The sequence below is a fragment of the Spermophilus citellus genome, assembly GCF_964194105.1.
Source record: "Spermophilus citellus genome assembly, chromosome: 10".
NCBI classification, from domain to species: Eukaryota; Metazoa; Chordata; class Mammalia; order Rodentia; family Sciuridae; genus Spermophilus; species Spermophilus citellus.
The window spans coordinates 117,543,172-117,670,967 of NC_138197.1; the positions used below are offsets into that span (position 1 = coordinate 117,543,172).

At 36.0% G+C, this 127,796-nt stretch overlaps 2 protein-coding genes across 4 annotated transcripts; one reads left to right on the forward strand and one right to left on the reverse strand.

Moving 5' to 3' along the window:
• Positions 1–1,350: 1,350 nt before the first annotated feature.
• Positions 1,351–92,754, forward strand: UTP20 (UTP20 small subunit processome component). 3 transcript variants are annotated; one of them, XM_081309298.1, is made up of 62 exons: positions 1,351–1,557; positions 2,468–2,548; positions 5,927–5,993; positions 6,096–6,228; positions 6,682–6,870; positions 9,249–9,330; positions 10,019–10,156; positions 10,664–10,819; positions 11,549–11,695; positions 11,774–11,908; positions 12,906–12,983; positions 14,792–14,970; positions 17,986–18,141; positions 18,278–18,366; positions 19,990–20,095; positions 23,076–23,226; positions 23,879–23,941; positions 24,688–24,846; positions 30,984–31,060; positions 33,120–33,199; positions 33,436–33,676; positions 38,152–38,337; positions 41,780–41,870; positions 42,803–42,888; positions 43,849–43,974; positions 45,055–45,221; positions 46,780–46,988; positions 50,920–51,063; positions 51,767–51,846; positions 53,438–53,667; positions 54,180–54,324; positions 55,664–55,751; positions 56,749–56,892; positions 57,606–57,656; positions 57,757–57,909; positions 59,448–59,603; positions 59,902–60,042; positions 60,452–60,589; positions 63,005–63,144; positions 63,367–63,449; positions 67,056–67,345; positions 68,382–68,521; positions 68,735–68,891; positions 72,359–72,457; positions 73,488–73,655; positions 75,598–75,764; positions 76,419–76,560; positions 78,521–78,637; positions 79,904–80,074; positions 80,289–80,420; positions 80,784–80,894; positions 82,233–82,312; positions 82,738–82,807; positions 82,941–83,123; positions 83,820–83,951; positions 84,309–84,441; positions 86,360–86,547; positions 87,274–87,345; positions 90,017–90,301; positions 90,489–90,615; positions 92,014–92,159; positions 92,418–92,754. In XM_081309298.1, the coding sequence occupies exons 1-62, from the start codon at positions 1,513–1,515 to the stop codon at positions 92,571–92,573; spliced, it is 8,376 nt and encodes a 2,791-aa protein (XP_081165424.1). In that variant the 5' UTR covers positions 1,351–1,512; the 3' UTR covers positions 92,574–92,754. The 3 variants fall into 3 exon arrangements, with proteins under 3 accessions (XP_081165424.1, XP_081165425.1, XP_081165426.1); XM_081309299.1 differs by lacking the exons at positions 84,309–84,441; positions 86,360–86,547; positions 87,274–87,345; ... (2 more) ...; positions 92,014–92,159; positions 92,418–92,754 and adding an exon at positions 84,066–84,302 and having other exon boundaries at positions 83,820–83,999; XM_081309300.1 differs by lacking the exons at positions 82,738–82,807; positions 83,820–83,951; positions 84,309–84,441; ... (4 more) ...; positions 92,014–92,159; positions 92,418–92,754 and having other exon boundaries at positions 82,941–83,117.
• Positions 92,755–97,471: 4,717 nt separating this feature from the next.
• Positions 97,472–107,312, reverse strand: ARL1 (ARF like GTPase 1). The gene is made up of 6 exons (XM_081309311.1): positions 107,126–107,312; positions 105,262–105,399; positions 102,907–102,988; positions 101,803–101,914; positions 98,396–98,574; positions 97,472–97,813 (listed from the first exon to the last, which is right to left on the reverse strand). The coding sequence occupies exons 1-6, from the start codon at positions 107,127–107,129 to the stop codon at positions 97,783–97,785; spliced, it is 546 nt and encodes a 181-aa protein (XP_081165437.1). The 5' UTR covers positions 107,130–107,312; the 3' UTR covers positions 97,472–97,782.
• Between the last annotated feature and the right edge of the window lie 20,484 nt (positions 107,313–127,796).

Here is a 127,796-nt window from a genome sequence, read left to right on the forward strand (position 1 = left end):
AAGGATAAGCATATCCTAAAGAGAGCAAGAGGAAAAAAAAAAAAGGCTAATTATTAGCCTACTGGAAACCAATTATGGGGTATCTCAATGTTTTATTATATTTTGTTATTAAAAAGTAAAATCCATAAATTCTATGGAGCCATTAAAATATTTTAAATGACCTTGCAATGACATTGAAAATGTCTGTGATATAATGGCAATAACAGTTTCAATATGTTGTGCCTACTGTACTTTTTCACCAGATTCCTTCCTTGATCCATTAATATTTTGTTTCTTTTCTTCCACACATGATTGTACTTCCAAGGTAATTAGACTGTCACATTGTTATAATACAACAGTGATTTCTCTACACTCAGTGTCCAGGACAGCTGCCCACTGACTCTGTTTCCATTCCATGACTAATCCATTTCTACTTCACTGATTCTCCTACAAGTCACCAGTATCTCAGGCTTGAGGTATTTCGGGGTATTTAATGTATTTAAGTCACATCTTAAGTCCTGATCTCTATGCTGATATATACAGCTATGTATGCATGTCTACTTAACATCTCTCCTCGGCTCTCCCCCAAGATGTAAGGAACTCAAACTAAATATTTACAAACATAATTATTAATATTATCTCTTGTTCACTCCTAGAATACTGGCCCATAGTAGACTCTAAGCAAATATTTGAACAAATCAATGTTAAGTGTGTGGGGGATTATATTTAAAATTATATCTAAAAACTGTGTATATGTATAAAATTGTACAATTATTTAAATATATGCTATGCATAGACATTAAAATGGGAAAAACACCAAATGAGTTAACAGTGCATGAAAGTAAAAGATTTTTCTTTAAATTTCCTTTTCTGTTTTTAAAATTTATTCCAAGCAGAGTGGTTATCAGAATTTAAAAGCAAGTGACCTCAGTCATAAATTCAGATACCAGCTGCATAATCTGTTTCCTAGCGTGCCAAAGAGGCTTGAAGATACAACCCTCCTTTATGCTTAGCGTTCACAATCAGCTTTACTGTGAAATTATGAATGGGGAGCTTTTGCACGGTGCAGGGTAATAGTAAGGAGCAGCTAATGTTCGCTGCTAATTATGAAAACTTAGTTGTTGTTTTTTTGCTTTAGAGGGTGCTGGGATCGAACTCAGGGCAGTGCTCTAGCACTGAGCTATGTCCCAAGCACCACGCATGTTTTCTTTTATAATAAAAACATTTAACCTGCTAATCAAGAGAAAAAAAACACCGCAGCCACGTGCCAGCCAGGACAACACGCCCCCGCCCCTCGCCCGCTTCCGACCCGTGAGAGTGCGCCTGCTCCGACGCTTCTTCCGCCCACGTGACCCGCTCAGGCTCCTCCCCGCTTCCAACATGGCGCTGCCCCGGGACTCCATCCGCACGTGAGAAAGACTGGGCCACTGAGACTCGGAGAGTACCGCACGCGAGCCAATTTCTCCTGGCAGCCATTGGTTGTAGTTCTTCGACACTTTCCGAGGCCCTCCATGCCATTGCCCCTCTTCAGCCATGAAGATAAAACCCATTTCCCACAAGACCGAGAACACCTACCGGGTGAGCGCGAGTGCTTGGGCCGGGAGCCGCGGGTACCTCCTGCCTCAGCTGTAAGACTGGCACAGGAACTCTTGGGGCTGCAGAGTCTGGGCAGAGCGTGGGACACTTGTCAGGAGGCTCTGGCGAAAGTGGAAGATTCCGGGTGTAGTAAAAGTGGAGAGGGAAAGTTTTCAAACTTTCGCTGATAGCTTGTGAGATTTGGGCCATCCCGGGTTCCTTTCAGTCTAGAGTGAAATTTATTATCCCAGAATCTCCCTTGGTTTTTTATCTTTAAAAATCCAGCGGGAAAAGATAAGTGACTTCCAGCTAATGGCTATTGTAGCTCTTTTTCTGAGGACTTCCTGACAATTTGTTTCCAGGTCTTTAAAACTGTAGGTAATGTATGCGTTTAAAAATCACACTTATTGCAACAACTTAGCTGGGTCCCTGCGCTTGTGTAGTGGTGTGAAACTAATAAATCCAGATACTATAATCGTCAGCGTTTACCTAGGTTTACCAGTATAGTATGAAAATCTTATTTGAAATGACATAGCTGGAAGAACTTAATGCAAATATACAGAAAAATTAATTATCCTCCAATAGTAATGCAGTGTCTTTGTTTAAGTCTTGTGCCATTCATTTGTTTTTATACTACCCTTGTGTTTCATCAGTGATGCTTGCTTTTAGTTTAAAATTCATTCATGTAGTTTATGATGTAGTTTATGATTGATAGAAAATACAAGTCTGAAATGCCAAAGCATACATTTATTTATAATGATTGCACATAAGGGTTTTTGAAGCTTTACACTTTTTTTGGGGGGGGGGTTCCACAAGAAAATTGCCCACATATGATTATTATATAGCACTCAGATATTCAAGATGCTATAAGTACTAAATGATAATGTATCTTAAATATGCTTTCCTTCCCCAGTTTCTTACATTTGCTGAACGCTTGGGGAATGTGAATATTGATATTATTCACCGGATCGATAGAACAGCAAGTTATAAGGAGGTAAGAAAATGTGATATTAGAAAGTCTTAAAGTATTTGTGATGCTTTTCCTGTTTTTTTTTTTTTTTTAGTTTTCTCTATTAATAAAAGTGATTTCTTTTTCAAACTATTCTTACATGAGCATGAAATGCTTTAGACCTGTGCTGTCAAACACAGAAGCCATACTTGAAATGTAAAGAGCTCGTTCATATGTGGCTAGTTGTTACCATATTGGACAAGTATAGATAGGGAACATTTCTTTCTATCCTTGCAGAAAGTTCTGTTGGGTGATGCTATAAAGGCAGTTGATTTGACTTGATAATCAACTGGCTTTTGTGATTCAAGCCTTTCCCTTTCTCTTGTGCATTCTGAGCACTGCTGCATATTTGTATTATTTTAAAGTGATTTTGATGAAGTCACTTTTCTGGGGCTTAGTTTCCTCTTAAAAAAACAAATTGGGGGGTTAGACTACATGATTTTCCAGTTCTAATCACATTCTAACTATGTCATCCCTTTGGACAGAAATCTTCCTTATTTTACTGTATCAATTCATTTTTTATTCCTCCACTAACTAACCTTTTAAGGTCTTGTATAACATGCCTTTAACTTGAGAATTCAACTTTAGTTTTTATTCTTCATTTGTCTCTAGTCAAAGTCTACTCACTGTGTCTTTGAATGCATTGTCTCTTCTGTATAGGTTCAGTGTGTTAAATCATGTTACCGAGGTAAGCACATAATGCTTTGGGAACTCATAGTGAAGACAGAGTACCCTAAATGCTTTGGAGGTATAGAATGGGGTGTCAAAGAGGTGATCTAGACAAGATGCTACTTGAATTGAATTTCATTATTTGTATAGATTTTGGCATGGCAAGCAGGACAGGGAGCACTATTCCAGGCTGAGGGAGAAGCCTACATAAAGGAACAGAGGCTAGGAAATGCATGTCACATTTAAGGCAATACAAAGAAAGAATTTCATATGCCATTCTAAGTTCAGATTTTTCTTGAAGCTGTGGGAGTGAGAGACATGAATCAAGCTTTAAGTTTTTGATCTGTTTTTAGTGTAGAGGAAAGAATGGGTCTTGAGTCAGAGCAACTAGTTGTAAGGATCTGGTAGTCATTTGAAGTAAGAAATTATTATGGGGTAGTTCCAATCAAGATGGAGAGAAGGGAAGAATTCCAAAGATACTAAGGAAGTATGACCTACTAGATATGCAGGAAGGAGGAGAATAGTGTTAAAGGTTTTGGTTCTTATAACTGGGTGATTGAGGATGTCACTTACCAAGATAGAGTTGTAGGAAGAGGAGCATGAGTTTTGGAGAGAAGATAATTTGTTGCATTTGAGACTAGTAGAATTTGATATTCAGTACCTATGGACATGAAAATGATACTATTCAAAAGATATTTGGGTATATGGATCTCGAGAATAGGTGATTTCAGAGGTAGAATTAGATTTGACATTCAGCAGATGGTTTATAGTTTAAGCCATAGAAAAGTTCAAAAGTACTAAGGGGTAGAATATTAATTTAGAGAGCATGGGATAGGATCCTGGGCTGGGTGGTCTAGAATGGCCTCAGTCACATGATTGGCAGCTGGCTGGGGCTTGTTGGTCTTGATTCTCCTCACGCCTCTTTTTCTCCAATAGACTAGTCTTCTTTTTATGATGGAGAATCTTTCCAAGAGAGTAAAAGTAGAAGCTGCAAAACTTCATAAAGCTTTGCTTTTGGTGTCACAGTGTCTCTTCGATTGAATGTTATTGACCAGAGCAAGTCTTGAGGCCAGGCCAGATTCATGGGATTAGGAAATAGACTCCATCTCTTGGTGGGAGGAGCAGGGATGTGGTATGTCATAAGTGTCTGACATGTGTCAGTCAGTATGGAATGCTAGAAGTATCTTTTTCATTTAGATTTTAAACTGTAATGTTTATTTTTCTTCTACCTTGGGGGTGCTAAATAAAATTTAATGGGATTTTCTTTTTCCTATATTCTCCTTATTTATTTTTATTTTATCTCATTTTTATCTTTTAAAATTTTCAAAACACAATTTAATGGAAAAAAATTTTTTTAAATATTTTTTTAGTTGTCAGTGAACCTTTATTTTATTTATTTATCTGTGATGCTGAGAATCAATCCCAGTGCCTCACACATGCTAGGCAAGTGCTCTACCACTGAGCCACAGCCGCAGCCCTGAAAAAAATTTTTTTGGCATGTTGTTCAGGTATGTGCCTAGGTATTTTCTGTCTCTGTCTTTCTGTATACACACACACACACACACACACACACACACACACACACACATGCATATATACACATGCATGGTAATAATTTACTTATTGGCTTTATCTTTCAAAGAACAAAATCATATATGCTGTGTTAATGAGATAACCAACATGTTGTGAACTTAGAAAAAAGACAGTTCTCCTTATTGCTAAGGAAATCATCATTAATGGTTCAGTATATGTGTATTCTTCCACAGTTTTCTCTCATACTCATATAAACATACGCCAACATTTACAGAGGTTTTTGTTTTGTAAAAATTAGATCCCAACATATATTTCACTGTGTAACTTGGCTTTTGTCACTTTGGGAATATATCAACATTCAATATCCTCCTAGTTTAATATAAAATATAGTGGGGTTTTGTTTGTTTGTTTTGTTTTGTTTTTTAATGCTGGGGATTGAACTTCTTTTTCAATAGCCACATAATATATTTTACTATATTTAGACTATAGTTATTCCAACAGTTTTCCTATTGTTGGACTTTTAGGCTGTTTTGTTTCCACTATAGTAGAACTGAATATACATTTTTGTACTTCTATGTTTGCAGTTTTTTGTTTCAAAAAACTATAGAGTTGCTAGATCAAAGGGTAAATCTATTTTTAATATTAATAGAAATGCCAGATATCTTCGCCATAAAGTTGTAGCAGTTATTTCCAAAATCACCATGAAAGAACTGTAAAGAATCAGCACTTTTTTTTTTCTGTGTATAAACTTGCAAAAAAATAAAATAAAATAGAAAAAGAATTTTTTTTCTATGTGACTATTTTGTGGGCTTTAGAGAATTATTCAATACAACCAAATCAACAAAACATTGTTTTTATTTTACTTTTATATTTTGGTGCTGGAGATTAAACCCAGGGCCTTGTGCATGGAAGGCAAACATTGTGCTACTGATTTACATTTCCAGCCTAAAACTTTGTTTTTATAAATTATCTGTTGATACTATCATTTCTAATTGCTTTTTAAAGTGTTAGTTAACATGCTTTTCAAAAACAACTAAAAAAGACTTTAAACTCTTAGTTATTGTCTTAACATATTAATATTATTATCATTATTATTATTGTTAAACTTTGTCATAGTTTTCTTGTACTTGTCTGATTAATGGACTGCTTTAATCTTGGCAGGAGGTTGAAACCTACTTCTTTGAGGGTCTGCTGAAATGGAGAGAATTAAATCTTACGGAACATTTCGGTATTTTAAATTTTGTTTTAATTTGTACTTTATATGTTCAAAACAGCTAAATAATAATGTGATAGAAAGCAGAACACATTCCTTTCTCTTTTTTTCACCCAGGCAAATTTTACAAAGAAGTTATTGGCAAATGCCAATCATTTAATCAGTTGGTCTATCATCAAAATGAGATCGTTCAGAGTTTGAAGACTCACCTGCAAATTAAGAACAGTTTTGCCTACCAACCCCTTTTGGAGTAAGTAACATCTTGAGAGAAAATTTGATATTTTTTTAATTTTTAAGAAAGATTTTGTTTTATAGCTGCACATGCCTTGGATCAGATATTTGTAATTTAGAAACAAGAAGAATTTACCTTTCCTGTTAGATCAGAATATCAGGAAAATGTGCATTATCATTAAACAGAATCCTAGGTGTGTAATTTTGCATTTGTCATGTACTCCTAAAAGAACCCCATTTTTTTTTAATACTATGGAAGCAGGTAACTACAGCCTTGAAGGAATGCACCTTCTGACCTGATTTTTTTGTTGAACACTTTAAGATCTGAAGAATTTTGTATCTCTTAAGACTTGATTTAGAAGTATTTTGAATTAATTAATCTGATGATCATAGGTAATCTATCATCATATAGATTTATAGCCTTTATTTAAAAAAAAAACTACATAATCAGTTTCTTCTTTTTTAAATCCAGTTTGGTTGTACAGTTGGCACGAGATCTGCAGATGGATTTCTATCCACACTTTCAAGATTTTTTCCTGACCATCACATCCATCCTAGAGACCCAGGACACCGAATTATTAGAATGGGCTTTTACCTCACTGTCATATCTTTACAAGTACCTGTGGAGATTGATGGTGAAGGACATGTCCAATATATACAGGTGACCCTTTTCTCTCTCCAGTATGTTTTTTTATTTATATTTCTCTTCTGTCTGGCCGCTTCCTGACTCTAAACTACCTTTGCAGCTTGATGCCTAATTATGTCCTTATATAGAGTTGATTTGCCAGCCAAAGTGACTCATTATCTAGACTAGCAGTCTGCGTTGAATGTGTCTTGTTTATATTGAACTAACCTTCTCTCATCTACAACTATTGAAATTATACCCAGTCATCCAAACCTAACTTGGATTTCATAACTTCCACAAATATTCCCAGGCACCTTTACCAGAAGTGAAAGCATTTGTTTATTATCATTTATATTACACAGCTTTCATTTTAACTATTTGTAGTATAGTGCTGTTTCCTTAAAACCCATGAACTCTTTAAGAATCCTGTCTTAAATACTTATTTACCCAGCTACCATTATGCTTACTAAGCCAAAAGAGATACCCAGTATTTTTGAGCTTATGTAGACAGGGAAGGAGAATGACTTCCATGGTAGCATTTTAAGGAAAGATTATTAACTGTTTAAATTTGGTATTTGATGGGATTTGGTCTCCTGATTGTTTCAACGTGGTAATCGCCACAGGAATACTTAAGATCAGCGGTCAACTGTTTACCCGCTATCAGAAAGTGTGGGTATGGGATAGAATAGTGGTTTTGTGCCACCCCCTTTACCTGCCCACCCTTTTCTTTTAGGAACTTTGAACAAAGAATGAGAAAGAAGTATTTTTCTACTCTTGACTAGTTCTCTAAGAAGCTTTGAATAAAATGATTAAAAGCCAAGATTGTGTCATTAACAACCTATGAGGTTTTTAGGGGAGTATAGTTTATTTGGTTTTATAACTTCAGCTGTCATAAAAACTATCACTTTTATGTCTCCTAAGAAAAATTCTTTAATTCTAAACTTATTTGCTTTCAGTGTGTGACATCTTCAATGGCCTGGATATTTTTACTTGAATATTGTTAAAACCAGGTTTTTAACACATCTCTGTTCACACCATCTTTTCTTACCTTTTATTTATTCGTGTGCTCATAAATATGAACTAAGGGCATACCTTGTACCAAGTCCCATTTGGTTGCCCATTTTTTTTTTTTATCAGTTATACTGACAGTCTTCCTGTATCACACCTTGAAAGCATATTTGACACAGTCTTCTTCAAGGACTCTAAATCCACTTGATGCTGTTATGTACACACGTACTCTGAGTATTTACTGAATGCTCTGCTTGGAAGGCACTTGAGATATGGTCACAAATAAAACATGAAAATCCCTCTTCTCACCAAGACATTTTAATGGGGGAGAAACATCTGGGGTACACGCCTGGCATGTTCAATGAAGAACATGAATAATAATAAGACCAATTAGGTGATGTCAGAGTACTAGTAGATGGGGGCCAGTTCATGGTGGGTCTTGTGGACTACTGTAAGATTTTTTATTTCATTGCAGCAGGTACTTTAATGTCTCTTGGGTCTATCCTTTACCATTTTCCTCTATCATCAGCCCAAGTTTGTATGATGTTATCAGCTTTCCAAGTGGATTACCTGTCTCTCCCCCCTCCCCTTTATTTTATCCTTTCTCTTGCTCCCAAATTAATCTTTCTGAAAGTATTTGTTATTTAGCCATTATTTATTAGTACCTGCTGTAAGAAGTTATTGGGAACTAGGAATATGGCCAAAATGAGAGAGAGATTCATATTCCATGCTCTTCCATATTAGAGAGGCCAATTTATGTAAGTAATTTGTTATAGCTGCATGGATATGTGACCTTCAGCAGGTTACTTAGTCTGTCTCAGTTTCATTATCTGTAGAATGAGAGTAATAAGAATACTCATCTCATAGAGTTCTTGTGCTGATTAAATGAAAGTAACACAGAGTAAGTTCTTGCATAGAGGTAAGTTAGAGTTCAAATTAATCTGCTTGGTGTTCACAGCTATCTGTTTACCTGAGTAACTTTTTCTGCAGCTTTTTTCAGCCTCCCACCTTTATTCTCCCCCAGCCTCTGCATCTCACCACCAACATTCTTCCTCTTTGAGACAGAATAGCCTCCTTATTATTTCTTGACCATGATCAATGCTGCCTGTTCTGTCTTTATTCTTCTGTTTATCCTAACATTCCCTACAGAATTTCTGTCATTCAGAACTCACTGCTAGTTTTAGCTTTTCACGGAGTCTTTGCTATAAGACCAGCACCACTGAATGTGGGACTCTCAAGTCTTGCGTTTGACATGTCAAATCTCCCAGTAATTAAGATGTTAAACTTGTGTTATACCTCTTAGGTATTCCTCGCATGCTTAGCACAGTGTTAGTTTTATTGCTGACATGTAGTATATCTTTATTAGAGTTATATGGTTAATAAATTCTTATTTTTCTCATTTATAGCATGTATAGTACACTCCTGGCTCATAAAAAACTACACATAAGAAATTTTGCTGCTGAAAGCTTTACATTTTTGATGAGAAAGGTTAGTTTGATGTTTTATATATTTGCTGCTAGTTGATCATCAAGAATCTGATGACCAGAAGTAGACACTTTATAATAATATGGCTATTATGGACTAACTTTTTAAAATACGTAGACAAACCTGATACTACTTTGACTATATCTCTGTTAAGTTTAGTCTTTGCTCACTAATTAATTTGATGTAATTTGGGGTCACTATTGTTATTTAGGTTTTTGGTAACTTTCTGTGTGTATATTTCAAAAGTATTTTCAAATTCCAATCCGTAATACATTCACAGTAAGATGAACAGGAAGTTGTGTAGCAGTTTCCTTGAAAAATGGTAGCGTAGTGTGATTTGCGTTTGTCTAAAAATTTCCCTAGTAAATTTTAGACGGGTTTTGTAACAACAACAACAAAAAAATAGGTATCACATTTCTTCCACACTCATAAAATACAAATATATGATTTGCTTTAAATCATAGAATGTTGCCTTATGTAGTTTTTTGGGTAGGTATCTTCCTATTATACTAGTGAATTCATCACTCCTCTGTGTGATTGTACAAATGAGAGTACACTATTGTAGTAACTCAAGAACATTACAAATGTTTGTTTGCTAAGTATGTTTAAATAAGAATATGTAGAATAGGAAGTAAGATTTCTTCATTTGAATGTTTTTGTTGAAAATATACTTTTTCATTTTATATTTTAGGTCTCTGATAAAAATGCACTTTTCAATTTAATGTTCCTTGATCTTAATGACCATCCAGAAAAGGTGGAAGGTGTTGGGCAGTTGCTCTTTGAAATGTGCAAAGGAGTTAGAAATATGTTTCACTCCTGTACAGGCCAGGTAATTAATGATGGGAAGTTGTGGGTGGGGTCTATGTAAAAGGATTAAAGAGAAAAATAGAGAAGAATTAGGCAAATGTTATGGCAGAAGGATAGATAACCTAGAACAAATACAAAGCACTAAGTGGGAAAATTAGAGGATTAATAACATTGCTTCCTGCTGTAGGCCCTAGGTACTTTTTTTGGTTCTAATTAGCTATACTTGAGAGTAGAATGCTTTCTGACACATCAACCCTGGGTATGTTTACTTTCAGAGTCATTTCTATCTTCTTCATTGTGGATAGTAGGAGGTAATAACACAGATATCAATGGGCACAAGTAGGTAGAGAGGATCAGTTGTACAATAAAATTCCCCACCCTAGTTTGGGAATTCCTTGGGACACAGTTAACCATCAAAGCTCCCATATCCTTGGTAATTCTTGAACAGATTTTTAAGGTAGCTAATTTAGAATGGTAAATCACAGTTTAATACTTAAAAATAATTTAAATTGTTCTTGTATTACTACAGGCAGTGAAACTAATTTTGCAAAAACTAGGACCAGTTACTGAAACAGAAACTAAATTACCATGGATTTTAGTTGGAGAAACACTCAAAAACATGGCCAAATCCACTGTATTCCACATCTACAAGGAACATTTTGGTACATTTTTTGACTGTTTGCAAGTGAGTTCTAAGTTTTAAAGATGGGTATATAATAAGAAGTGTTGAGGTTTTTTTTTGTTGTTCTAAGTCTATCAGAGCACTCTTCTACATACATTTTAAGATTTTCCTTTCCATTACCCTTAGTACTCTTTTTATTTCATATGATGTCTTGAGATACAGTGATGTATAGTGTTACAAGAACCTTTGGACATACCTGTAACCCCAGCTGCTTGGGAGACTGAGGCAGGAGGATTGTAAGTTCAAAGCCAGCCTTGGCAACTTAGTGGGATCCATCTCAAAATAAAAATAATTAATTAAATAGTTCTAGAGATGTGGCCCAGTGATACCTGGCTTCAATCTCTGGTACCCCCTCCCCCCCCCCAAAAAAAAAAAAAGAGAGGCTCTGGATCCACGCTGTCTGTTTAAATCTTGGCTCTACTACTTACTACTAGTGTAATTTGGGGAAGTTAATTTAAGTCTCTATTCCTTAGTCTCATGTGATCAGTAAGGATGATGTCAATATTCTTTACTTCAGGGTTGCTGTGAAAATGCTAATTACCTCAAAGAATTAAGAATTAATCATTCAATAAATGGTAGTCTCTCATTATCTAGTGTATCCCCATAAATGTCCTTTCCTTCCAAAGCAAAAGAATGAAAAAGTTCAAATAGGTCACAACATTTTCATTATTGGATAAAAAATTGAGTTTAGTATCTTTCAGTTATTTTCTCTGTTAAATCCATTGTTTGCAGGAATCTCTCCTGGATCTACATAACAAAGTAACAAAAAAGAACTGTTATGAAAGTTCTGAACAGATTAAAAGGTTATTAGAAATATATCTGATACTTGTGAAACATGGAAATGGATCAAAGGTAACTGAACCTACTGATGTGTGTAAGGTGAGTTCCCAACTTAATATGTTTAAAAGCTTGTTGATTAAAAGTGGATTTTACATTGTTTTTCTTTTATCTTTGCAGGTACTGTCTGAAACATTACAAATACCCAATCTCTCCACATCTTGCCGGGAAACTCTCTTGGATGTAATTTCTGCTTTGATTCTCGGTGAAAATGTTTCCTTGCCGGAGACCCTCATCAGAGAAACTATAGAAAAAGTAATTTATTTCAACAAATATTAATTGAGTAGTTAATAACATGTTTGGCATCGAGTAAGCCTGCTGGGGAATACAAATGAAACATGACAAAGGCTCTGTCCTCAAGGAATTTATAATCTTGTTAAGAAGATGTGTTGTATGCTGTAATGGAAATAAAGTGGGATAAAAGCTAAATCTCAAGAGCAAATATTTAGTGAACATGGATAACTTACTATGAGTGAACTAGGTGTTCCAGGAATAACCCTGTAATCCCTACAGTTTGTGATGTTAGAGAATGGGCCTGGGAGTCAGTAGTTAAAATCTAGAGAACTGATTTGTTTGAGATACATATTGAATTATAACCATTAATTCTGCCTGGGATTGAGGAACAGAGAAAACATTTTTGAAGATTTATATTTGAAATATTCCTTGAAGGTTCTGTAGCATTCTGTCAGTCATAAAAGTTTAAAAACACTAAGAAGGGTCAGCAAAGACCTGTATTGAGAAATGTGTACAGTCTGGGCACATGGACACTTGAGGAAGTGTGATGTGATAGCCACAAAGCTCTGTTCAGCTTTGGAAAAATAAGTTGGGTTTTATCTTACAAGTCATGGTGAACCCTGGAAGAATTCTAAGCAGGGGCATGATTCGAAGAGACTTGACATTTTAATGATTTTTGAGAGATGGTTTGGAGGGAAGTGTGATTGAAAATGGATATATTAGATGCTTTCTAGCATCACATAATGCAGCTGGACACATTGGAAAGGTTAGGATCATGCTTTTTGCCCTTTTGCAATTTGGTGGAGCTGGAGAAAATCCTTCCTTAGGCAGGGCCTCTGTCATTGATAAAACAATGCCCCTTGCATCTGTGTGAGTTCCTTTGGAGAAGGCTGAGCTTTGGAACAGCATGCTGGTTGATGTGCCCTCCATTCCCTTAGCATATTCACTTTCTTGGGGGTAAAGGGGAAGGTATTCTCTAATTATACTTAAATTAATAGCTTTTACCCGTGGTTTGCAGATTTTTGAGAGCACATTGGAAAGACGTTTAATTTTGGATTTTTCTGAAATCATGTTTGCTATGAAGCAGTTTGAGCAGGTGAGCAAGATACTAGATTTTGAATATTCCTTGAATCTGTCGTGATAAAATAACCAAATTTGAAATTCTGTGATTTTTATTTGTTTTTGGAGAGAAACAGACTTAGTGTTCGATGTTTTAGTCAGCTTCTTATTTTAAAGAAATTATATTCAGTTCTGGTTTACAGGTAAAACTTTATTCCATATGCTAAAGCATTTAAAATGATATATAGCAACCAATCTGTTTTTAATAATTTTTAACGTAGTTACAAAATAATGCAGTAAAATTGAAAAAAAACAGTTTAAGAAACTTTTAGGTGAATTTGAAGCATAAAAAATAATATCTGAAACAGCTTGTTTTGGAGGAAGATCGAAAGTTTATTTCATTGCTTCAAAAGAAATACCTGATGGAACAAATCCTTTTGTCAAATCCAGAGTTTATTTTGCCTGTTTCCTCTTATGGCCATCAAGTATTTGCCACATTCTGTAACTAATAACCTTGCAGTATACTTACTGTCTGCTGGAGACAAAGGTAGAATTAATAGTTTATAATTCAAAGACCTGTTGTATTAATTCTTAATAATATATAATTTTATTTGACTAAAAACTGAAGGGAAAAAAAAGAACCTCTATAGTTCATGTCCTAGATCTCATTTCTGCTCCATGTGGATTTTATCTCACTCTTGATTTCTTAGCAACTATGTCTTTTCTTCTTCCATTTCCCTCCAGACCTTCGTTTATTTGTTTGTTTTTGTTTTTAATCATTTTTATGTAATTTAAAATAGTGGCATACATCTAAAGATAGTCATTTGTCCTCCATATTCACTTTACCAGCACCGACCAATATGAATGATTTTTGCTATTTTTTTCTGGCATTTGCTTTATATTTTGGGGTCATCTGAATATACTACTTTTCCTTAGTTTGTTAGTTTTTGTCCTAATCTGTAGAATTCTTCATATAGTAAATGGATAAAAAAAAGTAAATCATCTTTGTTGTAAAGTTACATCACAGGTTTTGGTTGAACCACATAGTTTCTGTAAACAAAGAGTGTTTATGATTATGTATCATTTTTTGCATGCCTTTGTAATTACTTTATCTTTTAAAAAACTAGAGTCTGTCTGCCAGCATCATTGTAAATACCTGTCACACGTCAAACTGTCAGAGAATTTAGCAGTTCAGTCAGTTCTTTTTACAATTCATTCTGAATGGGTTGCTTTCTTAACCCACTACACAGATGTTATAATAGGATGTCCTTTTCCTTCTCAGTCCTGTTTCCTGGATCCCAGATTTCCTTCTTATTACAGTTTATTCTCTTATTTTAATTTCCAGGGGTTCCCAAGAATGTAAATGGAGGTAAAAGTTTTAAAATTTAGCACATCTGGTTAATTAAAACAACCAGTTATGGGTAAATGGCAGAAAGTTCAGTAGAGGGAAGGAGAAGGGAGTGGGGAAAGGGAAGGGGCAGTCCTGAGGTCTGGATTAGAATAAAATATTCTGTGCTTGTATAATTATATCAAAATGGATTTTAATGTTATATATAACTAAAAAAACCCATTAAAATAAAAGATTTAGTACATCTGAAATTCTCTCCTTACAATACATTTTTAAAGCTGGATGTAGAATTCTAGATTGTAAATCATTTTCCTTCACAGTTTTTAGGGTATTGCATTGTCTTCTTTCATTGTTCCTATGGAGAATTTTAATGCTACTAGGATTCCTGATCCTTTGATTATGAATTCATGGTTTTTTGAAATGTTATGATTTTTTCGTTTTTACACATTCTAGGATTTTTATCTGTTAACAAGTGTGATTTCCTTTCTTGTCTTTAGCTTTTTCTGCCAAGCTTTCTCTTATATATTGAGAATTGCTTCTTAATTGATGACAATGTGGTCAAAGATGAAACCCTGGCCATTTTGGCCAAGCTTATTCTGAACAAAGCAGCACCTCCCACTGCTGGCTCCATGGTGATTGAAAAGTATCCTCTTGTTTTCTCACAGCAGACAGTGGGGTGAGTTCTCTAAGTCTGTTCCTGTAGTGTTGGTAAGATTACCTTTTTAAATATAGTGCACCAAGAATGCTGTAAAAAATGAAGCTCTATATGTTTTAACATATATAATGATAGATAAATATCAATGATTATATATAAATGAGTAATACATAATATGTGGAAAAAGCAAGTTGTACATATAGTATGCATAACATGATCTCATTTCATGTTTCCTCCTCCCATACCACACTCTTAATTCTCTAGCTATAAAATAAGTTTTGAGATTTTTAAGTAAAAATCCTCATTATTCCTCTTTGTCAGAATTGTTTTAGTTATTCCTATTCCTTTTGTTTTTCTATGTCTACAGAAAAACTTTGCTGGGATTTTGTAAAGAATTGCATTAAGCCTTTTGATCAATTTGGGGAGAATTAACATCTCCCCCAGGATACAAAGACTGTTAATTTTGTTTTGTGTTGTCAGGAGATGGTAAGAGGAAAAAATGAAGTGATTGTTCGTTTTTAAATTTTATACTTTTGCCTTATGTAAGTTGTTTAAAGGACTATGAATTACTTTCTTAATTTCATTCAAAACAGGTTGAACCCTTTAGAAGTTAAAAGCAATCCATTTAAATATGTGAGAGAATTCAGCTTATCGTTTTACAAATAGTCAGGTGGATAAGCTTCTAGAAACTGTAGGTTAGGAAATGGGTTCCCTTGTAATTCCTTTGTGTTTACATTTGGTTTCATGCCTGTTGGATTAGTTCAATCTGTTCTGTGTTTATGGTTTGCTTTGAGGTAGTCAGAGGAAGTGCACATGTGTTGAGTTTGTGTCGAGCACTCAGCTTCAAAGTTTCACAGCATCCATTGAAGTGGGAGATACTGTCTCCACAGTCACATAGCAGTTAGCTTTGGAGGTTGATCAACTTGAGATTCTGAGGAAACCCATCTCTTTTAACACCTACTTACATCTTCTGCCTACCTTAAACCTATCTTCTTTATTAAAATGTGCTAACAGAATTTTAGTGTTTTTATTGACTGAACTCCAATTCTTGAAGAGTGGGTAATGAGTAACTCCTATAGAATTATCCCTTTGAACCTTTTCTCTTGATTTTGCAACCTCAAACCAATCTCTAGCAGGCCCATTCTTGCAAGTGGCCACAATTATGGTATCTTCATTATGGGAATGAAGTTGCTTTGTTGGTTGAGTTCCTTGAAGCCAAGGCACTAATGTGACTGGATGTCAGACCTTCTCACACTGTTATCTCAACCCTCTCAAATCCTCCTGAGAAGGTCACATGGTAAAATCAATAAATAAATTGGATGTATTAATTTAAGGCAAGGGCTACAACTTCCTTGTCTGTCTGAGAAAACATTCCTCTGCTACTCACCCTCCCATGCCCCGGAGATATGGTATGTGTAAATGGTCACGTTTGTCTTGATTCCTTCTGTGAATAGTTTTAAATAATTGTTTCAGTAGTCTAGCAATAGTCCACTCATCAAGTTTGTTGAAGATAAAAAGATAATTAATGTGAAATTGCTTTTCAGAGTATTCTGTTATTTGATAAATATTTATAATATCAGGTAATGTTGGAGACACTGGTATACAACAATGAGTAAGAAAAAGATTCCTTTTGCGGGGAGATAATACTCTATGGGAAGGGCAGAATGAGGCAGATAAGCCCATAAGCAAGATGATTATAGATAGTGATAAAAAGGAGCATGAAGGAGGCACTCAGTATTCCTTTCTGGAGCAAGAATGTTTGGGCTGAGAAGGATTCAGCCTTGGAGGGAGCCAGATGAAAGACTTCCAGGCGGAGGGAAGAGTTATTACAAAGACTTTGGGAAAGGAATAAATTCAGCTTATTTCAGAAAGAGAAAGTCTCTTTGGGTAAAGAGCTCTAGAGAAGGAGGGGAGTGGATGACAGGAGGTGAGGGAGGTAAGCAAGGGTCAGATCACATAGAACCTTAACACAACAAGGGAACTCATGGCAGGTATGAAAAAGGTGGGGAATGATATGGCAACTAATCATTCTTTTTTTTTCTTCTTTTTTTAAAAGCATCTTAATAATTTGTAAGATTTTTGTAGATTGTTGATTCATGGTTACTGCCAAAAAAACTATACATCAAGATGTGGTGACTTTAAGTAGCTGACCTTTAAAATTAACCATTTATTATAATTTCCTAAATAAGAATGTGACTTTTTGATTAATTATAATAATAAAAAGGGCATAGGAGTAAAAAACCTGACATTTCACTTTTTTGCATAATAAGCTAATGTAACTGGTCATGGAGGGATGGGGTTATAGCTCAGTGGTACTTACCAGGTATGCCTGAGGCCCTGAGTTCCATCCCCAGCACCAAAGGGAAAACAAAACAACAAAATAAACAAAACAAAAAACTAGACATGGAGGACAAATTGGAAAACAAATAATTTTCCTTTATGATAAACTTTTCTTTAGATTTCTTTCAGATAGAATTGAGGCAGAGTATGAGGGCAAGAATAAAAAGAGGCTAGCAAGAATAATATAGACTAATATACCCCAAACCACATGTCATATCAGAAAATGTTATTGTGTAATAATTCACAGTAAAGCAGTAGGAGATTACTTGTAAATCATAATCATTTTTGTGATATTTGTTAACTTTAGTACAGTAATTTTGTAACATTTCTGCATTTGGAAAGTTGTAAAATTCATATGAAAAATGAAAGGGAATAGAGGAAACTAGTTCATTTGAATGAATTATCCTTCCAGTTTTTAAAGACATAAATTAAGAAGTAATATCCAAAACTGAGAGAGACTTGAAGCAAATTGAAGTGGAAAGAAGTAGGGCCAGTGGAGTTGAAAGGACCTCACAGTGAAAATCAGTGGAAGGACTCACATTTGTTTAATTACTTATATTCAACCACCACCACTAGTTCCCTCCTCCCCTGAAGTGCCACAATGAGAAAGAACCAGTGTCATTTCAAACTTTCGAGGGCAATAAGTGATTACATTGTCTCCAGTTTTAAATATTTACTTGAATTTTCATCCTATAGGTCCTACTTAAGGCAGAAGAAGACTAGATCCAAGGCAGGAAAGGAGCAGTTTCCAGTTTTGGACCATCTCTTATCTGTAATTCAGTTACCCCCAAGTAAAAATACTACTTACCTTTCACATTCTTGGGCAGCCCTTGTTGTTTTACCTCACATTAGGTAAGAAAATAAACTTTTAATTTTGAAAGGAATATAGCATGTGCCTAAAATATATTAGTCGTTCTTTACCATTCTGTGAAAAAGCCATTGGATGACTGTTTGAACTTTTCCCTTTTTCTCCCTACTTCTTGGACAGACCTCTTGAGAAAGAGAAGGTGATATCACTGGTTACATGCTTCATAGAATCACTTTTCATGACTGTTGACAGAGGGAGCTTCGGAAAAGGTCAGTTACAATCACCATTTGTTCTCTTTGTCTTTTCTGGCACAATAAAGTAATTGTAATCACATGTAATAGCAGAGGATAATACTAACATTGTGTTCTGACATAACTCCTTATGTGATAAATACGGAAAAAAGAGCATAAGAAGGGCATGTTTCACTTGTACCCTGTAATGTGTTGACCTAATCAAGGTGACTTGAACATAGGAAAGTCGAGTGTCAGAAGGATGCCATGGCATAGAAAACCATTCAAGCCCCAGCCTGTGTCTTGCTCTGTGTGTCCTTTGCCTGCCCTACCCTGGGCATACACTTCATGCTCCAGGCATTTCTGTTTCTCACCCTGAGCAACATAATATTCTATTTGCCCTTGTTCTCTGTGCCTAGGGACCATTCTAGGTTTTGTCATTCATTTAACTTAGTTACCTTTCAAAGCTGAGCTCAGGTATAGTACCTCTGAGAAGGCCTTCCTGCCTTTTCCTGCCCTGCCCCACACCTCATTGCCTATTATATATGGGTACATCTCCCATATAAATAGCACCTTTTATTCAGTCAGTATTTGTTTGCTTTTCTCGTGTACCAAGATATACATGAGACAGCAATTTAAAAGCAAGTATTTTGTTTTATTCTAGAACAGTATTTTCTGTTAACATATAAACATGGTAGTCATTTACTCACTTAAATAAGAAAAGACATCTCAAGTGCTTAGCAGCCGCATTTGTCTAGTAGTTACCATATTGGATTGTGGCTACAAAATAGCACAATAATTTTTAACATTGCATAAAGCTCTGTTGAATAGTCTAGAGTGTAGAGCAAGGGTTGGCAAAAAGACCAGATAATAAATATTTTAGATTTTGTAGACATGTTTTATCTTTGTTGCTTTTTTTTCCCCCTTAATAACCCTTCAGAAATGCAAAAAGCATTCTTAGCTTATAGGCCATATAAAAACAGACTAATATATCTGACTTGTGGACCACAGTTTACTGATCCCTCAGCTAGAAATTAAATGGGGTTTAATTAATATTAGTTGAATATATTCAAGGTAATAGCTACTGGTATGTGACTTTTTAGAAATTAGAAAATAATATCAACAAGAGTCTTATACAAAGATAATTTGACTTTTTTAAGATCCAGAGGGTTGAGTCATTACTCAGGTTGAGTGTCCCTTATCTGAAATGCTTAGGACCAGAGTGTTTTAGATTTTTTTCTGATTTTGGAATATTTACATAGGCTTCATTGGTTGAGCATCCTGACCTGATAATCTGAACTTGGAAATGCTCCAAAATCCGGAACTTGTTGGGCATCATAGCAGTACTCAAAATGTTTCAGATTTTGGATTTTTTGGATTAGAGATGCCCAACCAGTATTTCATCCTCATCTCAATTAATAGCAAATAAGTTATTATTCTCTACTTCTAAATATATATTTACCTTAAAAAAGATAAAATATAAGGCTTGGAAACTTCTCTTTTCCTTTCTATTAATTCAAGTACCTGACAGATAATTTTTAGAAGGCACAGATTCACTTTAAAGTGAGTTTACTTGTTCTATAAGTATCAGATGTTGGATAAATAAGATACTTGATAGTTGTGTCATAAAAATAATAAGCAGTTTTTTCTCTCTGTGCTTAGGAAACTTATTTGTTCTTTGTCAAGCTGTAAGTACTCTGCTAAGTTTGGAAGAATCTTCTGAACTTCTTCATTTGGTTCCTGTGGAACGTGTAAAGAACTTAATATTGTAAGTAAGCAGATCTTTATTTGGCTTAATAATGAATAAAATATTTAAGTCTGTTTTTGAGAACATAAAATAATTGTCTATAATTTAGACATAACAAAAATTCTTCTAAGATATTTCATACATGAATTGTATTCACATAGTGAAATTTAATATTGACTTAGATTCTCCAATTAAAATAAGAATTTTTTTTACAGTCTTTAAATACAGATTCATCTTTGTGAAGGAGTATTGTTTTATATGTGTAAATTAAGGTGCAGTGTAAAGAGTTTGTAATGGCAATTGTTCCCAAATGTAACATTGCACAGTGTTGAACTTTCTTAACCTCTTTAATGATTCCAACTGACACATTCCTACCACTATCATATTCTGCCCTACCATAACATAATGTGTTTCAGAAAAATTTCCTTGTGATCTTTTTGCTGTGTACTGAAACAATCCAGTTTATTTAACTATTTATTGTTTAAGTTAGTTTGGCTAGCCTCTGATTTTGGTAGTAGCACCTTTTATTCAGTCAGTATTTGTTTGCTTTTCTCATGTACCAGGCTGTATTCTAGGCACTGGGAAACACAGTGGAATGAAGTAGACAGAATTCACTGCCATGGAGCAAGAAGAGACACTAAACAGAACAAATAAATACAATATGTAGCAGCATGTAAGAAGGTGCTAGATACTATGAAGAAACCAGAGTAGTTTTCGGATAGGAGAGTCTGAAGGTTAGGGTGAGTAGCAGTTCTAAATAAGGAAGGCCTCACATAGAAGGAGATACCTGAGAAGAAACTTGAAAGCAGGAAGGATATGGGGTCCAAGATGCTCCCTGGGGGCAATAGGTGTATAAACTTGAGCAGCAAGGGGTGTATTGTGGCCAAGCAGAGTGGGTGGGTAGTAGAATAAGAGGACACAGAGGTGGAAGTGGCAGACAGTATATGACCTTTAGGTAGAGGAAAGACTTTGGCTTTTACTCTGAGTGAAAGGAGAGGATTTTTGGCAGGGGATTGATTTAAACGGGATCACTTAGCTTACCCAGTTGAGAAGATAATTAGACTTATGGCAATAATCCAGAATCTCTTTACATTTGTAAATCTGGGTGAAGTTGATGTTCTTCCATGGTTAATTATATTGGTTTAAATGAACTTTCTTTAGAGAGGGAATATTTATTTGAATTCACCATATTTACCATATTACATATTCCCCTTTTCTTGACTGTTGTGGTTAAAATTTCTCATCCTTTAGTCCTTAGTATAAGCAATGGAAGACAGCTAGAATGTTTGAAACAAAACACATGCATAGCATACCAGAATGGGGTAATTATGTCCTCTGGGAAAGGCCAGGTGGCAGTTAGCCTTAGAAGCCCATCAGAAGTGGATCCATTTTTGAGGTCAGAGTATGATCTTTCATTGTATGTACTGGGCCTTTCTCAGTGTTGTGCTATTACACTGAGTGTCTAGGTTTCACTGTCACTTCAGACTGGATTTGAAGTTTGTAACTCTGAGGCCATGGGTATGTTAGTTTACCTTAGCTTCATTATATCTCAACAGAGGACAGTTAAAAAAGGAAAGGATAATAGTACTTACCTTGTGCAAACAAATTTGGATAATTATGCAATAATAGTTAAAAATGCATTTATTGTCTTCTTATTATATGCAAGTTGCTGTTGTGTGTACACTTTATACATTATTAAATCCTTACAACTCTGTAAGATGTAGGTACTTGCGTTCTCCATGGGAACTAAAGTTTCAAATTAACACCCTGGTCTCATTTGTTATCTCCTGCATGGATCATTGTCGTAGTTGCCTAATGAGTTTCCTTACTTCTTCCCTTGTGTTACTGCTCTCTAGTCTATACCAGAAGCCAGAATGATTGTTCTTTTAAATGTAAGATGATAGGTCATGTCACTCCATCGCTCACAACCTTCTAGTACAGTGCTTCTTAACTGAGAGAAATTGACTCCTGGAGAGAGAAATGGACTCTTGTTTCTGGCATGTAGTGGAGAGAGGCTGGGGTGCTACTAAGCACCGTACCATGCAGAGGACACCCCCTGCAAAGATTCCAGCCCCAAATATCAATAGTACCAATATTTATTGAGAAATCCTGCTCTAGTGGTATCCAACATCTTTATCAGATTCCTTGGGGCTCCATATGACTCCCGCTCCTAAATCTTCAGCCACTGTTCTTTGTTAACTCAGTTTCAGCCAGACTGTTCTCCTTACTGTTCCCACAGACAAGCACATCTCAGGCTGTGGTGGCTTTACTTTCCCCTCTTAAGATGTTCTTCTTCCAGATACGTCTTAGCTCCCTTTTTCATTTCCTTCCATCCCTGCTTTCCATAATCTGGTCTCTGTCTAACCTCCCTCTCTGGTTACTTTTCTCCACAGCACTCATCACTGTCATACTATTTGTTAGTTTACTTATTGGCTATCTTTCCCTGCTGGAATGCAATTCCAGAAAGTTAGAAATGTTGTCTTTTTTTTTTTTTTTTTAACCGCTGTATCTGCAGTGTCTAGAAAAGTCACTGGCATATAGTAATATTCAGTAAATAATTATTGGGTGAAGGTAGTACATAGAGATTAAGCTTGCTCAAGGTTATGCCACTGATGCATCATGGGGATGGGTCAAGACATGGGCTGCCCTACACCAGAACTCCTCTGCTGCTCCTCTTACTAGCTCCATGCCTAGTACACAGCAGACACTTAATAAATATTACATATCTTCTTTTTATGTGACTGTCATTTTTCAGCTGTGCATATGGAGTGAAAATAGCATTGTAATCCTGCCTCTGCCTCCAATCAGCTATGTGCCCTGAACAGAACACTCAGGGTCTCTAGGCCTCAGATTCTTCATCTCTAAAATCATGATGCTACATGTCCAGTAAAACTTGTCCATGCTACCTTTTATATTTCCCTCAACAGTGATAATTTTATTTTACTGTCTAAATCCTCTAAGGTGTATGTGCAATTTGGGTCTTATAAATATCTCATTGCAGAACATTTCCTTCGGAGCCATCTGTATTGCTGTTGGCTGATCTCTATTATCAGAGATTGTCTTTATGTGGCTGCAAAGGGCCACTTTCTGAGGAAGCTTTGATGGAATTATTTCCCAAGTTACAAGGAAACATTTCTACTGGTATATCTAAGGTAATACCGTTTTGTGGGATGTTCGCAGTCTCCATTTGCTTTTATGTGTATAGCCAGAAGTCATGAGAGCTCCTTAATCAGAAAATGCTGCTGTGGAATGATTTCTCTTTAAAGCAAGGATTCCTAAAGATTAGCTTGCAAACTGCAGCAGAATTAGTTAGGGAGATTAATAAAAATATGAATGCCAGGTCCCCACCCCAAAAGATTCTGATTTAGTAGGGTTAGGGTGGAAATGAAAAATGTACATGGTGTTTTAAAGCCCCCTTGATGATTCTGGTGGTCATTTGGGTGTGTGGAAATATATGAGGAGGTTACTTAGGAATAAAAATAATACTGATTTTGGTTGAACTATAAGCTTAATCAGTTCCTTGCATTTATTTACAGAAGTACTTACAGTGTTATCATTCAGGAAAACAATATGGAATATTGGTCAGCATCGCTGTCTTAATCTGGTCTGGTCATTAAATATATATGCTCTTTGAATTAGGTGTTGGTTGGTGTTGGATATGAAATAAGGGATAGAATAGGTGTCTATGACTCTGGTCAAATGGTATCTTTTTTTTATTTTATAAAACTTAGATCTTACTGGCTGTAAATGAGTTTCTTCCTCCATATAAATTTGTAAGTGAAATACGCCTTTTACTTTCCCTAGATTCGGCTTTTGACAATAAGGATCCTAAACCATTTTGACATTCGGCTTCCAGAATTCATGGAGGTATTATAGCTGCTTGAGTGGAAGGTTTTTTAAAAACACAATTTTACACATTTTTTAAATTTCCAGAATGTTATCTTTGCAGAAAACTAACACACTTTATAAATATCTCATGGAAATTGATATCTTTTTGAATTCTTACTCCCACCTAACAATAAGACCACAAACAAAAATCTAGGTAATTGATGAATATTCTTTTAAACTTTTTCAGTATACATACATAATTAAAGCAGATGTTATCATGAAAGTTTTCCATGTTAGTACCTATTGTGTTACCTTATTTTTTGAAGTTTTGAATAGTATTCCACGTTTAAAATATCTTAGTTTTTCAGTTCCCTATTTGGTGGGTAAACACTGTAGTGAACCTCCTTTCACAACCTCTGTGTAGGGTTATATATATTATATTTCTATAATGCAAACTATTGGAATTGTATAGTAAAAGTATATATACATTTTATTTCAATAGATACTGCTAATCAATTTGAGTCACTGTGAGAATTACTTTTTTGTTCACTTTACATTCCTGTGCTAAACACTAAACCTAAGTTACCTGCCAAAAAGTAAATAGTGTGAGGAAAAATGAACATTTTACCAAACCAAACCAAACAAAAATAGTTACCTAAGACATTAATATATTTTAGTTTATTTTTTTTATTTTTATTTTTCAGACCTTTAGTTATATGTAATATTCTTTTACTTTTTGGATAAACCCCAATGTTGATCTGCTTGGGTTGTGTTTGGCTGTTCAGGGTGACGGGCTGTGTCAGCGGCAGTCTGCCTTTGCTATATTACGCCAGGCAGAACTTGTTCCTGCAACAGTGAGTGATTATAGAGAGAAGCTTCTTCACTTGAGAAAACTGAGGCATGATGTGGTGCAGACTGCAGTACCTGATGGGCTGTTACAGGAGGTAAAAATACCATCCTTTTCTGTTTCTTCCTTCTTAATTTACACTTCAAATCATATTTGGTGAAGCATATCAAATAGTTACCACCCCACCCCTCACCCCCTGAAAAATTTTTTAAACAGGTAAATTCACAATTCTCTTAGATGCTGTGAGTTAACTAGCTCTACCAGCCTGTTAAATAGTAGGAATAATTTAGTACCCACTTTTTGACTACATGAAGGTTTGAAACACTTATGACCAGTCTTTGTTTAGTTTTATGATTGCTTTTTCTGGTAGAATAGGGAAGTGACCAATTTAAAAGTTTGTTTTGTTTAGGGTCTCTGATGTTTCTCCAGTTTCAGCGTGTAGCACTACATTTTAGCATAAAATACGTCACTTTTAGCAGTTTAACTTCATTAACCTCAGACCTTAAAGATTGGGTTAATTTGTGAATAATTTCTTGTCAAAAGTTCACTTTTAAACTAGTTTTATTCATATAATGTTTTTAAAATTAGATTCCATCTTTAAAAAGAAGCTTTGAAGGGTAGAGTATAAAGAAATAATTGGTCTGGAGGTAGGAGGCCGAATTGTGTTATGTGAGGAGTCAGAATTGATTCTTGTAGTCCCTGGCATCATCACACAATAGTTTAGATAGAGTGGTCAAGGTTGTTGAAATCAAGGCCTAGCTCTGCCACTTACTGAACCTAGAACTACACGGTGACTCAGTTTCCTTATTTGTGAAATTGGGAAAATACTTTTAGTTCACTGCTTTTTTCTGGGAATTACATGAGATAAATACAAAATGTTAGAACAGTAGGTAGCACCTATTAAGCACTTGTATGGTAACTTTGAGATTATTAAAATTAATATTTTATCAAACATGTACTGATGTTTCAAAGACATCACATTGTGCTACAGTAGGGCAGGTTCCATGGTGAATGTGTAAGACAGTGTTCAAGGATTTCAGGCAGGGGTGATGTTTGACTGTACCCTCACAAGGGGATAATGTTCCATTTGAGAGGAAGAATATATGTAAGGGAAGCAAAGTCTGAGAGAATGTAGTTTATATAGGGGAACTATACAGACTGACATATCTGAGAGTTTGCACAGGTATTAGGGTGCCTTGGTAGTTCAGTTTGTTGTTACTGACATTCTCTCCCTCATCTTAATTCAGTTATTCTACAATCTTTAGTTTACAAAGATGATTGTTGTGCTTCTTGACAATAGATAATATTCTTTTCTTTTTTTTTTTTCCTTATGCACTCATTAGATTAGATATTTTCTTTGAGCAATTTAGGTGTTAATCATCTAAGCATAGTGCTTTGCCCCACTGAACAGGTTTTCAAAGGAAATTTGTAGAATAAGTGAATGATAAATTATTTTTATTGTTCTAAATTAGTTTACTAGAGACATACTTTGTAATATTCTTTATTAGATTTTCTTTAAGTTACAAATTCATTATGTTTTTATAATAACAATTGGGTTGGATTTTTGATCCCAGACATTTCCCTGGAAAGGCAAATGTCCATTAAACTACTGAAAGGAGACTGAGAGAACAGGATCCTTCTATATCCAGGTCCTTTTTACATCAGGATGGTTTTAGTGTCCACCAAGGTGGTGGCTGGGTTTTAGGTTCAGAGAATGGCCATAAAATAGATACAATTTTTTAATTGCTTTTTCACCCTGCCTGTAAAATACATAAGGAAAAAAATATACTTTCAAGAATAAAATTGTTCTTAATATTGATCTTGATTTCTGTCCTTATTAGTCTGAGAAAGATCAAATGCTATTTTACTTCTTACAAGTCTACTGTTTGAGAAGCACACATTTTATTAACTAGGCATTATTTCACTGGATTTAGGGAGCTGGAAGCAGAATGTGTTCCCTTGTTCTTTTCATCATGCCATCCTGCTGCCTTGCTTTGGGAAAATACATTTTATTTTTTGGAATAATCCAAAAGCCTATAAGCATGTAAAGTTTTCTTACCAAAATTACTTTGAAAATCAAGTCTCAACATGGGATTTGTTTTCTTTATGTATACATTTCAAGTTTCCATTGCAGGCAACAGTTAATATTTTAATATTTTCTGTTTTTAGGGAACTCTAATAATAAATCTCAATTATGCACAAACTGAAAATATGACTATTAATTATTTACTGAGTTACTGACTTCTTTTGTCTAAAGCAACACAGAATACTTACAGTGCCTTTCAGTTTTGCTGCTGAAAACTGTATGTCAAACTTAAAAATATTTTTACAAAACCCTAGATTGTCTTGCTCCTTTGTAAGAGTACCTTACAGTCACATGGTGTTTTATGTTTTCCCAGATAGTATACCCATTGCATAAGAAGCTCAAGGCTGAAGTATGTTAAAATGATTTGTTCAAGGTTATGTACTAGTGAGTATTTTAGAATTGGAACCAAGATCCATATTGTCCAATTCCAAATCCAGTGCTTGTAATTGGATATTATTTTCTGTCATTTCTAGAGATAAAAGAACAATTATATATTGATTATCAACTTATTATAGTTAGAATTACTTTGGCCAGTGTGCTCTGCACATAAAATGATGATTAGGTGTCTTTGTGTAATTTTATTTCTCTCAAAGCCTTGGGTACATTGTGGATGATGCTTTAAAAGTATTTGTAGAATTGGGCATGGTAGCTAGCACCCATCTGAAAGCCCAGCAACATGGTGGGAAGCTGAGGCGGGAGGATCATAACTTTGAGGCCAGCCTGGGTAACTTAGTGAGACCCTGTCTCAAAATAAAAAGGACTGGGGGTGTAGCTCAATGATAGAGCATAAAGCCTTGGGTTCAATCCTTAGTACCACCAGAAAGAAATTTATACACATATATGCATATATAAAATACAAATAAAATAATTATATATAAATTATTCACAGTCATTTCAACATTTGAAATGTCCTTATTGAGTGGCCAAAATCGTACTTTAAAAGTATTCATAGGATTGGGCATGGTGGCACCCACCTGAAAGCTCAGCAGCTTGGGAGGCTGATGGGAAGTCTTTATATGTAGAGAGGCATGTGTAGAGAGAACTGGGAATCATGCAGAGGGCATGATTGCCCTCACTTGCCCTTTCTCCTGGGCTGACCCTGTGTCTTAGTTTTCCTATGTATAAAGAAGCCATATTTAATATGATGGTCTCTCACTTTTCCTGCCCCAGAAACCTATGATTTATTTCTATTCACAAAATACTTATGTTACTGAATTTGCTTGTCAGTATTCTGTTCTGAATCTAGCCAGTTAGTAAGCATTTACGATGTTTTGGACATCAGGTTAGGTTCTAGGGATACACAAATAATTGAGAACATAACCCAGCCTATAAGAGATGTATAGCCTAGTAGAGCCTGACAGACACAGAAAGCACTGCATACAGTAGTGCAGTCTGATGAGGCTGCACCGAGGGAGCTGAGTGCTGAATGATGGATTAGGTGTTCAGGAATGCAGATGGGAAGGCTGTTAAAGCCAGAGAGAGGACAGTGAGGCAGAAGTGTTATCAAGTAGCCCAACTTATTTGAGGGATACAGGCAATTCTATATGGCTGCAGTGTGAGGTACAGGGGAGACATCATGAAAGTTGAGACTGGCCTAGGTCATATCTGAAAACCTAGACTTTTGTGTAGACCTTATAAACCAGAGACAGTGTTCACTATGTAGGCCCTTGTTTTCAGTCTTTTCACTCTTCAAAGATTAGCCATTTTTGGAAAGAAATGCCATCATTCATTCAGTTATTTATTGTGTATTGTTTATAGCACCTCTTAAATATCTTATGCTATACAAGGTGCTGGTTGTACAACAAAGAACAGAGGAGACATAGACCCTGACCAGTGCATCTGATGCCAACTTTATAGATCACTATTGAAACTTGATGCTATTTTTATTAAAGGGAGAGTGGGGCAGACATTTGGCTTTTGTTACTGTTATCTTTTTGCTTTTGTTGATTTTATGTGCTATTATTAAAACATATAGATGATGAGTGAGTTTCTGGAATACTTAGGAGAAATGTTCAAAGGCTACTTGAGTTGAAAAATTGCTGATATTCCTTGGCTAAGTTATGGTGAACATTCATAATAGGAAATCTGTTGAAATGTATTTCATTTTAACTTCCTGGTTCAATGACCAGCCGTCTGCTTGTTGTAGTGTTAGGGCTAGGAATGTGGAAATGGAACCTGGTAAAAGGAAATCACAAGAAACATGATGGCTATTGTTTTCTTCCTTATTATTAGAAATTAAGAGAAAGAAATAGATAGTCATTATCTGAGAATTAATTTCCATTTTTAGGCCATTACATTAGCTTTTCGGTGCTGAAAAATTGTGTTAAATACCTGAGAAAAACAACTTAGAGGAGGAGAGATTTATTTTGGCTCATGGTTATAGAGGTTTCAGTTCATGATTGACTGACTCCAAGTCAGAAACATCATGGTGGAAGGATGTAGCAGAAGAAAGTTGCTGAGTTCTTGACAGCTTGGAAATGGGGCAGGGGATGAGAAATAGTCAGTTCTCCAGGGGCAAACCCTCAGTTACCTACTTCCTCCAGACATGTCTACCTGCATTCTATTTCCACCGCTTCCTAGTAGTTCAGTCACATTATTAATCCATCAAATGGATTAATTCCCTGCTGAGATCAGAGCCCTCATGAACCCATTATTTCCTTAGAATCCCTCCTGAACATTATTACGTTGAGAACCAAGCCCTTAATACATGAGACTTTGGGGGGACATTCTAGATATAAACTGTAGCAATCATGCTTTTTTATGAAGGAACTGCCTGCCTTTACCATTGAAAGACATTCTGAGTGCTGCTGCCTACTTAGTCCAGAGCTATTTACAAAAATAAATGTGAATTCGGTTTGGAGACTCTACCTGTTGGCCAAGACAGGTACTCTGTACTCTTTTTATATGTTCCCAGCACCACTGTAGACTTACTGTATATTAATGCATTTTTTTTTTTTTTTTAGAGCAAACTTTGGAGATAGGCATTTACTATATTCACTTTATAGAAAGGAAAACATAAAAAGGAGATTTAGTAATTTGCCCATGATCACACAGCTCAGAGCTTGGAAAACTAGTATTCAAACCCAAGTGTTTTGGTTCCATAGTCCGTGCTTTTAATAAGATCCACAGCCTCAGTTAATGACAACTCAGATAATTTCCACTAAAAAATGTAAAAGCAATGGATTCATTTAAATTTAGGTAATGCATTCAGATAACACATAATAGCCAGAATTGTATTTTATAATTTACAACATGCCTTTATATCTATAATCTCATTTAATCCTCAAGATAGGTAGTATTAGTTCCTTTTTGCACATGTCTCAAATAGAACCCAAGTGAGGTAGGTAGGTGAGAAAACAGCAATAGGAATACCAGTGTCAAAGTTTAAAGCCTTATATTCTTTCCCACGTTTGTTCTCTGTTGCAGGACATTAGGGGTTTTCAGTACATAGCATTTGAAGATCCATCATGTACTGAACTCTTAGTGAGCAAGACTGCAGGAAGTCCTGCTTTTAACCTGTTTTAGATGTTAACATCTCTGTGATATTTCATCTGGAAAAGAGATGGCTGCTAAAATATGTACAAACATCCCAACCTTAAGTAATGATACTTGATGCCTCTCACAAGGAGATGTTGGTAATAATGAGTGTCATTCCAAAAGGAGATTGAGAAAACTTTACACACTGAACTGAACTCCTTTTAAGTATAATTTTGAGAACTCAAACATGTGCTTATGAAGCCTCAACTGCCATTGACAGTAAACTTTGAGTTCTTTAGCCTTGTACTTCATTGACCTTTCTTTAGGTTCTGTTTTAGCAGGTGATGGCAAGGTTTGTTAGGAATTTAATTCTGAGTCAAATGTATCCTTTATATGTGGATATCTGAAATGAGTTTGAATATTATGTTTATTCATTATATGTTTACTCATTATAATGAGTCTTCTGTGTTTAATTGTGAGTAATATGTTAGGAAAAGGAAGGAAATTGTTACACACTGGATTTTGGATGGATAATTACAACCTTTTTTTCTTAAAGCACAGCATCTTTCCAAATCTCAGATTGTCCAGGTTGGGATGTCTGCATTTGAGCACTTCTGCCATTCTATTGTACCTTATTACTTATTTACTAAACAAGTCTTTTGCAATTGCAGGTACCTCTTCGGTATTTGCTAGGCATGTTATATGTTAACTTCAGCCCTCTTTGGGATCCTGTTATTGAACTCATAAGGTAAGCGTGGGTTAAATGGATGAAGCTATTATGCTTTAATGGCTGCAGAATAATGAGGCCAGGATTATATACTTTCTAGCTGTGATTTAAATGAATGGCTATGTGCACTATTTACAATTACCTTAAATCCTTTGTGGAACAAGCAAGCCAGAATTGTACTTTATAATTTATAAAATTATAATTTATGTCTATAATCTCATTTAATCCTCAAGGTAGGTAGTGTCATTTCCTTTTTGCACGTCTCAAATAGAACATTAATAAACATTAATTATTTTCTTGGATGTCAAGATTTTCAACAATTCAATTGTTATATGTACATTTCTATGTGTATGTGTATTGAAACAGCTTTGGAGGGCTTTCTCTTTTTACTTTATGTAATAATTTCTGTGCTGATTTTTTTATAGTAAGAGATATAATAATTGCATGTTTTTATTTATATATATTGAGTCATTGAGCCACACTTTACTTTAAAAATAAGGACTTTTCAAAACCTTTGCTGTGTAGTATACAAAATCCTATTAGCTCTAAATAACTTTCCTATGTTCATATCTAAAAAAAGAATCTTAATAGTCATGTAGAAAATACATATGCCATTACTCAGATGTAAAACTTGGTCCTTTTTTCAGATATTTGTCTTCAGATTGTGTACTCTGGCTTTTTAACAGATTGGAAATATGTCATATGTGGCCTTTCTATCCTGACTGTTGGTTCTTATTTAACAGAAAGAAACAATAAATAAATCCCTTTTGAATTTCAAATTAGCTTGTCTGCCTTTTACTTTCCTTCAAAACCATCAAATCAGTATGCTGAAAATAAGTGCCTTCTAACACCAGCTTTATTATTTTGTTTATTGTCCCTTCAGAAGACAAAAATAATCTGATATATTATCAATAGCCTCTTGTCAAAAAATGTTGTTTCTTTAAGTACTAAATTGCCTTTAATGGTTCTTCATAGTGTCTGGGCTCCCTTCCTGTTGGGTAGCTATTTCTGTTTGGAAATTGGATTTTTTTTTCTATGTATAGTACACAACAGTCATAGTTTATGTCTGCATGAAGTTTATGCATTCTCAGAAAAGTAATGACAAAAAATATCAAATTCGAGATGATTTTTGCTGGAATATCAAACTATGTAAACACTATTTGATTCCCCTAGTATCTATTCATGGAGTTCTAAAAATATTTTTCAAATAGTTGGTGAATGTTTATTTTACTGTTGAGTTAATAAGTATATATGAATTTGGTAGAGGGAACCTACATTTTTAAATTAGCTGTGAACAAAATAACTTTTCTCTCCAAACAGTGGTCTCTTTCCCTTAATGGTCTATACCTCATATACTATGCTCCATTGCCATTATTATGCCTTTAAAAAATATTCTCCTTATAGGGATTTATTTACATTTTTTAAAATACCCATCAGTCTTTTATGACTACAAAAAGAATTTTTGAGCTGGGTACTATGATTCATACCTGTAATTCCATTTACTTGGGAAGCTGAGAAAGGAAGATTGCAATATAGAGGCCAACTTGGGCAACTTAGCAAGACACTCTCAAAAAAATTTTTTAAAAAGGACTGTAACTCAGTGGTAGAGCACTTGCTCAGCATGTCTGAGGCCCTGGGTTCAATTCCCAGAGTAGCTAAATGTGTGTGTGTGTGTGTGTACACGTATGTGTGTACGTATATCTATATATCTATATCTATCTACCTATCTATCTTTATATATATATATTTAACACATATGTGTATATGAGTGTGTGTATGTATAGCAATGCAGGCATTTTTTTTTTAATATTTATTTCTTAGTTCTCGGCGGACACAACATCTTTGTTGGTATGTGGTGCTGAGGATCGAACCCGGGCCGCACGCATGCCAGGCGAGCGCGCTACCGCTTGAGCCACATCCCCAGCCCCTAATGCAGGCATTTTTAAAGAATGCAGAACTTGTTTACAACCTCCCATTGAGTTAATCAAATAAACATTTTAATTCTTTCAGTTTTTTTCCTATGAGATATCCAAAACTTAAGACCATACCACATTATTTTTAAAATTTGTTTTTATCTTAGTTCCCATGCCCATGAAATGGAAAATAAGCAGTTTTGGAAAGTCTACTGTGAACATCTAGAAAAAGCAGCAACCCATGCTGGTATGTAAGAGGGCAGGGGAGGCTGGAAAGACAAGCTGTTATTTAACTAAGTTTACTGCATAATTATGCATGAAATTGGAAAACAAGTGAGAAATGTATTATCTTCTATAACCTTTGGATGTGGGTTTTTTATTTTCCTTATATTACCAGAGACAGAAATGTCTTCTCTTGAGTAAACATATAGGGCATATGTTAATATTCTCTAGTGGTTATAATGACTTTTTTCTCTGTTTCAGAGAAAGAACTGCAAAATATAAAAGATGAGGAAAAGTCCATTGGAGATGAAAGCTGGGAACAGACCCAGGAAGGGGATGTTGGAGCTTTTTATCAGAAGCAGTTAACATTGAAAACTGATTGTCAGGAAAGACTGGACCATACCAACTTTCGATTTTTGCTCTGGCGTGCTTTGTCAAAATTTCCAGAGAGAGTAGAGCCACGGTCCAGGGAGCTTTCCCCACTTTTCTTGAGATTTATTAAGTAAGTATTCTCTTCTAGGAATATATCCTTGGTAGGGTGTGAGTATTAACCTTCCAAAATGGCCAAGTTCTTCATTCATCTCACATTTTTAAATCAGTGGAATGTCTGTGAAGCACTGGTTCTCTGAGGTAACAACTAGTTTTGTTCACCACTTAATTTTAAATGAATCAAAACACAAATGGTACTAATAAAAATATTTCACATTACGAAATAAGAAGGTCATATTGAGTGTGATCAACATAAAGAGGCCTTGTTATTTCTCGCCCTGTTTGTTGTTTTATTGTTTAACTGGAACTGGAAGATATTTTCCAGTGAACCAACCCCAACTACTATTTTGAGCCTCTTGATATTTCTCATGCTGATGCATGTACTGTCAAAGAATAACAGGAATTTTCTGGAGTATTGTTTGGTTTCGACTGTATATGTGTGTACATGTCTGGTTGCTTTAAGACTCCAAAGGTATGGTATCAGAACTAGGCAATTAGCAAAAAGTATGCTCTCCACTAGTATTTCATCACATGAGAAAATGCTGTAGGATTACATGCTAGCTTATCCAAGGATGAAAAGGAAGTCTAGGTGGTTGACATAGAGCTATCCAGGGAGTGTTTGGAAATAAGAGCAAAAAGTTAACAGGAGACCAGATTGTGTGCTTTAAGTAATGGTAAGGACTTTGGCCCTGGGAGGTTTAAGCAAAAGGATGATATGATCTAAGTTTTAAGGTTTTTTTTCTGTTACATTGAAAATGGCCTTTAGAATGGCAGTGGCAAGAGAAGAGACCAATCAGGTAGGGATTGCAAGCCTAGACAAGAATTGTAGCAATAAAGATGGGAATTTTTAAAAGATTTCAATTTGATAGGATATATTTTTGAAAGATTCCAACAAGATCAGCCTGTGGGATTTGCCAGTATGGCAGTATGGGTATGTGGTGCTGGTAGGAAATGGGAAGAAGGTAGGAGCTAAGTATGTCTCTTAAGGGTTTGGCCTAAGCAAATAGAAGAGAGCTACCGCTTACTGAGAATATGAGGAGAGCAAGCTTTCCAGGTTTGCAGGTTGAATCAAGGTTTATTTGAAGATGTGTTAAGTTAGGGCTACTAAGTAAACACCCAAGTAGACGTATGTCAAGTATGCATTGAAGGTAGAAGTTTGAAATCAAAGGAAATATGTGATCTGGAGATAATAAATTGGGAGTCATCAGTATGTGGATAAGACAGAGAATGAAGTCACCTAAGGTATGAATGTAAAAATAGAAGACTTGTAAGGATTGACACCAGTGTTTAAAGGTTGAGAGAGAATAAACCAGCAAAGAGACCACAAAAGAGTAATAGTAAGAAGAACCAAGACCATCTGATATCCTGGAAGCCAGATGAAGAGAATATTTTAGGGAGGGAGCAATCACTTTAATCACATGTGTCTGAGAAGTCAGATGAGGATCAAGAATTGATTCATTGAATGAGAAAGAATTTTAGAGATGACTTTAAGCAGAATAGCCTACATGCAGGCGACCTTAACGATAGTAGTTTTGGTTAATCTGAGAAGAATCAAAGCTTGATTAAATGAGCTGTAGAGAAAATGGAGAAGAAAAGTGGATCTGGAAAGTACTAGTAGTAAAAAGGTGTAGAATAGTAGATGGAGAAAGATGTCAGGGCAGAGATGAAGATGTATAGAGAGATATATATGTATTGTTGGTGCAAATGATCCAGAAGGGAGGAGAAAATTTGCTAGCACCATCTCTTCAACTAGGTAAGAGGAAACAGGATCCGATGCATAAGTGAAAAGGTTTGCATGAATTATTCATTTTAGCAAAGGTTATCGGCAAAGAAGCAGCAGGATGACAGATATAGCGATGGAAGAGCAATGATTTTTCTCTTTGCACATAATTATTTGGATATAAATTTGTTTATAAAATGAGGACAGTGATATTTATCATATTTTGCCTTGTTTTGGAGGCAAAATTTGTATCAGTTGTTTTATGAATTGCAAAAGGCATCCAAGTGCAATCTGGCGTTAGTGCTATTAATTGAATATGAGCTCTCTGCCATGTTAATTTGAAAAAATAAGATCACCCCTTAGCTTAAAGATGAAAACCTTAATCTGTGTTATTCTAGTGGTTCTTTTAAAAGAGTTGGTAGGATACCGTCCACAACATGTTATTTTGAGTGAGAGTTTAAAAGTCTCACTGTGTGATCTTTTTCTTAGTATCTCTCCATGCATGCAGTAAACAACAAAATGTTAATCATTGGATGAATGAATGAAAGCTAGTGCACTAAATGACTTCAAGACTGTATTTGTTAACTATAATAATGGATTAAAAATAAAGGATTGGAATTTAATATAATTTAATAAGAACAAATTCTATAGTTAGAAGAGATAAAGCATAAAAACTTACTGATTTTTGTTGCCTGGACATTCCGTTTGAATCTACCATATCATGGCTGCCACCAAAAGCTATGGAGTTTATAGCTCCTTTTATCTTATCAGACCCATGCTTTTTAAACTGAATTTTGTGGTGATGTCCTCTGTAAGTATATTTTTTAATTTAAATTAAGCTTATTTTTAACCTGATACATAAAAAGGTAAGAAATTTTATATATTAATAAGCATCATGTGAAGTTTCGATACACATATATTATAATGCTCAGATCAGGTTAAATTTATCCTTTTCTTCAAACACCTGTCTTTTTTTTTATGGTGAAAACATACAAAATTCTTTATTTAAGTTTTTCAAAATATGTAGTACATTTTTACATATAGTCACCCTACTGTGCAATAGTTAAACCACAATTTCTTACTCCTAAGTGGAACTTAGTACACAGTGATCAACCTTTTCCCATCCCTCCTTCTATTAAAGTCTGGTAACTACCATTATCCTTGAGACCAACATTTTTAGATTCTAAATATGAGCTCATGTAGTTCTTTTCTTTCTCTGCTTGGTTTATTTAGCTTAATATAACAATCAGGTAACAGGATTCCTTTATATGGCTGAACGTATTCCACTGTGTTTAAGTACCAGATTTTCTTATCTGTTAATCAGTTGATGGACATTTAGATTGTTTTCATGTCTTGGCTCTTGTGACTAGTGCTGCAGTTAAGATGGGATGTAGACATTTCTTTAGATATGTCCCCAGTATTGGGGTTGCTGGATCATCATATGATAATTCAATTTTAATTTTGTGAGGAACTTCCCTGCATTTTTCCATAACGGCTATACTAATTTACATTTCCATCAACAATGTCCAGGGGTTCCCTTTTCTCCAAGTCCTCACCAGCATTTATTATTATTTGATCGTAGCCATTTTTACTAATGTATTTTCATTGTAATTTTGATTTGTGTTTCCCTGATGATTAGTGATATGTTGAGCATTTTTTATGTAATTGTTGGCCCTTTGTATGTCTTTTGAGAAGTGTCTCTTGAAGTCTGTTGCCCATTTTTTAATTGAATTATTTGATTTTTCTATTTGTTTTAATTTTTGCTATTGAGTTTTTTTATTTCCTGATATATTCTGAATCTTATTTAATCCCTTGTCAGGTATATAGTTTGCAAGCATTTTCTTCCATTCTGTGAATCGTCTCTTCACTATTGATTTTTTTCTTTGCTACAGAGCATTTTAGTTTGATGTAATCCCATTTGTCTATTTTGATTTTGTTTTCTGTGATTCTGGGGGTCTTGTTAAAAATGTATACACACACACACACACGTACACACGTATGTATCTTTGCCTGTTCCAGTGTCCTGATGCATTTCTTCTGTTTTCTTCTGGTAGTTTCAAAGTTTCGGGTCTGTCTTTTAATACATTTTGAGTTGATTTTTGTAATTGGTGAGAGGGGTCTAGTTTCATTATTCTGTATGTGGATATACAATTTTTCTCAGCACCTTTGTTGAAAAATCAGTTGGCTATAAATGTGTGGGTTCACTTCTAGGCTATTATGTTCCATTGGCCTATGTGTGTATTCTAAAATCATTCTGTTTGATTACAAGTTTGTAAGATATTTTGAAGTTAGATAATGTAATGCCTCCGTCTTTATTCCTTGTGCTCAAGATTACTTTAGCTATTCAGGATTGAGATACTGTATTTTCAAAAGGACATTGGCAAAGTAGAATGTGTCTGGCCAAATGTAACAGTGTGGTCTTAACATCATGCTGCAATCTTTTAATATAATCCATTTTTAACCACTTGCTTTTCCAAAGATGAAAAGCTGATTTCAGTGAAGTCCAAAATAAACATCTCAAAATATTTTCAGCAATTTACCAATGGAATGAGCTGTCTTCTATAATTAGTGATTATAGTTAGTGTTTGGCTTGTCAATGAGGAACACAATAAAAAGAATAATATTGTAGAATAAGCTTGACTAACCTCTGATGTCCGTTTAGGGTATGATTCTATGTGCCGTGAACATCTCCCTCATGAACAGAATCAAGACATTTCAGATTAGTGTGTCCTTCTCATCTGTGTTGTACCACTCTTTTCCCGCTGTAGCAATGAGTATTACCCAGCAGATCTGCAGGTTGCTCCAACCCAGGATCTGCGGAGAAAAGGCAAAGGGATGGCAGCAGAGGAAAAAGAAGATGAACCTACTGCTGAAGATGATATAGAAATGGAGGAAGAGGTGGTAACCCCAGATGAATCCCCGCAGAAGAAAAAGACAAGAAGAGCTGCAGCAAAGTGAGTTCTCCTTTGTCGAGTGATCACAGATGTAGGTGGAGCAGGTGCTATCTCTTCTCACCTGAATGGGAAATAGCCTTGTACAATGTGAACTACTAAGTGCTACATCTTCCTGGGATTTTTCTTTTACAGTCCAAACAAAACTGTCTGTCTTCTGAGTGTACTGTTCTAAAACAGCCCTGTTCTAGGGTATGAAAATTGGGCCAATGGTGCCTTGAGAGTGAAGAAATAGGCAGACAGATCCAGGATTGTGCAGGTGCAATATTTTGTGGGTCCACTGATCTTGTTTCTGCCCAGGATCATGCTTCTGTCAGTGACCCCAGTACTTTACACTCTGTACAGTTCTGGATCTGTCTGCCTCTTTTTTCGATCTCGTGGCATCTTGAGGCTGGTTTTCACACAGTGGAATTATTATCCTGGAACAATTACTTACTATTAGCCTTGTTTATCCACAGAATATAGAGCTAGGAACTTTTAAGGTAGCTCATTTTTATTGTAACATCTTTTAAAGATGTGAGCTTTGGAGCCTCCAGTGCTTAAATACTCTTGGACTTTTGCTGTTCATCTTCGCAGCAAAGGGCATCATTATGTTTGTGTTCTAGGGGGACACATAATGATATCTTTTCTCTTAAATAAACATATCAGCCACTTTTACTCTGCTGTTGGCTTATCTTCTACTGGTTACTTTTTTCTCATGCTGTTATACCCTCTTATTCTCTGGGTTACTCATTTATCTAAATTGTTAAACCTTAAAAAAATGATTGGGGTTTCAGAAGTTATTTCAGGTTACTTAAAAATTATCTGAATTGAGGTGTCTTAAGAGCCACTGGACTGGTGCCCCTGTGTTATTTTAAAACTTTAGATCTCATTTGTTTAGTATTTTAACATGAGCCATTTGTTAATTCATTCAATCCTGTAACTGTATGGAATGATTTTTTCTAAATGCTAGGCTTTAAAGTGAATTGTACACAATGTCTGCAATGCAGAAGTCATAGTCAAATGCCTGGTGAAATATTTCTATATGAGAAATATTTTCAAAGGAGTTATAGGAGCACAGTAAAGAATTGCTTACTTCTACTACGAAGTTCCAGGGAAGAATTTTTCCAAAGGAAAGAATATCTTTGATGCGGAAAGATTACAGTTTGGCAACCTTAGATGAGAAAAGACTTAGCAATTAATGGAAATGTGTAGAAAGCACAGGGGCAGGTAAAGTCATGACTGATGCAACTATATAGTTCCTCCTCTGCCTCTGTCTTCTCATAGCTCTGAACGTTCTGTCACTTACTATTTTAAGATTGTTGCTTTCTCCTTCGTTGCCATTAACATAAAACTTAGCAAAACATTAGTCCTAGATATGTATTTGGTGAATAGATGAATAAATCATATCTCTAACCAACCATGGCTTTGTCTTTCTAATCCCTGGGTCTTTGCACATGTTCATGCCTCTTTCCATGGTGCCCTTGCCTGACTTCTGTCAATTGAAGTTCTATTCATACTTTAACTCACTCTTCCATCAGTACTTCACTTAAGCCTTTCCTGTCTTTTAAAGTCAAAATTGTCTGTCTCAATTTCTGACTTTTGTAGCAGTTTCTGTCATACCCCTACCACATCCCCACTCCTTCCTTTGCATATTAATTTTTTATAGATTTCCCATGAAAATCAGAAACTCTGAAGAATTAGATCTATGTATTAATTTGTCTTCTATAGCAAACCTAGAATATTGCCACCAAATACCAAAATTGAAAATGTGAAGAAATCAGTAATCACCTTCTTGGTGCCATCTCAGTATTTTCATAACCTAAGTTTATAATCTCTCATGAAATCACCATTTGGCAAGTACTTTATTGAAAATGTGTAAATTAGCTCCTGTTCTCTTTAAGTCTATAAGGCCACATGGCATATAGATGGAGAAAATGAGTGGAAGAATCATTTGTGTGTGCAGAACTGGGGATTGAACCCAGGGCTCTCCACCACTACATGCTCAGCCCTTAAAAAAAAAAAAAAAAAAAAAAAAAAAAAAAAAAAAAAAAAAAAAAAAAAAACAACAACAAAAACTTTATTTTGAAACAGGATAACACTAAGTTGCAGGCTGGCCTCAAACTTAATATCCTCCTGACTCAACCTCCTGAGTAGCTGGAATTACAGGCATGTATATGCATGACTTCAATTTTTTAAAGTTTATTTGTAAAACTGCAGATTATTTTTCTACAGTAGCCAAAGAGGTTGTGATTTCTAGCTTAATTTCTTCATATTAATTAGAAGGACTTTGATAGTTTTGCTTTCTTTTGCCCAGTAGCAGAGAAATGCATTGTTTGGTAAATGCTTCAGAGCAAAGGCACCATAACTTAGACTCTTTCTTTCATTTAATCCTTGTGGAAAACCCAGGAAGTTTGTGGTTATTACAGTGAAAAAAACTGAGACTCTGAAACATAAGTAGCTTTCCCCAGAGTTACACAGCTGAAACTGGCAGAAACACACATGCAGCTTGATTTCCATTTCCTTCTTCCTACTTACATTCTTGAAATAGTCAAATAAAATCTTTTGAACTCTTTTCATTTATAGTTATTTTTGTTTGTTTTTTAAAGTTCTAACACAGAGATTATGTACAGAAAGAAAAGAGTTTTCTCAAAGCAGTTTTAGAGTCTTGGAGTCTGGATTAGGAAGTCAGGTGAATAAATACAAAAAAGGCCTCTTGGTCTGTGTTAGGAGATGGCCATTTGTTCTGGGCATTCCCATGTACATATTTATGTTTCAACCACAGAACATTGTTGTTTCTTCCTTTGTGGTAAACTGGTGCCATTGTTACCTAAACTTGGACCTCTGTTAGCTGACATCAGCGTTTATGCTATATGAGGGCGAGGAAGACTATTCTACCACTTAACCATCTACTTTACAGAACTTAGATAAGGAATTATTCCCAAAATTACTTGGCTCAATTTTGGAATATATTACTATGTTGATTACTTTCTTTCAAACTTTAGTTTGAAAGAAGCACATCCTGAAAGATTTTTCTGGGATAGGGAGCCTGTATCAGGGAGAGACTTGACTAAGATGTAGAATTTCTGGAGAGTAACTTCCTAAATGTAAATGTTTGTACTTTTTTTGCAGTCAAGTGCAGTAGTACACGCACTTGTAATCCCAGCAACTTGGGAGGCTGAGGAAGGAGGATTGTGCATTCGGTCAGCCTCAACAACAACAAGGCACTAAGCAACTCAGTGAGACCCTATCTGTAAATAAAATACAAAGAAGGCTGAAGATGTGGCCAAGTGGTTGAGTGCCCCTGAGTTCAATCTCTGGTACCAATAATAATAATTTATTTGCATAATTAATAATGAAACTATAGGTAGAGTGCTTGTAGTATTTTGCAAGAATAAAATTGTAGGTACTGTCATCTGAAGAAAATAATCTCTATCTGTAATACTCTTTACTTGGTTTTATTTAGGCAGTTAATTGCTCATTTGCAAGTTTTCTCTAAGTTTTCAAATCCACGAGCCTTATATCTGGAATCGAAACTATATGAATTATATCTTCAGGTAAGTAAAATAAAGTCTTTATCATTTTCTTTGCCAGAGTAACTTGTAGGGTCTCAGTAGTTGCTTGTTGAACAGAACCTATGTCCATATTTTAATTACTTTTTAAAAAATAAATAAACACATTTTCGGCTATCTTGAAATTATTTTAGGTAACACTAATTCAAAGGTATTTCAGGTGATAAAACATTGGTGAGTTGTATTAAAAGTGAAAATTTAAAAAGCATGAATTACATCATAGGATTAGCTTTTAGTAGGGAGTTGTACCAAAAGCAATTGGCTACCTTTCCCTTCTAGTTAATTCAGCCTTCATGGAGGTCTAGAGTTTCAGGATCTGTTAAATGGAGTAAAAACAGATAGTTGGAGTAATTGTCTATTGATATCACAGTGTATGTCCCTGAATTCCAGAAAAGGCTGCAGAAAAAATTTAGTGTCAGAAGCAGAGTAAGTGTTGGATGTCATTCTAAACAATCTGAGAAATGTTCTTTTTTCATTTTGATATTGTTAGAGAAATTTAATTTCAGCAGAATTTATCTGTGTTCTGCCTATATTCAGAGAGACCTCATTTATAAAGTTCAAAGGAAACAAGATTCTGAACTTAATATTCAGGCAGTCCTCAGAGCCAAGTGTTTTTTCTTGGCATCTTATTGGCTCTGGTTATAGTGTAGGAATTTTCTTTATCACATGACCAACCCAGTTGGTTTAAATTCAGCATAGAGATTTGAGGTCAGAGTTTCATTTCCATTTTTTATTTGCATGTATTCTCTTTATCCTTTGACTAGAGAAAACTCATAAAGCTTTTGTTAGGAATCAGCCCAACACTTGCATAAAATTTTAGATTTTAGGAAATTTAATTGAGCAAATAAACATTTAAGAATATTGTCATCCCATGGCATGTGTATATGTTAATTTATTCTATAAAATATCATCTCCAGTTATTGCTACACCAGGACCAAACAGTGCAAAAAATAACTTTGGATTGCATTATGACATACAAACATCCTCATATCCTTCCTTACAGGTAAGTTGCTTAAATTTAAAGAAATATTATTTCTTTGGCTGATTTTTATCTTTTTGTTTAGGAGCTCCTTTATGAAATGTCTGAAGGCCTGAGAAATTTTCCTCTTTTCTAAGGAATTCATAATGCTGTTTTCAGTGGTAGAGTTATTCTCTAGCTAGGCTGGGTAGTGCACACCTATAATTCCAACTATTTGGGAGTCTGAGGGAAGAGGATGGAAAGTTTAAGGCCAGCATGGATCTACTGAGACCCTCTCTTAAAAAATAAATAGGCTCAGATTGTGGCTCAGTGGTAGACCACTTACCTAGCATGTGCCCTGGGTTCAATCTAGTGCCTCCCCGCTCTCCAACACACAACACACACACAGTTTTATATAGATAATAGAATAGGAAAGAGAACCTGGTGCAATGGTGCATGCCTATAATCCCAGTGGCTCAGGAAGCTGAGACAGGAGGATTGCGAGTGCAAAGCCTCAGCAAAAGTGAGGCACTAAGCAAATCAGTGAAGTGAGACACTGTCTCTAAATAAAATACAAAATAGGTATGGGTTGTGGCTCAGTGGTTGAGTGCTCCTAAGTTCAATCCCTGGTACCAAAAAAAAAAAAAGGAATGATAATGTAAAAATGTATGTTGTTGTAAAGTTTAATCATTCTCTCTGTCCCTGTTTATAGAGTGCCATAAAATCTTAAAGGTTAGGGTTAGGGAGTCATAATTCTAAAAACTAAAGAAATCTTTTGTATGCTTTTTATAAATAGCCAAATTGTGTAGTAAATCTAGTCTCTTGTAATCCATTTACCTTTTGAAATTTGAAGATATTTTTGTGAGACTTTTCGTATATGGAAACCAACCACAATATCCATTTAATATTTTGATTTAGTTGTACTTTTTGCTCTGTATACATACTACTCTTCTGTTTTTAAAAAGTCTTGCTGACTGATAATTTGTGCTATTCTCTTTTTTAAAGGGAAAACTTACAAAGGTTGCTTGATGACAGAAGCTTTAAGGAAGAGATAGTGCATTTTAGCATTTCAGAAGAAAATACTGTAGTGAAAACAGCCCACCGAGCAGATTTGTTTCCTATTCTAATGAGGTATTTATATTGCTGTTTAAAAACTGATTTTAAAAAAAAAAAGTTAATCACAAGCACAATTTTAAGTATAATGTTATGATTCTTTTCAGCAGTTGTAGTAGAATATATCGTTTTGTATTTTCTTTTGAATGCTTTTTTATTTTTTAATAGGATCTTTGGGGAAGTCAGTTGTATGTAATTTAGATAATTTTGTTTCTCATATGAGGAAACTTGTTAATACAGTATTGTTTTAATAATGATAATATTAAATTAGGCCCATTATTTCCCTAGGTTTATTGTTTAGAACCACAAAGGCTGGGTGTGCATGCCTCATGTGCACAAAGCCTTGAGTTCAATCCCTAGCACCACCAAAAAAGAAGAAAAAATCCATTTAAAGAAACTGAACAAAGAGTTCATTCCAGTATCTATAAATATCATATTTATATTTAATGATGTTACTGCTTTCTAAATTATAGATGGTGGAATACAAAGTTATATACAAATAATGTAGAGATCATATATTCAGAGCATTAAAAAATGAAGTTTAAAAATTTTAGCTAAGTGGCTCTGGGGTGATGGGATTTGGAAAGAGCATGAGAATAGGAATGGGATTTAATAGACCTTTACTTGCCATTCAGCTCTGGGATTATGTAGTCCTGAAAGCTGGTTTTTTTCCTTCTTAAGTTCTTTTTGTTTATATGTGGTTTTTTCCTAGCTATTAAACTAAAATCTTTGCAGTTTCCTTATTTGCATATTACTCTTATTTCATTTCCTTTTAATCACTATGTTCTTGTTTTCATTTTTCCTTGACTATACTTAACCTTTGACTTACCTATTTTACTGCTTCTTTTTTCACACAGAAAAACACCTTCTGGCCTTTTGTCTATATTTTTTTCTTCCTGCTTCCTGCTTCCTTTTGGCCTAATGATGATGATGATGACAATGATTATTTTTTATAAATGTCAATGTAAATATTTCATTTGTTTTCATTTTTCCAATTTAAATCTGCTGTTTCTCTTACAGCCTTTTAAGAAAAGAAAATAACTAGTATTGTGTTTTAGAATTAATGTGCAAAGAAATAATGTTCTTTTGACTTTTCAGAATTTTATATGGTCGAATGAAGAATAAAACTGGGAGTAAAACTCAGGGGAAATCTGCTTCAGGCACTCGCATGGCCATTGTTCTGCGCTTCCTTGCTGGGACTCAACCTGAAGAAATCCAGCTATTCTTAGACCTGCTATCTGAACCTGTGAAACACTTCAAGAATGGTACCTACCAACTGCCTCCCATTCCCTGCTGGATATGTTACTGTAGCAGACAACTTATGTAGAAACTTATAAAGTAATATGTTTCCATACTTTCCTGGACATTAGAAGTATTTCTAATTGGGTTGATCCTCCCAACCTTGATGACTGTCTTTCAGCTGAAGTGCAATTCATTTTAAACATTGAATTAGGTGATCTCACAATTGATCCTGGGAATTATCAGCACTCTTATGTTACTAAGTGCTTGATAAGCAAATGTGTATTATTTTGTGTATTTAGGCCATCTGAAAAATGGTGAATACTTATCCATACACAAAGAATGGGTTTCTTCTAAGAAATCAAAAGTGTGTTGCAAAATTTATTTGTCTTGGTATTTATTTATTCACTGAGTCATTCACCTATTGAGAGTGATTTATTGAGCACCTCTTGTACCCCAGGTACTCTGATAAGTTAAAAACAGAAAAGTGAGTATAATATTTGCCTTCAACCTCACAGTCAAGAATTGAAGGAAAGAATAGTGTATACACTGAGCTATAAGGCTCTGTGGTATGTGTGATACACAATGTTAGTAATTATTACTAATAATAATGGCCAACATTTATTAAGTGCTTAATTTATACCAGATGTTCTAACAGTCCCCTTTGCACACAACTCAATTGATCCTTAAAGCAACCACTTGAGCTATCAGTATATGATTGTCCCCATTTTATAAATGAGGAAACTGAGGCTTAAAGATTTACTAGAAGGTGGTAGAGTTGGGATTTAAACCCATAGTTGCTTTGGGTTATCTAAACATAGATATTTATTTGTAAGGCAATGTATTGAATTAGTTTGATATTTTTCTGTGATAGTGGGCCCAGCTGTTAAAAGAATTTCATTCAGTATAATATTGTCTTGTAAAGAAAGTTGACTCTAATGAATACAAAAGTTTTTGTTCATGTCTAGCCCCACTATAGGAGGGTAGAATGACTTATGGATCAGTTGATTCATGATCTCATCTCAGTTGGTTTATGTAAAACTTAAGTAATAACATGTTTTCAGTAAGCTCTGAAATCAATATTTCAACAGCTGTTTATAAGGGACTGTTGCTTTATTTCTTAGGCAGGGACTACAAGAGGTATAGAACATTGGATTCTCAGCCTTCGTGGAGTTTATAATATAGCAGAGCAGTTTTCATGAATCCACTGAACTCAGCTCATTGAAAGATGAGCAATACAAAAATATGTGTAAAGTTGTCAGGTGGAATGAAAGATTGTTAGTAACTCAGAATAATATTTAAAAAATTGGATGAGAAATGGGCCAAGAGACTGAGTTCTGTGACAAGTTTCTTATCCTCCTTTATTCCTGAGTTTCCTTATTTAAAGTGGGAATAGGAAAACCTGGCTTACTTAGCTCATTGAATATCTGGTAAGAATCAAAAAGAGATAGTATATGAGAAAGATGCATTGTCATTTATTAATTATAACAGTAGAAAATACTGTATTATAGAGGAAAATTGAAGCCATAATTACATATAGTAATAACATTTTACAGTACACAATTATCTCTTCTGTTTTGTTAGGAGAGTGCCATTCTGCAGTCATTCAAGCAGTAGAAGATTTGGATTTGTCTAAAGTTCTTCCTTTGGGACGTCAGCATGGAATTTTAAATAGCCTTGAAATAGTATTGAAAAATATTAGCCATCTGATCAGTGAATATTTACCAAAGATTTTGCAGATATTGCTCTGTATGACAGCAACCGTATCACACATCCTTGACCAGCGAGAAAAGGTGAGAGATTTGACTATAGATGCTTCTTCTTGGGCTGAGGAGTCTGGTTTACTTTGGGAATTGGGTTGGGGACTGAAATACTAACATCCTTCTAACCTAAATCTTCTTATATATAACCCTTGAGAGTGTCTCTTTAAAAATCAATCTTTCATTTATTAGGAGTCTAATATTTATGTACAAATATTTATGTATGACTAGCAAATGCAAATTCCTTGTTATCAAGTGTATGTTTTTAAAGGAGGTGGAATAATAGTAGACTTGTATACATTTCTCAGAAACTCAGCTCACTGAGCTGGTGTGTCTTGAAGTTTAATTTCAGGAGCTGAAGAATTGTTAAACTATCATCCAGTTGTCATTTCTTCAGAATGGTTGGTAAATAAATCAGTCACTGTTGCCATCATCCTTGTTACTTTGAGACATAGTTACATGGGACTCCAAGTAAATGCTTCCCTACAATTTGCAGTGTCTTGAATAGATAAGCAGGGAGATGAGATAAGACACATCAACTGGCCAGCTGCCAAGAAGTGTTCTGGAAGTTGTTTTCTGAATTGTATTCCAAATAATATACTTATGTTTCATTGAAACAAGTATATAGATGTAAGTGTACTCTTTGGAATTTAATGAAATAATCCGTACGTAATAATTTCAGGGACTGACCTCGAAGTAAAGATCCAGGCTCATTTCATTTATGAATATGTCTGGTGAATCGCCTCTCAAATACAGTCCTAATAAATGATTTACATTTTTAAATATTTTTATTTTAAAATAATTTCAACATAATAATAAGTGAAAATTGACTGGCAAAATTTTAGACTGCATTTTGGTGCTAGGCATGGATGCAAGTCTGTTTTAGTAGTGAAACAACCAGTGTAGAATTCCTCAGGTGGAAAGTCATGGCATGTTCTAAGAAGAAAAAAGGTAGAGGTGGCAGAAATCAGGAACATTGGGCAAGGTGACGTTCAGCTATAAAGTAGCTGAGTGGGTTATGTATACCTTGTAGGCTATGGCAGGAGGTGCATTTACATCTAAGTATAAAAGTACACTTAAGGAGCTGGGGTTGTGGCTCAGTGGTAAAGCACTTGCCTCGCACATGCAAGGCCCTGGATTTGATCCTCAGCACCATATATAAATAAATAAAATAGAGTTGTTGTTTTTTTTTTTTTTTTTTTTTTAAAGTACACTTAAACAGCTTAGTGGTGGGAAGTTCCTGAGAGTGTTGAAACAGGGGAGTGATAAAGATTGTCTGATGTTTAAAAATATCACTTTGGTTTCTTGATGGAAAAAAGGTTGTGGGAGGTCAAGAGTGAATACTGAAAGTAGGTCTTGGAAAAATCTTTCTGTGTTATATGAGAGCTAAAGGACCATAGGAAGGACTATGTTTATGCTTTATAGCAAGTGAAAGTGACTATGGATATATTAAACCATGAGAAGTGATAGCTTTTGTAAAGCCTGTAAAAGTCCTTTGAATTTTTGGTTAACTTAGAAGTTACTCAATAATGCAGCCTTGCTACCAGGTCACCAATCAGTAACTCAGAGGATCATTTGTGCAATTTCACAGTTCATTAGTTAGTGAGGTGTTAAGCTTATGCATAGTTTTGAGGTTTCTTCTTTTTATTTTTTAACAAGTCTATGAAATTCCTTAAAGCGGCATGATGCAATTATTCTACAGTGAATTTTCTTGAGTTAAAGTTTTACATTTATGTGTTTGAGTTCAGTTACACATTTGCTGTTTTATGTCTTTCCTATCCTTCAGGGTACTGACGACATTAAAAGATGTACTGTGAAGATTATTGTTCGCTTTGTGGGCGTTTTGTACATTTAAGTGGTGTAATAATGTACATAATCTCAGCCATACTGACAGTTAAGGAATTGAAGTCTACAGTTGCTCATTTTGAGAGTTTTTTTTCCAGTTTATCCAACAGTTTTTACTGGGTAGCCAGCACTGGAGTTGCAGAAACAAGTAGGGCCTGCCAATCCTACCCACAGGGAGGGAGGGGGATAGGTGGGATTGGAGAAGGACAGGGATGTCTTATTTAAAATCATGGTTGCTGATGTTGGTTTGGCATTTGCTTCAGATAATGGTGATACCAAGTTATTTTAAGTATCAGTGACAGTATTTATCTTTCACCCCAAGTATAATTCAGCTCATATAAAATACTGCCACTAGAATTGAAGCAGATCAGAGTGACTTATAACTATGTCACCTCTTGTATTTGCCTGTCATTTCTTTCATCTTTTTAACTTGTATAATATTAGCTGATAGTAGATGATATGTGAGATACTTTGGTCCCTTAGGTTTGTACAACAAATTAATTAAGAGCATTCTTATTAATTCTTATTTAAGTCACCTGAATTTAAAATGTACTATTTCAGATTCAAATCAATCTGTTGATCAGTGTATAAGATTTTCATGGAAGTAACTTCCCTTTTAGTTTTATATGCGATATCTTGGTCATAGACTTGATATTCAGCATCTGAGTGCATTTCAGTCATCTGTACATTTTTAGGGTGGTCTTTAGATGTTGATGTAGGTAATAAAAGTCATATATACAAATAAGTTGGCACTTTTGTGCCCATCACCCACAGTATGTTAGTCAGTTGGCAAAATAGTCAGGGGTTGAAACTTCCTCTTTAAGTCTGGTTTTTACAACATTCTCTACCTGATAGAAATCTCTGAGGCCATTGTCTCTCTTATTACTGGCCTACACTTTTTCATTTTTTAATATCAAGTGGAAATTCTTTTCCATAAAGTTTACTCTTCCCAAATTCATAGAATTTCTTATCTGTTGAATATCTTTGGGATTTTCAGTCTCTCACCTAATTTAATAAATTTGCATCCAGTTAAGATTTTAAGTTGAGGTCAACATTAGGACCGTAATGTCATTGGTGGGGACTCACTACATTATTCTACTTCGAGTCTGAACAATTGGCTGTGTGTTTGTGATTTTTATATCTCAGAGAGAAAGGAGAATGCAATAGAAATAGCAATATCTGTTATAAAAAGAAGTTTGCTTTTAATTCAGACCCATTGATCTTCCATACCTTAATTCATTCTCTTTACTACACAAAATAGTCTACGTTATGGAAAGGTCACAGATTCTTTGATTTGTCCCCTAGACTAATTTTAACAAGAATAATTTAAAACTTCTAGTTTTAAGAAAAGATACAATTATCCATGTTTATAGCAGCACCATTCACCATAGTCAAGTTATAGAACCAACTTTGTGTCTATATACAGTGGAGTTTTATTCAACCATAACAAAGAACAAAATCATTTGCAGAAAAATGGATGGAACTTGAGAGCATTACTTTAATGAAATAAGCCAGACTCAGAAAATCAAGGACTATGCTTTCTTTTGTATGTGAAAGCCAGAGAGAGAAAGGGGAGTGGAAGTAGGATCTCAAGAATTTGACAGAGAAATAGAAAATAACAATTAATAAACAATTTGGAAGATTTTAAGTGGCAAAAAATAAGAATAATACAGTGTGAAAATGAAAAGGAACATTACTCTGAGTTGAAATGAAGTTCTAATTCTTTTTCCCCTAATCCTGATTCTGAGGCATTGAGATGGGTGGGGGTGGGGGGTGGTGGAGGAGGTTTTGTTTAGAACATTCTATTCATGCAAAGTTGTTGCAGATGTGATTATTTTTTCTTAAGGACAGTGAATGTGATTTTACTGGGCAGTGATAGCAGAGCACTTGATGTTTTTTGCTCTGATTTTCCTTCCAGTTCAATGAGAATAGCAATGTGACTTGCTCCTTTGATGTCCCCATGTGAATCAGAGTCAATAGATTTAATAACAGGATTTTCAGTTCAGTTTGACATCTGAGCAGGAGAGCCTTTCTGAGGAATCAGGAAAAAAAATTGGGTATGTACCTTTTTTCATTTTCTTTTTTTTTTTTTTAATATAGCAGATCTTCTGTTTTGCAGATACAGCTGAGGTTTATTAACCCACTGAAAAATTTAAGACGTCTTGGAATCAAAATGGTTACTGATATCTTTTTGGATTGGGAATCCTATCAGTTCAAAACAGAAGAAATTGACGCTGTGTTTCATGGTGCAGTTTGGCCCCAGGTAAACCTAAATTTCTATTTTCTGCCTGGGCATCTTCTGCTTCCTTATTATTAATTTAACATCTCAGTCTGCCTCCTAGACATGAATGTTTATTCTGGTCTTTTTTTCTTAACAGCAAGCATTTCTTTATTTCTGAAAGTTTTCACAACACATTTTTTCCCCCCTCCACTATTAGATCTAAAGATCAAGAGTTTAGTTTCTTGAATATGTAGGCATTTGTACTTAAAACTAATTTGAATATGATTGTGTCTCTAAACAAAGTTAACTTTCATAGCTTCTTACAAATAGACATTGAGGGGAAATATTCAGGTGTTTTTGGTGTGCGTTTTCTTGTTTGATTTCTCTATTTGTAATCACTTGATGCTAGAGATGTAGATACAGCACAGAAGACTACAGGAGAGATTTGATCTTAGGAGATTTCTAGCTGCATGAACTCTCAATCCTTTCTGACCATTTGAAATCTAAAATACCTGATTCCTTCAAGTCAAGAACTTCCATGCATCATCTCTGCCATTTCTTTAATGTCAATATTATTTTGCTTCCCTTTATCTTTTTCTCAGCCTTTGTTTACATGTTAATCCCTGTCCCTTGTTTTTTGCTTCATCTTGTGATACGATTTCTCTGTTCTGCTTGTTGGTTGTTTTTGCTTTTCTATAATTCTCTGTGTTTTTATTTTATGTTCATTTTAAATTTTATTTTGTAGATCTGCAGGCTTGGATCTGAGAGTCAGTATTCACCTACTCCTCTGCTGAAACTAATTAGTATATGGAGCAGAAATGCAAGGTATAATATTCCCCCTTCTCCCCCTTTAAAAAGGGGTGGTGTTTTGGGTTAATCTAATCAAAACTAGCCTAGGGAACTTCTTAAATCTAAAAAGTCTGACTCCTTGGAATCCTCATGGCAGGAGGTATGCACATGTAGTTTTATGTAGAAAAATTAATGAATGAATATTTCAGAACCACTCCATGGGAATGTTACTCTTTGATTAAAAATAAATTCACATTTTGAAGTTCACTTAGAGTTTACGTAAGTGTCCATCAGATATTAAAATAGGTTTTTCCATCTGTACAGAAGTCTAATGTTTACCTAAATGCATGCAGAGCTGAACAATAGCCAGTATCTTTAAGCTTATAATAAGGATAAATTGTCTCAGAAATTAGGTGAACTCAAGACAACAAATACTTCTTTACCAACTAGAGTGATTGTACAGTTTATTGTCCCCTACATTTCTTTGTGTGAAAAGATGCTGAAACTAATGAGGCTAAGACAACCAACATAACTGGGACTTTCCTTGACCACACTCTCAGTTGTACTGATTCTCATTACCATGACCCTTGCTTGGCTCAGTCTCTTCCTCCTGGGAGTACTGTCCACTCTTTTAAGGCCCTGACATCACATACAACTTTGATTGTACTCTCTATCTTTATAATTATCTGCCCAAGCCTCCTTGCGGACAGAAACCATTTCTCACTCATAATTATGTCTTTCTCCACACAGGGTTGCTCCTCTTAATCCATGTTTAGTCAGTATTCATTGCATGTTGAATGAATGGTTGAAGTTTCTGATTGAGCCATACACCTCAGCATGGAGCAATATCATTCTCCTATGGCCTCTGAGCCTCAGTTTCTCCACCTATAGAATGGAAATAAAAAGAGTCCTACCTCATTGATAACAGAAATGATAATATGTAAAGTATCTTGCTTGGAACCTGTGCATACTGTGCCCAATATTTATTATACAGAAAGACATATGAATACAACCTCAGAACTTTTTCATCAGCTTGTTAGTACTAAGTACTTGAACTCTTTTCTCCAGTGATAGTGAATTGATAGCAAACTATCTGAATTTTTTCTTATAAATTGTTAGTATTATAGCTCCTGGAAATTTTTTAAAAAATTAAAATTTAAGATTTTAAAAAATATTTTAGATTTTGAAAACATTCTAAAGGGGGAGATTTCACATTAAAAAATAAAAATAGGCTTTCACATGTTTTTTTCAGAAAGGGCTAAGACTGGAATTAGACTGTGGTTCAGATTTCATCTCTACAACTTTTTTAGTTGTTTATTAGCACAATGACTTTGGATAAGTCTCAGTTTTTTCATGTGTAATGTGAAAATACTACTACCTAATAGAGATATTGTAAGGATTAAATAAGAAATGTACAAAAAGTGCCTAAGTAGTATAATGTTTACGAGGTGTGCTTAGTTTAGATCAAGTTTTAGATTTTAAAGTAATTCCTCTTTTAAGCAAACCTTTTAATGTTCATACACACTCGTCTATATTTGTTAAACTCATTGTAAAAATTCATATGGAACATATTTTAGAAATAAATGTTGGAAAATAGGTGATTATTACAATGGTTTTTTCCCTGCAGATATTTTCCTTTCCTGGCTAAACAGAAACCTGAGCACCCAGAATGTGATATATTGACCAATGTCTTTGCAATTCTCTCATCAAAGAATCTCTCTGATGCCACAGCCAATATTGTGATGGATATAGTTGATGACCTTCTTAACCTTCCAGATTTTGAGCCTACAGAAGCAGTCTCGAGCTTGCCAGTAACTGGATGTGTATACACTGCCGACACAGTAGTAAACACAGAAGGTGTGTATGTTGTATAAAGCAAATAATTCTGTGTCTTCAGAGGCAGTGACTCTTCTCAAAAATGAAAAAGTCCGTAGAATTGACTTTCTTAATTGAGTGCTCAGAGTTTCTTTTCTCTGGAAAGTAATACTCTATTTATAAAAACTGAATTTTCTTTGAACACATAGGAATGCAGATTACTTATTGCCCTCAGAGTCTCAGTTATCCTTTAGGAAATTATCAGATGACTTCTACCATTATCTCTCTGATTTCTTCTTACCATATTACTCCAAAAATTCTATTACTGTTATCAAAAATGGATTAAATAAAGCCTCATATATCTCTAACATAAATTTTTGTTTTATCTAGCAATATAAGTCTTTTAAGTAAGAAAAAGTTATTTAAGGTTTAGAGTTGAAATTTAATTGTTTATTAGTAGTTGATTACTTTCTGTATCTGTCATCAAGAAGATACTATACAGTTATGCTTTATAAGAATTTGTGAAAATCAAGACATTAATAATTGTGTTTCAGAGTCTATCACTGTGGGAGGAAGATTAATTCTACCTCATGTACCTACAATTCTTCAGTACCTCAGCAAAACCACAATAAGTGCTGAAAAGGTGAAAAAGAAAAAGAATAGGGCACAAGTCAGTAAAGAACTTGGTATTCTTTCAAAGTAAGTAACATTGGTACTTAAAAGATTACATTATCATGCATGGTTATGCTTTTTTTTTTTTTTTACATGCTTTTCAATTAACATGGTAAATAAGTTTAAAAATTTTTCAGTAGTATGTAGTAGTTCCTAGATTCAATACCCAGTACTACTATCACACACACACACACACACACACACACACACACACACACACACACAGCATATCTGTAGGGGTGGGAGTGTACCTCAGTGGTGTAGCAGGGGGTTTAGCACGTGCAGTGCCCTGGGTCCAGTCCCTAATACCAAAAAAAACTTACAGTATTTTAAATGCCCTACACTTTTAAGTTACAGAATTGTTTCTTTGCTGACATAATCACTAGAAACTTCTTATGCATTTGCCTTCATGTAATTAAAGACAGTTGACTTCAGAGTCCTACATCAAACTACTAGATTTTTGCTTAGTTAGTATTTGCATATTTTAATTAAAGCCTTGGCGTCAGTGAGATCATTACCCTTTTCTGTTTTATCCTTTTTGTTTTTGATTTTTTATCTTAATTGGAAAAAAATGATTAATTTGAAAGAACAGATTGTTTTGTTTTTAAGAGTCTGTTTGTCAATAGACCCTAGTAGTATATAATTGTGATTTCTGTAAAGGGCAAGGTTAGTAAACCCAAGTGCAAGAAATGACTTTATCTTAGGGCTTAGGGATATAGCTCAGTGATAGAGTTCTCCCTTAGTATGTACAAGGCTCTAATAATTCCCCTGTTACAGGGCTGTTACAAGAGTTATTGAAATACTGTATGTAAAACCTTAAATCTTAGCAAAAATGTTATTTCCTTGCAAAGTAAGAAATCATAAATTCCACCAGGCATGATAGCCCACACCTGTAATCCCAGTGGCTTGGGAGGCTGAGACAGGAGGATTGTAAGAACAAAGCAAGGCTCAGCAATTTAGCAAGGCCCTAAGCAACTTAGCAGACCCTGTCTCAAATTTAAAAATGAAAAAAAAAGTCTGGAGATGTAGCTCAGTGGTTAAGTGCCCTGGGGTTCAATTTATGATATCAAAAAAAGAAAGGAGGAAGGGCGGGAGGTGGGGGAGAAAGAAAGGGGGAGCCCACCTATGGGATCAGATATTGTAAAAGAAATAGAATCATCCCAGGAACCTGGTGTTGTAGAGGAATAAGATTAGAGGGCACTGCTAAATAACTAAGTTAACCTTCTTACACATGTACAGTACTCCAAAGCCACTGTCAGTTCAAATGTGTTTAGTTGCTAATGCTTTTCTACAAAAAGTTAACTTCTTAGAGAAATATTCTCAACTTGTTTGTCTTCCTAACATATCCATTTGTTTCCTTCTCTAGGATAAGCAAGTTTATGAAAGACAAAGAACTAAGTTCTGTCCTCATTACACTTCTCCTTCCTTTCCTCCACCGTGGCAATATTGCTCAGGTACAAATTCATACAACATTTATTTTGTCTTTGAAGTGGCACTTTATCACTAGTTACAAGCAACAATTTTACTGTTTTTTTGGTTTTGTTTTGTTTTTTTGTGTGTGTGTGCTGAAGATTGAACTTGAGCACTCACCCACTAAGCCACATCCCCAGCCCAATTTTGTATTTTATTTAGAGACAGGGTCTCACTGAGTTGCTTAGCACCTCACAGTTGCTGAGGCTGCTTTGAACTCACAATCCTCCTGTCTCAGCCTCCCCAACCACTGGGATTACAGGTGTGCACCACTGCACCCAGCTGTTGGTTAAATTCTTTGATGCGTCTGTCCCAAGGAACTTAAAAAACTATATAGAAATTAGATGTAGAAAACTTTTCACAGAAATAGGTATGGGGACAGGCAAAAAGGTAACACATCATCGTCAGCCACAACAGTAAAAGTTTTAGTCTCTTTATTTTCTTTGTTTAGTTTCTAATTTTTAGTCTCAAATATGGATCACATGGTAAAACTCAATGAAAGTCAGACTTTTAATATTTAGACATAGTGAAGAATTTCTAACCCTCAAACCCTTCCTCAGTTATGTGTCTCTGAGTGGCTCATTCACTCATTCAATAAGGCCTCAGGAGCACTGATCATCACTCGCTATAGCACTGTGTAAAGCACTTTCAGTTTAGAATACCACAAATCTGTGGATGACCAGAAGTGTCTTGTTTCCCTTCAGCAAGCTTGTTTTGTTAGCTGTTTTTTGATTACACAATTGCAGAAATTATGTTTCAAAACCACATTTTTCTCTATTAGAATTAAAGGAAGAAACTATTATCAACATTATTGAGTCTTATATTAAGTTAAAATTCTAAAACCTTTTAAAAGACTATGCAGTTATTTTTCCAGGTACTACTTTTACATATCAATCATTATTTCCAATGCTATAATATATCAAAATACAAGTTGACTTGTTCTATAAATTACTGAAATGAGATTTCTCATTTCTTCTAAAGGATACGGAGGTTGATATTCTGGTGACAGTGCAAAACTTGTTAAAACACTGTCTGGATCCTACAAGCTTTCTCAAGCCTCTTGCCAAACTCTTCTCAGTTATTAAGAACAAGTTGTCAAGACAGTTGCTTTGTACAGTGTTCCAGGTATGTAATATTTATTTCTACCCCAAATCACCCTTTCTTTAAAAGGTAACTGTGATATAGTGACACAGCCATATCAATGTTTATAGCAGCTCAATTCACACTAGCTAAACTATGGAACCAACCTAGATGCCCTTCAGAAGATGAATAGATAAATAAAATGTGGTATATACACAATGGAATACTACTCTGCCTTAAAAAAGAGTGAAATTATGGCATTTGCCAGTAAATGGATGGAACTGGAGGATATTATGCTAAGCAAAATAAGCCAATCCCAAAGGCCAAATGTTTTCTCTGATGTGCGGATGCCAATTCACAATAAGTGGGTGAAGAATGGATCTATTTTGGACTAGACAGAGGAGAGGAAGGGACAGGAGGGGCTATGGGGATAGGAATGACAGTAGAATGAATTGGACACTGTTACCCTATGTGCATATACGATTATATGACCTGTGTAACTCTACAATCATGTACAACCAGATGAATGAGAAGTTATACTCCGTTTATAGATGACATGTCAAAATGCAATTTACTGTCATATATATTAATTAATACAAAATTTAAAATATATTTTAAAAAACTGACATAAAAAGCATCAGAACAACCTTTTTTTGTGACAGTAGGATGGTTTTGTATGAATTTGTGTACTGAGCTAAGGGGAGGAAGTCAGAAAATTTAAAATTCTATTCACTGATCAACCATTCTTTTCCTTTTAGAGTCTTTCTGATATTGAGAGTGGACTAAACTATATTACTGATGTTGTCAAGGTAAGGAAGGAATCTCATTTCTCTTTGATGTCAAAAGCATTATCATTTTTAAGATTTATGCACCTTATCATTTATGTGATTTCAATGGCATTTCTTGTAGCTTAATGCCTTTGATCAACGACATCTTGATGACATCAACTTCGACATTCGCTTTGCAGCATTCCAGACCATCACCTCTTACATTAAGGAAATGCAGACTGTGGATGTTAACTTCCTAATTCCAGTTATGCATAATTGTTTCTATAATATGGAGGTAGGTTTTTATAGCAAAATTGTGTGAGATTTTTATTGTTTGATAATACAACCATCTAATACTATCACCTAATTTTTAAATTTGTTTTTGTCAAGGATAAATGTTTTTAGGATAAAATTTCTTTTAGATGAAGAATTTTTCACCTGGCAAAAAACTTACTGTTATTATTTGAAAGACAGATATTTCAAATAAAATACTGTAGGTAGAAGCACTTCAAAAAAAAGTAAAGTTACATATTAGAAGAAATCCAAAGAGATAGAAAGTAAATTAATGTTTATCAAAAGCTGCAGGAAGAGGGCTGGGGATATGACTCAAGCGGTAGCGCGCTCGTCTGGCATGTGTGCGGCCTGGGTTTGATCCTCAGCACCACATACAAACAACGATGTTGTGTCCGCCGATAACTAAAAAATAAATATTAAAAAATTCTCTCTCTCTCTCTCTCTCTCTCCCTCTATCACTCTCTCTTTAAACAAACAAAAGAAAGCTGCAGGAAGGCTGGGGCTGTGGCTCACTGGCAAAGCACTTGCCTAGCATGTGTGAGGCACTAGGTTCGATCCTTAGCACCACATACAAATAAACAAATACAATAAAGGCATTCTGTCCATCTATAATTACAAAAAACATTAAAAACTCAATAGAGAAAAAAGCTTCATGGAGGGAGGAATGAGCAATGATCTATGATGAGTATAGGCCTTCTTTTAGGGGCGACAAAATATTCTGAAATTAGATACTGGTAACAGTTTCACAGCTCAGAATAGACTAAATAACCACTGGATTATGTACTTTAAAAGGATGAATTTTATGGTATGTCAATTACATACCTTTTTTGTTGTTGTTGTTAACTAACTTGAAAGTTTGCCCTTTTTATTGATGATATGGTAGAAGTAAAAGGTATTTGGGTTATTGTAAGTGCCATGTTGCTGGACTGAACAAAGTTCGAAAATGGAATCCTTGCTTTTTATTAGTTATGTAATACCATCTATAAACTGTGCAGCATAATTATTTGTTATCATGTACATGAAAAAATGCTCTCCCATTTGGAGCTTATTCTTGATATATCACTTCCAGTTTCAACACTGGTGTTCAGTGTCACTGCCTGGTTGGCTGAATTGGGAATATCTTCTTTACACTAGGCTACATTCTTCAGACCAGGAACTCTGGGGCACGTAACCAAAATTATTCCAGCCAACTCTGTCATTTTCAGTGGTGACCTAATGGTATTGAATATTGAAAATTGGCTTCAATGGACCTGTTATACTGCTTGTTTTGGGAAATTAAACTAACACATACCCTTCATAGTGCTTCTTGAAATCAAGAGACACTTCTCAATAAGCATAGTTTCTCAAAGTCACTTATTGATTATATCCCTCACATTCCTCCACTGTGTTCGTCCTGAGTTATGCAATACTCAAGGTGCATTTCTTAGTAGGGACTTTTATAAAAACCAGTGATAATATTTCACTTTCCTTAGGAAATAATATTTCATATTGTATGTAGTTATTATACAGAATAACTTGGGTTCTTTTTCTTATTTTTAGTTAGGAGATATGTCTTTAAGTGATAATGCCAGCATGTGCTTGATGAGTATTATCAAAAAGCTAGCCGCCTTAAATGTCACAGAGAAAGAATATAGAGAAATCATTCATCGTTCACTCCTGGAGAAATTGAGGAAAGGATTGAAGAGTCAGACAGAGGTATTGTAACTTTGTCTTTTGAATACTTTTATCTGAGGTTTGGTTTTAAACTTTCATTCTTCTGCCACTGTTGTGTAGAAAAGGAGTCAGGCTTAGTTAATTTAATTAAGATACTTGAAATAGTGACCAAACGTTTAACAGGAGAGTGGGAATAGATGGGAGCAATCACTTTTGATTTTTTTACAATGGGAATGTTTAGTGATGGTGGTGGTTCTTAATTTAATGGCTTTCTTGGTGCCACCTCATTTTATCTAGGAAGCAGATTGTTTTAAATTTTAATATTTTTCTTGATTTGCAGAGTATTCAACAGGATTATACCACAGTACTTTCCTGTTTAATTCAAACCTTTCCAGATCAGCTCGAGTTTAAAGACTTGGTACAGCTTACTCATTACCATGATCCAGAAATGGACTTCTTTGAGAACATGAAGCACATTCAGGTACACAGCAGTTCTGCTTTTCCCTACCTGGAAATATGTCTCATTTAGAAAACATATTTTTAACTTCCCCCAAAGGTTTAATAAGTTTTTCTTTCCTTGGTTGTTATTAGATTTGCAAATAAGATGATTGTTTCCTGGGATATGATTATTTTAATGATATCACAAACCACAAATCATAATAGTATACCTTTCTCTGTCTTTTCCTAAGTTTCAGTGCTTTGGGACCTATTGTTGAACAAATGCTATAGGTTGCATTTCTGTAAGTAAATCAAGGTACAGTTTGCTCATGTAACAAATGGACTGTGTTTGACTCCTTTAATATTTCCATGGAACAAGACAGTGGTCCTAAGGTAGAGCTGGTTATAAGTGAGATTATTCAGTAACTAATTCATATTCTGTCTACTCACAGATCCACAGAAGAGCAAGAGCCTTGAAGAAACTGGCAAAACAGCTAATGGAAGGCAAAGTTGTGATGTCTTCAAAATCTCTTCAGAATTATATTATGCCTTATGCCATGACTCCAATTTTTGATGAGAAAATGCTCAAGGTAGGGCATTAAATCTAGAAACTGACAAATCTCTGCCCATATCATGACACACTTTGCCAAAATGTCAATGAGTTGATGGCATCTGCATTGCCATCTTCACCATAACTAGAGGCTTAGAAGAGTTCTAAAGCTGTTATCACTATGCCTAGTACATAGTAAGTGCTATGTAAATGTTGATGTTACTTGAATCTTTAGTATTATTATTACCTCACAAAACCCATCCACAAAACATTCCCCTTCTAGAAATGGTCATATTGCTGAGATAATATACTTTTATTTTTGTGTCATAGGACTTCTGGTAAACTCCACTGATCAGCAGAGCCTTTGCCTAAATGGCTCCTAAGAAATGAGATAAAACAATAGCTACCTTTCACATTATACCAGGTACCAGGCACTGTTCTGTATACTTGACTTCATCCTCACCACTGCTCAACTTTATGGGATAAAGACTTGTTTACCACTGTTTTACAGGAGAAGAAACTGAGAGTGGGTGAGGTTTTATAAGTTTCACAAAAGTGGAGTTGGAACTGGTGTTTGAATTCTGGCTGTTTTAACCTTTGTACTATACAGAGCTTAGAATAGTGCCTGGTACCTGGGGAAAAGTGGCTGAGTATTTATTGATTATATAGATTAATGAAAGGTGGAACAAAGAAATGGTCACAGAAGTTTAATTGTGGTAATGTCAGGATTTGTGACTTGAGTTTATGTAATTTATTACATGGCCTTTTACAATAATAGTGTTTATTTGTTTATTAAGAAATATTTAAAAGAATGATGTAAGTAAATCAGGTGCCATTGTACATGCCTATACTGTCTCAGTTTCTTGGGAGGCTGAGGCAGGAGATTGTGAAATTGAGGCCAGCCTGGACAATCTAACAAGATCATGACTCAAAAAAAAAAAAAAAAGAAGAAGAAGAAAGAATCTAGTAGTTAAAAGATTGCTCCTTGAAACTTCATTCTGATAGTGTCTCCCTTTTAACTGACTTTTAGACATTTACATGCAATATAATTGTTAATAAACTTTGGCTGTAAACTTATAATGTATTTTTCATTTGCCCACATTTTATTTTCCTTCTGTTGGATGAATTTGTTATTTTTTGTTAATTTATTGGTTTCTGTTGACTTACTACTAATTGTAATATTTTTATCATAGGTTTTTTACTTCATTAGCTTTAAATAATACAGTACATTGTTATTTTTGCTTTAAATAGTCACTCATCTTTTAATGAGATCTTAAAAAAATAAGGAAAAGGTGTTTTATATTTGCTTGCACATTTGTAATTCCTGGTGCTCTCTATTCCTTTGTATAAGTCAAGGTGTTCATCCAGTATTGTGCCCTATGTATCATGAATTTTAACACTCTAATTAATAGGAGCATGGACTATTTTCATTTTTAAATAGTCTTTGATGACTCTGTCACCTCTTTTTTATGATTCTTTCCTCTTCTCATCCTTACTCACATATACTCATCAGTACTCACCTGGAGTTTCAAGGGGCTTTCTGTGTATATGTCTCTTCCTCTGGTAATCTGCCCTGTGGGCTTACTACCGTAGCCTCAGCTCTGTCTCCTTAACTCAGGGAGATCACTGGGCCATTCTTTAACCTTCCTGTGCTGTTTGTGACTGCAGTTCTCTGCACATAGTAAGTTTGTGTAATTACAAGACTCACTTCATGTTTCTTTACTCACTGTTCTGTTCTCCCATTCTGTTTAATGTTCAGAGTATGAAAAGTGTTGTTTCATATATTTTTGTCTCCTTTTCTAGTGATGTTTCTGAGACAGCATTTTGTCGTTGTTGTTTGGTACAAGGAATTAAACCCAGGGACACTCAACCGCTGAGCTATATCCCCTGCCCTTTTCTATTTTTTATTTAGAGACAAGTCTCATTGAGTTGCATAGGGTCTCCCTATGTTGCTGAGGCTAGCTTTGAACTAATGATCCTTCTGCCTCAGCCTCCTGAGCTGCTGGGATTACAGGTGTGTGTCACTGTGCCCAGCTAAAATAGTGTAGTTTTGATTGCTAAGAGCAATGTAGTGTATAGTTTTTGATATTTGTCAATTTTTTTTTCAGTGCCAGCCACTGAGCCCAGGACCTTGCACATGCCAAACAGTCTACCATTGTGCTATATCTGAGCCCCAATATTTGTCTACTTCTGTATCTTAAATAGATATCGTTCACTATATCTAGTCTTGAACCAGTTAGGGAGGTCTGAGTGGAAAAGAGTTAATATCCTTTAAAGGAATTTGTCACTCCTTTAAATGCATTTTTTTCCTGGAATCAGAAGAGGACATATGGAGTATAATTGGGACATTTGGATGTTCTCCCCTTTCTATAATTACTAATCATGTACTGTGTAAGCTTTATAGTAGGCCCTCAGCCAATACTTGTTCTACATTTATGCTGTTTTTATTTTACAGCATGAAAATATAACCATTGCTGCCATAGAAGTTATTGGAGCTATTTGCAGACATCTTTCTTGGTCAGCATATGTATATTACTTGAAACATTTCATTCATGTCTTACACTCAGGACAGATCAATCAAAAGTTGGGTGTCAGGTATTGTCAAACTTCTTATTTTTGTTTATTTAATATAATCTTAAAATTATTTCTTGAATTTGTCTTTAATCTCTTTACATTGTATCAATAAGGTTATGGTAATATTTAAAGTAAAAACAAAGACTAGTAAAAGTAATTTTAATATTTATGACTTTACATTAACTTTAATAGTCAAATGGTATTGGTAATAAAATGAAAATGTGTATTTCTTTTTTTTAACAGTTTGCTAGTAATAGTGTTAGAAGCATTCCACTTTGACCATAAAACTCTTGAAGAACAAATGGGGAAAATTCAGGATGAAGAAAGTAAGTTTGTAAAGCTTTCTTAAACTAGATTTTCATCCCGTATTTTTAGATCATTTATGATTATGAATTAAAGGTGTCAATTAAACTTAGTCCTTTTTCTGTTCTTTGCAGCAATGACCAGTTAATGGATCAGGAGAAAGTTAAAATGAATGGTTTATTTAAAAACAAAACAAAAACTTATTTAACTGTGAAGATGGCCAGTCTAAAATTTATTAGTAAAAAAATAATTTGAACTTTATTTATCTAGAAGTCCATCACTTTTATATATAGAAAGACCATTAACCAATGAAAGCAAAGCAAATGTAAGAAAAGAAAAAAAAATGTTAAAGCAACAATTAGTGAAATATAAAAGATATAATAGAGGGGATCAAACAAAACTTTGGTATTTGAAAAGATTATAAACTGACAAATGCCTGCTAAGATTGACCAGGGAAAATAGAAGACAGAATAAACAATATTAGGAACTAAAAAGGATAACAATTAAATGCAAAAAGTAAGATAATATATGTATTTATAAATTTGAAAACATGGGTGAGATATACATATTCTTAGCAAAAATATAGTAGGAAAATTGAAGAAAACTGACTTTAGAATAAAATAAGAAATCTGAATGGATCTCTAACCAATAAATAAACTAGTCTATAGTTAAGCATCTCCTGATGAAAATGCCAGGTAAAGAATGTTGTATCAGCAAGTTTTAGCAAATATTTAAGGATGGGTAATTTCAAACTTACTAGCTCTTTTAAATGAATAAAAAAAGAGGAATTCCCCACTAACTTACAAAATTGGCATAATTACATACCTAAAACTAGCACAGGTACTCTGAGAATGGAGTATCACAAGGTCTCATTCATTAACATGGATATAAAAATCCTAAAACAGATATTTACAGATGAAATTCCGTTAAGTGATAAAAAAACATTAAAAACCATAACCATGGCTGGTTATTCAAGGAATGCAGTGTTTGCTCGCTCCTAGAAAAGCAGTCAGTGGGCTTTAACACATTAGCATATTTAAAAACTTGATTGTCTATGTAGACCCCAGGGAAATATTTGATTAAATTTCATATATACTCAAGCAAAAGATGTGTTTTAGAAACTTAATGCAAGTGCTTCCTTGGGTATCACATATAATGAAATTGGAACAAGATAGACAAGCATGGCTTCTGTGCAAGTATCACATGCAAATTCGTGAAGCGTTCCATGTTGTTTAAAAATAAAAACCTAATGCAACATCTTACTCAGGGATAAAGAAGTATAAATTTAATTATCACTTAAGAAACAGCATGAAGGGGGCTGGGATTGTGGCTCAGCGGTAGAGTGCTCGCCTAGCACGTGTGAGGCCCTGGGTTGGATCCTCACTACCCATAAAAAAATAAATAAAAAAATAATGATATATTGTGTCCAACTACAACTAAAAAATAAATATTAAAAAAAAAGAAAGAAAGAAACAGCATGAGGGAATAATACCTGATGCTGCTTATCCTGAACATGGAACTAGAGGTTCTAGTCAGTATAGAAATATGAAAGAAAAAAAAATTTAGCATTCAAATAGGCCAAGATACTTATCCTAATTATTTTGGCTAAAGACAGAGGAATATTCTGCCCCTCTGTTTAGTTTTTGTTCTGTTTTAATAATGGGGTTTGAATCCAGGGCTCTACCTTACTACTGTATCCCCAGTCACCACCCCCCTTTTTTTGAGGTGGTATAAAGTTGCCCAGGCTGGCCTCAGACCTGCGTTTCTCCTTCTTTAGCCTCCAGAGTTACCAGGTTTACAGGCATGCACCACTGCACACCAGGGCACTATTTTCTTTAATCAGTTAATTCTGCCTTTGGCAATTTTGCATAAGTATAAATACTTGTTAATTTTAAAATATTTATTTACTTAACTATTTCTTCTTAGAGAGTTTAGTTACTCTCTGTATTCTAAACTAGCTCAAGTTATCCAAGTTTAGTGGTACCCAAATCCATGTAGTATATTTAAAAGATAACTGAAATCTGGTTATGCTGTCTGAACTAAATAATGTGCGACACCTGAATTTGGCTCTCTTATATGTTGTGCTGTTGACCCTGTGCCGTTGATATCTCCATTTAATAGTTGTCTGAAATCTCTTTTGAAAATGATTGCCAACTCTTGGTGACAGTATTCAGGTTTTGTTTTATTTTTATTTATAGAAAATAATTTTGTCCCTAAGAAATATTTCACTAGGATATTTTATTAATTTATTTATATAACTTTAGTTGTTTTTGGAAAAAACTTTCCTTCTTATATGAGGCATAGCTGTGATGAGATCTAACCTCTGCCTGGTAAAGATGTCAAATAACAAATAAAATATCTTACTTGCAAAGGCTGATTCCAAGTATCTAAAAAGTTAGGGAAGTCAATAGAAAGACTTGCTTTCCCTGGATTAGATTCATATCACTTTAGAAAACACATGTTTAGGTTCATCTCTGAAGACTAGCAGTGGTTCCAGGTGCTGTACAAAACAAATCCTCTCCCTCAAAACAGTCATCAACTTACCATAAGTTCCCTGTCCTTCAAAATAGCTCTTCTCCCTTTGTATCTCTTCTGTACTGCTCATATCAGATACTTGTAAAACAACATAAAAGACTGTCTATCACATTATGATAGACAAGAGCCCTGCCCTGCTGATCACTACCAGGCCCCAAAATTACCCTAAGTCATCACTGCACAAGTGGAGCACCATAGTCCACAAAATAGTGGTCTTTTTAAGGAATAGGAAAAGGGGTGTAATGAAATTTGAAACCTTTATTGAGCATCTGCTTTGAGCCAGGTTTTATAGACATTATCTCATTTGTTCTGATAAGAAGCTTTCAAGATTCTTAGTATTAGTTATCCCATATTTTTGATATGAGAAACTAAGATTCAGAAATATAAAGTAACATTTCCAAAGCTATATAGCAGGTAAGCAAAAAAAAAAAAAAAAAAAGATTGATGCTCCCATCTTTTGCCATTAACATGTCTGACATGTTTTAGTTAATTGTAGACTTTATTTCATTTAATCCTCACAGTAGCCTTGCAAGGTTGGTGCCAAAGCTCATTGGAGTCATGCTGATTGACTGTGATCATATAGTTTGTTAGCAGGATCAAATCTAGACTTGTCCCACAATACTGTACTGCCCAGTTTCCTTTAATAAATTGAATCCTGGAATAAGAAAAATTTCTGCATGGGAATGATTGGATGCTATTATGGTGTTCATGCCCATGAATAGAAGTTTTTGCTTATGGAAACAACCACAGGATCAGGAAGCTTTCTTTCACCTAAGAATTTTTTTCCCAGTGTGCCCCATCCCCTTTCCCCAAATAGGTGTTCAAGTAATCCTGTCCTGACTATTCAACATTCTTTCATAGTTGCCAGTTTACTTGTCTGTGCCCTTCATTAGACTCTAAATTTTGAGAAAGCAAAAAATAGGCCTTTCACTGCCTGCTGTTTCTTTGGCACTTAACCTTGCCTTTCTATACTTGGAGATCAGATCAGATGTTTTTATTGGATGTTAGATGTACATGGAAAACACTACTTGCCACAACTGTGCTGTTTCCTCATTCGATTTAAGGTGACTTTTGTTGTTTATTATTAAACGTAGATACAGTAGAAATGACTGAGTTACCAGAGTCTGAAGCCATGGAATTCGAGCACATGAATGAGGAAGAAAAAGAAAATACATCCAAGGGGTTGTTAGACAATAGTGAAACTCTTGCACACCCTGATCCAGCTGACTCTGATGGGACAGAGGCTAAGGAATCCGACTGTATCACAAAGTCTGTCTCTTTCCTTCCTCGGAATAAGGAAGAATTGGAGAGAACAATTAAAACTATCCATGGAACCATAACTGGGGATATCCTCCCCAGACTACATAAGTGCCTCTCATCTACGGTAATAACTCTGTTTGGGGCCAGGCTGGTCTGTAGGAACTTGGGTGCTAGTGAGGCACTGCCACACCAGGCTCTTAAAGTGACTTTGGGGGTTAGCTTTGGGGGTTTTCTGGGGTTTTTTGTTTTTGTTTTCTTTCTTTCTTTTTGTAGTACTGGGATTGAACCCAGAGGCACTCTTCCACTGAGCTACATCCCCTGCCTCTTGATTTTATTTCGAGTCAGGAACTTTCTAAATTGTTCAGGCTGACCTTGAAGTTGGAATCCTCCCCCTTCAGCGTAAGAGTAGCTGGAATTATAGGCTGCACCATCACACACAGCTTGAGTTTCCTTGTACCTCAACATTTTATAATCCCCTTCCCTTCTCTCATCAGTTTCAGTCTCATTTCCTGCTGCAGCTAGTCAGTCAGTAATGGCCTGGCGTTTTGATTTTGCTATGCTAGATAGATGCTTTTTCTATCTCTGAAGCAAATGTTAAGATGTCTCGCGTTTCCAAAAAAAGCTAACTAAAAATTAGTGTTTCCATTTTCTACTTTAAAATTCATCTCCTCTGGTTAAGAGGAATTACATTTAGCAGTGCATATTCATGAAGCTAGAGCCTTTCCTCTTTACTGTAAAACTTTGAGCCCCCAAATTCTGGTCTCTGTGCTGCATCTATGTATTTATAAAGTTTTATGGGAACACATGCCCATTTGTTTCCATGTAATCTAATCCTGGTTTTGCATTACTACAGCAGGGTTACAAGGCCAAATGCTTTTTTTTACAAAACTTTTTTACAAAAAAGTTTGCTAATTGCTAATATAAGGTATTGACTTGGTCATTTTGTATCTTTGTAAATAAACCTCTATTGGAGGCATATTTTTCATGTACCAACCATGTTACACAAACACTTGAAAGTTCCAACTGACACAACTTTTAGTTTTTTTAAAGACAGCTAGACATGGGCTTAAACATGAAAAGAGTTGGTCTTTCAAATACAGAGTTACAGTGTAAGCAGGACTCTCATCCTTATTTTTGTTTTAACGTGAAATTTTTTATAGACTAAAAGAGAAGAAGAACACAAGCTTATCAAGTCCAAGATTGTGAACGATGAGGAAGTGGTTCGAGTCCCTTTAGCTTTTGCCATGGTTAAACTGATGCAGTCCCTTCCACAAGAGGTCATGGAAGCTAATCTGCCAAGGTATGTATGTGACAAATTCAGGAAACCTCAAATATTGGTTCTTTTCTTCCTAACTTTTCAATCTTTTTTGTTACAAAGAAGAGGTACTGTCTTACTTTGCTGTACTTCTGAATACTAAGGGAAACCTAGCATTATAAGTAATTAAGAGATAGAATGATATTTGTATTTTTGTGTGTTTATTGATTGATCGTTTTTTAACTTCTTATTTTCTAGTATTTTGCTGAAAGTATGTGCTCTCCTCAAGAACAGAGCACAGGAAATCAGAGACATAGCACGCAGCACACTCACAAAAATAATAGAAGATCTTGGTGTGCACTTCCTGCAGTATGTTTTAAAAGAATTAAAGACCACCCTTGTCCGTGGGTATCAGGTAAATTGCATTGTGTGCTTTATATTCAAGATGGGTTGGATTTCAGATACTTGCATTTTGACCACTACTTGCATCCTCCTGCCTTAGCCTCCTGAGTTGCTGGAATTCCAGTCAAGCACCACCACACTCAGCTATGTTTCAACTCTTAAGCAAATAAATATGTTCTTGTTCACTTAAGACAGTATATTCAATATAAATTAATAATTTTATTAATATCCAGAGAATATGAAATTCAGTATCAAATAATTTGAGAGGAAAAAAGGTCATGCAACTTAGGCCCAAAAAGATCTTTTTAAAAAGGAGATATAGGGGCTGGGGTTGTGGCTTAGTGGTAGAGTGCTCGCCTAGCACATGTGAAATTCTGGATTCGACCCTCAATACCACATAAAAATAAATATATAAAATAAAGGTATTGTGTCCAACTACAACTAAAAAATAAATATTTAAAAAAAAAAAAAGCAGACATAGGCTGGTTACGGTAGTACATACCTGTAATCCCAACAATTTGGGAGGCTGAGGCAAGAGGATCGAAAGTTTGACCCTCAGACCCTCAGCAACTTAGCAAGAGCCTGTCTCAGAATAAAAAATTAGGACTGGGGACATAGCTCAGTGGTATAATACCCCTGGGTTCAATCTCCAGTACAGGAAAAAAAAAAAAAAAGTTAAATCATGAAAGTTATAAAAACAGTAAGAGCACCGGGCAGAATATAAAACACCAAGTTGTTGGAGATGCAGAAATTAGGACCCTACACCCAACCTGTGAAACCACATTTTAGTAAGATCCCCTGTGTGATTTAAAGTTTGGAAAACACTACAGTTTGTTCAAGTACCCAGTTAACACTCCTGGAAGTTAGCTTTACATGGTATGTTCTAATTTATTTATGGGCAAGGTCAACCTGTTTCGTAGGTTATAACACTAAAATGGCTGTGTTCATTTCGATCACATTTGTATGACATTTTCATGGTTGCTCTAGGGTATCATATATATATATTTCACTATTAACAGTGTCCTGAGAATCAGTGTTTTACTACTTCAGGTGGAATGTAAAATAAGTCCAAAATATAAGTCCTTTTGCCCTCCCTTTTTTGTATTACAATTATTTATATCTGTGTATTAAAAACTTATTCAAGTGATGTTATAACTTTTGCTTTTAATTGTCAAACATACTTTAAAGATGAGAGGGAAAAAGTAGTCTGTTGTACTACCTATTTACTTTTTCACTTACTCTTCTCTTCTGAATTTCCAAATTTCTTTCTGATATCATTTCTCTTCGGTCTAAGGAGCTTTCTTTAGCATCTTTTAAGACAGATCTGGTGGTAGTAGGTCCTCTGGTAGCAAGTTGTTTTGTTTTGTTTGTTTTTTTTTAATTTTTTATTCATGAATATCTTTGTTCCATCTTTATTCCTGAAGGATATTACTGCTGGATATATAATTCTGCATTGATAGTGCTTTATGATGCTTTGAAACTATTGATCATTTCCTTCTGACTTTTCTAATGAGTTGTCCAATTTGTTTTTCCCCTCTATATAATACATTTTTTTCTGTCTGCATTCATAAATACTTTTTTTTTTTTTTAATAGTGCTGGGGAATGAACCCAGAATCCTGCAAAAATACCCCACTCTTCTGTTTTTAAGACTTTTTGTTTGCTTGCTGTTTGGTTTGTTTTGGAGATCACTGTGTTTGGGGTAAATTGAGCTGCTTGTCCAAATTTGAGTTTTTAACCAATATTTCTTCAGATACATTTTTGGAGTTTACCCTTTCTTCTCCCTTGGGACTCCAATGAAATGAAAGTTAGACTTTTTGTTTCTCTCTCATGAGTCCCTGAGCATCTGTTTATTTTTCCTCCAGTTGTCTTCCTTTCTATTATTTAGATTAGATAATTTACATTAGTCTGTTTTCAGGTTCCCCTCCCAGAGTTGCCAGTCTCCTGCCAATCCTAATTATAAGTCACTGTCAATACTTCGACGGTGTTGCTTGGGCCTGGGGTGCCAGAAATGGGAAAAAATTAAGACAAGAAAAATAAAATGAGAGGTTTTCATACCCTTTCTTTCCCTGATGAGTTCTCTCTCCTGTTCACACCAGAATAGAAAGCTTTCCCAGCATTCCCTCAGGCTCATCCTGGCGCCCACTTCTGTGTCAGCTGAAAAATGCAAGCAAACTCTCTGAACATTTTGTGGCATTTCGGTTCTCATGTTCTCCCCTGAGAGTTGCTCCTTGGGTCCTGTCCAGACTTTATAGCTACATCCAGTACAGAGAGACCAGTTGTGCTTTTCTCCATCTTACCTGAACCAGAGCCCCTTTTAGTGTTCATCTTTATTCTGTTCTTTTAACCAGCATTTACTTCATGGCACTATAGGTGAGATGCTGTCACAGGTGCTGGCATATGTGGATGAATTCAGTACATTTCTGTCCTTCAGAATTCATTCACACATTCCTTAAACCAACGGTATTTCCATGAGTAACCCTTTTTTGTTGTTTGTTTCAGCTATTCTCCAAGTCTGTCTTATTTGTTAAAAGAATTAAAATAGGGTAGACAAAAATAATTTTGGTGTTTTAGTATTAATCATGTAGACACAACCAAAATTGTATTCTTCAGGTGTCCTTCATCCTTCCACCCCTACCCCAAAAAGGGATTTTTAAGAATTATATAAAGCTCATAGCAAACATGTAAATATGTAAAAAGTATTTTTAAAGGTCGCAAGTAAGATACAAAAGAAACTTTGCCTTTAAGATCTAATTTTTATATTGACAACTAAGTGTGTTTCCTTGTCCTGTGATTATAATCTGATGTTTGCTTTGGTGGGTAGACAGTCCTGGAAGCAGCATTAAAAATGCAAAAAACTCGAAAGTCAGTATACTGCAGTGATATAGACCTGGGACTATGGTACCAGCCCCTCTGATTTTGAATCCTAACTCCACCTTTTACCTGTGCAGCCTTGGACAAGTTGTTTGCCCTCTCTGTGTCTCAGCTTCCTCATCTGATAAATGCTGATAATTTAGCACCTACACGATAGATAGAATGCATGAAGCTTAAATGATTTAAATATTTATACATGTGAGATATTAATACAGTACCTGTATTAATACAGTGTAAGTTCCTAGTAAACGTTTGCTTGATTACTATTGTGGGCAAAAACTTAAAAACCTGTTTCCATCCTTATGTACCAGCTTTGATTGCATTCAGCATTAACAAGCTCCTTAATTCACAGTTTGGCTTTTAAAGTTGAAGGCTTTGGGGCCTTTATAAATCACTGACCTGCTTTAGTCACAGTTATTGGTAATGTGTTTCTAAACATTCTTCGTACAGTGCTTACTTGGTTAAAGGATTTTTAATGGTGGCATTTGTCAAAGCTACCAGCAATAACATAAACTCTGAGTGCTCTCTTTGCAGTACTTCTTAGATCTTAATGTTCTTTAACATGGGGTTTGTTCCCACTCCTGTTCTCACTGTGCATCTCCTTTTAGGTCCACGTGCTCACCTTCACTGTTTATGTGTTGCTGCAAGGCCTTAGCAACAAGCTGCAAGTTGGGGATTTGGACTCTTGTTTAGATATCATGATTGAGGTAAGATTTACAGAATGGAATTCCAGTTTTATTTTTTTTTTTTAAAGCAAAGGGCATAAAATGAATTTACAAAATAATAATATCCATACAAATGCAAATAGAGGAGTGAGGGTAGCTCTGTGGTAGAGTCAGTGTTTAGGAAGTGCAAAGCCCCTGGGTTCCATCAGGAAGGAAGTGATGGAAGGAGGATCTTTTAGATTTTTAAATTAGCAGAAGTTTGAAAAGTGAGGACTCAAGTGAGATGGGCATTCTGTCATTGCCAGTGGGTCATATATTGGTGCAGTGTCTCTGGAAAGGAAAGTTAACATTGTATATTAACAGCTTTTAAAATGAACAAAAATTTTCAATTCCAAGAATCCATTTTGAAGGAATAATCAGAGATGTAGTCTGGAGTAGAATTTCATTTTATAATGAAACATTAACAATGATTTTAACTTTAAAAATTGGATAATGTGTGTGCATGTACAACTATGTAATAACAAATCTCATTATGATGTAGAATTATTATATGCCAATGGAAAATATTGGTTAATATTTTATCCAATAAATAAAAGAATTGGATAATTGGTAATTTGAGAGGTAGATTTGGGAACAGGAAAATAATTTGCCACACAACCTTTTGTTCATTTATTTTTTAAAATATGGGCACTAATTTTGACTCTTAATTTAAATATTTACATTAAGTTCTATAATTAAGTTGCAAATAGAATTTCTTAAAGGGAAATTAAACTCTCTGGTAATATCATAAAAGAAGTATCTGTTCTGTATATGTTTTTGTCTGTGAAATACTTTTCTTTTGTTTTCCATTAATATTAAACTAAAAGTATTTCTGCATGTTTTATTTTTATTTATTTATTTTTATTACTGGTCCCTAAACTGCATTGAAAACAAGTACAATCTAATAGAAACTCCTACCATCTCATTTTATTCCCTCCCCATTTGTTTTCCTTTGACTTGGTTATACCTGTGCTTTTGTCAAAGACTGCTTGTGTTGGCTACATAATCACCTTTTGTCCTTTTGCTTTCAAAGATGTTTAACCATGAATTGTTTGGTTCCGTTGCTGAAGAGAAGGAAGTAAAGCAGATCCTCTCCAAAGTCATGGAGGCACGAAGAAGCAAGAGTTATGATTCTTATGAAATCCTGGGCAAGTTTGTAGGAAAAGATCAGGTCACAAAACTTATCCTTCCATTGAAAGAGGTAAGGACTGGGATGCAGTTCAGGTGGTCCCAAAATTATGAGTTCCTGAAAGGAACCTATAGGGCAAAAACAACTACTTGAGTACCCAGGATTTCCTTTAGTGCTAAGGGCATGAATACCCTCTAGTCACTAGGTGGCAGCCTTGAGTTGGGTGCTCTAGACTCCATTCAGTCCCTGATGTAATCTATGAGATGCAAAAGGAAAGGCAACAAGAATTGAATTTTATAGCTGGGTCAGGGCAGCAGCTAAGAACATAGCCTTTAGAATCAAACTGTATCCCCAGACTGCCAAGAGGAAGGTAACTGGAATTTATTGAACATAAATCACATTCTAAGTACTGCTACATTTTCTCTTCTTATCTTCACAATCATCCGATGAGATCAATGTTATTTCCATTTACAGATAGGAAAATTCAGGCTCAGAAGAGCAAAAAGGAACACAGTTAAGAAGAAAGGTCAGAATGTCGTTCCAGACCTTTATGATCCAAAGCTCACATTCTTTCCATTTTTTTCATTTTTTCCCCTAAGAGTAGGGACTATAGTTAACCTACTTTTTCTGTTGTTTCTCTGTGCCTGTTACAGGGATGAACATACAATAACATTATCGATTCATTTTATTCCAGTTTTATGTATTAAAAATTGTTGAGAGCCACAGTTTAGTCAGAATGATGCCTGGCATTTTTGCCATAGGGAATGGTTGAAAGGTGACCTTGCTCCAGGATTAGGGTGGATCCTGCTGGGATTAGGGCGGATCCTGCTGCCTTGGGTGCCCGCTACTTTGGATTTCCCGTTGAGTTCGAGCAGGGGTTCCGGGAGAATTGGCGCACGGAGCCCGCTGGAGTGTGTTCCCGGGAAGTGTGTGTAGAGTGCTGGTGAGAGTTCAGGAATAAAGAGTTGCTGTTTGAACCTACAAGGCTTTTTAGTGGCTCGGTTATGGCAAAAAATAGAGAAAAAAATCACTAACTAGTGACATGAATTACTCTTAATCCAAATGCTTTGGTGCTAGAAGAATTTCATAATTGTTCCTAGAATGCACATAGTATTATCTGAGCCTAATAAGAATGTTGATGTTTGCAAGAACAAACAAGGCTTGTCGTTGGAGCAAATGCCCATTTATTGAGGAACAGCTCTGCACATTTATAGAGCCAGGGGTGGTTGACAGTTGGCATGGGGTGCTTTTTGATTGGAGGATAAGGATCAGGTGAGCCAGCAGGGCTAGTCTGATTGGTGGGTAGGATCAGGTAAGCTAGCAGGGCTCTGATTGGTGGGTAAGGATCATGTGAGCCAGCAGGGCTTACCATTGGACAGCTCTTCTTGGGGGATGGGGAAGTTAGTCTTTGGACTACTCCCAACAATATTTACTGAGGATTAAAGAGAGTCATCCGCAAGAAGTCCTGTCCTATCAAGTACTGACTAAGTATTTTACTGTGGTTGATGATTCTGAGTTTACATTAAATTCCTCTGATTTGACCCACTAATTAATTTCAAACCCTGAGGCTTGGTCATTGTAGTTCAGTCACATAGTTGCTTAGAATAGGGACTATACATTTTATTATGGTGTAGGGTGCCTGTGTGTAAATTACCCCCTTTGTTAGATTTAGAAGATTAACATTGTTGGAAGTCTCATCATTTACCCAGCAGTATGTCCTGCTACCTCACCAACAGAGAAGGAATGGAAGGATTCTGAGGCACTCAAACTGCTCACAGTGGTTATCTCTTGGGTTTGAGTTTATAAGTGACTTACTGTGTGTGTGTGTGTGTGTGTGTGTGTGTGTGTGTGTGAGAGAGAGAGAGAGAGAGAGAGAGAGATATTACTGTTTAAAATTTTAGAATAGATTTTTTAATTAGAAGAAAAACACATTAGAAAGCAAATTTTAAAAAAAATTATAGTGAATCTAATTGTGTTTGTGTTATTTCTACCTAACATTTATGTTTGCCTTTAGATCTTACAAAATACCACAAGTTTAAAACTGGCCCGAAAAGTTCATGAAACCTTACGCCGAATTATAGCAGGATTAATTGTAAATCAGGAAATGACGGCAGAATCCATTCTATTGCTCAGTTATGGTTTGGTCAGTGAAAACCTACCCCTATTAACAGAGAAAGACAAGTAAGTTTGGATTTGCTCTAAAGAAAGATAAAAATTATATTATGTGAAACACAAGTACTACTTTGGTCCAAAGTGCTACTTTTCAGCATAAGATTTTCTTTGAGGTATCTGTGACAGAAATGTTATTTCTATGATGTCATTTTTATTTTAAATATTTATTGAATGAAAGGATAGATTTTAAATATACACAACTTATTGCAGATTTAAAGTTATTGTGAGCAGGAAAACCCACATGCACATATTTATTGAGTCTGGGCTTTGGGTAAGAATTCCTCTTAAAATGAAACTCACTGACTTCACATTGTCTGTACTTAAAACATGTGAAAATGCCTTATACATGAGTACACTTCCTTTGGATTTTGCTTTTGTGTTGTGGGAAAGGCTCCTTGCCATTTATTTTCAGGGATCAAAGGGAATGTCCTCTTGTGTTCATCTTCATTTATTGTTCATCTTCCTTAGAAACCTCTGTTTCTAAGGATCTTCCTAGTAACTTGATCAACAGGATTGCATCTCTTGTGTGTTTGTGGTTAAGGGAAGGGAGGAAACCAGAGCATATTTGTTCAGTGCTAGGCTCTCATCTTCATGGAGGGCCACACTAACTTCTTGGAATGCAGCTAACAGTGTTTTCCATTTTTATTCCATTGGGACTGATAGGAGTCCCGCAGTCCCTGCACCCGATCCACGTCTGCCACCCCAGAGCTGCCTGCTGCTCCCCCCAACTCCAGTTCGAGGTGGACCCAAAGCTATTGTGAGCAGGAAAACCAACATGCACATATTTATTGAGTCTGGGCTTCGGGTAAGAATTCCTCTTTAAATGAAACTCACTGACTTCACAGAGTCTGTACTATTTCATCTTTTGCTGAATTTCTAGTATTTACTAGGATTTCACTGTTGCCTTGCCCATGAGCAGCTCTAAACCACTTTGACTTTGACTTTTTTTTTTTTAATTAATTCCAACTTAAGAAAAATTTCTCTTTCATGAATTTTGCCTTTAGTGTTTGTATCTACAACATCATCAAACCTAAGGGGATTTAGATTTTGTCCCATTTTATCTAGAAAATTTTATCCTTTGGGGTTTATATTTATGCATGTGTTGTCTTTTTAGTTAATTTTTGTGAGATGTGTCTAGAATATTTATTTTAATTTACATGTTGATATTCAGTTTTTCCAGTACCATTTGTTAAATAGACTATCCTTTAAGCATTGAAGATTCTCTCCCCTTTGTTAAGAATAGCTGTGTCACTGTGAATTTACTTCTGAGTCATCCTTTGGCCGCATTGTGTTTTCTTCAGAAAATGTCCTACTATCTTGATACCTGTATCTTTATAAATCTTAAAGTTTGATGGTGCTCATTTCCTGTCTCTTTTCTTCTTTTCCAATATTATGTGGGAAATTTAGTGTCTTTGCTTTTCTATGTAAATTTTAGAACCAGCTTGTCAATACACAGTTCAATTTAATTAATAATATTAATTAAAACTTAGTTGACAAATAATAACTGTTCAAGTTCATATATAAAACTTTTTGAAATCTTGTTTGGGATTGCATTGAATCTGTAGATCAAATTAGGAAAAACTGACATCTTAATTCTCTTTTTCTCTATAAACATGAATATCTTTTTTTGTTTTTTTTTTGTTTTTTTTTTTTAATTTAACAATGTATTGCTTTTTTCACATTGACCATATTTCATTCGATTTAAACAAATGTATTTCGGGTCTGGGGATGCTTGTGTAAATGCTATTGCCTTTGGGTGGGATGGGGGCAATTGAACCTTAGGCACTCAACCATTGCGACACATCCTGAGCCCTTTTTATGTTTTATTTTGAGACAGGGTCTCAATAAATTGCTGAGGCTGGCTTTGAACTTCAGAGTCCCCTGCCTCAGTCTCCTGAGCTGCTGGGAATACAGTTGTGTGTCACCACATCTGGCATGCTATTGTGTTTTAAATTTCAAATTCTCCTTGTTCATTGAGGGTATATAGGGTGTGTGATTGACTTGTGTTCCTTCTGTAACCTATATCCTGCAACTTAGCTATAATAGTTTTTCAGTTCCAGGAGTTTTTGGTCAATTTCTGGGGACTTTCTCCAAGGACATCCTATAATCTCTGAACAAAGACAAGTTTTCAAGTTTTATTTTTATTTTTTATTTTATTTTATATTTTTTTAAGATGATGAGCTTTTAAAAATACAAATCTGGTTGTTTTATTTCCTTTGGCTTCCATTTTTCCTAGGAGAGAGCACAGACCTTCATTTGGGTTGTAGGGTTCTAGCCTCATCCTATACCATTCCAACATAAGCTCCAGCCATTCTGGCTTCCCTTTCATTCCATAAAGACCCCATACTCTATTGCTGCCCCCAAGACTTCACTGCTTACTCTTCCCTCTACCCTTGCCCCGACAAACCTCAGAGCACCTAGCAGTCAGTCACACTTTGAGTCTGTCTTCCTGGCTGAGGTCCATCAGGACAGGAACCATGTTCATCTTGGTCATTGCTTTGCCCAGCATACTGAGCCAGTGCTTGGAATCACAGCAGATGCTGAGTGACCATTTGCTAAATGGACTTAGTATCTCAACTGCACAGTGAGCTTCCACCTTCTTGACTTATTAAGACTCTCCAAGGCCATTTCTCACTTCTTAAAAATATTCGTCATTTCAAACAGAAGCAGCTTAACATTTCACGTGTATCTCTTATTTTACATTTGACCTCATACATCCAGTCTTCAAAACAACTAATGTGCAATATCTTTTTTACACTTTTTAGCTGCTTCATCTGAGTCTGAAGACTTCCAAGATCAAGTCTTCAAGTGATCATGTCCTGGAAATGTTGGATCCTTTTGTGTCTCTCCTCATAGATTGCCTGGGTTCCATGGATGTGAAGGTGAGCATCCATTCCCTCACAGGAGCCATGTCATGCAGAATTCTTGGATGGAACTTATTTCAGGGCTCTTGCTTTGTGAGATGGTGGAGTTTTTAAATAAAATGGTGATACTACGAACTGCCACTGTTTCCTGAATTAATAAGTCCCATTTGTTTGGATAGCTTTTAATATCGTTTAGAATGCTTCTAGGTACATTAATCATCTTATCTGATCCTCACAATTTCATAGGGGTGATTAGTATTGTCCCAAGACCAGTGATCATCTTTACCACCGTCACTCTCATAAAGTAATCCTTCTGAACCTTACCACCTCTTAGACAAATATTCTTGACATTTCTGGGATTTGTTTGTTTTGCGATATTGGGGATTAAACACAGGGCCTCATGCATGCCAGAGAAGTGTTCTACCACACGAGCCACATCCCTCTTCCCAACATTTCTGTTTTATAGATGAGAAAACTAGGGCTAGGGTCTAGTTACAGTTTTAGATGTGAATCTAGGTCTATTGGACTCTAAATCCCACTTATGTACAACACCTTCAGAAGTGAAGATGCTTAGAGGGTAATAACATCTCTGGAGTCACACAGTAGTCAAATGTAAAACTGGGATTTAACATCTAGATCTTTAAAGCTTCCATCTCTCTTCTGTGTTTTCATCAAATCCATTGCAGTGTAGTAGTCAGAGCAGCAGGATTATATTAGGTAGAGCTGAACTAGCTGATCCTGGGGATTGCAAGGTTTGACCTTCAAAGTTCATGTATAAGCACATGGTCTTAGCACACTTTTTCTATATTCTTGTGCATAGCACTAAACTATATTAAATGACTGTTAATTTTTCCTCTGCTTAATTTCTGCTCCACCTATCTTTTCCTTACACAGAGATAGTTTCCTTCTTTATCTTTCTATTTATATAACTAATAGAGGGTTGGAGATGTAGCTCAGTGATAGAGCACTTACCTAGGGTGGGCAGAGCCCTGGGTTTGATTCCCAGCACCACCAATAATGATGATGATGATGCCCAGTACAGTGCCTTTTATACATGTTTGAATACACTATATTAACATTCCCAGGGTTAGAAAAGATGGATTACATTGAAGTACCATTCTAGAAAATAGAAGTGTCATTTAAAATGTATTTTTCCAAAAAACAAACAAAAATCCTAAATTAATTTATTCAACTCAGCCACTTGTATAATCTGCACAGTCTCTGGTGCCTTGTTGATGGATTTGGTCACTTCAAAGTTGACTGTTTATTATTTTGTTTTCTCAGGTGATCACGGGTGCTTTACAATGTCTGATCTGGGTCTTAAGGTTTCCTCTGCCTTCCATAGAAAGAAAAGCAGGACAGCTGACGAAACACCTTTTTATTTTGCTGAAGAACTATGCAAAACTTGGGGCTGCCAGGGGCCAGAACTTCCACCTGGTGGTAAATTGTTTCAAGGTGAGTTGAATCAGTTGCATCTAGAAAAAGCCAGGACCTAGAGTAATACCAGAGTTCAGTTTTCCCCATTGCTCTTTGGTCAGAATTATTTCCATAATAATTTGCTAGTGCTTGAGGGTTAGTATCCTGTGTGAAAAAGTCAACTCATTATCATTTCACTGGATCCTGATATGTGGAGTATGCTGTCTATTAACTTCACTGTTATTATTTGCAGTGTGTGACCATACTTGTAAAGAAAGTCAAATCTTACCAGATAACTGAAAAACAGCTTCAAGTTCTACTGGCCTATGCTGAAGAGGACATTTACGATACTTCAAGACAAGCCACTGCATTTGGTCTTCTGAAGGTATGGTGTCACTATAACCTTGTCTTTCACAGTTTGTGAGTCTCAGGTCTAGTATTTAGAATACTGTGGAACATATTGTTTTGACTAGTTGTGGACCACTGAATTTAAGTAATTTACAAAGATTATGATGATTTTAATGCGTCAATCATAAGCTAACGTTCTACTTATGAAAATGTTCGAATACACTACATTAACATTCCCAGGGAATACTGTACAAATACGGGTACTCTACCAAGTGCATCTTCTTTTGAAGTCATTTGAAGTTACTTTCATTGCTTGAAAAGTGTCTACAGCTATTTTAACATCTGAAAGTACCTACATATACAGTAAAACACATGAAATGAATCTTTTTATATTTTTTAGGCCATTTTATCAAGAAGATTATTGGTCCCAGAAATTGATGACGTCATGCGAAAAGTGTCCAAGTTGGCAATTTCTGCACAAAGTGAACCTGCCAGAGTCCAATGCAGACAGGTGTGTAGAGGGAGCTTATTCCCATAGTGAGCAGTTCATCTTTTAGTTAGCTCTTGGTATTAACTGAATTCTGAAGACTACTTTTTGTCATATTCTTGCTATGCTCTGAGACTCAAACACCTAATGAGGTAGGTAAGAGAAAGCTTTCCTGAGGATTGACAGGTAAGCCAAAACTTGCAGGAGAAGGGGAAATAAATACCTGAGGAAGGTAACCCTTAGGTGAATAAGGCTCACCTTGTTTGAGGAACTAAATGAAGGTTGGGTGGAGGGAGCAGGGGAAGCCAGGTGGGGCAGGATCTCGTGGTCTTGTTAAAGATTTAGGGCTTTGTTCTAAGAAGAGTAAGACCCTATTGAGATCCTTAGGCAGAGGAGTAACACACTCAGATTTGTTCATACATTTGTTTAATCTTTGAATATATATCATACCCAAGAAGTGGGAGATCTGAATTAGAAATACACACTCAAGTTGAAGGAGGGTTTAGACCATTGAGAAGGCCAGGATGGAAGAGAAGAAACATGTCTTTGGGGGGAAAAAAAAAAAGTTGCTTGATTACTTAGGAAGGATGGCTAGCTTTTATTAAAACACTAGCTGTGTGTCCAGGAATTTACACACATGACCTCTATTTACAGGTCCTTCAAAAGAATATTATCCACATTTTATAGCTAGGAAAAAAAGCAGACCTTGGAAAGTTAAATGATGTGCATTAGTTCTCACAATTTATTAATAAAGGAGACTAAATACTAATGGTTTTTAAATGAAGTCTTTGACCATAGACTAGGCATGAAATTCTGGCACCGTCACATGAGCAAGTTACTGAACCTCTCTGGGCCATCTTAATAAAGATGTAAAATGTGATACCACCACCTACTTCCTAAGGGAGTGAGGAGGATTAACCAAGAAACAAATACTTAACATAGTGCTTGGCACATACATTATCAGTATTAATTTATTACCATGTTGTTATTCTCATATCAAGGGGAAATACAGGGTTGAACCATAGTCTTTACTCAGTCAACTGCCCCACCTGTCAGATGAGCTTCTAATATATATGTAAGTTGAGATTTGGGTCTTAAACCACCATAGCAGTGGGGGGTCAAGACTTGACTCAGCCAGGCACAGGGGTTAAGATCCAGCTGAGTGAAGCAGGAGATAGGAAGGGGCACAGTGGTTGACTTAGTAGACAGAATTAGCTGGAATCAGTTGGAAAGCCTGGTTGATTACCCTTTTGCAAGATTTTTATAGAGTATGAGTGTATCTCAGAATACAGCTTAGGAAACAGGAATCCTGGAGTGACAGTTCTAAATGATTAACTGTGTGATTTTTTTTTTTTCCCCTAGGTTTTTCTGAAATACATTCTTGACTATCCACTTGGTGAGAAATTGAGACCCAACTTGGAATTCATGCTCGCTCAACTGAAGTAAGCTGAACCATTTCTTATGCAGAGGCAAAAAGCTAGTTTCTTTCTTTTAATATGGTGGCTGTCTTGAAAAGGACAAGCTTTTGTCCTTTTCAGTAGCACATTCTCTGAAGATGCTGGTGTGACTTGTTGGCTTGATTGTCAGACACTGTGTCTGGTTTCATATGTCAGTTCTTTAAGTTAATTTTCACTCAGTTTAATCTGACCATTGATTGTCAGTAAAGTCCACTGAGGACAGTGTTGAAAATCTAATAAAATTACATTTAAAAGAGCTCAGTAGCTTGATGAATATAAACATTAAAATTGAGCAAATAGAGCACTTTGTGTTTCTTAAAAAAAAAGATTGACACCTAACTGTAATATTTTAAATTTTTTAAAAATAAATTTAGAAGATACTAACAGTTCATCTAATGTTCTTGCCCTAGTTATGAACATGAGACTGGAAGAGAGTCCACCTTGGAAATGATCGCTTATCTCTTTGACACATTTCCTCAGGTACTATGAATCACAAAGAGAAACCCTTCAATTGTTTGCCCATGATCCCTGGAAGCCCTGGGCTTTCCCTTGTTGGACAGCAGTTGTAGGAATTCCATGCCCACCAAGTTCATCAATGCCTCTTTTCCTGTAGGGACTGCTCCATGAGAACTGTGGGATGTTCTTCATCCCTCTTTGTCTAATGATGGTGAATGATGACTCTGCTGTATGTAAAAAGATGGCATCCATGGCAATCAAATCCTTACTCAGTAAAATTAGCCTTGAGAAAAAAGACTGGTTATTTGATATGGTTATCTCCTGGTTTGGAGGAAAAAAGGTTAGTATTGCTTTTAATCATAGTTCAACAAGTCCAAACTTCAAATAAAAATTAATATTATATTCTGTAGAACTGGCTTATATTAAATAGCTTTATTTGTATCCGATTATGCAAGTAATGTATTCTCAAAGTTTCAGAAAGTGTAAGAAATTATAGAAAGTTAACACTGAGTCATTTATATTCCTAATGCATTATTATTGCTAGCAAAGCACTCTACTTGAATATAATCATCATTTACTTAACCAGACCCAGTTGGTGAATATCTGCTTCCAGTTTTGCTTATTCGTTTTCTGAGTGTAAATTTTTATTATTCTGTTCACTTATTGACTCTGCCACCATCATCACTAGCCCATCTTTAGAATATAAATATGTTTTTCATATTAATGAGTAATTTGTTGCATATCTATATAATTGAGGTTGGGAATGAAACCTCTATTTCTTTTTTTCTTTTTTTAATGGAAAAATGTGTATCAAAATACTCACTGAATAAGTGCCATTTTTCTAATGTTATTCTTGGGTATAAAGATTGCTTCACTTCTGTTTGTTGACCATGACACTATATTTTATTGATTCTGACATCAAAAAGGTTTCTTACTGTCTGATTGTTAACATAATCCCCACCTTCATTTATATAATTTTTATAAACAGCTTCCCAAATTGTATTAACACTCACTTGTGGTGGTTTATTTTTGATAGAGCTTAAATAGACAACTTGCTGCCCTGGTCTGTGGCTTATTTGTGGAAAGTGAAGGGGTTAATTTTGAGAGAAGACTTGGAAATGTTCTTCCTGTGGTTGAAAAGGAAATTAATCCTGATAACTTTAAAGATGTAAGTAATTTGTTAAGGAATAAATTTTCTGATGATTTTTATAAGAAAGTTGTACTTGACAGAGTATAACTAGTAGATTAAGTAGTTTCTAAGATGGGGGTAAAAGGTTCTCAGCTCAGGCAATCTTGCCCCCCATAGGACATTTGGCAGTGTCTAGAAATATTTTTGGCTGTCACAGTTGGAGGGTGGGGGTTGATACTGACATGTAGTGGATAAAGGCCAGAGATGCTGCTAAACATCCTAGTCAAGTGACAGCCCCATAGTGACTTGGTATGGATTTACATGCTGACACAAACATGTATCCCAGGTACTTCCAGGTTGTTGTCTTACATTTATATGCAATCACCCCATGTTTAGATCATGGAAGAGACTGAAGAAAAAGCTGCAGATCGCCTGCTCTTCAGTTTTCTCACGCTAATAAGTAAACTCATCAAGGAATGTAACTTTATTCAGTTTACCAAGCCCTCTGAGACTTTGAGTAAAATCTGGAGTAAGTATTTCCTTTTTATTTAATTAAATCTAAAAACACATTAGGCTGGGCATGGTGGTGTACACCTGTAATCCAAGCATCTTGGAGGCTGAGGCAGAAGGATCACAAGTACAAAGCCAGCCTCAGCAACTAACAAGGTCCTAAGCAACTTAGCAAGACCCTGTCTCGAAATAAAAAGGGGCTGGGGATATGGCTCAGTGGTTAAGCACCCCTGAATTCAGTCCCTGGTATAAAAAAAAAAAAAACAGTTGTGATACAACTATTGAAAATAGATTTGGGAAATTAGAATGGGAACAACTTCAAAAAATAGATGGGAAGGGAAAAGCCCATGAGGAAAAAAATGTGAAAGATCCTATCAGATTGATTACAGTCAAAATGTTCTTTCAAAAAAAAAATGTGTGTGTGTGTGTGTGTGTGTGTATTACTTCATGTAACACATTTCATCCATAAAAGAATATTGTCACAAAATCAAAGGAAAAATTCTCCCAAATTCTATTTGATGATAATTTGGCATATATTTTCCCACTTCTTCCTTTTGCTGCCCCCCCAGCTTTATTAAGGTATAATTGACATGTAAGAATTATATATATTTGCCCTGTACAGAATGTTTTGAAATATGTATAAATGTGTACATATATTTCTATCTAGTCTTTTTGCTAAATAGTTATGATTTTTTTCAGAGAGATTGCTTAGTTCCATATAAGACTTTCAGCTCTGTGTACCTGAGTAAGCTTATTACTATACCACAGTTCACTTCCTAGCTGTCCTTTTCAATAGCCATCATGCAAATGTGCTGTAATTTACTGAACCATCTCACTTGGGTGGTGCATTTAAGTACTATATCACTCTCCAAATGATAAAAAAGACTCCATTAACACACTACACATTTCAATTAGTTCTTGGTTTAAGAGCCAGAAACTGAGATCCTGTGAGAAATAACACAGTTTAATCAGGTATGGTGACACAGACCTCCAATCCCAGTGACTCAGGCTGAGGCAGAACCATTGCAAGTTCAAGGCCAGACTCAGCAACTTAGTAAGATCATGTATCAAAATAAAAAGGACTGGGGATGTAGTTCAGAGGTAAAGTACCCTGGGTTCAATCCCTACTATCAAAAAAAGAGAAATAACTGTTTATAAGACCTGTTTGGGTCTGGCTCCACTGAGATATAGCCAGATTGTTACAAAGACTTAAACAGAATGTAAATAACATTTATGAAATATAGTAGTATAGGCTAAAACTGAAACGTGGCATGATTAATCCATCCCATTCACAACACCTACATTATAAGACTTTACAAATGTACTTTCCATGGGTGTATACTCTAATGCTGAAGAATTATGTGCTCTGGGGCCCAGGCCAGTCTCTACCCATTGCATGACATTTGGCCTCTCTGGAAATTCATTTCCTCATGTTAGATTGGAAATGACACTTCTATCGTCATAGAACTGTTGTGAGGCTCTAAAAAATAAGGTAATGTATATAAGACACATGGCTCTGTGCCTGGCACAAAGAAAACATGAATGATAGCTTTCTAGGCAGCTACTTTGAACCACCAATTTCACTATTATATATATAAAATATATATATCTTTACATTAGTCACTTCAGAAAATGTAATGTTAAAATGCCATCTTATTTCCCTGAATCTGAAACTAATCTGTGTGAAACAAGTCTGTGCGTAAGCTTAGGCATATCTTTTCAGTGCCATTTACCACCCAGGGAGTTAGTTTCCTAGTTGTTTCAGTGTTTCTTCACCTCATTTCTCTCTCTCTCCTAGTGGTCTTCCAGGAAACATGGACTATTTTGGCCATCTTTGGTTATTCTTCCCAAACATATAATATATGCCCAAATCAGTCATATTTACTATGAATCATAAAAGCTGTGCAGCAATTGAGAATTCATTCTGGTTCCCCTAGGTCATGTGCACTCTCACCTGAGACACCCACACAATTGGGTGTGGCTCACAGCAGCCCAGATTTTTGGATTACTCTTTGCTTCTTGCCATCCAGAGGAGCTTATTCAAAAATGGAATGCCAAAAAGACTAAAAAGAAATTTGCAGACCCTGTAGCAGTCAGGTTTCTAACAGGTGATCTTGAACAGAAGGTAAGGTTTCTTTCTCTAAAACCTTTTCCTTGACTTGTGACCTCTGAAATGTTCACTCTGGTTCTCATAACATCTTAGTGTTGTCCCTTGGGAAAAACTCCTCCAACTGACAACATGTTGCATATGTGAATCAATAAGTGTTAATAACTGGAGAGGGGTTACCCTCAAGGCCAGTTTTCCAAAGATAATTTTTAGATCATCAGTCTAATCAAACTTGTGATTATTTAGCTTGTCCATCTTTCATTGTGTGTCTTTTATCAACATTAGAAAAAATAAGATTAACTGTCCTGTGTTCTTCATAACCTTGTTCATGACTATATGAGATCATGTTCATACAGATGTTAGGTAAGGACCATGTTATATCTGTTTCTTGATTCCTAACCCTAGCACAGTGTGGCTCATAGTGAGAATTCCATAAATACTGGATAAGCAGAAGATGGAAGGGGAAAGAGAAAAAAGAAAAAAAACTACTGGAATGTTGCAAAGTATTCTAATAGTTTTAGGAAATTAGACTATTACATTAGACTTTGGTGGGTGTGGGGGGACTAACATGTTTGGGGCAGGTAGAAGGGAATAATTACGTAATTTCTGGTTATGACCTTTTCTCTACAGCTCTCTATAGGTTGTCATGCAGAGCAAAACCTAGTACATCAGTTGCATTATGGTCAATTTTTTTTCTTAATAATCAGAAATGTTATGTTTGCCAATGACCATTTCTCTCTACAGATGAAAAGTATCTCTCTAGCCTCTTGCCATCAGTTGCATTCCAAATTCTTGGATCAGTCTCTAGGAGAGCAGGTAAGAATTATAGCTCCCCAAGTTTAAGTGAAAGCAACCTACTATTCTACCAATAGTCTAGAAATATGTTTACATTTGGATTTTGTTGTTGTTGTTTTTGCTATTTTAGTGCTTGACAGATTTCACAAAATACAGACATATACTCAAATAAATCGTTCAGTTATGCACACAAGTCTCGTCAACTCTGGGGACTATGTTAGGGGAACTCATGATTCCATTTACAATTCCCAATAAAGATGATACAATGGGAGGGAGGCTATTAATCTTCTCATCTTAAGGGTTTCATATATACTCCACTTTGTGACGAAAGCTTTAAGGGGCACTGATTGGTTATTTTTCTAGAAAAACTATAATATTGAGTTTCCTCCCTTTATCCCTTAAAGTTAAAGAGAAAGCAATAATATTCATGCTACTGTGTGATCTACTATGTGAGCAAGTGAGTTATCCCATCTTAAAGTCTACTAGGTACAGTGGCACACACCTGTTAATCCCAGCAGCTCAGGAGGCTGAGGCAGAAAGATCACCAGCCTTAGCAACTTAGCAAGGCCCTAATCAATTTAGCTAGACCCTGTCTCAAAATTAAAAATAAAAAGACCTAGGGATGTGGCTCAGTAGTTAAGCACCCCTGAATTCAATCCCTGGTACCCAAAAAAAAAATCCTATTATAAAATGTAAATTCAGAGAAGGCACTTATAAATATGCAGTATGTTGCTATGAAATAGTCTACTGGTACTTTTATTATTTTATTATTACCTCTTTTGATAGAGCATTTGGGCTGGTGATCATAAGTCAGCACCATTATCCCATGGGCCTTGACCATGTCCCTCATGAATCATTGGCAAGATGCAGCCTTATAGATTCAGTGCAGTAGGCATTAGGCATTGGTCAATGCTTTTATCTGAAGAATAATCTCAAGTGGCATATCATGAACAATAACACTTCTGTCACATTTTGCAGTGAAAATTCAACTTTATTATATGGCAGGCTCAGAGAATGAATGGATAGCTATTCAGTGAGTAGCAAAATGGAGCCATCAAAATCCTGCCAGGGTTCACAGAGGGTCAGGTCTCAAAAAGAAGCAGTTTTTATAGGGGCTGGTAGACCATAGAGAGGAAGAGATTTACAGGATAAAATAAATTAGGGATTTTAGATGATCATGAATTTTGGGATGAATTAACAAAGATTGCCACAGGTGAGAGGGCCACAAAACCTGGGCTATATTCACAAGGATCAGGCTTCCAGAAGAAGGAAATTATGATCTTGACCTTAATGTGTATGTGTTTTATTGGGGGTTGAACCCAGGGGCATTCTACCACTGAGCTGTAGCCCTTTTTATTTTTTGGACAAGTTGCCCAGGCAATCCTCTAACTTCGAATCATCCTGCCTCAAGCTCCCAAGTAGCTGGAATTACAGGTGTGCACAACTGTGCCCAGTTTGGCATTAATTCTTAATGGCTAAGCTAGTCTTGGAATGTGTGAAGGTTCTGACAAATACGTGCGGGAGAATTTTGATGCAGCACATCTAGCAGAACAGCCAAGATGGTCAAGGAACTCAACCCAACTTTTTTTCCTCCCTCACATAATGGATGTGAAATACCTACATCAGAGATTTGATAGGGACAAAAGAATGGTCCCATTATATTAAGATTAAAATCCTAAGGATTAGATGGGAGTTGAGGATGGGAAGCTAAAGTTTAAGAAATTGGCCTTGAATTCTAAAGATCTTTGAATCCCAATTGGCCACTCCCTTTATTTGGGTAAGTCATGTAATAACACTGAAACTTGGCCTTCTCTCCTAATAATAGTATCTGGCTGAGATGTTTTACAGCTGAATTGGAATACTAAATATAAAACAACTTATCAGCTGGGCACAGGGGCGCAAGCCTGTAATCCCAGCAACTAAAGCTGAGACAGGAAGATACCATGTTTGAAGCCAGCCTCAGCAATTTAGTGAGACCCTGTCTCGAAATAAAAAATAAAAAGGGCTGGGGATGTAGCTCAATGGTAAAGGGCTGCTGGGTACCTAATTAAATAAAAATAAATAATCAGTTAATATTATTTCTACATAGAATGGTTGAAAGAATCTAATGAAAGTTGGGATGAAAGCTTTCTTTTAAAATGTAAATGACTTGGTCATACATGGTGGCACATGCCTGTAATACCAGCAACTCAGAGAGACCCTGTCTCTAAATACAGTTTATAAAAAGGGAGCTGGGGATGTGGCTTAGTGGTTAAGTACAAATCTCCGGTACAAAAAAAAAAAAATTAAATGGCTGATCCATAAGGAAATCTTTTATTTATGTTGTATGACCTTAAAGTACACACAGAGGGCTGGGGATGTGGCTCAAGCGGTAGCGCGCTCGCCTGGCATGCGTGCGGCCCAGGTTCGATCCTCAGCACCACATACCAACAAAGATGTTGTGTCTGCCGAGAACTAAAAAATAAACATTAAAAAAAAAAGTACTCACAGAACTAGCCAACAGGATGAAAATTACATGGAAATGAATTTGGAATGTAAAAACAAGAATTGTTGAAAGAGCCATCATCAGTTTAATACTGAAGTACCCAGGTTGTTTATATTTTCTAATTGTAGAATGCCTACTTCAGCTCATGCTCTAACAAAAAACATATCTGTTTCAAAATCTAATTCTTCCCTCCCCTCTTTTTTAAAGGTTGTTAAGAATTTGTTGTTCGTAGCCAAAGTCTTATATTTACTAGAACCTGATTCTGAGGATAAGCAAGGTGAGATAAAAGAAGACATGGAAGAACACGAAGCTTTAGGAGGTGGTGTGGCTAGAGAGGCAACAGAATCCGAGGCCTGCACACTTGGAAAGCCAGAGTCTGACAAAGAAGAGAAGAGCAAGCCCAGCAAGCCAGCCACACTGCTGTGGCTGATCCAGAAGTTGTCCCGGATGGCCAAATTGGAAGCTGCTTATTCACCTAGAAATCTCTTAAAGGTATGACAGGATAACTGTGTTAAATTGTGTTAGTTATCCCAAGTCCTTAGGAATTTTCCCTTTTGAATCCAAAATTATAGCAATAACATTCACCCCAAAGTACACTGAACACTTTTCTAAATTTATTTCTGTGTATTTGTGTGGCTGTGTTAAAGAGAAATGTTTAAAAAACAATCTTCACTTTCAGAGAACATGCATCTTTAAGTTCCTTGGTGCCGTAGCAATGGACCTTGGGGTAGACAAGGTAAAGCCCTATCTGCCAATGATCATAGCTCCCTTGTTTCGAGAACTGAACAGCACCTATTCAGAGCAAGGTAACACTGCCACTTCTGTTCTGAATATTTCATGCTCAGACACCTAACTTCTCCTAGAGGCCCCTCTTCTTCCTTTTTTGTACTCTTTCCCTTTCAGAATTTAAGACAGAATACTTGTGAGACGATTAATAGCAAGTAAATAAGCACATCTGTTATTGTATTTGATGGCCGTCTCCTATGCTTTCTCACGTCTAAGCATGAGTGTTTCTCAGTAAAAGCTTTATGTTTTACTTCAAAGCATAGGTTAAACAGTCAAAGAAAACTATAGTTTTGAGATGGTTCTGAACTCATAACACTGTGAACAATAGTAAATAAAGATGTTATTACATTCTTACAAATTATGAGGCAAAAATATATACCATTCTTGTCTGAAATAGTTTTTAAATATAACTTTAAGGGGCTGGGGATGTGGCTCAAGGGTTAGCGCGCTCGCCTGGCATGTGTGCGGCCCGGGTTCGATCCTCAGCACCACATACCAACAAAGATGTTGTGTCCGTCGAGAACTAAAAAATAAATATTAAAAAAAAAAAAAAAATATATATATATATATATATATATAAAACTTTAACATTTGCCATTTTTCTTCTTTTTCCTTGCCTGGTACATTTGTTCTATTCCCTTAACAGATCCCTATTGTTAATAATAGGAAAAGAGGGAATTGTGTGTTGGGAAAGGGCGGTAAAGTGGATGCTAAAAGCTTAAAAATTAATATAGTAAATATGAAAACAAGGTTTTTTAGCCTTGAAACCTTGATAGAAAGTTTTCCTTGCTCTAATTTTGAGGAAAGGAGCAATTAAACCAAAGACTTTGGTTTAAGCAGCCATCATGTACTGAGCACCTAATATACGCCAGGCAATGGGGCTTCAACAGTGCAAAGGGACTGATGTTTGCAATCTAACACACAAGTCCTGAGTTTTCCTGAAATTAATATGAAATGTTTGGGTTATTTGTATTTGGAGGATAGGGAACAGAAAGAATAGGACAGCACAGCCTTCTGTCTCTAATCCCCCAAAAAAGGTTATCATGGGCAGAGCTTAGCTTCTGTGACCCATGGATTAGAGAAGCAATCTTAACCTCTCCCTGCATCTGCACAAAGCTGAACAGGTTCGAAAAAATAATCCAAAATATTGTCAGGTTCTCAAATTCATTGTCTTCAGAACCTGCTGGGAAGTGGGCCTAATTTCTTATTGCCTCTGGATGAGATAGTGGATGGGAGGGCTTTGTTTCCATCTTGGAAACGTGCAGGGGCCATTAATGGTATGAACTGCTGTTAATGCCACAGCAATTAACAGTAATAATGCCACACATTTAAATACTGTACTTTGTTGATTTTGCTGATGTTCAGCTGTGTCATTTTCCATATGACCATCTTTAACCATATTCTCTGTGTTCGAGTAGATCCTTTACTGAAGAATCTATCTCAAGAAATAATAGAATTACTCAAAAAGATGGTTGGGCTCGAGAGCTTCTCATTAGCCTTTGCCTCTATACAGAAACAGGCTAATGAGAAAAGGGCACTCCGGAAAAAGAGGAAGGCTCTGGAGGTGAGTTTGCTGCTTGAGAAAATGGCTTGTTTGCTGGGCTTAAGCTTTTTTAACCAGAGGTATGTACACACTTGTGTCACACTTACCCAGAAGATGACTGAAGATTTGAGGGGTAGAAACTTGATAGCAAGAGTTCCATATTTTCATTAATAAGCATGTATTACATTCACGATGTTTAAAGGTGAACATAGTGGCATGTTTGGGGGACTGGTTTAACAAGTACTTTAAAAGTAATAAAATTTCTGTTCTCTTTTCAAGTTTGTAACCAATCCTGATATTGCTGCCAAGAAAAAGCTGAAGAAACATAAAAATAAAAGTGAAGCAAAGAAGAGAAAGATAGAATTCCTGCGTCCAGGCTATAAAGCCAAGAGGCAAAAAAGCCACAGCCTGAAAGATTTAGCAATAGTGGAGTGAAGGCTCCATGTCCTGATACTGGAGCATAATTCATAGTCTCAGTTCACCTCAACACATGAACTTTCTGGTATATTTTGCTGGGCTGAAATCACAACAGATTTTATTACTTAAGTTAAACTTTGACACAGAATGTGTAAATACATAGTTTAATGGTCATTTTTAATTAAAATGTTTAAACTGTTACTGTTATCTTCATTGTCTAAAAGCATGTGATACTACATAGAGTTTAAAAGGTTTTTTTTTTTAATAAAAAGTTTAAATAGCAAGAAAAAAATGTAGCAGGAATAAATGAAACAAAATATTTATGGAGAATATATAAAGCTTTATCAAAAGGCATTAAGAAAGATCTGCACAAGTAGAGAAATATAGCCATGTTCATGGATAGGAAGATCTATTATAAGATGCTAGTTTTTCCCAAGTCAGTCCCACTGATTAAATGCACACTGGATCAAAAACCCAAGAGTTCTTCATGTTAATCTAATTAATCTGATTCTAAAATTTATTTGAAAGTCAAGATAGCCATGATGGTCTTAGAAAAGGATGATAAAGGTCTTAACCAAAAGAAACCAAAAAGACACGAAGTGCCATCTATAGAAGAAATGTATGGTAAGACTTATTACTTCATTAAAAATTAAGAAAATGAAAAAAACACAAGGTAGAATATGGCAGATACCATATTCTACTGCCAAAGGATTAGTAGTGTCCACACTAGACAATGATACCTATCAAAGATAATCCTTTGGCAATTAGTTGATATGACTGTATCAGTTATTCAATATTTAAATATATGTTGGTTAATAGTTTGCCTTGAGACGCCCAAGTACCACCCCTTGTTAATATGTGTCCCTAGAATCCTTATCTCCACACCAGAAGTTCAAGGATTAATATCAGGACTTGTGGAGGGAGGGTGTCTTTTTTTTTTTAAACTAGGGAACTAGGGATTGAATTCAAGGGTGCTCTACCACTGAGCTACCCCAGCCCTTGTTATTTTTTAAGACCCGTTCTCACTGTAATTGCTGAGGCTGGCCACAAACCTACAATACTCCTGCCTCAGACTGAGTTGGTGGGATTATAGGCATGTACCACCACACCTAGCCAGAAAATGCACTAGAATGACATTCTATTTTTTAATTCTTCAGACAAGGCTGACAACACCAAGTGACAAGGACAGTGGAGCATCTGGAATTCATAAGCCATTTTGGAAAATAATTTAGCACTATTTTACAAACCTGAAGAGTACACTCCCAATCTAGCAGCAGCAGTTCAACACCTAAGACAGACTTAGAGCCATGGATCTGAAGAAGATATGACCAAGAAACAATCAACTGTACCTCCACAAGAGAATGGATAAATAAAATAGTAGCATATTCATGTAAGGAAATTTCAAAAAACTAAAAACCAGTTAGTTTTATCAGTACAGATGAATTTTAGAAAGTGTTCAATTGGGGGTAAGCATAGAAAAATAGAGTTGAATATCTGTAATAAACTCAGGAAAACTTGCAGGTCTGGACAATATATATATGTGTGTGTGTGTGTTTGTGTATAGAAAAAATGGGAATGATTTCAAAAATTTCAGCATAGGGTACTTATGAGAAAACACAGGATTTGAAGCACATGATGTATGGTGGCAGGGGGCTTAAAATGTTCTGTCTTATATTTGGTGTTAGGTTAAGTTTTCATATATTTCATTACAAACCTGAAGATGAGTACACTTGCAACTACATTATTTTATTATTAATAATTATAAAAATATTAAATTTTATAATAAAAATATTTCAATATGTGGCCAAAACTACTAAATTAATAACAAAGAAAAGAATTAAGTGGTTTCTTTGAAACCTAGTAATTGTTTTAAGGTTTAATGTTTACAACTAAAAAGCCAGCCACACTTAGAGGAAGCCAAACTAATTGTTGTTGAACCACATGGCATCTTTTGCCTTGCTATACATTTGATATGAAAACAAATTCTTTAGTGCCCCATGTATCTAAAGACAAAGGGAAAGAAGAATTTATCCTATGTGCCAGGCACTTGGCATATATTTTAATTCTCAGAGTACCCCTGAGGGATTCCTAAAATCAAACATGACAGGTGGTAGAAACATGATTACAACTTCAAGTCCAGCGCTTTGTACTTTATAATTATGGAATTATAATACAATATGTGACCTAAGAATCAACTGTTTGAACACTCATCTATGTTTTGGTGAAGTTTGTGTTTCAAACAGGTGTTCTCACTTTCTAAAGGGTTTGCAATGTTTCAAAATGATAAGCACTGGACATCTTGGAAGTCAGATCTAATTAATTATTTCTATTTGACTTAAAGTCCTTGTATTTGCTTTCATAAAAATTTTAAAACTCAAAAATCAAAATACTAGCTGGGTGTGGTGGTGCATGCCTATAATCCCAGCAGTTTAGGAGGCTGAGGCAGGAGGATCGCAAGTTTAAAGCCAGCCTCAGTAACTTAGGCCCCAAGCAACTCAGTGAAACCATCTGTAAATAAAAAATTTTAAAAAGGGCTGGGGATGTGGCTCAGTTGTTAATTATCCCTGTGTTCAGTCTTCGGCATTGAATTAAATAAAAATAATAAACATCAAAAAGAACACATGTATCACAGATATTGAACGCATCTTTTTTAAATAAATATTTATTGAGTGCTACTATATGCCAGGTGCACCACACTAGATGCAAGGAATACTAACAGTAAATTAGATATGGCCCCTGCTCTCACAGAACTTATATTTCCAGTTTAAAGTGCATGTCAGGTATTCAAGATAACAGAAGTAATTCCACTACTTGATTTCTCATTTCTTTAGTGAGATCACAACACAGCACAACTACCAACCAGAAATATAAAATATAATGGTAGAGATGAAGGAACTTTTGGTATCTTCTGTCCAAGTCTCATTTTACAAAAACAAAACTAGAGCTTCTGTTCTGATTTCAAGTGTGATGCTTTTGCCATGACCAGGCATCTCACAAAAAAACAGTATTTGGATTTATTTTGGAAATATCAATATTTGAACCCTAGTAGCATTATCTATGCAGTTATTCCATGTTAGACAAGGATCTCATCCTATTCTTTATTATAAACCAGAAGAATCAGAATCATCCAGGTACTGGGACAATACTCATGCCTCAGAATTCAATTTGGCAGGCCCTTATTCCCCTCTCCTATTATTTTTCACACTGTTCCTGAACTGCTGGGGAGTACTTAGGCCCTTGAATATAAGCCTAGCACCTCAGGTTTATAAGTAAACTAGCATTTCATAGTCATGTGCCATTGACCAGAGAACCCAAGTCTGAACTGCAGAAGTGCAATTCTCCTAGATTTGTATCCCACCATTTCAACTATGGTTAGATTCTGATGGGCCATAAAGTGCCAGGTATCATACTGGATAGGAGGGATATATGAAAAAGACAAGTCTTGTCCATCAAAGTGAGTTAATAGTTACATTAGAAACACTTGTGCCTGGAGGAAAATAGTCTCCAAAAAGGAATTCAAAAGAGACCAGAGGAAGGAAAAAAATAGAATCCTGCAGGTGAAAAAAGAAAGCTGAATTCATTTGCGGTGAGAGAATGCCTATAAATTTTGAGGGAAAGAAACCAGAGGAAAGAGGATGAGAACCATGAAATGAACCACTAGTATTTTTGAGACTTGGGGACACAATAGCATATAGTTTTTGTTTTGGCAGTTCTGGAGATAAAACCCAGGGCTTTGTGCATGCTACACAGTACTCTACCCCTGGGCTATGTCCCCCAGTCCTTTTATTTGAGACAGGATCTTGATAAGTTGACCAGGCTAGCCTCAAACTTGACATCCTCTTAACTCAACCTCCTGAGTAGCTGGAATTACAGGCATGTGCCACTGCACCCAGCTTAAGCTCTTTACACCAGCACTAATTTTTAAAATGCTGGTTGTCTAACTTGAGTGAAAAAAACTGCTCGATTTTAATAATTGCTATGAAAGAGCTATATCTACCACTGTTCACACTAGTTTATCCTGTCATGGACTGAGTAGTTTGAAAAGTTGCTTTGAACAGGCTTTTTAAAACACCCACAGCTTAGCAGTAAACCTAATTTGTAAAGCCAAGAATGTGTAATTTCTTCCTTTAGAACCAATAAGATTTTTACTTTTAACCAATTTACACTCCATTTACAGGTAGATAGATAATGAAAGATATTAAAGACATCTTTTATAATGCTGCTTTAAAATACATTTTTAAAATTTCCTTTAATGTGAATTTTTTTCTTTATTGTGCTATACATTCCATCAAATATGCCCATTTAGGATTGTTTTTACTGTCACTGATCAGTTTTACAAGTATAGACAAAGTCATGACATTATTTTAAATGTTTTGCAACTAATTATCATAATCTTAAGAGTTAGGTTATCTGTGTTGTCAATGTTCAATTTTTAGGAATATATAGCACAATTTATGAAACAAACTTCTGACCCAGAAGTTTTACTTTGAGCCCTATTCCTACCTCACTAGTATGTGGCCTTGGGCAAGCCAATGTATCAGCACTGTAGGTACACGTTCATGAAGTTACATTACAGTCTGTCCCATCTACCTCACAGGGTTTCCTTATAAACCGATTAGATCAGTATTATAAAGCTCTTTATAAAGTACTATAAAGTTACAATTATAGATAGTCAATAAAGTTAGTCAACAAAATATTCATGCCTATAATCAAAAACTTTTAAGTGAAACAGTTTAAAATAAAGTGGTCAGCTAAGCAAATAAAAATTATATTATACATACTGTGCTTCTAGCCTACTCTCTGGAGTCTAATCTTTGGAAAGACTTAATTCATTTTAAGGAAGAAAAAAATCTTGAGTTAATATATGTGTTAGTGACACAAACAAGATGCAACTACTAATTCAAAAATAGGCGGGCTTCCCCCCAAGAAGAGTACATTCTTTAATAGAACTGTATTTGAATAAGAATTCCATACAAATAGAATATATACCTTAACACAAGAAAGCAAGGAAAGAATGTTTTTACATTACATAGAATACCCAGATGATTCATCAAGTTACCCCTCTAACCAAATACTTCATTTTTTGTATTTATTATGAACTTTGTAGTCAGTTCTGTAATATGCCAACAATCGTGTGGTTTCAACATTTAGTGATATGAAGCACACCTGCCTGTTTCCAAAGAGAATGTGATGCAGCCTTCATTTCAGAGGAGCTGAAGTGATTGAATTACTGTCTGCTTTTTAATGTTTCAACTAACCTGTAAAGAGAAAATGAAGCTCCATGAAATTAATTTTCAGGTATAAAGCATGCACATTTATAATATAAATTTTATAATGGAGGCAGATTCCAAAGCACATAAAATGATGAATGCTAACATAAATTAGGAGGAAGTTATGGACTCAATTTCCATGATGGTTATTATAAGCTTTGACTTTGTGATTTGCACAAATAATCAAAAAAGACCAAACATCTATTTTCCAGGCTGCAACTACTGTAGGGCTACATGTGGATGATTCAGAGGTGAAAACTAGTCTCATTCCTCAAGGAGCTGATTATCCAATGAACAAATGCACAAATCAAACAATTACAAGTCAGTGTAACAAGTAGTATGTCACTGATTTCTAACAAGGTCACCTAGCAACATGTGGAAAGGTATGGGAATGGAGATAAATCAGGAAAAATTCTTGAGAATGGCAGAGAGCTGGATTTATTTAAATAACTATAACCAGGTAGATATGGCTAAAATAAAAGCAGATGTACATGAAGACCAGTGAGAGAAAAGGCTGGGAGAACCTGTGTGATAAGCTGCTGAGTTGGCTTCTAGAAATACAATACTTGCCATTCCATTGCCTCATCAAGGCCAGTGCCTTTGGTTGCTGATGTTTTGAATATCTGCCATTTTCGGTCCTTCAAGGCAGGTAATCCAAGTGAGTTTGCCATCTCTGAGGGAGTCATAGCCTGCTCCATGTCTTGTTTATTTGCAAACACCACTAAAATGGCTTTTCTCAGCTCTTCTTCCTAAATAAAATGGAAGATATTTAATTTCCTCTAATCCATTTGCTCCCTTGAGTTTATGGAAAAAATACCAAAAACTACATTACTTTAAAAGTACATATAATGTTTATTATAAATTATTTCAAAATACAGAAAAATACAAAGAAAGATGCTTCATCCATAATCCCTACCTCCCAATCACCATTGTTAACATTTGGAATATTTTCTACCAGTACTGTGGTTCTATAGATATTTAGTTTACTTAGTTAATACATTTTCACATTTAAGATTACATATAATTCTATACCCTGCTTTAAAAAAATAAACATTATGAATCTTACTCGAAACCATAAAAATTTTTCAAAAAATAAATTAGTGACTAAATATACTTTACACTATGGGTACATGTACCATAAATCATATAACAATTTTATAGCACTGGACTCTAAATTCTTTCACTTGACAATTAGAAAAATCCAGGTAACTGCTAAGAGCCACAGCCAAGTAATATGATGCATGGCACTTTTGGTTGTAAGGTGATGCCAGCTAGCCATTGAGATGATATGATTATGTTAAGATTTGCATTCATATGGATATTGGACTCCTGCTGTTCACCTCTGCCTCCTAGGGACTCCTGGAGAGTTCCCATTGGTTGGGGAAGTACAGTAGGAGGGAATTCGGGGCAGGAACTTCTTCTGGGGTTCCGGTAGAACACCACCGCGTGGGTGGACCGGCTTCTTCCCGGATGTGTACGGGGTATTGGCGGCATTTTCAAAAATAAAGTTTTGTTCCTGCTTGAGTGGCTCGTGATTCTGTGCCCAGCCAGACTGCGGCAGGTAACAAGATGTTTGTACAGAAATCTTTGAATCTATTCTCTTAACACAGTTCTCTAAAACTTTATGTTGAGGATTTGATAAAGTGAAAAAAAAATATAATATAAAATGGCTTTCTAGAAAGGTGGTAACAATTTTTACTCCACCAACAAATCTAAATTTTCAATATAACCTTAGTATACCAGAAAATTATTTTTCCAAACATAGTTCTAACTGAATGTTTGTTATTAGGCAATTAGAAATGCAAATGTTATTAGCAATGTGTTTCTCTTCTGTATACTGCCTTTTTCTCATTTTTCTACTAATTCGAAAAAAGTCTAGATATGATTAAGAACAGTAATTCTAGCCAGGTGCAGAGGCTGTAATTCCAGTGGCTCAGGAGACTGAGGCAGAATCTTTGAATCTAGTTCAAAGCTAGCCTCAATAACTTAGCAAGGCTCTAAGCAACTCGAGACCCTGCGTCTAAATAAATTATGGAAAGGGCTGGAGATGTGGCTCGGTGGTTAAGCGTCCCTGATTCAATACCCAGTACAAAAAATAAAAAGTAATTCTTAAGTCACTGGTGTTTAGTAAGTTCTAAGTTCTAATTTCCCGTTTTTACTCTTAATTATATTTGGTATATCTGGGATTTTTTTTTGGGGGGGGGCAGTTCTTTGTGTTTATACAATTAAATCTAATTAACAGCTTATGGCTGTTACTTTAAAACTCCATTATATACAAGACAAATAGTTCCTTATATCTTAATTTATCTACAAAGATCTTATAATAAATATGATGCTATAATGTAAAAAATTAAGCATAAGTTTAAAACTACTAAGTTTGAAATTTATAATTTGGAAACCATTACAAAGTCAGTAGTCCAAGAAATCAGAAATCTAGTGTCCTCTCTTCTGAGAATGGTTTTCCTTAGGTATCAAGTGGTCTAGAACTTATATTTAAGCATTCAATGACTGGGTAAATCAGAAATATATTTTTGGTGTGAAAAGGAAATTTAACTATCTGATCTTCTAGAGACAATGCAATTTCATTATTAAATTAGGCATAGTATATCTTGCTGTTTTAATTTTTAAAAATTACTTAATGCATCCTCTGAATGTCAGCCAATACATCATCTTAAGCTCAATGAATAAAATGTACTGAGTTCTTCCACACATCAAGATAAAGTCAAGGAACTTATATTTTGAGGGTAAAACATACATAAATAAAGAAATACATTTAAAAACTAAGAGCCTGGTGCACTGGCACATCCTGTAATTCCAGTGACTCAGGAAGCTGAGGCAGGGATATTCAAAGTTCAAGGCCAGCCTCAGCAACCTAGTAAGACCATCTCAAAATAAATAAAAAGGACTAGGGATGTAGCTCAGTAGTAGGGTACCCCTGGGACTAACCCCCAGTATTGCAAAAAACACAATAACAACAAATATCTAAATAGAGAAACAGTAAGTGGTATAAGGAATACAGTAGGGAAAGGGGTTAGAAAGTAACTGAGACTACTCTTTCAGGAAGAGTGTGTCAGAAAAAAAAAAAAAAAAAAAAAGGTCCAGAAGGTAGCAATGTAAAAATTTGGGGGAAGAGAATTCTAAGCAGAAGGCTCACAGGTATAAAAGGCCCAAGTATACAATTTAGTATGCTCAAAAAACAAAGATCAATGTGACCCAGTAGAATGGTACATGCTTATGATCCCAGCTATTCAGGAGGCTGAGGCAGGAGGATGACAAGTTTGAAGTCAGCTTCAGCAACTTAGACTCTGTCTCTAAATAAAAATAAAAAATGCTGGGGATGTAGCTCAGTGGTAAAGTCCTCAAGTTCAATCCCCAATACAGCCAGCAACCTAGAAATACACATTTTTGACAAATCTCTCCCCCACAGAGGAGTTTCAGTTATTTTCTCACTATTTATCCTACTTTATTCTTTATTCCATTTATTGTTTCTTTACTTAGTTTTTAAATTATATTTCTGCTTCTAAAACAGCTAAAAATAAGACATTTTTTAAATGTCACATCATAGGGGCTAGAGTTTAGCTCAGTGGTAGAGGGCTTGCCTTGCATGCATAAGACCCTAAGTCTGATCCCTAAAACCACAAAAAAAAAAAAAAGGAAGAAAGAAAAAGTGATGGTGGGATACATCATAGGAGTGACTTAAGATAGTTTTAATAGTTGCCTTAAGAGACCTCTGAACTTCTGGAAATCAAAGAATCTACCTTATAGGAAGTTTCAGGGTTAGGGTTAGATTTCTTTTTTCCTCCATTTCCAACTATATTTCTGGAACAGGAAGTATTGTGAATAAGAGAAAACATTGAAACATGGAAGGAAAAAGTCACTGCATTCTTTTTAATTATTCCTACATGTGATAATATACTCTGGAAGTAGCAAGCAAATGTAAATGATTTCCCTTCATCTTAAAGTGTTAGTTTACTTACCTCCAACATGGCAACTAACTCTGATTTAGAAATGCCAATTCGGTCTCGGTCACAACTGTCTACTACATAAATGACTGCATCGGTGTTTGAATAATAACATCTCCAGTATGGCCTAAAGAAAATTCAAAGGGGGAGAATATATAATTATTACTTGAAAGAAGAAACTGACATACCAATTTACTTGCTAGGACTCAGGGCAATAATGAGTGGGTGGGGAAGACTGCATGCCAATCCTGCCCCACTCATGTTAGAAACAATGCTGCAATGATTTCACTATTTCTGACAGTTATCTCTCATGTCCCTAGGATTTTATGAAGTTGAAAGAATGGTGGTAAATCTTCAATCAAAGGACCAAGGAATTTAAAAATAATTCAAATTTTTTAGGCTGAGACAGATTCTTATCATCTATAAAATCATCAAATTTTCTGATAGAAAAGTTTGTACAAAGATCTGGCCAATGTAGCTTATACTCTTTAACTAGGAATCCTTCAAAAGGAATGGACTTATTTTAATATGGTTTTATCCAAGTCATTAAATTAATCACTGAAGACACCAAGAAGTAGAAATGGCTAAAATCAGAAATAACCTCAAAAGTGATTTAAGAAATGAAACGCGTTAAAGGAAGGCAGATGTATAGGAAATGTTATTACTAATCTCTTACAATGGCAACATAGGAAGCTACCATTAAGTTACCAAATATTCATACAAGTCCTGAATTTCCTGAGACATCTGTTTATATTACCTCTAAATGGAATGTCTACGGGGTATTTTTATGAATTCTCTGTCACACAAAGGAAGGGGCTGAGCTAAATGGAGGGATAGTTAAAAAACTACTTTAGTAATTAGGTCTTGAGATTTTCATGAACAGATTTTCATTTAAGTGATATCTGAAAAAAAATCAATCTGAAGTGGTTATCTTTAGATTTTAATTCAATGAATGCTCTGAGGGAATAGGCAGTTTCAAATTTTTTCATATTTTAAACTTAAATAAATCCCATCCAGTTTACAATGGAAAATATGCTTTGGTTTATTGCTGCTAACAGTTAACCAAAAAAAAAAAAAAAAAGTTAAATACTTCAAAATAACCTGGTATTTAAACTATACCTGATACTTGTCTGTCCTCCTAAATCCCAAACTTGGAATTTAAGGTTTTTGTATGTCACCGTCTCTACATTAAATCCAATAGCTGGAAGAGAAATCAAATCGGTAAGTATGTGTAGACTAATACATTCTACTTTCAAGTATCCAATCCAATTGAGTTTTAGCAATTAACAGTAACTGTTCAATCACATTATCAGCTGGGACATCATTATTTCATTTAAGATAATATTCTATGATACACACATACACACACACAAACTCACTAATTAACAAGACTAGCACCACCTTCAGATTACATAAGAATGATCTGAAATATCTAATTCCCAGATCAATGGAAATCCTATTATATTAAATTCCCTCAGTACTAGCAAATAAAAGTGTTCAGAAAGTTGTAGTTAGAATGTAGTTATATTTATAAAAACTGGAATTTTTGTTGATAGGTAGTAAATAAATAGGGATCAAAACCAAGAATGGACCAGATGCAGTAAGCACACGCCTGTAATCCCAGCAATTTGGCAGACTAAGGCAGAAGGATTGCAAGTGAGGACCTAAACAAGTTAGTGAGGACCTAAGCAACTTAATGAGAACGTGTCTCAAAATAAGTCATAGCTGAATGGTTGAAGGGGCACCACACAGCTAAGGCAAGGTACTACCACTGTCACTGAAAGGAATCTAAGGGGTGGAAAGGATGCTGAAAAAACTTAGGACTGATATATATAAAGAGTACTTACATCTTACAAGATTAAAAATATCAAAGCAAAAAACAACTTACTGTTGTAACTGGATGATTAAAACTATAGTATAAGAAACCTAAGTGGAAAACTAAAAAGCCAAGTTCATGATGTCCTCCTTAGAATTATGCAATTACACAGTGATTACCCTCATTCACCATGATTAAGAGCACTATTTATGTGCAAAGGACAAGAATGTAGTATAAAGAGCTCTCACTGAAATGGGATCCACTATGCACTGCATGGGCCACCAAGTTGGCACAGTAGAGATGAGAAATTTTAAGAAGAACCAAGGGAACTGAAATGTACTGAATGTAGCAAAAAGAAAATAACAGATGCTACAGAGTTCAAAAAGTTCTTTTCATAAAAGCTAGACTTTTCTTTTAAAATCTAGAACCTCAGTAACAATAACTATACAGGCAATAATTTAAATAATCTTGAGCAAACTCTGAACTCTTCAATTTAGTGTAAATGTATTAATCTTAAGTAAATTCAGATCAACAAATGAAAAAGTATAAATAACAGTATTCATATATAGTTAAACAGGATTGTTCCTGGATATTTGTCTAAGACAGCAACAAATGTTTCTTTTGTTATTTTTAAGTACCAGTGTATTTTGACACTCAGTCTCTACAACTCAGATCTTTAAGAGTAATCAATAGAACCCTGCCAAGTGCAATCCCAGCTACTTAACACTTGCCTGGCAACTTAGTAAGGCACTGCCTCAAAATAAAATAAATAAAGGCTAGGGATCTAGTTCAGAGGTACAGAATTTGCACAGCATGCCCAAGTCACTAGGTTCAGACCTAAGTACCACCACCACAACAAAAAGGAACCAATAGAATTACTAAAGATAAACTAACTATAGTTAAAATACAAACAAATTCAGGCAAAAAAAAGGCACTTTGCATATGATAATATCACTTAACATCCATATAATTCTTTACACACATTTACAAAGAATTTTTGTTCTGTTTCCCCTGCCTCTTGGTGCTGTGATTGAACCCAGGGCCAATGCTCTACTACAACTAAGTTATAGCCTCAACCCCTACAAAGTATTTTTAAAGTATTTTTAAAGTATTTTTGTACACTTCATTTATTTCCCCCCCTCAAGGCCAGTAGATGTTTATTATTTTTCATTTTATCAGTAAAGATACTGGCCCTCAGTAAGATTTAGTGACTTAAATCAACTTTAGCTCTAAACAGCAAACTTGCTTTGCACCCTTACAGGGGGCCTTAAATTATATCAAATTGCCTCTCAGTTTAACTATCGGACCAGGTGCAGTAGAGTACACCTATCATCCCAGTGACTCCAGATGCTGAGACAGGAGGATCACATGTTCAAAGCCAACTTCAACAACCCAGCAAGCCCTAAGTAACTTAGGTAGATCCTGTCTCAAAATAAAAAATAAAAATAGGGCTGGGGATGTAGCTTAGTGGGAAATCACTGCTGGGTCCAATCCTTAGTAACGAAAAAAAAAAAAAAGAGAAATAAAAAAGTGTTATTAATATTATATTCATATTAGAAGTTTACAAACCTTATCAATTTATTATACAAATCATTTATTCAGAAAGTTAGATATAAACCAGAAAGCTCCTACAATTAGTTTATTATACCAACACTTACTAGGAATAGTAGTAACAACTTCTCCAACTTGTAATCTGTACAGAATTGTGGTTTTTCCTGCACCATCTAATCCCAAAATTAAAATCCTCATTTCCCGGGTTCCAAAGAGACTGGAAAAAATACTTGAGAAAAAGCCACCTAAAAAAGATAATAAAAGCAAAATCATATTCAATATTGTGTAAACCAGATGCACAATACATTTAATCTTGTCCTTTGAAAGCTACATATCAAATTAAATAATAATATATTTTCCTGGTAGATATTTTTGCTTCTAATGAAATGGATTATTCAACATCACACAAGTAATTAGTGATATATTAGTAGTCCTAAATATTGTGTCAGGCAGGCAAAAGATATACTAAATAATTAGAAATATAGTCACTGCTGACATGGGGTTCAGAATACAGATACCTTGACATGGTTTCCTTACTACCCCTAAAAACCAAAGGGCCAGTCAGAAGGGCAGTGGTTTTTCACACATGAAAAGCAATTATTGTACAGCAGCAAAATCACAATGATCTTTAATCACTGAGACTTCTCCAATTAACAATATAACAGGCAGACGAAACCGACACACAGGGCTAGGGTTGTGGCTCAGTGGTGGAACACTTGCCAGCACGTGTGAAGCACTGGGTTCAATCCTCAGCGCCACATAAAAATAAAAAGTAAATACATAAAATAAAGGCATAAAAGAAGATGCTTTAAAAAAGAAACTGACACACAAACCAGAAATCACAAGAACTATTTCTGAAAGCCACTAGAGAAAATTTTTTTTAAAGTTAGTAATAATAATAATAATCATAAATAGTTGACAACAAAAGGGTTGCCACACTTTGCTATACGGAAAAGAGATGGGAAAATTAAGAGTTGCCAAGTTTGGAAAATCGAACACACCACGGGCTACATAGAGAAACTTGGAAAAGTCAAAAGAATCTGGGTGTGACTTGACAAAGTCCTCTCTGCCATTTACAGGTAGGAAAGATGCGGAAGAACAAAACTGAAGGGTTACACAAGACAGGTTTAGGGGCTGTGAGCCTCTGGAGCAGGAAGTTTACTCCCGGAAAACCGACGAGGGATTTAAACCAAAGGACAAGCATCTTCATTTGGAAAGTGGTAAACAAGTTCACGAATGCACACCTCCATTTGGGCTCTAGCGGGCACAAGGAACAGTCCCTAGAACTGGAATTCAAGTTTTCATTCACTGGACTAGTAACACCTTCCCCACTTTCAATTTACCCGACTTAATTTTACACGAAAAGCTACAGCAGACAATCAACACAGATGCCAGGGTGGCCATAAAGCGACACTCCCGGGCTGGGCTTGTGGCTCAGAGGCACGGATGAGGCACTGGGTTCGATCCTCAACACCACATAAAAATAAATAAATAAAATAAATGTGTTTTTTTGTTTTGTTTTTTAAAGCAACACTCCCGTCGGACTTCTCGAAGTGACGCAGTCCCGACTCCGCAGGGGAGAGAATTCAGCTGGCACTGCGGGGACGGAGCCCGGGTTTCAACGTTGTCAGTGAACCCGCAACTGACACGTCGCTGCGCTTCGCAAGCCCAACTGCGCCCGGCGAGCCGCGGTGGGTATAGGAGGCTGAGGGGAAAGTCGGGGTCACCGAAAAGGACTCGCCGCCGCCGCCCGGCCGCCCCCGACGCCGCAGGTACGAAGGGGAAGCAGCCAGGGCAGCGGAGAAGCGCGGAGCGGGGTCCGCCCGCAGGTGAAGAGCCAAGCTGAGTCCCGCACGTCCGCCCGGGAGAAGCTGGCCACTCTGGGCTTCGCACCGCGGCCCCGTTCCCCCTCCCGCCCCCAGCCCTGAGCCGCAGCCCCTCGAGCGCGCCCAGACTCCTCGAACTGCTCACCCATGATGACCCGCCAGTCGGCCCTCGCCGGTCCGCGGAGGCAGGCCTCGACTCGGCAACGACTGCTATTCCAGCCTCGGCGCCGCCACCTCCGCTAGCTTTAGCCTCCAGCCGCGGCTCCAAGGCGGTCTCCTCTCAAGCCAGGTCAGCCAGCAACTTCCACGTCGGACTCCCGGCGGGGGTGGGGGCCCGGGCCGCCGCGACTGCGCGCTGGGAATGGCGGCCTGAGCATCCGCGTCGGCGCTTTCGACGCAAGGTCCCGGATCGCCGAGGGTGAGGACTGTGGACGCCAGGATCTTAAAGAATGCAAGAACACGAAGTCGCTCCAGATTCCGATTTCCTGGATAGAAATGGCTTCCCGAAATAATGGAATACGAATTTTCATGTTAAATTCTGACACAAAAAATTGACGAATCAGCCAACTCAGAGAGCGAGTAGAGGACTCAAAGAAGCGGTCGCGCAGGACACCAGCGCCGGCTGCGGCATCACAGGACGTGCTGGTCCTGGAGCACCCTGCGCGGGCGGCCCCGCTCTCACCTGTGCTTTCCCCAGAAGGAGATGGGACTACGTAATAATAATAGGAAGACGCCCCCCGCCCCCCCGCGCCACCTGTACTCTGCAGCTTTACACCTGAGGTCGCTACCTGGAGAATTTTTGCCAGGACTAGCGTTAGAGCCCCTACCCTCTCCCTCTGACTCTGGACACCTGAGCGATGTGGAAGGGCTGGGGCGGATTAGAAAGATCGGGGACTTGTTCTCTCCAGGGGCGTCACTTGGAAGTAATGTAGGTTTTGACAGTGAACTTGTTGAAAGGAGGGAGGAAGCGCACCTGGAGAACGGGCAAGAGTTCCCTGGACTCTTAATTTGTAAAGTCAAGCGTTTTGGAAAGGTACACAGAAGAGGAAACCTATCCCTTAATCCTAAACCTTCAGTTCCCACTGGAACACACACAACATTTTCTCAGATTTCTTTCCCAATACAAACATTGCAAGTTACGTTTTTATTTATAATAGAAATTGTCATCCATTCAAGAGTTTATGAATTGTCTGTTTTAAGAATTTTTTCAAACTTTTTTTTTTTTTAAGTATAGTTGACCAAAATTATATATATTTGTGGTGGACAGTGTGGTGTTTTGATGTATGTACGAGCTGTGATGTGATTATCACAAACTAACACATTCATCGCCTCATAGTTATTTGTGTTAATGAGAAATGATAAGTTCTCTCTTACCATGTTATTAAATATAGTCACCATGCTGCACAGTATAGCTCTAGAATTTATTCCTCTGGCCTAATGAAACTTTGTTTCCTTTAACTAAAACCTCTCTATCCCTTTTTCCCCTGGCAAACATCATTCTAGTTTCTGCCTCTGCAGAGTCTACTTTTTTAGATTCTAAACTACGAAGTATTTGTGTTTCTGTGTCTGGCTTATTTCACTTAGCATAATGTCTTCCAAGTTTGTCTATGCTGACATAAATGACACAATTTCCTTTTTAAGGCTGAATAATATTCCATTGTGTATGTGTGTGTAATATATATTACATTTTCTTTTTTCCCAGAGGAAAAAAATTTTGACGACTTTCTCATATCTTCATGCATCACCTTCTCAGGGGCTGCCCACAGGAACTCTGACCCTGCTACACTATGTGTGGCTTTCCAGGCCTTTCTTTGAAATCTCTGTGGAAGCCTCCATGACCCCCTAACTCCTGCAACCTGCATTCCTACAGAACCAGTAGCCCATGGTTGACTCCAGTGTGCCATCATCTTGAGCAGTAACTATGCATCCTGAGAACATGGCTGCAGCAGCATCAGTGCCTACACAGCTGAGCACAGTGAAACAACTTTCTAGGCCTGCCTGTGCAAGCAAGATGCCCCCATGGCCTCTTCTCAAAGGAATTTATACTTTGACACCCTTGAGCCTTCGATGAATATGTTCTTGCCAATTCCTGGGATGGCTTCCAGCTGTCTTTCCTATTGTCTCCTGTAAAGTACTTAGCATCTCTTTAATGCTGCAATATCTTTAACAACCACTATTTCCTTAGCACCGATTTTATTCACACTTCTCTGGCCAAACTGCAAATTTTTTCCAGATCTTTCTGTTTTGCTTTCTGCTTCTGATTATTACAGTAAACTTGGTTAAAAGTTACCAGCAGGCATGGGGTTGTGGCTCAGTGGTAAAGCGCTCGCCTAGCACTTGTGAGGCCCTGGGTTAGATCCTCGGCACCACATAAAAATAAATACATAAAATAAAGGTATTGTGTCCAACTACAACTAAAAAATAAATATTAAAAAAAATACCTTCAATGATACATAGAATTATAAGAGGTTATGAGGGGCAAGGGGGAGGGAAAAAAAAGGGAGAGAATTGAACAACAGCAGGTGAGGTAGAGAGGGAAGATGGGAGGGGAGGGGAGGGGAGGGGGGATAGTAGGGGATAGGAAAGGTAGGAGAATACAACAGTCACTAATATGGCATTATGTAAAAATGTGAATATGTAACAGATGTGATTCTGCAATCTGTATTTGGGGTGAAAATGGGAGTTCAAAACACAATTTGAGTCAAATGTATGAAAGATGATATATCATGAGCTATGTAATGCTTTAAATAATCAATAAAAAAAATACAATTAAATAAATAAATAAATAAATAAAATAAACTACCGGGACTGGGGTTGTGGCTCAGCGGTAGAGCACTCACCTAGCATATGGAAGGTCCTGGGTTCGACCCTCAGCACCACATAAAAATAAACAAAATAATGTATTTAAAAATAAAAAAATAAACTACCAGCAATATCTGTTGAGAGCCACAGCCAAAGGGGCCCCAGCAAACTTCCAGCTGCCGGCTGATGATTGGCTCACAGCGGCCCCAGCAACATCTAGCTGATTGGCTCCTCTGCGGTGATGTTCATTGGGCTGTTTCCCCGACCTTCAGACTGCCAGCTGATGATTGGCTCACAGCGGCCCCAGCAACATCTAGCTGATTGGCTCCTCCACAGAGTTGCTCATTAGGGGACTTCTTTGGCTCCGCCCACGCGACCCAGCCAATCGGCCTCAAGAGCAGGAGGATTGTGGGAGGTGGTGAGGTTTGTGTGGGGGTGAGAGGCTTGGGGAAGCCGGTGGTGGCAGTTGGGCTCTGAGGGTTTTTTCCTGAGGAGCTGTTTTGTTTGGCGTTTGTAGTTCTAAAAATAAAGTTAGTTTCTTTTGACAAGTGGCTCCTGAATTATGCCCAGCCAGACTGTGGCATTTGGTGGCCCGTACGGGGATCGAACCCGCGACCTTGGCGTTATCAGCACCAAAAAAATAAACTACCAGCAATATCCATTCTGCAGCCTGAATGCTGTGCTGTCTTAAAAATCTCCTCCACCAGATTAATTAGTACATCACCTTTAAATACAACCTTACAGAAAGTCTCAGGACACAAGCAAAGTATTGACAAAGTCTTGCCAGAAGGTAGCACAAATGGCCTCTAATCCAATTTCCAATAGAGCCCTCCTCCTCTGAAATCTCATGAGCCAGTCTTTATTCTCCACAGTTCTTTCACAATCCTGGTCTTTTGAGCACCCACCAAAATCACCCACTTAAAACATTCTAAAATTTTTCCAGCTTGCTGCTCTAAGCTTTTGAAAATGCCTTCCATAAACTCCAGAAAGCTCAAAAACGTTTTTGAACTACATGGGCAGGTAAGTGAGAACAACAACCCCACATCTCAAGACCAGTTTCTGTTTTAGCTTTTTTTTTTTTTTTTTTTTTTTAAATCATTGTGACCCAAAGACCTGAAAAGAATAATATAGAGAAGGAAAAGTTTATTTTGGGCTCACACTTTCAGAGGTTCAGTCCATGAGCAGCAGATTCCATAATTCTGGGCCTGAAATGAAGCAGAGTGGCCTGGCAAAGGAAGAAGAGCCACATTTTTTTTTAAATGCATTAATTCACACATTTGTTAATTTCATACTTTGACTATTGTGAATAAAACTGCAATGAGCATGGGAATGCACATCCCTTTGATATAATGAAATGGGATCATACAGTAATTCTATTTTTAATTTCTTGAGGAATCATATTTTCCATAATGGCTATATTAATTTATATTCCTAATGCCTGTTCTGGTTTGTTTATTTGTTTTGGTAACGGGGGATTGAACCAGGGGTGCTTTACCTCTGAGCTACATCCTCAGTACTTTTTTTTTTTTTTATCTTGAGACAGGGTCTCACTGAGTTGCTTAGGACCTCACTAAATTGCTGAGGCTGGCCTTGAACTTGCAGTCCTCCTGACTCATCCTCCCTAGTTACTGGAGTTACAGGTGTGTACCACTATAACCAGCACTTTAGTCCAGTTGTCCGTATGTTTGCCTATTTTCATCCTTCAAGACCAGAGATTCACAGAAATTTTCCTTGCATGGAAATGTTTAGTCTTTTTTCTTTTTATGATTTGTTGTTTGAGAAGGGGAGAGTGACTCTTTACCTAAACACCTGAATCTTTTTGAGGCTATCCTTTGTAAGCATTGTGTTCCAAGTGTCAGAACTTCATGAATCCACTGACCTTCCTCCTTATTTTTATCTGACTACTTTTCATCTGGGTTAGTTGCTGCCACTTGGTGTATCTTAACCATTGCTATTTCACATTCCCTAACAGATTTATGTTTGAGTACAAGTGCATATAATATTTGAAAATAAATATTTCCTTTAAAAGGGAACAAAAATGTGCTGTAATATAATAACTTTTTTATGCAGACTACATACTTAGAACCAAATAATCAAATGAAATATATGTGAGGATGTTTTGTATACTAAAGTGCTGTATACAAATTTAAAAGCATTGGGCTTGGGGTATAGCTCAGTTGGTAGAGTGCTTGCATGAGGCTCTGGGTTCAATCCCCAACACCACATACACACACAAAAACAAGTTTAAAAAAGCATTAATATTGACTATTGGATGGTATTTCAGTCCTTTGTAATATATACTAAGTATATAATAACAAGTCATGAAGAAAACAACAGTTTGATTAAAAACTAACCAAAAACCCAATTAACAATTTGATCAAAACCCATTTTTCAAAACATACCCTCTTCATCAGTAAAGACCTGTTACAATTCCCTGAATGCATTAACAACAACAACAAAAATCCTCATTCACAGGAACTTCTGTTGTAAAGAAAAATTCCAAAATATTAAGATAGGGTGTTACCTTACCTTTAAATTTTTCTAAGCTTATGACAACTAAAATAATTTTAAATAATTTTCTTCTAAGCACGATTTCAGGGCCTTATGCTAAGCTTATGAAGGATGTGAAGGTAATCTCTACTCTCATCAAATTTCTAATATAAACTGGGCACAGTGGCTCATGCCTATCATCCCAGCTACTCTGGAAGTTGAAGCAGGAGGATCCCAAATTTGAGGTCAGCTTAGGCAATTTAGCAAGATCCTGTCTCAGAATAAAACAGGTCATTGGTAGAACACCCCTTGCTTGGTTCCATCCCCAGTACAAAATAATCATCATCATCATCATCATCATCTCAGAAGACCTTGGGGATAGGACAAAATTAAAATGAATTCAAAAGGTTTTGAGACTTTTTTAAAGAAAAAGTTTTAATGAATGCAATATTTAGAATAGTTCTCAAAATGTCATAAATATTCATTCTTTTTGAAATATTTGAGATTGGGCTGAAGTACTTAATGTTCAAGTGAGGCCCTGAGTTCAATCCCTAGCACCCCAAGGGGAAAAAATGTTGAGATAAATTTATAATTAACAAAAACATAATTACCAAAAGAAACTTAACTCATCTTTCTTGGTGACTATATCTCATCTCCACCTAATCTTCACTTCTCTCAATTTATAAGCCTCAACAAAGTTACTACTTTTATTAGAATACAATTTTCAAAGCATAAAGTATTTAAAAACCAAGATTACAAAACTGCTATTTCCTGTGTTTTCTTTTTTCCTGATTCTAACTCAAGATAGCCATTATTCTATGAGAAATTTACATAACTTTAGGGCAGTATTACTCCTCAAAATGTAACATCCAATTAACATTGACCTGGTATTATATGTTCCAGCTTATTTTAAAAAGATAACCTTTGAGGAAGTGGAATTATAATATCATACTAGAATTATTATTTATATTGACTGCATTTCAAGTTTTGTCCTTTCCACAACCATGTTGAATTGACCTATTTCAAGTCTTTGATCAAATGTCATCCTATTTAAAATTGCAACCTACACCACATTCCTCTTATTCTGTTTTTTTAAAACAATTTCTCATTAAACATTATAACTTGCTTGCTTATTATGATTTTTTATTGTCTTACATTCAGTAGAATGAATGCAAGTATGAAATGCAAGTATGTTTTGTCCATTTTGTTTATTTAATGTTTTATTCTTGCACATGGACACAAACACATATTTGTTAAGATTATAAAATAAGGCTGGGCACAATGGCACATACCTGTAGTCTCAGCAACTCAGCAGGCTGAGGCATGGGATCTTGCCAACCTCAGCAACTTAGGGATATCCTGTCTCGAAATAAAAGACAAAAATGACAGAAGATGTAACTTAATGATAAGGCACTTCTAGGTTTAGTGCCCAGTACCAAAATAAATAAATATTTTTAAAAATAAGGAGCTGAACACAGTGGCCCATGCCTGTACCCAGAGACGCAGGAGGTGAGGCAGAAGCAAGATTCTGTCTTAAAAATTTGGAAAAAGAAAAAAAAAGTATGGTATGGGGGGTATTGGGAATGTTGTTCAATGGAAGAGCAACCCTGAGTTAAATTTCCAGTACCAAAAAAATATATGGTACAAATATTAATTTAATTCTTAAGCATATATTATGCAATTAAAACTTGTTATCTAAAATAGTACTCACAAAAACTAGGTTCAAAAAATTAGAGCAATGTAGTCAACCCTTGACAGTCAAAAAAATAAAATAAAATAGCACTCAACCACTTGTGCTAATTTGATAGACCAAGCATCAAGGAAGTTGTCCTATTTGAAGAGAAGCCACCAGGTGGTGGTGTTGCTTCAAACTAATGATGAAACTCATGTCAACTGGTCAATTTATTAAAAGCTGAGTGAACAATTGAATCCTTTTCAGAACTATGGTACAATAATAATTTACTAAATTTCAAAAATATTGATTTTCTTTCCCCCTTATCTCTCTTGAAAACTCTGCAGCTTTCCAAAGAGTCTTACTGGGGTTCTATCCCAGCCTAAAAGGCCACAATTAAAATTATTTTAGAAATAGATCTCTCTGATAAAGTCAGAATGACATGAAATAGTCCCTTTAAGATTCAGAGATCCCTTTTATCTATCTAAAAGTGTCTACTAGCCTCTACTTCAAATATTTCTGAGATGTTATTTTATTTATTTAGTTACTAGGGATTAAACCCAGGGACGATTTATCATTGAGTTACATTCCCAGCCCTTTTTAGTTTTTACTTTGTGACAGGATCTTGCTGAATTGCTGAGAGTCTTGCTAAATTTCCAAGGCTGCCCCCAAGCTAGCCTCCTCCTTAGCCTCTGTAGTAGCTAGGATCATAGGCCCATGCCATGGTGCCCTGCATTTTCTGAGACTTTAACAAAGGGTCTTCCAGTTATACCACTGATTTTATCTTTACACTGAAGAAGTTTCTAATTCTGAGACTCTTATCAAATGGAGAGCTTTGAGATGAGGTCCTTGGTCTCCTGTTTCTTCTCTCTTCCCACAACTTACCCTACTCAACTCTAAGAAGTCAAATGACACTCAGCATTCTGCCTGGAAATCTCCCAGTCAGCTCCGCAAATTCATTAGATATGCAATGTATATTTCAAGTTAGCAAAAGAAACATTTTTACCAACTGTTTTACAATGGTTTACCATACTTCACTCTTTTTCTAGCCACCAATAGTGTTTCTTCACTGCCTTGTTATCCTTAAAATCCTTTTGTTTCTGTTCTTCCAGGTCTCACTTGTTAATCTCCTCATTTTCCTCATTCACCAAAATTTATTTCCAAAGTCAATGCCACGTATTTAAATGTTCATATACCCCAGACCATGAGTGTAATTTGGTTATATTGTCTTGTTTTTCACATGTTATTTTTTTTATCTTTCTTTTTCTTGAATAGGATGATCCCATGTTGTCATTTGGTCCACTGCTTTGATTTTATAAAACATTTATCTTATCAACCTTGACTTATGCGATTAGACTGAACAAAAAGCACTGATTGCACACCCTGAAATAATAATTCAGTTCCTTCATCTTTCCTCACATCTCCCAAAATTGCTTTTGTAATTATTAATATATAAAAGAGATCATTTCGGCCAAAAATTTAAAAACTACCTGTATTGTAAAACAAAACAATTTCTTAAATAATATAATACGTATTTTTAATTCCAGAGGTGACATCTCTAAAATGCACACACACACACACTCACACAGTTCAAGGCTGACCGTGGTGGTATACACCTGTAATCTCAGAAAAACTGAGGCAGGAGGATCACGTATTCAAAGTCAGCATCAGCAATTTTTAGAGGCCCTAAGCAAATCAGTGAGACCCTGTCTCTTAAATAAAATGCAAAAAGGGCTGGGGATGTGGCTCAGTGATTAAGTGCTCCTGGTTTCAATCCCCAGTACCCCCCAAAACAATTTTTAAAAAAAGTTCTCATACATCATCTCTGGTGCCAATTTCTCTGTCAGTTAATTTAGGAGCTTATTAGGGTACAGTGGCATATACATGTAATCCCAGATACTATGGAGGCTGAGGCAGAATGATCACAAGTTCAAGGACAGCCTGGGCAATTCAGCAAGATCCTTGCTCAAAATAAAAAATAATAAAGAACTGAGGATGTAGGGCTGGGGATGTGGCTCAAGCGGTAGCGCACTGGCCTGGCATGCGTGCGGCCTGGGTTTGATCCTCAGCAGCACATACAAACAAAGATGTTGTGTCCGCCGAAAACTAAAAAAAAAAAAAAATATATTAAAATTTTCTCTCTCTCTCTCTCTCTCTCTCTCTCTCTCTCTCTCTCTCTCTCTCTCTCTCAAAAAAAAAAAAAAAAGCGCGCTCGCCTGAGGATGTAGCTCAGTGGTAGAACATCCCTGGGTGCAATCCCTAGTACCAAAAAGATTTAGGAGCTTAAAATAGCAAAAATATGTTATTTGTCATAATTACATGGATTGGCTGGGCAATTTTTTTTCCCCTGGTCTTTCTTGGAGTTACTCATGCAGCTGTGTTCTCCTGGTTCAATGGCTGGGTTGCTTAACATTTTTTTCCCATGTGGTCATTCATCCTCAAAGAGGCTAGACTGATCTTGGCATGGGTCTGGCAGTGCCACAGTCATAGGTACATAATGCTAACATAAATGCATGCATGTGTTCACCAAGACACGTATGGAAATATTTAAATAGCATTATTCATAAAAACCAAAATCTGCCTTTCAACAGTAGAATTGATAGAAAAGTTGCAATATGTTTATTTAATGGAAATCTCTGTAACAATGCAAATGAAGAACTAGAATTGTACACAATGACATGAAGAAATCTTACAAACCCATTATTGAATTTTAAAAAGAGACACAAAGGAATGCACACGTTATATGATTTGGGGTTTATAAGTTCAAAACAGGCAATTTGGGGGAAGGAGAAAAGGGTAAGTGATTAAGAGGAGGCATGAGAGAGATATGGTTTTCTATTTCTTGACCTGCTTTGCTACTTTGATAGTTCATTGAATGGTATATTTATGTTTTCTGTACATGTGTTATATTTTTAAAGAATTTCAATAAACACTATAAAGAGGGCATTTGTGCAACTCAGGAAGCTGAGATAAGAGAATACCAAGTTTGAGGCCAGCCTCAGTAACTTAGATCCTCAGAAACTTTTCAAGACCTTGCTAAATTGCTGAGGCTCTGAACTCGAGATCCTCCTGCCTAGATCTCCCAAGCTGCTGGAATTATAGGCGTGCATCACTGTGCCTAGCTAGGTATTGATCTTATAGATATACCTTCACATGTACATAGCAACATTTCTATTTTGCCATGCCTCTGTATGCATGGAAATTCTGAAACTTACACAAGAACCTCTTTAAAAGGTTGCTCTGCAGAGGGTCCTGCAGATTTGAAGAGCAGGGGGACTTTTTTTTTTATTGTATGCCCTTGTGTATTTTTTAATTTGATACCATGTGACTGGATCACTTTTCAAATAAAAATAAACTAGCTGTTGTTGTTGTTCTTCTTCTTCTTTTTGAATTTACTTGATTTAGGTATCAAGATATCTGGTTTAAAAAGTGACAGAGCTTGGATTGGAGACTTCATTTACTCACTCTATGGCCCATGATATTAACCATAACTTGTAAATTTTCTCTTACACAGTCTCAGTTTTCTCATCTATAAAGTGAAGCTATTCATCTAAATTACAGGAGACTCTACAGAGACTCTGTTATATGAACTGAGCAAACAGTACCCAGGAATCAACCCCAGACACGCCAGGTCTATCATAACAACCTGTACTCAGTCCCTGCTAGATGATAGACAGATTTTGCAGATATACATGCCAGATAAAGAACCCTACTAAACTGGGTATGATGGAGCCTACTGTAATCACAGCTATTGGTGAATCTGAGGCAGGAGGATTGCAAATTTGAGGCCAGCCTGGGCAACTGAGTAAGAACCTGTCTCAAAATGAAATTTTAAGAAAGGACTGGGTATGTAACTCAAAGATAGAGATCTTGCCTATCATCTGCAAGGTCCTGGCATTTATCCCCAGTACTGGGGATGGGAGAGCCTACTAAGCTTATTGAAACAGGCAGTTTAGTCAATATTGGGGGTGGAGAGCATTTTGGGTACATAGAAGTTCCTAAATCGTGGTGTTAAAATATGTGTTACACAATTAACTTGAGAGGAATTTAAACTACCCAGCTATGCATTAACTATAATAAGCACTTATACAGTTGGTCAAATTTTTTAGGATATAGGACAGCTGTTGTTTCTTAAGTCAGCTGATACATTTTAACAAGTGAATACTCATGTAACAAAATAAAACAGGACTTTGATATTGGAGTTTAATAAAAGCAACTTGGTTCCTGGCATTTTTGCTGTTACAGTTGCACTAATAGGAAAAAGAAATTAGATGACCTGTGAACAGATAACTAGTTTGTATTGCTTGTAGTCAAGAAAGCAAAGGTTTTGAAGATTCTTTATGTAAAAACAAACAAAATGTAACTAACCAATCAACAGACAACTTGGAATTGCACAACCAATTCTGTTGACTTCCCAGAGATTTAAATGGATTATTCAAGATAGCTAATGTGGAGGCTTCTGGAGGGTGATGCATCTCCTAAGGGCATGAAAACTCACATACCTTCTTCTCATTTTAGTCCATTTTCAATTGCTATAGCAAAATACTTGAATACTACTTTATTAAGAAAAGAGGTTTATTTTGGCTCATGGTTCTGGAGGTGTGATGGCCTTCTTGCTGGTAGTCTCAAAGTGAACACTTAGCATCTCATGACAAGAGATAGGGAATATTTGTGTATATCTGTGTGGTTTCTCTCCTTCTCCTTATAAAGCCACCAGGATTCACTTTCCAAAGGCCCTCCCTGTAAACACCACAGTCAGATTAAGTATTCACCCCTTACTACCATTAACATAAGATTTGGGGGAGATTAAAAGTGAGTTGGGGGACCAGACAAGAGAATCATATTCAAACTATAGCACTTACCCATTCATCTGTATCCCTTGCAATATCCATTATAATAACCTAGTAAATATGAAACCCTGACATGTGTCACCTAAACACAACATGAAGTATAGAACGTCACCCAAGAAATAAAATTGATATGAGTATGTAACTTGAATATGTCCAGCCTGTTTCCAGGAAATACAAGGGATGGAGGAACAAACTAAAAGACACCATGAGAGCTACTCAGGCAAATTTAGAGTATAGGACACTGCAAGATATCTGACCTAGTCTTTTAACAAAATCAATATCAAGGAAAAAAAGAGAAGCATAAAGACTGTTCTGTGTAACTAATTAAACAAATTTAAGAAAAAGACCATAAAAAGAGGCAGGGGCTATAGCTCAGTGACAGAGCACTTGCCTAGCACGTGTTAATCACTGGGTTCGATTCTTGGTATCACATAAAAATAAATAAATAAAGGTATTGTGTCCATCTACAACTAAAAAAATAAAAAAAATTAAAAAAGCTACAGCTAAAAAAAAAAAAAGACAATAAAAAGAGCTGGGGGTGTAGCTTTGAGGTAGTGTACTTGCCTAGGATATGTGAGGCCCCTGGGTTCAATCCCCAGTGCTACAAAAAAAAAAAAAAAAAAAGGAATAAAATTAGATTTGCCATTATTATCAGAAAAGCTATCCAACCTCTCTGTGACTCGGAACCCTCTGCAAAATGAAGGACTGGCCTAGAATGGAACTACTCTGCCATTATTGTACACATAAAGCACCAAAAAACCTTGAATGTGCTGAATCACATTCTGTACAAGCTCTCAGGGGATACTAGTGTCTTCCACTGAACACTCTACATGATTATGAAGTTCTATATGCTCTGTGGCCTGTTTATTGTCTTTTGCGTGATTAATGCTATCATGACCTGTACGTGCTTTTCTTCCCTAAGATTCTTTCCCCATTTATTTCCCTCTATCTGAATCCAACCCATCTTTTCAAGCTCTTTCTCCTGGGTAAATCCTTCCCTAACTCTCCAGCATCCAGGACCTCAGTTTTCCTTTAGCCCACTGCAGTATTCACTGTTGGTACTTGGAATTTTCTACTTGTCATTTACAACCATAATTATAGATTACCATGGTGTTTATGTACGTCCCCAGTTAAATATTGTTTTTTCTTTCCTGTAAGGCTTATCACAGTGCCTCATGTATTTAGTACTCAAAAAACCATTGTGGAATCCATGGATAAATGCATGACTCACGCAGCCAGAGAGAAATCAGATGTTTTAGTGTTCTATAACCATATTTTCTAGAACATACAGGAAATAGCTGAGATGGAATTTCCCTAATCTACTCAGATGAAGCAGTCCAATCGGAACAACAATTTGATCTATTCAAAAATTAATGATACTAAGAATGTCTAAAATGAGCTTATATTAAAATTTAACTTTCTCCCTTCAGTTTTGGAAACAATTAAATTTGTTCCTGCTATTTCTGCTCCCATGTTTCAAAACCAAATACACAAAATATATTATGCATGTGAACCTGGCATCATGAATAGGAACATCATGAATAGAAACCTGTAGAGTATGATGAAATATCATTATTTCAGTATCCTGATTAAACACCTGCTTTATACTAAATACCGTGTTGCATATCAAATAATGGAGTGAACTCCCTGCCTGGAAAACAAAGAATCTTATTATTAATATAGAGAAGTTGTTTTAAATTTTAAAGTTAAAATAAGGAAGTTCTTTGAATATTGCCTAACACCCTATTGTGGGAAAAAGTAAGATGGTTCAGATCATGCCACCCTACTTTGCATTTCTATTGAGCATGTTTTTTTTTAAGCCAACTTGCAATATTTGCTGTATAAAATAAACTTTAACTCACATATTAATTCATCATTTCTGACAAGAGAAAAGAATTATATTGCATAGTATCAAATTCTTGATCAGAGAGATGTTTTAGTTGGAAGTTATTAAAATTGAAATTTACTGTAAGAACTCTTGGTAAAATTTAAAGAGCTAGTTCTATAAATATAAAGCATTTTAATCAATATTATATATAAGGTATAACATTTCTGCAAAATGCTATAAAATACTATCTAAATGAGTACATCTCGTAAAAATAGTCTTATCACTTGAATAGGAAACGTGAAGCATAATGAATCTTTTTCTTTGTAGCTTTTAGTCATTTAAAACAGTTTGTTTTATTTAAACCCGAAAGATTTCCATTCTTAAATTAGTGTACCCATCTCTGGAAACTTCTCTTCATAAAATAAAGTGAAATTTCTAGGGAGACATCAATACTTTGAATAATCTTGATGTTATGTTATTCTTTAGCTTGTGATAAAATAGTCATGGTAGGAGGTTATCTTAAATCCTGGGTTTGCAATACTCTCTGTCACCTCCTAATCTGAGTTCATCAGAATGGAGCAGTACTGGATATGGAATCAGTAGAGACCAGAAGGGCTGAGGCAGGCCTGGCATTATTATAGGATTGATAGAGTCAGAGGCATTGAGATCACCTGGCCCAGTCTTATTTTACAAGTAGGGACACTGTGGTTGGGCCAGCTCATAAGACACAGAATCTGGCTTGAATTCTTTCTCTTCAGGCCCTGGTCTCCTTTCGTCCTATTAGTGAAACATCCTATCAAGTGAATTGTGAGAATATCAAGAAACATAAATAAAACGGGCATGGTGGTGCACACCTGTAATGCCAGTGGCTTGGTCTCAAGCAATCCTCCTTCCTGCCTCAACCTCTTGAGTAGCAGAAACTACAGACATATGCCACTGCACCCGGTTAACCATGTTTTAGTATCCGTATTTGTCACTGTATGGCCACAGTTTTCAAAAAGGAAATCAGGGCTGTGGATATAGCTCAGAGGTAGTTGCTGGCCTACTAGTCACAAGGCCCTGGGTTTGATTCCCAGCGAAAGAAAGAAAGAAAGAAAGAAAGAAAGGAAGGAAGGGAGGGAGGGAGGGAGGGAGGGAAAGAAAGAAAGAAAGAAAGAAAGAAAGAAAGAAAGAAAGAAAGAAAGAAAGAAAGAAAGAAAGAAAGAAAGAAGGAAAGAAAATGTTGGCCTTATCTCACAAATCCTCACTGTATACACACTTCATGTTCATCATGTGAATCATTATTAATAGTTAAGTGCTTACTCTGCAGTAGTCTGTGTGCAGATTCAACTGTGTTACTTCATTAGATCTCCATAAAAATGCTGAGCGTGGAGGCACACCTCTGTTATCCCAGCATCTCCCCAGGTTGAGGCAGGAGGATCCCAAGTTCAAGGTCAACCTCAGTAACTTAGCAAGGCTCAGTCTCAAAATAAAAATTAAAATTAAAAATGGCTGGGGATGTAGCTCAATGGTAAAGCGCCCCTGAGAGTTCAATCCTCCATACCAAAAACAAAAAACCTTCATAAAACCCCCCAGAAGAAAATACAATTATTCTGATATTTTAAAGTCAATGAAATTGAAGTTTAGATAAATTAAGAAATTTTCCAGGGCTGGGGATGTGGCTCAAGCGGTAGCGCGCTCGCCTGGCATGCATGCGGCCCGGGTTCGATCCTCAGCACCACATACAAACAAAGATGTTGTGTCCACCGAAAACTAAAAAAATAAATATTTTTTAAAAATTATCTCTCTCTCTCTCTCTTTAAAAAAAAAAAAGAAAAGAAAGAAAGAAATTTGCCAAAGTACAAAACTAGTAAACCGCTGAGCTAAGATTGAATCCCAAACTGTTTGACATCAGAACCTGGCCTCAGTATTATATAACTATGAAAAAAAATGTAGCCAAATTCACTTAAGAAATTTCCTTAGTAGGACTAGGGATAGCTCAGCAGTATAGCATGTGCTTAGCATGTGTGAGGTTCCACATTTGTTTCCAAGCACCCTTCCACCACCAAAAATACCTGAAGTTAATTTACATATTATTTTCTAAATGTTATATTCTTCTTTTTATTTTATTGAGGATAAGTAAATACATGATCCATAGGAGGAACTTTGACCTAATTTAGAAATAATTTTCAGTTTCAATTTATTTCTGTAGTACATAATTATTAAATATCCCCCCAAAGGCTATTTAAAAAATTCAAACAGTATGAAAGTATAGAGTCTTTTCATACTTCAATCTCTGTTCCACCCTGCCTCAGGGTCACTTGTCAGAATTTATCATTATAAATAGTCTTAGGTATACTTCCAAATATAGTCTATGTATATGTATGCGTATTGTATATATTTTTGTGTGTTGTTTGTGATATGGGGGTTTGAGCTCCTGGGTACTCTACTGATGAGTTATTTATTTTATTTTGAGAAAGTGTCTCACTAACTTTCCCAGGATAACCTTGAACTTGAGATTCTTCTGATTCAACCTCCCAAGTGGATGGGATTACAGGTGTATGCTACTGAGCCCAGTAGTATGTATACTTTAATAGAAATGGTAGCATTTGTATATGGTATAAATATAAGTAATAATATAATTATTAATAATATAATATATGTATGCTTAATATAAATAGCATCAATATTTATATTATTCTGTTCCTTTCAATAACATAACAATAATGTATCTTGGCAAATAATCTATATTATTACATGTAGATTTACTCATTCTTTTCAATACTGTCACAAAAGTAGAGAGTGACATGAAAAGTTAGAAATTCATTGATAGCAATGACAGCATTCCTTGACTTCATCTTCTGCTCCCAGCCCCTCTGCAAAGCCCACATATATGTCCTCTCAGCCTCCAGGTAATGGGGAGATATTCAGGTACACCCTCTGATGCCATCACATAGTGAGGATCAAACCATACTGCAAAGGGTTCTTTCTTCCATCATGTTTCACAACATTTTTTTTTTGTTATAACAATTTATCCAGTTATTGTTTTTGTTTGTTTGTTTTGTTTTGTTTTGTTTTTTTGGGGGGTACCGGTTGAACTCAGGGGCAGTCAACCACTGAGCCGCATCCTCAGCCCTATTTTGCATTTTATTTAGAGATGGGACCTCACTAAGTTGCTTAGCACCTTGCTGTTGCTGAGGCTGACTTTGAACTCATGGTCCTCTTGCCTCTGCCTCCCAAGCATGCACCACCACTGCCCAGCTTAGTTATTGTTTTTGACATGAGTCATAAACTCTTCAAATCTGGATGATAAACAGCATGCAACAGCCAAAATTGGCTTTCTCCCTCAAGTAACTAATTCCTTGGATACTTCCTGTTCTCTCGTGCAACAAACCTCCCAGCACTCCCTGTGTCAATCCATGAGCTCAAGGTAAATCAAACCTGACCCTTCCTCCCATCCTCTCCTGTTAGAAGCAGCTTATCCCATGAGTGCACAATTGGCATGCTTGGAGAAAAAGGACTTTTATTAATGAATGTCAAAGTTGATGTTATTGTTCTTTTACTGAGTAAAGTGAGATTAAGTACCATCTATGGAAAGAAGTATTGCTGGAGTGTTCAATATGAGGATCCATTCCTAGCACAATTCCTATTTATTGTGTTCTAAGATCATTATGGGCAACTGGGTGCTCTCAGGCATTATATATGTTTATTCATTCATTCATTCTATTAAGATTCATTGAGCCCTGGGAATAGGCTAACTACTCTGTTGGCCCTAGGGATTTGCCTCAAAGGGAGGAAAACCTGTAACTTTTCAACATATAAATAAGTAAAACAAGGAGATACTTAAAGAGTACAATAAATGCTGTGGTGGAAATCTGTAGGGTAAAGTGATAAAATGTAACAAACAGGGAAGAAGGGCCTATTTTAGACAGACAGGTCAGGGAAGGTCTCAAAGAAGGTGACATTTCAACTGAAGGCTGAAGGGTGAAAGATGAGAAGGAGACAGTCATGGGAAGACTGGAGAAGAGCGTCCAGGCAAAGGGGACAGGAGCCACTTGAACTTTCCAGTTCATTTCAACACAGGACAAGTGTCACTCAAAACACACTTCTCAAGTGAATATGAATTCATGCTGCTTTACTGAGTGCTAAAACATATTTTAAAGCCAACTATTTCCTGATCTGAAATAGTATTAAAAAAACACAAACGTTTGTATAATTATATATTATTTATTTTTATTAATGTTCTTAATGACATCTATTTGATATTGACTGAGTTAACACAATATATTCCTTCAATAAATACTTATCTAGTCCCTATTGCTTTCGAGATCCTGCACTGGACTGGTAATAAAGTAATTAAGCAGGGCTCAGGGCATAAGGCACTGGGTTTGATCCTCAGCACCACATAAAAATAAATAAATAAAAAATAAATAAAGGTATTGTGTCCATCTACAACTATTTTTTTAAACATAGTGAAGCAAAAAAAAAAAAAGTTGATCTAAAATGAGTACTGGACTGAGCATCAAAGACCAACGTTTTAGTTCTGGGTTTTCTTTCTAAACAGCTTTGTTTGTGGGTCAACCAGTTAACCTTTCTGCAACTCAGTTTTCCCACTTGGGCAACATCAATAGGTAGGGATAGATCAGTGGCTTTGCAAGCAGCTCTGCGCTACTATTGCAGGACCAGATGGGATCCCGCCAGGAGAGAGTCCATGTGTTTTATATGTTGACATTCTATATGTGAATCTGGTATAGAAACAGTTCCACCAGCCAGACCCGGTGTTATATGCCTGTAATCCTAGCAACTTGGGAGGCCGAGGCAGGAGGATTTCAAGTTCAACGGCAACCAGGGCAATTTAGAAAGACCCTACATAAAATAGAGCCAGATGCAGTGGCCCATGCCTGTATTATAATCCCAGTGGTTTAGGAAGCTGAGGCAGGAGGATCGTGAATTCAAAGCCAGCCTGAGCAACTTAGTGAGGCACTAAGCAACTCAGTGAGTCTCTGACTCTAAATAAAATACAAAATAGGGCTGGGGAGGTGGTTCTGTGGTCGACTACCCTTGAGTTCAATCCCTGATGCCACATAAATAAATAAATTAGTTAATTCAGTTAAATAGAAAAGACTGGAGATGCAGTTAAGTGGTAAAGCACCCTTACTAAGGTTGAAAAAGCTTCCTCCCTCCCCCCCCCCTTAGAATTCCTTATCTGTTTGAGACAATTTATGGATAATATGGAATAAAGAGAATCTTTCCTGGAATGAACGCAGAAAACGTGTACTTTTAATACAAACGTAACATTTCCCCCACGTTCCAGAACATGAACCAACGTTCCTTGCCCTCTCCAAAACCAGGGCATATTTAATGGTTGCTGATATCTTAAGTGCTCTTGGTTCTTTCAGAATTTTTAAGCGCCTACATGTGTCTTAATTGTCTTCTTGTCTCCTTTCAAAATATCTGACAATCTTTTAAGTAATAAGGAAGGAAATACGAAGCTGGCAAAATGTGGGATGTGAAAATGGTGCTGCGGGCATGAGAAAACTGCTCCTATGACATGAGCAAGTTTCAAGTCCTTTACAGAAAGAAGAACTGGCTTGTGAAGGCCAGTTGTGCTTAGTCATGGCATTTTTTTTTTAGAGCTGTTTTGCACTTATGCATTGGCTTTTTCGCTGGCATCAACGTGGGAAAGTCACATGAATTCAAGTTTGTGCTCAGTTTTTCCCTGTCCTTTTCCTCTTTGACACCTATCTAGGGTAGACGGATGTTATGAAACTGGGAGCAAAGACCTCCAGTCATCGCAAAAATATTTCACACCCTTTCATCTCTTGCTTAGAATACTTACGCTGGGCTTCTTTCTTTAGGCCATGTAAGGCCAGTATTCTACACGGTTGTGGGGCTTGCTCTTGGGTAGTGGACTTCCTTGGTCGTGAACATGTCAGATACTCATTGCTGGCCCTTAGCAACATTGTATGGTAGTTTTCCCCTCCATCTTTCATTCGGGGTGGTCTCCTCTGCCTGTCCATCAGAACTTCTGAGGCTATTTCTACCTCTGGACCTCTAGCCAAGCCTGAATTCTCTGACCAAATTCCTCAAGCTCCAGGTTTTTCCAGCCTCTTTCCCTTGCTTATCCTTGGGGGACTTCTAGTTAACAAAAGACATTCCCACGAAAGTATTGGAGGGGGGAGGGGGAAGCAGTGTGTTTCCAAATGAACATTTTCGTTGTCATTCAATGGCTTTATGAAGAGTTATGAATGACGTGGGATTTCAGGTAGCTACCAGGGGAAGTAACACCCGGCTACCAACCACAGCTTTCTTGAGATGTTTTACAAATGCTACCCCAGACAGAGCCATCTTTGCTAAAGGTTAAAAGCCTCCTGCCTTTTTTATTCAATGAAACTTGCTTACTCATGGCTCACAATGTTCCCTTAAAAATCATGAGTAAGCAATATTTCAAAGTTTCAGCAAAAATGTTGAAACAGGATGCCTAAGACTATTAGATTCAAATTAGCAGTATAGAAAGAAGTCACATTGAGCCGGGGTTGTGGCTCAGTGGTAGAGCACTTGCCTAGCATATGTGAAGTACCACATATAAATAAATAAGATAATAATAATAAAAAAGAGTCCCATTACTTTATTTGCTAGCCAATGTTTCTGCTCAATAAACTATCTTTTTCCCAATAGGAAAATACTCACAGAAAACATTTTTTAGACCTTTATTTTATTTATTTCATGCTAGGCAAGTGCTCTACCGCTGAGCCACAACCCCAGCCCCACAGAAATTTTTTTTTAAAAAGAAATTCACAAAGAAACACAGGATGTTAGAGCCGAATGAGAACTTTGGGATCTTCTAGGCCAATGCATACATTTTATGGAGAATGAAATAGAAGTTTCCAAGCTAAGTTGCCTAAGAATACCTAGCTAATAATCTAATAGCTTCAATTATAGCACCTCACAGAAACATAACCCTCTTCTCTTTTTGTAGCACAATATAAGTAATATTTTTGCATAGGAGAACTAAGCAATACTTTCACATCCACTTGTCATTTGGTCCATGTCTGCCTCCATCCCTACATTCTTACCTTCCCCCGACTGCAGAACTGCTGTCTAGTTTGCTTGCCACTTGACAGAACAGCAGTCAGTGCACAATAAGTATTTGAGTATCAGTACACATAGAATCACATGGGGGTGATACTGATAC

What these genes read in the sequence shown, in the direction of transcription:
- ARL1 (XM_081309311.1), bottom strand. An exon ending in GGAGGACAGACAAGTATCAG is followed by an intron (nt 101,915 to 102,906) that starts GTATAGTTTAAA and finishes AATTTTCTTTAG; the next exon opens with GCCATACTGGAGATGTTATT. An exon ending in AGTTAGTTGCCATGTTGGAG is followed by an intron (nt 98,575 to 101,802) that starts GTAAGTAAACTA and finishes CATTTTATTTAG; the next exon opens with GAAGAAGAGCTGAGAAAAGC.
- UTP20 (XM_081309298.1), top strand. Translation starts at nt 1,513, where the DNA reads ATGAAGATAAAACCCATTTCCCACAAGACCGAGAACACCTACCGG. An exon ending in GTTTAGATATCATGATTGAG is followed by an intron (nt 72,458 to 73,487) that starts GTAAGATTTACA and finishes TTGCTTTCAAAG; the next exon opens with ATGTTTAACCATGAATTGTT. An exon ending in TTCATGCTCGCTCAACTGAA is followed by an intron (nt 82,313 to 82,737) that starts GTAAGCTGAACC and finishes TTCTTGCCCTAG; the next exon opens with TTATGAACATGAGACTGGAA.